Below are 144,179 nucleotides of genomic sequence, written 5' to 3'. Positions count from 1 at the left end.
CTTGTTTGACTGATAGGCGAGTTTGTACACCTGACTTGGAGTATAGCGAAACATTTGGTATATTTTTCCAACTATCGAAAACGGCGAAGCAAAAACAGGCTATAGAGCTTCTTCAACGTATGATCAACGAAGAAGAGCCTACTTATTCGATTGTTACTAGAGATGAAATGGATCTATTATGATAATTCAAAGTCAAAAAATCGCCCAAGCTACACATCCATGCTTCAGAGCTCATGCTCTCGAGTAGAGATGGGCAAAACAGTTCACTTTAATGAACCGTTCAGTGACCAACCGTTCACTTAAGTGAACTAGTTTTTTTGAGCAGTTCACTCACTCTTTCGTACATTAGAGAGATATGCCATATCATGTATAAAAAAGTGTGAAATGTTATGTAGGACAGTTCTTTTCATTCATAAAATGCTGTTTGTTAGCAATAACTCTGTGTTCGAATTCTGTTAAAAATATCTTAGCAGAATAGAAAATCAAACTATGATTTTGAAATTTTGATTTATTTTGAGCCGCGATTTATTATTTTCAGCACAAACTAGCGTTGCACTGCTTTTCTACAATGTTTTGCAATAACTGCTATAGCAAAACTGTACCAAAACGCGAAAGACTTTCTCGAAATTATCAAGCACAATATGATATAATATAAAAAAATTTCATATCAGCGATACAAATTTTTATTTACTGTTGAAAAATACTGTTTGAATCGTTTCGCTTTCACCTGGTTTGTGATTACATATCTTACTGAAATATTTACCCTCAACTTGAAAATATGAAATTAAAACTTTATTTGATAAATAATCGAACAATCCAATTTAAGAACCATCGTATCCTGAAATATTGCGTTTTATTATGAAAACGACAATACCGACATCTTATTTTTGTTATTTCATGGGGCTATCGTTTGTTTCCATTCGTTAATTTGAGGACTATTTACCTTGCAGCAGCATTCGTCTATCAATCGTTCGCTCGCCTTCCTCTTATACACCGATCACCATACACAGTTCGTTCTGAACTGTACGCACAGTTCAGCCAGCGATCAGTTCGTTCTGAACTGTATACACAGTTCCGCCAGCGGTCATCGTAAAAGTTCGTTCTGAACTGCATACACAGTTCATCGTCCACCGTTCAGTTCGTTCTGAACTGAAATGTATACACAGTTCAGCCAGCGGTCTTCGTACACAGTTCGTTCTGAACTGGGTAAGCAGTTCATGTGAACTGTTGCCCAGTAAAAAAGAACGACCGTTCGTTCACTCTTTTTGGTGAACTAGTTCTTTTGAACAGTTCATGAACGGTTTGCCCATCTCTACTCTCGAGTAGGAACCAATTCGGCATCGTAGATTGTGAAATGTTAAACATCATAGAAAATGGCTACCGAACACAAACTAAGCGTTTGAGTCAAGCACTGATGGAAAGATGGCCGCAATATTAGCAGAGATGTGATAAGGTGATTTTGCCGCACGACAATGCTCAGCGACACGCTGCTTAAGTCGATAAAATTTTCCGAAAACACAATGGAACCCAGTCGTAAAATGGTGCCCAGTCGTATGGAACCCAGTCGATGGATGGAACCCAGCCGTAAAATTGAAAATTTCGAATTATTGATTGCATTCGATTAAGCATTTCGTAAGCTACATACCACAATCATTGTTGTCACCTTTAAATATGTACCAGAGGGGTTAAAAATTTATCTCATCTGTACTTTTTCCTCAAAAAATCTGCACCAAGAATCTGTACCATCGAAAATATTCGTTGCAGAAAAATATATTTTATTAGAACAAGAAAAAATCATTTATTAACTTCAAAACACTAAATTTACATTTCATTCGAGTCATTCGAGTGTTTGATGACGCTTATACAAAGCCACTATGTTTAACCAAATCTTTTGGTCTCAAAACAGTGGTCGTCGTATCGTTGCTGAGCCGATTTCGAAGCTTATTTTCGTTCTGATTATATTTAGAAAGCAAAATGCCGAGGAGTGAGGCGTAGTTAGAACGATACAAAAAAAGACATCGAAGTGACGAAAATGCGTGCGAACCGTCAATTTTTTTTTAGAAAAAAAAATTTGTCTAATAATCTTGCACATGCTTGTTTTCTGAAATTGCGATTTCCTTTCGGAGTAATTTCATCTTTCGGGTACGGAATTCATTCTCCAGGTCTTGTAAATTCCCATCGTAGAACCGTCCTTATTAAACTGATCAATTATTGCATCATAAATGCTTTTATGACCAACAGCAGCAAGCAATACTTCGGCGTAAAAGTCGTCATGTACCACAAGCTTTGTTCAAAAGTAAGAAATTTCACACGCGAAAAAAATCTGTACCAATCTGTACTTTTTGACGGAAATCTGTACTCTGTACCGTACAGAATCTGTACCAAAAATAACGAAAAAACCTGTACCTTTCCAGATAAACCTGTAGGGGAAGACGGGGTAAGACCGTCCCCCTAAGAAAACCCATTTTCATTTAAACGTCCTTCAGGATTTCCCCTATTTGTTGTACTACATATCATTGAGTATCTAATAATCTACTACTGAAATATATGTAACTGTTGATTATATAACCTTGTTTGCGTGTTTTCATTCATTTTTGAAATGATAAAAAATTTCTTTTTATTTCGCTGGCGGGGTAAGAAGGACCACCCGAGGTAAAACGGACCATGACGGGGTAAGACGGAGCGATGCTATTTTCAAACAGTTTAGTCTAGTAAAAATAACAGGAACAGTGTTGTTTAAGGTACTAAATGTTTAGGGTTGTTCATAAACTACACACAATCTTCTGAAAAGGACATCAATATTCCAGGTGCAGAGTTTTGCAAATATTCGTGAAAAATTTACTAAATTATCGGAATCTATAAGGACGATTATTCGACGACTTCCTTATGTACTTTCGGGGAATTTGTGTGTAAAGAGACGAGCAAAAAGATGGTATTTTATTTGATATGAAAATCATTCAATATCACGACGTATGGCGCTTTTACCCCATCGAAAGTGGGCCGTCTTCCCCCCAGAGCACCTTTTGCATTATTTTGCAATTTTCACTCATTTTATATTACATTTTACAAACCTTTTAACGCAGAAAGAACCGGAACAATCTACTGAAGGATTGGGACACTGCACTATGGCCCAGGAGGTGCATTTAAGTGGAAATTAGCATCTAGAGCTCGACAGTGATTCTCTAGACAAAAACTGTCTTCGACAAAGTTGTTACATATAATAGAGCGCTCATTTTTATGTTATCAAAAATAGGGTGACCAAAATTTACGATGAAATAAAAAATCTAACTTTCTTATCTTTATAGATAGAGGTAAACATAGTTCGACAATATCGTAGCCCTGGTTATTTTAAGTAACTTTATGGAACAATATTTCTTTCTATCTCTTCAAATAACCGATATAACGCTTTTTCTCTAGGTTGAGTTAGGGTTACCATGAAAAAAACGGTTTTTTTGCTCTAATTTTTATATGTAAAATTCTACATCAAAACTGTCTTTGAATGATCTTTAGAGCTTTCCAATCCACGCATTTTACGGTGCATAACTTGTATGTATCTTAATGCTACTCAGAGTTATTGATGTTTTTCCCCCGAAAACACGACCTTTTCATTTGCTTGTCGTTCTTTTTGGGGCAAACATAATAAAAAATTATTGATAGCATTTTAAAGATCACATTTGACTCTACACAAGGTGAAAATTTCAAAAGAGTGTTATTTTTTGTATTTGAGTAAATTAAATTTGAAATTATGAGTTTTTGCATATAAATGAACAAGTTGCAATTTTTAAATGCATATAGTAAGCGTAGACTTTAAAGCAGCATCACTTCAGTTCAGTCTTATAGCCACTCAACATGGAGGCTCAAAGAAGACACATTGTTGATTTCCTTTTTCGGTGGACGAAATATAGAAGACGTTATACAATTATTACGAGAAAAATTTCTGACTATTTTCTTTTTCTACAATAAAATATATTCATTGAATAAAAAGAAAAACGGGGACCAACAAATTATCAAATGCTGCCTGAATAGAAACCGTATGAAGAACAACTCGGAGCTCGACGTGTTATTTTTTAGTAATATATTGACATATTTTACTGGCGATGAGTTGATTGATGACATTATTTTACCAAACTTTTGTTGTTCCTATTGTTTTATTCAAATTTATTTTTATAATCTTCCGTATGTACATATTAACCTGTTTTAGTTGTTATAATGGAAATTAAATAAAAATCATACAAATAAAAAACTACAAAATCAAATGCTTCGCATTTTCCGGAATCAGAAGATCGGAATACTCTGGTGTTTGCCTATTACTAAGAGATAATACTGGATCCGAAGCTGTTGCGAAGCCCAGTTCTTCAGCAGAAAATTTTTCTGTAATCTCCCGAACACGGTTACGCTTCATCCTTTGGCTCAGCATTTGGCATCTCAGGCACTTTCTGGCACTCAAAACACATATATCTTGGCATTTTTCTCGTAATAATTGTATAACGTCTTCTATATTTCGTCCACCGAAAACAAAAACAAAAATGTGTCTTCTTTGAACCTCCTGTTGAGTGGCTATAAGACTGAACTGAAGTGATGTTGCTTTAAAGTCTACGCTTACTATATGCATTTAAAAATTGCAACTTGTTCATTTATATGCAAAAACTCATAATTTCAAATTTAATTTACTCAAATACAAAAAATAACACTCTTTTGGAAGTTACACCTTATGTAGAATGAAATGTGCTCTTTAAAATGCCATCAATAATTTTTTATTATGTTTGCCCCAAAAAGAACGACTAGCAAATGAAAAGGTCGTGTTTTCGGGGAAAAAACATCAATAACTTTGAGTAGAATTAAGATACATACAAGTTATGCACCGTAAAATGCGTGGATTGGAAAGCTCTAAAAGTCATTCGAAGACAGTTTTGATGTAGAATTTTACATATAAAAGTTAGAGCAAAAAAACCTTTTTTTTTCATGGTAACCCTAAATCAACCTAGAGAAAAAGCGCTATATCGGTTATTTGAAGAGATAGAAAGAAATATTGTTCCACAAAGTTACTTAAAATAACCAAGGCTACAATATTGTCGAACTATGTTTACCTCTATCTATAAAGATAAGAAAGTTAGATTTTTCATTTCATAGACAATTTTGGTCACCCTATTTTTGATAACATAAAAATGAGCGCTCTATTATATGTAACAACTTTGTCGTAGACAGTTTTTGTCTAGAGAATCACTGTCGAGCTCTAGATGCTAATTTCCACTTAAATGCACCTCCTGGACCATAGTGCACTGACAATTAACTGAATACACAGTTTTTGCTGGAAAAAACTTTATTTTGGTTGCCTTGAAAATTAGATCGCTTGCAACCGCAATGAAAGAAAACTTTGTTTTGTTTACAATTTTGATATTTCGTGCGCTCGAGTGTTGCCAAGTATTTCGAAACGACAGAAATAGGCTAATCATGCTTCTTGCGTAACATATTTGCCAAAAAATTGAGGATTTCTTATAAAATTAGAAGTGGCTCGTCTTACCCCGCCGGGTTGTCTTACCCCGTCTTGCCCTACGTGTGGCAACACTGACCACAATAATCAGTTTTAGACAATCACGAGTGCAGCAGCAATGGTGTATCGAAATTGTTTTGAATGCTCAACAAAAACCCCAGCTGAAGAAGGATGGTAAAACGACTCGGAACACTGCACAGATGACCAGATTTTGAGCAAAATCTAAAAGGTTTTTCCAAAATGAAAAGAAATAATTGTAATGATGTTTTTCGATGAACGTGAAATTAAATATCTTTGTTTTGATCGGTTAACATTTTCGTATGTGATTCCGTCCCCGAGATATAAGCGACGCCCACCAGTTCACCCCTGTCACCAAAGTTCACCAGGAGAAAAAATAAGCCTGTTTAGACTGTGCACATCCCGTGGAAATGAATAGAAAAATTCCTGTAAATTGTTCACGTAACACAACACAAAAACGTATAAACGAACGAACTTGTGTCAACGATTTTTTTTGCCATGGGAAATGCGGAGGAATGTCTTTTGATGATATTTTTGATTTATCCCACTCACTCACAGCATCCTTATTTTGCTTGCCTCTTGGAGGCCGCTGTGGAGGAGGAAATTCCCCGAAGAAATAATAGATTGCGGTGACTTGTGGGCCAAAGTCTGGCTGGAGACGTTGCTCGTGTTTGTAAACATTTATAATTACCTTCCGCCGGAGTCCGGAGTTCTGTTGTTGGCGAAGAAAGATAGCGTGTCACAGCCTCAACGGGGTCTAGTAGTGGCCAAACAACACGTTCCCCCTATCCGGATTAGAGAGTACAGAAACACCAGAAACACACAGTGGCGAGATGTGGAGATTTCGTTTATAATGCATGACGAGAATACTCGGCTCATAATAACACCTATTAACGATGTGTGAAAAGCGAGAAAGAATCGTCACCCGGAAAATAATGGATAAGAACGGAAGCTGTTTGTGTGTGGGGACATCCACAAGCGGACCGAGCGAAGGGTGGCTTATAGTTTGAGCTCAAAGAGTCGTTTAATGTGCTCGTGTTTGTCCAACTTTAATCAAAAGTAATTTCGTTCGCTTCTGGGGATGGGCTGGACGGATCTCGGCAATGTATGGTGGCGCCTGGTTCTTATAAATATTTGATTAGTGCTCATAATCGTCTTTCCATATCCTCCTCACGAAATCCACCGGAAAGCTAGCAAACAAGTTTTATCCCCTTTCATTGACCTACTGTGGCTGGTTCCCGGTACCGAGGCACGGGATACCTTTCGGGTATTTTGGCCAGATGAGAAGCAGGGGTTGGGTGGCTCTTTAGCCACAGAACCGTAACCAGAGATGGCATATTTCGTTTCGTGTGCCCATTAAATCTTTTGCTCCGGTTTCCTAATTTGAACCGCAAAAAGAGAAACGATTGCGTAACAATGTATGATTCTAGTCTTCGAAGTGTGCAGCCTGGAAAGGGGGCCAAACAGTCCGGAAATATTTGGGCGGGTAATCCGGTATCCTGCTGTGTGGCGATTGTATGTTCATAGTTATCCTCTGTGCTAAAACTTTCGGTGGGTTGGGGAACTCGAGTTGCTCCTCTTTTATCAACTATTTCCATAAACTATGAAGCTAGTTCTAAAAATCGTATGTGGCGGGGGAGGAGGAGGTAAGAGAATTTCGGTACGGAAAGTGTGCAATCTTTCTCCTTAAGCCGGTGTATACTTTGGAAGAAGATGGTAGTTTTATCCCTTTATGATGAATGGATCCCAGGATGGGAGTAAACATATTTTCCAGTTGGCACCAGTGTAAGACAAATGGAGATTAAGCTCAAGTTAACTCGAGCTGCTATTCGGTTATGCTCGGTGATAAATGGGGAATGGGAAGTGCATTGTCCGCAACATGGTAAGGATGCTCGAGCGTGGGAAGCTCTATTACGATGTTCATACAAATGGATTGTTTCAGCAGAAGTGTTTCGCACATGCCCTTACTTACCGGATGCCATTCGTTCCTAGAAGAAAGAGAATGTTAGTATTCCTTAATCTCAATGAATTATCGAACAGAAATTATGGTACGATTATTTGCGTTCATTGACTCTTTCCTAGCTGAAGGAACAAGTGGTCCACAGTCATTCGTCCGGAAAATAGTTCGTATTCTAATTCAAAGAAGACCAATCAAGTTTTATGGAGTGATAATTTGAGTGAAGTAAACGGGTCAAACACGGACCTGAAGAAAAATTATTTTTTCCCGTCGAATCAGTGCCAATTTTAGTCGCTATGGCGAGGTTCACGAAGCAGCAGAGTTATTTTCGGGTACGATGGTCGCTTTTTGTTCGTCGTTTGTTCCGATTATATTACGTTTACAACAGCAACAAGAAACAAGAAACGAATATCGAAGCAGTCTTTGTATGATTATTCCAACTGATATAAAGTTTGTTTTTGACGTAGGACTACGTCTAACCGGAAGATATATGGGGGGTGAAATGGAAATCTAGGCACTGAACAAGTAGAAAAAATGCAAGATTTGGAACGCTTATAACTCGAGCATTTCTCAATAGATCGCAAAGGTTTTTGCATCAATTGATAGGAAATATATCTACGCATCTATCAGAACGAATAACATTTCATTTTTCTTGAGATAAATAATTGAATAATTGTGAAATATCAAGCATTGTCAAAATGCACTATGTGCCCATTTTTGATTGGTCCATTTTGTGCTCCTCAAATCGTACCGACCAAAACGGGCAACCAGAGCAGCAGCGAAATAGAATGAAGCACGATTGGAAAGGAAAAAGAAAAAAATGAACGAAACATCGGTCGCAGTCTCACACATGCGTAATTCTCGAGCCAGCCAGTCAGCTTAAAAATCCCTGCTCCGCTGCCGTAACGATCATTCTCATTCAAACCGTACACCACATCGGTTCGCATCACAACACATCAACAAACCAACCCAAGCAGCCATGCCTGGACATGGTAAAGGAGGAAAAGTGAAGGGAAAGGCAAAATCCCGCTCGAACCGTGTTGATCTGAAGTTCCCCGCAAGGGTAGCTAGGCCGAGCGCGTTAGTACTAGTGCACCAGTACACCTAGCCGGCGTTATATAGTTTCGGTTGCCGAAGTGATCGAGTTAGCTGGCAAAGCTGCTCGCGACGATAAGAAAATCCGCATTCGGAACAGAACACATTCGGTTCGGCGGACATCAAGACAACAGGCAGTTGCAGCGAGTGGCGAGTGGCAAACGCAATCGCAAAACGGCAGCTGGTAGCAGAAGAAAAAAGTTTGTTCTTTATACAAACTGCTTTGGTGGCAAATCCAGAATAAGGCGGCATCGAGGGCGTTCGAAATGGTTTTTTTCAAAACCACGATTACTAAGTTTTTCTAAATCGGAACCATTCCATAAAACAAGGCGCTTTTCAGGGCCATTAAACCTTCCAAAAAAGAGTTTAGGAAATAAAGTTCAATGCTTTCTAAAACATTATCCAAAATAATAATAAAACACAAATTGATGTTTTCATAATTTGTTTGCCAGGATTTGATGAGTATGTGAATTTGGCAGTTGTTCTGAGCTTATTGATAGTTGGGGACTTTCCTGATTATTCAATTTTCACCAATTCTTAAATTGTTTCGAGATTGAAAGTACAGTAATCTACAATTAGTTCGACATTTAGCTAATTGGACGGACATGTAATGTGACTTATTTAGTTGGACATTTTTGTAAACATAGAGATCCAAATTATGATCCCACATTGAAAGTCGACACTGTACCACTGTCATCGCAAATGTTCAATTACAGGTTAAAATTACCTCCAATCCGATACTGAGTGGTGGTAATGTGACGTGCCATTGAATGTAATTTACTGTAAAATATTTCACAAGCTGGATGGGAAGAAATTTTCCAACTGTGAAAGCTGTGGCGAGTGGCAAATGCAATCGCTAAACAGAAAGGTTTAGCCGAACAAGATGGGGATATCGAGTGATAACAAAACAATAAACTCTTTAGATTGAAGATAATTTTGTGATCCTGAAAAGGACCCTTTTTAGCCTGTATGTGAATCCAACGAGCGAACAAATCGTAATGAATGTATTTTTTTGCCATCGCTCCCTTTTAACGCTCATTCGTTCGTCTCGTTGGACTCGCCCCTCTGGCTCCAGTTCCCTGTTGGTCGCATTCACTGATTGCTCCGCAAGGGTAACTAGGCCGAACGGATTGGTGCCGGAGCACCAGTATACTAACAGCGATTATAGAGTTTCCGTCGGAGTGCTCGAGTTGGCTTGCAAAGCTGCTCACGACAATCAGAAAACCCGCATCAAGAACAGAGCAGCTTCGGTTCGGTGCTCATCAAGGCAACAATTAGTTTCAGTGAGTGGCAAAGTGTTTCTCCGGCACGTCGCATTAAATGTAATTTGCTGTACAACATGTCACAAGCTGGATGGGAAGAAATTTTCCAACTGTGAAAGCTGTGGCGAGTGGCAAACGCAATAGCTAAACAGGATGGTTTAACCGAACAAGTTGGGAATATCGAGTGATAACAAAAACACAACACCAATGGTTCTTTTCAGAACCATCAACATATTCATAAAGAGTAAACAGTAAACTAATCCATTTTCCAGGTAGATAGGTAGGTATTCACGTAGGAGAAGAAAATAAAACAATATATTTAAAATATACATTTAACAAAAGCTGTCCCCTTTGTATAGTCCTACGTCACTCCGGTTATGTTCCCGACATTACCCACCCGTCTTTTTCACATAAATTTCGATACTAATTATTCTTCATGTTTACAATGTGTTTTTCTTGATTTTTCCTTTTTGCTTGTTTCTCACCTCAAACACAAACAAGAAAAAAAATGTACTGGAGCTTGAAAAAAAATAATTATAAAGTTACTCATCTGTCTATGGATTGATCTTCCGACGAAAATTTAATTGACGTAAATTGACGTTCATGACTTTCAATCAAAAGTTTATAGCCATTGAATTTGATTATGGGGTCGTTAGTTTATGATCCATCTGGTGAGTAAATCATTTTATTATTTGACCGCAGCCGGTTATTTGATCTTGCCACCTGCACAACACAATTCTTGTGTCTCCGAAAGAAACTTCAATGTAACGCAATACTGACTCATCACATCCATAGACCTATACAATGCACAGAAAGTTTACTGAAGTCAATCGACGCGATATAATTGGACATTGACGGTGCTTTTTCTCACTCCATGATTGACGCCAGACCACATTGGGCTTCATCACCCTCTATAAATAAGTTAATAGTACATTTTCCTAACCGGTATATAGAGATCCAATAAAGAATTGTCAAATCATAATGTCGGAATGTTCCATACAAAAGGAAAATTTCATAAAGCATAAGATAGGTAGAGAGATACATAGGGGGCTATCCACATACCACGTGGCCAGAAAAAGCATGATTTTAGACACCCTCTCCCCCCTCCGCGGACAAGCGTGGACATTCTCATACCACTCCCCCTATTGTCCACGTGGACATTCCTCCAGTTTTTTGGAAAAAATCAATAAAATTCTATCTTTTTCGCTAAAATTCATTCCATTTTTGTTTCTATTTTCTATTTCCATTATTTTTTTTTATAAAAATGATAGCCTTATTAATAATTACGATTTGTTTCAATTTTTTCCAACATTATCTGAAATGCTCCTTATTTTCTCGGAATTCTATTTACCTTAATTCCATATTCATATCAAGATATCACTTGTGAAAATACTCTCGAATAGTTTTATTGAAACTGGTTGGCTGTTTGAGTTGTAAAAAATCAAGCAACAGTTGAAAACAGTTATTGGGATTATCGAAGAAAAGCGAATCTCGAAACAATACAATAGAGAATAAAAAAACGATGTTTATATGATATGTTGCTGCGTGCTGTTGAATTGAAAAAAAAGTTAAAATGTATTGCTTGTTTTGGATCGTTCAACACACTCGAATTGCAGCTCAAACGCATATAATTCAGACACTCCAATTTCTAATGCTGTTCATTCAACTGATCCGCAGATTCATAAATAACATTAGTTTGACTGACTTTGTGCTTTGTTTATGGGAAGGGATAATGACAATAGATTGGTGGATTGAACACACTTTGAAAATTAAAATTATCAATTCAAATTCACGTTTCGTATCAATTAACACCAGGTCAAAATTTTCATTCTTTTTTTTAATTTAATAGAAAGAAAGTAAAAAAAGTATTTTGTTCCAAATCTAGATGTCGCGACATGTGGACATGTGGATTGTATATTCGTGATCACGGATTACGAAATATTTTCTCGTCTAAGCATGAAAGGAAGTTACTTTTACAGGTTCGGAAAACACTTGTAGTATAATCATGATCGATGAAAAAAAAACCTATTCCACTTTTATCTCGAATTTCCGACTTTCAACATAAAATACTTCTAGCAGAAAGCTGCCAGCATAAAACCAATGTGTATGTGTGATAGATGAGAATATTCTAAAAACGTTCTAGTGGGGGTGAACATTGAAAATAATGTCTGAATAATTTGAGAAGAGAATCCGTGATGCCCGTCTAAAGTCAATCTCGTTCGGATTGCAATATGTCAAATCCGATCGTGTTCCGGAATATGATTGAATATTTAGTCCATACATTGTAGAATTTTTTGTACCCATGCTTCACCAGGCGCTCATGAACGCTGGTTTTAGACATCTGTAGCGAATCTAATAATTCATGTGTCGTGTACCGAGGATTAATCTTGATAAGTGTCTCGATTTGATTGTCATCAGTAGCAGCACAGGCTTTCCAGACAACCGTAGACTACCTTGGGAGTTCTTGAAACGTACTCTCAGGCAACTCAGTGTTTATATTGATGAATACAGAGTACTCAGGGTGGGCGTGAAGTTTACAAAAATCTCGTAAATACGGAGTTAATCTCATTCAATTTGGACTATAAACATGAATGTTTTATTTAAAAACACATTTAACGTGTCCATGAACTGCCAAAATTTTAAGATCTTCCAGATACATTACGCAGAGCTTCAGCTTGTCGACTCCGGCTTTTGGAGTTGCCTCCTGCGTCTATAAAGGCTGATTTAGACGATGCCAGTCAGCGCTCTAGTTGAAGTATCCAGTGAATAGAGAACAGACACTCTGTTCAAGTTAGAGGCCAATTACTTGTTCGATACTGGTAAAAGTAACTTGAACAGAGTGTCTGTTCTGACTGGCATCGTCTGAATCAGCCTTAACAGTTCCCCGTAAGTTATGGTTGATAGTCAGCGCATCCTTCATTCTACAGAACGCTTTCACTGAGCGGGGTGGGCAATGGACACAGCAACAAGATTCCCAAATAGACTCTCAACGTCAACACATCATGCTGGCTGAAGTGTGACTGAATTTTAGTATCCATTCCATTCCATTCCATATTTGACATTAAACTTTTGCAGTTCAAGATGAACTCTAGCCTTGAGAAGGGCCCTTAAGGAGAGAAATTCTACTACAAACTTCTTCTTCGCCTGTCTTGAGAAAGACACTTCATTGGCATTCGACGCTCCTCAGCGAACCGTGTCCTCTTTCAACAACATCAAACGACGTTTTTGAATTTTGTAATAATTCATTCTTCGTTTTAGGAGGCTTTAAAATTTGCAGTTCATTTCCTTCTATGAATTTTGTATATTCTACCCTTTTCTTCTATATGCATCGCACTTCGATTGAACTTGATTCTCTGAGCGGTGCGAGAATGGGCATAGCAACAACAATCCCAGAATCCATGTCATGTAAGCTTACTCTCGAATTGAAGGGATTGGAGGAATGGATCTTTTATCAGCAGAAAGCTTGTACGAGTGAAATCGACCTCTTTTATTCGTTACAATTGTTGATTTGTTTTACTATTTCCACTGAATATATCTCGGTCAAAAACATCGGTTGACATATTTTCTCTTAATTTGTGTATTCGGAACCAAAACCCATCCAATTATTGAAGAAAGATTAACGTTCATGATCGTTATTATTATTATCGAAGAATCCCAGGACGCAACTCAGTAGTGCCCTTTTGGTTACCTGGTTACCATTTGGCATATGTTCATGGCGCTTTATTGGGAACGAAAACGTGTCCTGATATGGGCTTCATATGATGTCAAAAAACCCTTTCGATTCCAACCGAATTGTACTCTTGAGCGTAATCTATCTCTCCCGGACTCCGTCGAGCCTCGGGAGAGTTGGATGCCCAATTGCGACTCTCGAAGCTTTCTTGCGATCGGTCGAACGCTACAGGAACAGTCCTCGTATTCATATTTTACGTTATTGATCAATGTGTGTGAAAAGTAATTTTTTATGTAGGGCATAATAAAGGGTGTGTCACATCAAATTGCATCACGGAAAAAACGCTGTAGAAATTCGCCCAGTAGACCGATCCTTTTGAAAATTTTAGACAGTAAAATAAAAACTATTAAACAACTTTTGGCATTTTCATTTTTTTCATACTTCGAGCCCAAGCCCGTATGCTCGCACCTTCCTCTTTACCCCGTCCATAAGGTTCTGTACAACGTCAGGTTGTAGTTTTTTTTGAACAGAAATCCATTTTCTCTTGAAGTCCGCCTCCGATTTGACAACTTTTGGGTTCTTCCGGAGGGCCTGCTTCATAATCGCCCAATATTTCTCTATTGGGCGAAGCTCCGGCGCGTTGGGCGGGTTCATTTCCTTTGGCACGAAGGTGACCCCGTTGGCTTCGTACCACTCCAACACGTCCTTTGAATAGTGGCACGATGCGAGATCCGGCCAGAAGATGGTCGGGCCCTTGTGCTGCTTCAATAGTGGTAGTAAGCGCTTCTGTAGGCACTCCTTAAGGTAAACCTGCCCGTTTACCGTGCCGGTCATCACGAAGGGGGCGCTCCGCTTTCCGCAAGAGCAGATCGCTTGCCACACCATGTACTTTTTGGCAAACTTGGATAGTTTCTGCTTGCGAATCTCCTCCGGAACGCTGAATTTGTTCTCTGCGGAGAAGAACAACAGGCCCGGCAGCTGACGAAAGTCCGCTTTGACGTAGGTTTCGTCGTCCATTACCAGGCAATGCGGCATTTCGGTCAGCATTTCGGTGTACAGCTTCCGGGCTCGCGTCTTCCCCACCATGTTTTGCCTTTCGTCGCGGTTAGGAGCCCTCTGAACCTTGTATGTACGCAGGCCCTCATGCTGCTTGGTCCGCTGGACGAATGAACTTGACAAATTCAGCTTATTGGCGACATCCCGGACCGAACTTCTCGGATCACGTCAAAACTGCTTAACTACGCGCTTGTGATCTTTTTCACTGACGGAGCATCCATTTTTGCCGTTCTTCACCTTCCGGTCGATGGTTAGGTTCTTGAAGTGCACAGTGCACAGGATTAATTCACGACGCTCTTTTTCGTTCGACAACATTTTTCCAAATTTACGAAAAATTGACAGTGAAGCATGGCCAACGTGATCTATACACTCTTATCTGATTATAAGCGAAAGCTGAAGATATAATTCCTAAAAATTAAATTTCTACAGCGTTTTTTTTTTGTGATGCAATTTGATGTGACACACCCTTTAGCACGAACGGTGCATATTATATAGTTGCATGAATTGAATAAATGAATTCAAATCGTGTATTGTGAACCGCTATCCTGCCAAAAATGAATAGAATCGAGATAGTTTTCGCTGTTGTTAAACTTGAAATTGTTCAACCAAACAGTAAAGTTTTCATATTTAATTTGTAATAACTTTTTAAAGATTCTTAGTAGCGGTTAGAAAAATACTATGAGCTCAAAATTTAAATTGATTACGTTGAGATTGTAGAGATTCATTTGTTGTGTTTGTTATCTTGTATAATAAGTGTGTTTTTTGTGCAGTTTTGCTGGTTCAGGTCAATCACGAAGAGCAACTACTAAGTATAGAGTTTACTCAAGCTCAAACTCAAGCTTTAGTTTATCGCGGAAATTGATGCTTTATAAAACAAGATTGTATAACATTATTTTTTTATTATTCTTTTATTTTGAACGCTTGGAATCCGCTTGGGAGGGAATGATAGTATGTTTTAGCGCAGAGAGTATGATAGTTATAACTTATTAAATTCGTCCTATTCTAAAACTTTGGCCTCCGTCGCCATTTTTTTTCATTCTAACTTGAACTTGCTTTGTATTCATTAATTCATGTTATATGCAGCCCTATTTTTTTAATATTTCAAATATTACTTATTTTATTTTTTTCTGAACCGCATTTACTTTGCCATTTTCAAGCATGGTAAAGAAACATATTTTCAACACATCAAAACGACACTAAAGGACGCTAAACATATTAATTCAAACTCAGCTGATAATTTATGAGTTTACTTGAAAAATATACGGCAGAGTGATGATCAGTCACCGAGGAAAAACAGTAGTCTTTCTTTACTAGTTATCACAACCTATCACCAGACATGTTTTATGGCGACCGTGGCAGGAAACGTTCTGGATACGATTAAGATAACAAGACAACAGTTAAAGTCATTTTTAGACGCACTAAACCTGGTGAAAACCTTAGAAACAGCAGAGACCAAAATTACTATAATTAATGTCATTTTAACAAAGTTAGAAGGCAGAGCAAGAAATGTCATTGATGAAACAACTACACTGAGAGAAATAATTAGTAGATATAACGAATTTTTTGGTAAATGCTACCAATCTATAGTCATTTTCGACCGTACCAATAAACACATATGTTAAGCAGAACCATGATTTGTAAGCCCAATATCGTCTACATTTTCCCGCCGAAAATGCACGTATCACAATTATATCCTTATTATACTTTTGTATTGCCTTATGGGAACAATGAAAATTGTTAATACACGCTTTTCTCACCAGTTTTCAGATATGACAATATCCAAGTTTACTAATGTTATCGAGTAAAATATACTAACCTTTGGTAGGGATGTGGGTTTGTTGACAATATGTACGAAAAATTTGTACATTCTACTAATTTTGCATTACCAATTGTATTTGGTAGTTTTCGAGCGAGGATTTTTCTAAGTGTACAACTATTGGTGACAGGGTTGCCATCTATAATTTGAAAAAATCTGGAAGAATGAAAATAAAAATCAGGATAAATCAGGATAGCTCATATTGTCAGGAAAGGTAATGTGGATTTTTGGGTAAACTAAAACATCATTTTCAACCAAAGCATTATTATTTAATTTTATATCCAGTCTTTCGCCATCTTTCACACAGCTTAAATATTCTATGCTCCCAGAACATGTTTGCTTCCTCGTCGAAAATTGCTGCGAGCCATACATGTGAGAAACAGGTTGCTTGGTAATAGCTCATAATACAGAATCCATTCCAAATCCCACCAGAAACAGAGTATATCTTTCTTCGGGCGAAGACCGGATATGTAAAAGAATTAATGAGCATGGTATAAATCCTCACATAAGCGGAAATGCTAGTGTTTCGCCTGACCTTTTGATCGTTTATATTTTTTCCAAAAAAACCTACAGCATCACTACAGTCAATTGCAGAGAAATTAAAATTCAACTTTTCACTAAATCCATCGTCTTTGGAATGAATCTTTACTCGACAAATGAGGAAAGCATATCAGCAGTGGAAGACTTGTTGAATTTCTCCTAATTTTTATGATATTTAGTACGGTTACATCTATATTTACCATAGTCCCATCATTAAAGTTGGTTCTACTTTGAATCAGACGAACAAATTACATATAAAGTCTTTTAATATTGACTGTGGATTGAAAAATTTTCTCTTGAGTAATTTTACACTCTGAAATGTATTCCTACCCTAATAAATCTGGGGAAAGATCTACATACACATTATCCTGAATAAAGCAATGTTGTTCCTCAAATTTAATCTCGTTGTAATTTCATGAATTCGTCAGACAATCTGGTTTAATGAAATTTTCTAGAACTGTTTTGGAGAGCCACAAAACAATTGAGGGTAGAGATAAAAAAAGTTAAGTACAGCTTTGCGTCTAGAGAATTTAACATAATGTAAGATATATACAAGTATGAACCGGAGAACTATTATGACAGAAAACTTTGGCATGGAAACCAGTATATTTGTTACAAATAATGTAAAGAGTACAAAAATCTGGAAAAATCAGTATCATTTCAGAAAAATCAGGATGAATTGAGTGTTCGTCAGGATATTAGGGAGCGTGATAATAAGTCTGAGAAATCCTGAAAAATTGGCATCTCTGATTGGTGAAATTATAAAAGTCCTTAAAACCAAAATTACAACTAGCCCGCCAGAGCAAGTCATTGCTAAAATGGCTAATTTAAAACAAACCGGCGGGATAGAACAGTTCTGTCCAGAACTAGAAAAATTGGTATTCAGCTTAGAAACCGCGTATTCCGCCAAGGAAATTCCACCACATGTGGCAAAATCGATGGCCAACAAAGAAGACATTAAATTTCTAGCTTAAGGCCTGAAAAACGAAAAACGAAAAATACAGAGAGGTCAGAGATCTTCAACTTGATTCATAGAAACAATCAAGTTTATCATGCATTTCAGGAGAAAATTTATAAAAACACACAAGAAAACAAAAACCTTCAACCGCATCCTGTGTTGAATTTTCTCATCTTTCAAATGCAATCAACAGAACAGAACAAAACATTAAAAAAGCTCTTTCATTGTGGAGATTCGACCATACGCGTAGGAAGATTCTTACGCGTAGGATCTAATTTAATAAAATGTGTTGCGTGTCTCGAATTCTCATTTATCTTTATTATCTTATTCATCCCATATTTCAACACCCCCGGTGGCGGAGGTTATCCATGGGCTTCCTGAGACGCCAACTGGGAGAATTCGTCACTCATCGCATTGTGAATTCACTAATGTCTCACGAATATCCGAATATTTTTCTCGCATATTTAACACTCGGCAGCGGAAGATAATCATGGGCCGCTCGAGAAAGTAACAGTGAAGCACCCCTCACATTAGAACGACCTGACGATGAATTTGGTGACTTATCGCAACTCGAATTTTTCGATTTTCCACATGTTTCAACACCCGACGACGGAGAATTGTCATGATCAACCTGAGAATGTATCTCTAAGTGAATATCCGAATTTTGTTTGGCACAACGCTCAATATGTTTATCACTATGCATTAATTGTTTACATGTCGGTAGCAAAAAAGGGAAAAAAAATCCAGTTGCAAGCTTCTTTATAGTACACAGCACCCAAACTAGCGTTGGCAGAAAAAAATATCTTCTTCGGCAGAAAAAATGCTTGCTGAAGGGTGAAATGAACAAATAAAGGTACCTTTTTCAAAAGTTTTAAAAATGTATGTATGTATGGGAGTAGACCTCTCATTCTCTCAGCCTGAACGTTTGCTTGGAATTGAACCCAAAAAAACAAAGTCCACCCGATCCAAGCAGGGATCGAACCAAAGTCGGCTGAAATGCAAGACTGTTTCACACGACTACGCCATCCACATAGACACTGGTACTGTTGCACAAATACGTGAGAATACTACACCACATTTAGAATGCAGTTGGATCTCCAATAATATAGGAGAAGTGTGTAATACGCACTCCCTAAGCGAGAATGGATTTTTCTTGACCGTGCTCTTAAAAATTGAGATAACAACTACATCGGTATGTAGATTAGTTAACCTTCAGTCACCTGTAATCGTTCTGTATTTTAGATACTGAATAACAAAAGTGCTAGGAATTTTATTTTGTAAGGCGCCCAAATTCTATATTTTCCAATCATACGGGTTAAATAGCCCAGCAGAAGTATAATATGCTCATAAGCTGTTTCTCTCAAAGACTATAAAGCTCAGAGAAACAGCTTGTATGAATGAGAGGTTCCATCAATCTATTTACCTCATGCCCACCAGCGAAGAGAAGAAACCGTTTCTCCGGCGGGCGTGTTCTCCTAGTGTTCGTGCATTAATTCTCCAGTCCGCGCTCTTTTTTTCCTACATTCTCTGAGCACATAATATAGATGCCAGATGTGAAGACATGTTTTCGTTTTGAAGATATTTAATTTTGTGAAAACATACATAGGCGGTATTAGCCATTAACCATGTCCTGTTGATTTTATGTCTAAAAGCAACAGAGGATGAATGCACTGTATATCATTGCTGCTTCGATTGGATCGAAACAAACAGGGGATTTTTAGAACGGAACGTAAAAATAAATAAAGACGGGATTTGGCTTATTTCAGTCGCCATAAAAGAGGATGCCATAAATATAGCAGATTCATCAAGATACATATGGTTCGGGTGATTTTTTTTAAACATTTTTTTAACATTGCCAAAATGAATTATTAATCATCATTATGATACTATGAAGGAAGATAATTTTCATTTAGTTTTGATAGTTATGAATAGTTTTTCTTATTTCGGCAAGAAAATTGATAGCATCATATACAGAATCCAATGTGCCGGTGAGAGATGTGTTGGCTCGGTTAGACCTTGATTACATGTCCCATATATATGTTTTCCTTAAAGCTATAGATCTTCGTGTGTGATTGCCCCTACATCCTTATACCCTCCTTTCCTTCCTTTGCGGGTAATTCGTCCCCTTGCTATAAATAGTAGAATAAGTTGAAATGTAAATACACTATAGATATACGAATAGATTTATGAAATGAGTGTTCATCAACATTGTTACAATTTCCTTATATCCCATCCTTCTCCTAAAAATATGTCACCCTCCTAAACTCGAGTACACCGCGAGTAATCGGTTTTCCACCTTACTAACCATAGATGTAAGAAAATTGTTTATATATATAGTTTTAAAATTATATTTAAGAATTCGGCTCCTTTAAACTTAAGTAACTGAGCCTGTAAAAATAAACGAATTAAAAAAAAAAATATACATAATAAAATGTAATCTCATAACATTTGAAGATGTACAAGAGTATATATTCCTATGAAAACTATTGTCTATATTTTGGTTGCTAGAAGAGCATTCATCGAGGAGCTCGTTAGGGTGTGAGCTGCAGGTTCACGCCAAAATTAGAGTTTAAGTTTAAACGGTTGAAGCCCATGGTTAAAACGATGGTGAACAAATCTCGATTTGACGAACGGGAAGAATAATTGGAAAACCATAACCATACAAAAAGCTTATAATCTTCCCCAATTGCCTTGAAACAAATAAAGTTTTGTTTAATTTGTGCGGGGGGAGGATGTGGGATCCTGATTAGAGTACTTACCCAATTCTACGTATATTACATGGAGTGTGTAATCGAGGGAATAGGATAGTGAACGTCAAATAGGGTTTGTTTTGGTATATAAGTTGAACTGTAGATTGCAGGATATCACAATTTGAACGTATGTGAAAACAATCGTTTGTGTGATTTATCGAACATGATTTAGAAATATCGTGATGGTTTGCTCATTTTTGTTCATTATGATTACATTTGGAAACATTTATTCGTGTCATGCAGAGATATTTGAAAAAATCATCTGGCATCCTTCAGATACAAGTTATTTCTCTCGTGAGAATGTTGTCCGGCTGAAACATTCTCATGATGGTAAGCTGATGCGGAAAATATGTATCAAATTGAGAAAGGATTGAATCCTTTCTTACCGTTTTCTTCATCTGAGATATCCACTGGGAGCTCGACTCAATGAATATGACTCACAGTTATCGCCTCTGAATCGGTTTCAAGCAACGTATGCGAAAAGGGTTAATGCGTGCTTATTTGTACCAGTATGGAAGCTAGCATATTAAACTGCATGTAGGAAGTTACCGTTACAATGCTGTTTATTGGGAAATATCGAAAATTGATGCTTGGTAGTAAACATTGATTTTACGTTCTTTTGAACGGATGTAGACTTTGTGAAGGAATGAACCTGTCTGGGCGTATTCGATACAGTATCATCAGTTGATAGTTTCCCGTCGGTGAACATGGTGGTCGTGTGTTAGTTTTGCTTCTTTCTTGTTTATGTGTTTATTTATTTCCTCATTTATTGATTATCATTAGTTTTATGATTATATTTATTGGTAACACCAAATGTTCAAGTCGTTGTGATTTAATTCGTTCTATTACTAGATGGCGCTTACTTGTATACTATATCCTGCAACTGTCAATAAAAAATCGTTGATTTACAGAATAGATATTGTGAAAATCAATAAAAAAAATGGGTGGGTTATATCTATGATATAACCGCAAGGTTGACGTGAGACTACCTTAGCTTAGCAATCATTCGTTTGTATTGATTAAATTCTTGATTGAATGAAACAGTTTCCAAATTCAATTGAATTCAATATAACTGCTTTGTGAGTAAAAAGATTTTATAATGCCATGTAAGGTCAATTCATGCATTGTGATTTTTTTACTTTTTACTTGATCCATTCTTCGTTACAAGTAAATTTAGTGACAGACCTTTTACGTTTGGTATGATGCCGAGGACAACATATATGTACGGAAGAATTATCAAACGATTATTTTATTTAACATTTCTTCCTGAATTTTACATTTCTCAAGTGTACGTACTTCTCGAACCGCGAATTTGCTTTAAACTGGAAAGTTCATTCGCTTCTAGTATCTGCACGATTTTCCCAGGTTCCTAAGTTTAGAAGATTGTGTTAGGACAGACATATTCCAGTGTGCACAAATGCAAGCGAGGTTGCATTTATTTGCAAAGCCGATTTCCTCAGAAACCATGGTTTTGAAATCTGTGTTAGGGAAGCACATTTCAATCGGAACAAAAAATGCTCCCGACTCGTATGAATTCGCAATGCCGATTTCCTTCAGGCACATTGGTTTAGAAATCTCTGTTAGGGAACACATTTCGGTGGGAACAAAAACTCTCCCTACTTTCATGTGTTTGCAATGCAGATTTCCCCAAGGCTGCTTGGTTTTGATGGCTGTGTTAGGGAAACCGTAAATCGGGCCAATCAAAACGAGGCAGTTAGGGCGTTTAGATAACACCTAATATTCTACAGTTATTCAATTGTTTATCTGATGAAAAATAACATTTTGTTAGTTGCAATAGATACGTAGAAATATTTCTTATCAATTGATGCAAACATCTTTCCGATCCAGTAAGAAATGTTCGAGTTATAAGCATTCGAAATCTTTCATTTTCTCCTGCTCTCCTCCTCTGTGTTTAGGTTTTCATTTTACCCTCCATATATTCCGGTTAGACGTAGTCCCACGTCAATATATGTAATTAATTAAATGGCTTATAACCGAAACTCTACGGTAATCTATTTGCCGCAATGTATGCTAAAGTCCATGAGATATTTTTTGTCGAAATTATATAAAATAATAAAATTCTGGACGTTCTGTTTCTCCATTATTTCAGATGAGTGGCTCCGAGTGAAAAGTTCGAAGCACTTTCAGAATCGTTTTAGATACGCGAGTTCTCGCCGTCCTGAACCGCATTATAATGTTCTGTAGTCCAATCGATATGCTGGATTTCATCTCATTCAATTTTGGCTTACCGACACTCAATAGTTTCCAGGCTACTGTGGATGTGGTTACATAACATACCCAACAATGAACATTCAACACACTGTAGGTTAAACAAATCTCCAGTTCCAGTTCATATTATCGAGTGGTGGAAATTGCGTAAATTTTAATGCAATCAACAGTATTAAAATATATCAAAGAAACATCCAGAATTGAAAACGAAATATGGAATGAAAAAATACTATTTTGTCTGGGTTAGCTTTATCAAATGACAACAGAACTAAATTTTAGAGAATCTTCAAAAGTTGTATGAAACATTTGCTGGGAGATGCCCTTATTGATTGCATCAGGACTAGATTCGCCAGCATTCAGACATCAATCATATCGATTGAATTATTCTCCTATAACCATAACCCATAACTTTTACATCTCGTTAATCTAGCAAAAGTACATGTATCGTACAATCGATCGTATGACACTCGAGTTCGAACAACATTACTATATCGATTCGATTGAAAAAGGCTTGCCTTGTGGACCAAACCGTCTCTCTCGTTGAATATTAATGTAACCTTAGGGTTACATTCGTATCGACACAGCGAAAAACGGCGCTCTTTGTCACTGGCCCTAATTAGACACCTTGCTAAGCAGACATCAAATGCAAATTGTTGAAAAATATTAAAAAGACATGCTGGCTAGTTGACTCAGCCGTTTTCCCGCCTCCAGCGCAATCGGTTTGCAACGCATGTCAAGCAGTAGCAAAACAGCGATCGCCACGGCAAATGTGCGTTTCTCTCTCGGCGCAATTCATCTTCGCAACCCGGGCCATTCGGTTTTATAATATTTCAATTTTCTAATTACCATATCTGATACTAAACGTCAACAATTACTCATTAAAAGTGTTTCTGAATTGTCTTGCGAAATTTGCATACAGATTACATTGCTCCCCTTTTTTCCGCAGCGCTCCGTTGTAAAACGACTGTAATTTCTGCCCTCGTCCTCACCGTTTTTTCCCACTTTGCCGGGGCCAGCCTGCTCCTACGCCGTTTGATCGTCGTGTCCTCGTCACCACTTTGGTATATACAATATATATAAATTCGCTCCGAGGAGACGGTTATTCATTCATCCTCGGCTGATTCTGCCCCTCAGCGCTTCCTCCTCCTCACTGTTTTTCGAGCGACTGTGACTGGTTTCAACTCAAATAAATATTAAAAAATTGAATTTATCATATTTTGCTTATGATTATCGTTGATACCATTCCGAGCTCGCCTTGAGACATTGGACGCGCACAGTCTGGCCGCGCGCACATACACACACGGTAGAAACGAGCCCCGCCAAACCAACTGCAGAAAAATATAGTATAATGTGCGTTTTTGTGTAATTATAATAATTATATCTGAATAAAATGGAACACTTTTTTGCATAAAGGTCTTTGCTCAGACGTCTTTGGTCCGTCGACGAAACACGGCGAAATGTGGCTTCGGCATCAGACGGAACGGAAAAGTCGAAACGACTGTAAAACGGGGAGGGGTTGGAAACGAGGGGGGGGGGGGAAACTAAGTGCGGGGCGGCAATAGTTGTGTAGTTGTTGGCTCCGAATGCAATGGATGTCTTACAAAGAGTATTTGCTAGTGGGAGGGGCGGAGTATCTCTCTGGTGTGGACTGTTGCAGGAGGTGACTTTATATTTTTTTTCCTGGTGTACTTTGACAACATACATCTGAATTCCAATTCTTATGTTTCGAACAATGTTGGAACAGTTTTTCTCTGGAACATATACAGTGAAGCTTTTCATTTTGATATTTGTTGATTGTTGATTAGAAGATTGTTCAAATGTATACAAGATACACATCCATAAATTTCACGAAAAATGTTAAGAACTTAACTCAACGTTATACCAATTGATTAACAACAATTGCTTCAGTAGGATTATAAATAAGGGTGTTCCGAACAGAATACCTACTAAACACTGATGAACTGGAAGTATTAACACGTTATACGTGACATACAAAAAAAGAAAGATTTCTTTCACGACAACTTTTCATTGTTCATTTTTGACAAAAATTTGGCATTTCATGACCATAGTTCATTGATACCATAACGGGCTGACACATACAAACCCATAATGTTTAACGTGTAACTGAATTTGCGTAAGTCCCGTGCTCAAGTGGTATTCCGTTACAAATCATATAGGGTAAGTGTACCAATTATGGAGGACATATGTCACCAATTTGCAGAAAATGGCAAATAAATACTCTATTTTAGATCAAAAGTATACAAAAGTATACTTTTTCTAGCAGTTTGAACTCTGTTCTTGAAGATTCTCACTGATATTTCCATGATTATTCGAATAAATTGGGTAAAAAGATGTTTGAAAATGTCACTTCCATGTACCCATTACGGTGATAGTGTTCCTGTAGTTTCGTAATAAATGTACCTATTATGGTAATAGTCGATGTCACATGGAAAACATGTTAATAGGATTGAAATAATACGTCAATAATAATTTTTAATTAAAACTTTGCCTCTAAATCTTATTCCTAGTATGCAATACTGTGTCGTTAATTCTACACTCGATAACAAATTATGGGAACAAAGCGCGAAGCCGAAATTTTAAGTAATTTTAGAAATGTTGTAACTTCGAGAAAAATCAACGCGTGAGGATGAGATATACGTCATTTTGAAGCATTATATTTTAAGATTTGAGATGTAGTACAAATTTTACCAGAAGATTGAAGTGCTATTCGTACCCTTGGAATGAACAATACGCAACTTTAGTTTTCATGTATTTGTGAAGAAGTTCAGATCATCACACATTTTCAGAAACATTTCCTTGTTTAGAACGCGACAATTCTTTGAAATTCTAAATAATGATGATGACTTCTTTGAACACCTAACGATGGAGGCTTACATTTTCAGTAAGTTTCTTTGCACGTTAACAAGGATCATATGTAACTTGATTTTAAATTAAATAACAATTTCAAATATGTTTTTTTTTATTTTGTGTCATTTTTCGGGGCTTTCAGATATCTGATTGGGAGAATAGGATAAAAATTAATTTGTGTTAAAAGACAACGCCGTCGCCAGACAACGTACTCTATTAATTTATTAATATATTCGTACAGTCATTCATAAATGCATTAATTTGTGTATGGAGTGAAAAATTTTCATTATTTTTGGATTATTTTTTTTTCTGTTTAGCTCTTTTTTCTTACGCTCACGCTCTTCAAGCCTAGCTCTTTTTGCTTCTTCCCGCTGAATTTTCGCCTCCTGACGTTCCAATGCCTTTCTTTTTTTTTGTTGCTCTTTTTCCATTTTAACTTCTTCTTCCTTACGAATTTGTGCACCCGTGGCCGAGTGGTTAGCGTCCCACACTATCATGCCGGGTGTTCGGGTTCGATTCCCGTTCTGGTTGGGGGATTTTTCGTCAAAGAAAATTCTTCCGGCTTGCACTGTGGTCACGCGTATTCTAGAGCTTGCCACTCCAGAGTACATTCAAGGCGTGTTATTCGGCATAGAAATCTCAACCAAGTATTAATGAACGACGCTAGTTAATGAATACGTTGAGACGGCAAAAGCTCCACAGGGAACGTTAACGCCATTCAAGAAGAAGAAGAAGTTCCTTACGAATTTCTTCGAGTCGTTGTCCAGCTGTAAGAATTGGTTGAAATTTTCTAACGTAGTTGCGGTGTCTGCTACTGCGACGGGATGCGGGTGGAACCTTGAATACATCCGAAAGTCTACGTCTAACAGTTGTTTCTGTTTTGTTCTTGACTTCTTGCAACAACCCATCAATAAGAACAGTGTTGTTGTGTAGCGTTTTATCTACAAAAATTAAAAAATTGTCATTTCTTCCATACTAGCTTACTACAAACTTACTATTTTTGAAATTTTTTGCCGTATCATTTTTGAATTGAGCCAAATCATTCGTCTCTGTTCCTGTGGTAGCCAGTTCTCTCAGATAAATGCTTTCTTCGTTGTCTGCTGAAACCAAACACATTCACTTATAGCAAAATACGGATCATTTTATGACGAATATATACCTACCAAACCTGATATCGTTAGATTTTTCCAAAGGATTCTCTATTGGCTGACCGGAAGTGGACTCTGCTACCATACTGCAACAAGTGCTGATGTCATCAACGTTGATAATTTCGCAGTCGTTGATGTCAATGTCCATAGGCTTCGGAGATCCGAAAACATATTCTTCGACAGCATCAGTATGACGATCACGTTCAACTTGCATGAAAGATGAAGTACCATTTTCTGTCGATGACGACAGACCGTGGAATTTAATATGGGGACGGACAAACTCGATAAAAATATCGAATAATTCTTTCCTCCCGCGTGAGCAGATTAACATTGCCTTCGATTTTGGCAATTGTGTGGGCTCCTATCAAGTCGTACGCTTCTATAATTCTATCCATACTGATGCTAACATTCGGTTCCGCATCACAGTTCTGGTCCGTAGGATATGAGATTTCCTGGGTTTTCAGTGTTTCTAGTAGATTCGTTAACATAGTTTCTTTAGGTGTTTCCACAGACATTGCCGATGTATCCTTTGTAGATGTTGCCTTCGCAATACACTTGGAATAATCCACAGCATTCGGATCAAAAGGATATATTCCAGATACACGGAATCCATTTTTTATTGTTTCGGGTATTATTACATTTTTAACCACCTTTGCCAGGACGCTTCCAAAATGCACCATTGTAAGTGAAGATCCTTGATGTTCATATCTCCACTCTTCAACTGATTTTCTCCATTCGTTCTTTAAAGGGCGAAACACTGCTACATCCGCAGGTTGTGTGATGTGAGTGGTGTTGGATATAACGAAATCAGCACAATTCCTAGTGACTGGCATACATCGGCGACTTCTAGTGTTTTGGATGGATGGAAGATTTTCACAATATACTCACGAAAATTGTGAGTATCCATCCAACCTCGGTCACTCTGACCAAGACCCCAGTTCGCAGGAAAACCTTGAGCAACTTCCTTTCGGATGCGTTGCCCAGGGAGTATCACGTGTGATGGTACTACAACTCCAGACGCTCCAAAGGCGAACATTACGGTGATGTTTTGTTTCCCGGGAGCTTGCTCTACTTCGTAAACGTTGCGGGATCCAGTGAGGGCAATGACCTCCTTTGTTTTGGGGTGAAAATAAAAACTTGTTTCGTCCCCGTTTTAAACTCTTGAGGGGTCCTCCAAAATTACACGTATCAGGTTTGCAGTCGCATACTGGTCTACCATCTTGTACCATCTGCGAAGATCTTGTTCGCTCACACGGCTACTTGCCGCGGATACTGCTTCTGGAGTACGGAACGAAAATCCGGGATTGCGTCGCATAAAACCAGTTAACCACTTTCGTCCTGGAATTGTGTATAACATTCAGCATGGTTGTTTAGTGTTCAAGCCTTTCAAAAGTTTTACGCACCTGGTCGATTATTACGGAACGGTGTGATCCGTGGGTTTGATGACAAATATTCACTTACTTTGAAGAGCAGAGCATGTCGGGTAACTGGAAAACCTCGATCCTGCATTCTTTTCAACCAGTCAACAATTCTTTGCTCCTCTTCTCTTGATAGTACACATTTTGGCCCTGGTTTGAATTTGTTCTTCCAACGTCCTCCAATCCGATAGTAGATAGTGGACAATGGAATCCCGAATTTTTTACAGCTAGTGTAAATTTTCATTCCGGAGTTGATAGCCTGAATGCATCGTGAAATCGTTTCCTCGGAGTATTTTTCACGTGAAACTTCCTTTCGTCGGGGTGACATACTGCAAAACGTATGATAATCGATGATAATTATTTCTAGATGTACAGTAGAACCCTGATCATTCACGAAAGTGAGTTCCATAGTAATTCTATAGAGCTTTCCGAGATAATCGGGATTCTACTGTATAACCATACAATATTTATAATTACCTGAAGCTTTGAAAATGAATCCGTTATTCACAAAGTTGAAAAAAACAAACAATGCACTGTGACCAAAACCGACCGCGAAAAATAATGATGTTTCATATGTTACGATAATCAAAACAATGCAACTTGCGCATGCTACGATATGGTGAGTGCCTAATACAAAAATGCAATTGCAATTGCACAGCGTGAAAACGTTAGGTTGTAGGAAAACCAAAATAGAAACATAGCATCTCTGCTTTTCAGCTTTGCAGCGATTCCGTACAACCATAGTAGGAACAGGGCAACTTTCGGTATTACGATAATATGCACATGGATGAATAATTGTACCAATCATGGTAATACAAAAAAACATGTTTATTTCGGTAAAATCGTATAAATTAGTCTAATCACAACATCAAGAAGGTTGTAATGTATGCGTCTACACTGTGTTTGCATCAAAATAGCCACTTCACAGCATAAAAATCTCTTTATTTTGACCGCATATTCCTTAGCAAAATGCTAAGAAGCAAACATCAATGGGAGACACTATTTTCAAACTGAATTTTTCAACAAAAGAACAATGTTTCGCATGGATTCAAGTACCAAAATCGACAAAGGAGTGATTTCTGATGTTTAAAAATCATATTAGAGCCTTTAAAAATAAGATATACTTTCTAAACTAGTAAAAAACTCACTCGTATTATCGTAATAGGTACTATTGCGATGATAGGTACTTCTACCCTAATGAGACTGTTGCGATAGCAAACGGACAGACAGAAAAGACGATTTCCGATTTTGTAACTCGTGTATTTTCAGGAAAGAGAAAGAGTTATAAAATCCCTTTAGGGAGAAATACATAATCAGTTTGGTTTAATTTTCAATTCATGTGTTGCATTAGGAGGATAATTTTGATTTGGATACATTAAAGGAAATGTTTTTGAATAGAATATGCATGCCAACCACTCACGTTTAGTCTCCTCTACTGTTATTTTGCCCGTACTAGTGGCAATCCTCGTACTTTCTTCGTACTACCAATTACTGTAAGTGCAAAGGGTTAGCTTGACTACAACATAATTTGCTGATCAGGTTTACCTCCTTTATGTTTTTCTAATTAAGGATAATGTAGTTTAAGGCTCGTATTTTTAAGCTAAATAAGGTATTTTTAAGCTGGATCTAGGTAGAATAACAAATTCAAATTCATAGGATAAGGACAATTCTTGAAACTTTTCACCACTATCTGCGCTATCTGTTGACAAATAACGAGCCAGGGTCGCACCCGGGCGCTGCTAAATTTATGTTGCGTGTCATGAGGTGCGTCGCATCCCGTAGGGCTGTGACAGAGACTGTTGTAAGGCAAGAACTCATTCAATAGGACTGTTGTCACTGAATCCTATATACAAAACAAAGTTTCTCCCACTTATGACTCATCATCACAGTGTATAATTGTTGAAACATCTCCGTGAACATACAACTGTTTTTCGTATGGATCAGAGGAAGCGTCGTAGTGAATCTTACGATCGGATGCTGAGGATCAAGAAATTGACTACGACATCGCCAAAAACCACAACTCAAAGTTCCTTTCGGAGAGTTCGTTTGAGAGAAGGTTCTCGTAATATTCGTGCCTGTAAGCAACCAAACAGAACGCTGAAGCAAAAACTGGTGGCCGAAAGATGCGCTCGAAAGTGGTACAACAAGGTTTTGACGAAGTACGAAGGTTGCATGCTGATGGATGACGAAACGTACGTGAAGATGTGTTTTGGACAACTTCCAGGTCTGAAATTTTTAAGGGCACTGCCAGAGGTGATGTCGCCAGCAAATCAAGGATCACTTCCGCTGATAAATTTGACAAGAAGTTCTTAATTTGGCAAGGGATTTGCAGCTGTGGACAGAGAATCAAGCTTCTCGTTACAAACGGGACAATGGACTCAAAAATGTATAGGGAAGAGTGCCTGTAGATACGCCTTTTTCCGTTAATCAAGGCTCACAAAAATCCGATGAAGTTTGGTCAAATTTGTCAAGCTGCCACCACAGTCGAGATGTGCATTCCGTGGTACCGTGATAATGGGGTCGATTAAATTGAGAATACTTCAATCCTCCCTATTGCCCCCATTCCCACCCAATCGAAAAATATGGGGCAATTGTCAGGCGGAAATACGTACCAAAGTGACTCGGGATGCTGCAGATATGAAGAAATCGTGGAATAAAATGGCCGCTGAGGTTGGCTAACAGAGAGTCCAAACTTTGATGGAGGGAATCCGATAAATGTACGATAATTCATCAAAACTGTGACGGAATATTTTTTTCTGAAAAGTGCAAAACATTCTGCATCTTGCATTTGCATTTTGATTTTCATACCGTTTTGTCTCATATTCCGAACATTTCATTCCTAAATGTAAGTTTACTAAACTTTTATGTTATAAATAATTGAATAATGAAAACACAGATATTCTTTGAGGTATGGGCTTTATTTTGACATAACTTACAGGTATCGATACAGCCTATAATTTGTAATATTAGACATTTGCAAAAAAGTGATAGTCAAACCCAATGATAAAATGTTTGCGTTAGCAAATTCCGTGAAAAACAAGCATCGTTCATTTTCTAGTTTTTGTAGTTTTTTCCACTATTTTGTTTGTTGTTTTCATGTTAAGGGTTAGAGAATGTATGAACCTTCAATAAATGGGTGAAAAAAAAAGATATTTTATGCAGAAATCTTCATTAAAATTAATACTGAAGTAGTGTTCGAAATTTGAATCAAGTTTCTACGCATGATTCAAATTTCGAACACTCCATTTTCAAATGTAAATTTACTGAGCTTTAATGTTATAAATAATTGAATAATCAAAACCCTGAAATTCTTTAGGTTATAGCCTTCATTTTGCCATCATTTACAGGTATCGATACAGCCTATAATTTATAATTCTAAGCATTTGCAAAAAAGTAACAGTCAAAACCAGTTATAAATTGTTTGCGTTAGCAAATTCTGTAAAAAACAAGCATCGTTAATTTTTCAGTTTTTGTAGTTTTTTCATCAATTTTTTTTTGTTGTTTCCATGTTAAGGGCTAGAGAATGTATACACCTACAATAAATGGGTGAAAAAAATGATATTTTGTGCCGAAATCTCCATTAAAATTCATATTGAAGTAGTGTTCGGAATATGAATCATGTTTCTACGCATGATTCAAATTGCGAACACTTAATTTTTAAATCAGAATTTACTGAACTTCAATGTAGTACCATTTTGAGTAATGAGACACTGTTTAATGGCCATTAAAGCTTATGTGTTCGGAATATGAGACAAAACGGTATATAAACATTTGTCGTTCTCGCGTACATCGCTGTTCTCGATCCACTGGTATCAATTGGTTCCCTAAAGTCGATGAAAATGATGAAAAATGAAAATGATGCGTGAAAGGTGTACTCACGACATTTTTGTAAATGGTGAGCCAGGCTCTTATGGAGCCCAAATGGTACTGGCCAACGAACTTCTTGGTTAATTGTAATATACTTTGTACTAGGATTTGGGAGAGTATTGTGTAGGCGTCGTTGATAAGCGTGATGCCACGATGATTGCAGTATTCGATAAAGGGTGTACCGTTTAAGATCCGCACACACTCAAATTGATCTAACTTTTGATCCGTTAGGTGAAATAAATCAAAATAATACGTAGACATAGTTTGATGTGTATTGTTTACATTCTATCAGATGATTTCATCAGATGCGCAAATGTTTTCAAAATGGCGACGAAAGAACAGTGCGTGCGCGAAATAGTTTTGCACGGGAAAAAAGTTAGGAATCGCGATTTCCACGGTGTCTGCTATCATAAAATGGTTCGTAGAACGTCTGACTGTTGATCGGAAGCAAACATCAAAAAAAAAAAAGCTGTCAGGTTAACGAATATGGTCACAAACGCGTGGTTGGGACCTTTAAACGGAAACCGATCGCCTCAGTTCGAGATGGGGCTAAAAAGTTGCATGTGAGCAATACTTTCGCACAGAATACCAAAACTCGACCTGGACTACGTACGTTTGAGGTTCAGAAGTTCCCAAACCGTGACAAGAAACAGGATACGGTCGCAAAAAGCCCGGAAGTTGTACGACCAGGAATTAACGAAACCACGCTGCTGCGTACGGGATGAGGTGACATACGTGAAGGCGGGGTTCAACCAGATCCCATCATACTCATACACATACTTGTCCGTCTACTCTGGGGATCCAGACTTATTTCGACAAACGATGCCCTTCTGCTAGAGGATTCTATGGATGTAGGAATGGGAACAGCGAAATTTTCGGCCGGGGTCACGCAAACTCGTACCGTCCTTGTTGTCCAAGAGCTTTTTTAGAGATTCCTTCTTCTTCTCGACGTTCCGGGAATCCGGTAAACAGTGCTCACCGGCACATTTTCGTCCCGAAAGTGATCTTCTGTAAACTGTTTTCTTTGACTTTGTACGCTTTGTACGATTCTTCGAAACACTTGAAGTTTCGAAGAATCGTACAAAGCGCTCGCGGAGTGTTTGTTATTTCGACGTCATCTTTGATCGAACTGACAGCACCCGAGCGAAAAGAAATGAGCAAATCGTTTCTAGGGAGCCCATAGAGCAATTCTCTCGGTGAGAAAAAAAATACGCTCTTTACTTTTTTTTATAGAAAGGTATTGAAATCATTCACATTTTTCATTGAACACTTGTTAGTAGAACTTAAGGCATACCTCCATACTATACCGAGTTAAAGTTATTTTATCCTCTTAGATATTACTAAAGTCACATTCTGACAGCGCCAGCTAACCGAGGTTTTGCGAAAACTAAGATGGTATACCTTGTCAGTTAGCTATCTGACAGAACCTTCAAAATAGTTGTAGAGGATGTAGATGTAGATGAAGTAGGCTTCACGATCTCACAGGTAAAATCTAGCATTCTTACAATCAACAAGAAGAGTTTATTTCGCTCGAAAAAGCCCTTATCACTGAAGAGAAAAGAGATAGTGTTCCCGGACTATAGACAGATAAGAACCAGAACCAGAGGATGATGGATATCTTGAACGTTATCAAGGAGGTTCGAGGGAGACCTCAACGCGGTCCCAGGACACTTGTTTGAAAAAAAAAATGTTGACCAGGAGAATGAACTGTTTGTTTGTCTCAAAAATTGTTACTCTCAATGACCGATTGTTGAATCGCTATCCAACTCTTGACGAGTAAAGTTCAGTGTCGGTATTGTGCGTTGCCACTTTTGCTATTGTGCTATTGGTACGAGTGAACCGTGTACGAGTGAAGGTCATTGCTGTCCGCTTTCGACCTGACCATTTGTGAAGTGGAACGAAGGAACAAAGGAAGCAGCTCTCTTGTAGCGAGCCGGATTGCGGCTGTTGAACTGATTCGGCATAACGGGATCGCCATCGCGTGACTGTCGCAAACGGGATTCATCATCACGTGGCTGCGTAAGCTATTCTTGCGCTATTGTGTTGTCTCCGTAGCGCGTAGCCTCTGTCTCTCCCTGATTAGGGCAGTAGAGCGCATTATTGGAACAACTTATATATTAAGGTACATATATTTATTATTAATATTATTATTCAATTCATTTGTTCATTGTTTGATATTATTATCATAATTTTTTTTGTTGCTATTTTTTTTAAAGATTATTGTTAAAATCAATAATAATTTAGAAATAAGACAGACATTTTTTTGAATGGAGAATAGTGGAGGATCTCCAGAGATGGAGATCTCCGATAATGAATCTCATACAAGATCTGGGAAAAAACATAAACGAGTCCCTCATAAGGAAGATAATTCTTCTGGGGACGAATCCGCTCATCCTACCAAGCCCCCCTCTAAGAAAATTGCAAGCCTCCCTTCTCAACCCACTGTTACTTCCACTCCCCCTCTCCCATCATCGATTTCGCTTCCCCCTTCTGATGCTTCCGATCCAACCCAATCCTCGTCCTCGTCCTCATCCTCATCCTCATCCTCGTCCTCGTCCTCGTCCTCGTTTTCCCCCTCTGTTGTCTCCGCTCCACGTGTCAGAGTTTATCCAGAAGATGCACCTGGAACTGGCCCTTGGGTTGTTTTCCTCCGGCCAAAACCGAAAGGAAAAAACCTTAACGTGATTCAGATCATGAAAGATCTGGCCAGATACACTTCTGTATCTGAAATTCGCAGGGTTAGACCGAACAAATTGCGAGTTGTCGTGAATGAACGGAAACACGCAAACGAGATTGTTGCTGATCAACATTTCACTCTCGAATATCGAACATTTATACCCTCCCATAACGTAGAAATTGAGGGGGTGATAACTGAAACGGGTCTGACGAGCGAACAAATAAAAGCAGAAGGAAAAGGCAAGTTCAAGAAGCTCCCCTCAATGGAAGTGAAAATCTTGGACTGTCGCCAACTCGGGAAACTTTCCCATGATGGGGACCAAACTAAATTTACGCCGTCCGACTCGTTTCGAGTCACCTTTGCTGGTGCCGCCCTCCCTGACTACGTTATGGTGGACAAATTGAGACTACCTGTGCGACTCTTCGTGCCAAAGCCCATGACTTGCAACAAATGCAAGTCAGTTGGTCACACTTCGGATTATTGTGCCAACAAGGAGCGCTGTGCCACTTGCGGAGAGCAACATGAGGGGAAATCCTGCAGTGCGACTGAGCATAAATGTCCATATTGCGGGGGATCCCCACACGAGCTCTCAGTTTGTGAAAATTACAAGAGTCGCTGGGAGAAACAGAAGCGCTCTTTGAAGGAACGCTCGAAACGCACTTTTGCGGATATTTTAAAGGGCGCTTCTCCACTGGCCCAACAACAACAACTAATCAACACACAAAATGTCTTCGCCACGTTGCCCGTTGACGAAATAGAAGCGGACACAGCTAACGGGGGCACACCGTTCATTTTCCAAGGGAATCCCCGGCGCAAAAATGTGACCACTCCCAAAGTTCAAGGACAAGCCCCTCCGGTGATACCCCCTGTTAGCATGCCTAAAAAATCGAGTGCAGCGGACAAGCAAAATCAGGTTCCTCCTGGTTTCCGTGGGAATAATTCACCTTCGAATGGCCCAGCACTCGAGGGGACATCAAAAACCCCAACTGTCCATGTTATTCCGTCCAGTTCAACTTCCCAATCGGGATTTATAAAGTTGTCTGACCTTTTGGACCAAATCTTCAAGTGTTTTAATGTTTCCGACTCCATCAGAACCATTGTCATCTCAATGCTTCCAGTATTAAAGACAATTTTGCAACAATTGATGCAAACATGGCCCCTCCTTGCAATGATTATCTCTCTTGATGTCTAATTCAAATAGAGAGGTCGGAGATATCACTGTTTTACAGTGGAATTGTCGTAGTCTTATCCCTAAATTGGATACATTCAAATTTTTAATTCATAACTACGATTGTGATGTTTTTGCTCTGTCCGAAACTTGGCTTTCTTCGCGAGATGATATCTCTTTCCACGATTTTAATATTATACGCTTGGACCGTGATGATAGATACGGAGGGGTGCTTTTGGGGATCAATAAGTGCCACTCATTTTTTAGAATTGACCTTCCACCTATTGGAGGGATCGAAGCTGTTGCTTGTCATGCAAACATCAGAGGCAAAGACCTCTGTATTGTCAGCTTGTATTGGCCTCCGAGAGCTGCGGTTAGCCGCAAACAACTTGATGACATGTGCTCACTCCTTCCTGAGCCACGATTGATCTTGGGAGACTTCAACTCTCACGGAACTGCCTGGGGGGAACAGTACGACGACAATCGTTCATTGTTGATATATGACCTTTGTAACAGCTTCAATATGACCGTTTTGAACACTGGGGAAACAACACGTGTACCTAAACCTCCTGCTAACCCAAGTGCTGTTGACCTCTCGCTTTGCTCGAATTCACTATCGTTAGATTGCAAGTGGAATGTAATCCAGAACCCCAACGGTAGTGATCACTTGCCAATCAAAATTTCCATCACCATTGGGTCGAATTCTTCTGAATCTATAAACATGGCATATGACCTCACAAGACACATTGACTGGAAAAAATATGCGGACGCGATTGCTCTAGCCATCAATTCCAGAGATGGTTTACCTCCATTGGAGGAGTATAACTTCCTTTCTCGTTTGATCTATGACAGCGCGGTTCGCGCTCAAACGAAACCCATCCCAGGTTCCACCATTTCCCGAAGGCCTCCCAATCTATGGTGGGATAGCCAATGTTCCAAGCTTTATGTAGAAAAATCGAATGCATTTAAAGCTTTTCGGAAACGTGGAACCCCTGAAAATTTTCAAATGTATTTAGCCCTTGAGAATCAGTTCAAAAATTTGATCAAAGGGAAAAAACGTGCTTATTGGCGAAATTTCGTGGGAGGTTTGTCACACTGGGCACTGCCAGAGGTGATGTCGCCAGCAAATCAAGGATCACTTCCGCTGATAAATTTGACAAGAAGTTCTTAATTTGGCAAGGGATTTGCAGCTGTGGACAGAGAATCAAGCTTCTCGTTACAAACGGGACAATGGACTCAAAAATGTATAGGGAAGAGTGCCTGTAGATACGCCTTTTTCCGTTAATCAAGGCTCACAAAAATCCGATGAAGTTTGGTCAAATTTGTCAAGCTGCCACCACAGTCGAGATGTGCATTCCGTGGTACCGTGATAATGGGGTCGATTAAATTGAGAATACTTCAATCCTCCCTATTGCCCCCATTCCCACCCAATCGAAAAATATGGGGCAATTGTCAGGCGGAAATACGTACCAAAGTGACTCGGGATGCTGCAGATATGAAGAAATCGTGGAATAAAATGGCCGCTGAGGTTGGCTAACAGAGAGTCCAAACTTTGATGGAGGGAATCCGATAAATGTACGATAATTCATCAAAACTGTGACGGAATATTTTTTTCTGAAAAGTGCAAAACATTCTGCATCTTGCATTTGCATTTTGATTTTCATACCGTTTTGTCTCATATTCCGAACATTTCATTCCTAAATGTAAGTTTACTAAACTTTTATGTTATAAATAATTGAATAATGAAAACACAGATATTCTTTGAGGTATGGGCTTTATTTTGACATAACTTACAGGTATCGATACAGCCTATAATTTGTAATATTAGACATTTGCAAAAAAGTGATAGTCAAACCCAATGATAAAATGTTTGCGTTAGCAAATTCCGTGAAAAACAAGCATCGTTCATTTTCTAGTTTTTGTAGTTTTTTCCACTATTTTGTTTGTTGTTTTCATGTTAAGGGTTAGAGAATGTATGAACCTTCAATAAATGGGTGAAAAAAAAAGATATTTTATGCAGAAATCTTCATTAAAATTAATACTGAAGTAGTGTTCGAAATTTGAATCAAGTTTCTACGCATGATTCAAATTTCGAACACTCCATTTTCAAATGTAAATTTACTGAGCTTTAATGTTATAAATAATTGAATAATCAAAACCCTGAAATTCTTTAGGTTATAGCCTTCATTTTGCCATCATTTACAGGTATCGATACAGCCTATAATTTATAATTCTAAGCATTTGCAAAAAAGTAACAGTCAAAACCAGTTATAAATTGTTTGCGTTAGCAAATTCTGTAAAAAACAAGCATCGTTAATTTTTCAGTTTTTGTAGTTTTTTCATCAATTTTTTTTTGTTGTTTCCATGTTAAGGGCTAGAGAATGTATACACCTACAATAAATGGGTGAAAAAAATGATATTTTGTGCCGAAATCTCCATTAAAATTCATATTGAAGTAGTGTTCGGAATATGAATCATGTTTCTACGCATGATTCAAATTGCGAACACTTAATTTTTAAATCAGAATTTACTGAACTTCAATGTAGTACCATTTTGAGTAATGAGACACTGTTTAATGGCCATTAAAGCTTATGTGTTCGGAATATGAGACAAAACGGTATATAAACATTTGTCGTTCTCGCGTACATCGCTGTTCTCGATCCACTGGTATCAATTGGTTCCCTAAAGTCGATGAAAATGATGAAAAATGAAAATGATGCGTGAAAGGTGTACTCACGACATTTTTGTAAATGGTGAGCCAGGCTCTTATGGAGCCCAAATGGTACTGGCCAACGAACTTCTTGGTTAATTGTAATATACTTTGTACTAGGATTTGGGAGAGTATTGTGTAGGCGTCGTTGATAAGCGTGATGCCACGATGATTGCAGTATTCGATAAAGGGTGTACCGTTTAAGATCCGCACACACTCAAATTGATCTAACTTTTGATCCGTTAGGTGAAATAAATCAAAATAATACGTAGACATAGTTTGATGTGTATTGTTTACATTCTATCAGATGATTTCATCAGATGCGCAAATGTTTTCAAAATGGCGACGAAAGAACAGTGCGTGCGCGAAATAGTTTTGCACGGGAAAAAAGTTAGGAATCGCGATTTCCACGGTGTCTGCTATCATAAAATGGTTCGTAGAACGTCTGACTGTTGATCGGAAGCAAACATCAAAAAAAAAAAAGCTGTCAGGTTAACGAATATGGTCACAAACGCGTGGTTGGGACCTTTAAACGGAAACCGATCGCCTCAGTTCGAGATGGGGCTAAAAAGTTGCATGTGAGCAATACTTTCGCACAGAATACCAAAACTCGACCTGGACTACGTACGTTTGAGGTTCAGAAGTTCCCAAACCGTGACAAGAAACAGGATACGGTCGCAAAAAGCCCGGAAGTTGTACGACCAGGAATTAACGAAACCACGCTGCTGCGTACGGGATGAGGTGACATACGTGAAGGCGGGGTTCAACCAGATCCCATCATACTCATACACATACTTGTCCGTCTACTCTGGGGATCCAGACTTATTTCGACAAACGATGCCCTTCTGCTAGAGGATTCTATGGATGTAGGAATGGGAACAGCGAAATTTTCGGCCGGGGTCACGCAAACTCGTACCGTCCTTGTTGTCCAAGAGCTTTTTTAGAGATTCCTTCTTCTTCTCGACGTTCCGGGAATCCGGTAAACAGTGCTCACCGGCACATTTTCGTCCCGAAAGTGATCTTCTGTAAACTGTTTTCTTTGACTTTGTACGCTTTGTACGATTCTTCGAAACACTTGAAGTTTCGAAGAATCGTACAAAGCGCTCGCGGAGTGTTTGTTATTTCGACGTCATCTTTGATCGAACTGACAGCACCCGAGCGAAAAGAAATGAGCAAATCGTTTCTAGGGAGCCCATAGAGCAATTCTCTCGGTGAGAAAAAAAATACGCTCTTTACTTTTTTTTATAGAAAGGTATTGAAATCATTCACATTTTTCATTGAACACTTGTTAGTAGAACTTAAGGCATACCTCCATACTATACCGAGTTAAAGTTATTTTATCCTCTTAGATATTACTAAAGTCACATTCTGACAGCGCCAGCTAACCGAGGTTTTGCGAAAACTAAGATGGTATACCTTGTCAGTTAGCTATCTGACAGAACCTTCAAAATAGTTGTAGAGGATGTAGATGTAGATGAAGTAGGCTTCACGATCTCACAGGTAAAATCTAGCATTCTTACAATCAACAAGAAGAGTTTATTTCGCTCGAAAAAGCCCTTATCACTGAAGAGAAAAGAGATAGTGTTCCCGGACTATAGACAGATAAGAACCAGAACCAGAGGATGATGGATATCTTGAACGTTATCAAGGAGGTTCGAGGGAGACCTCAACGCGGTCCCAGGACACTTGTTTGAAAAAAAAAATGTTGACCAGGAGAATGAACTGTTTGTTTGTCTCAAAAATTGTTACTCTCAATGACCGATTGTTGAATCGCTATCCAACTCTTGACGAGTAAAGTTCAGTGTCGGTATTGTGCGTTGCCACTTTTGCTATTGTGCTATTGGTACGAGTGAACCGTGTACGAGTGAAGGTCATTGCTGTCCGCTTTCGACCTGACCATTTGTGAAGTGGAACGAAGGAACAAAGGAAGCAGCTCTCTTGTAGCGAGCCGGATTGCGGCTGTTGAACTGATTCGGCATAACGGGATCGCCATCGCGTGACTGTCGCAAACGGGATTCATCATCACGTGGCTGCGTAAGCTATTCTTGCGCTATTGTGTTGTCTCCGTAGCGCGTAGCCTCTGTCTCTCCCTGATTAGGGCAGTAGAGCGCATTATTGGAACAACTTATATATTAAGGTACATATATTTATTATTAATATTATTATTCAATTCATTTGTTCATTGTTTGATATTATTATCATAATTTTTTTTGTTGCTATTTTTTTTAAAGATTATTGTTAAAATCAATAATAATTTAGAAATAAGACAGACATTTTTTTGAATGGAGAATAGTGGAGGATCTCCAGAGATGGAGATCTCCGATAATGAATCTCATACAAGATCTGGGAAAAAACATAAACGAGTCCCTCATAAGGAAGATAATTCTTCTGGGGACGAATCCGCTCATCCTACCAAGCCCCCCTCTAAGAAAATTGCAAGCCTCCCTTCTCAACCCACTGTTACTTCCACTCCCCCTCTCCCATCATCGATTTCGCTTCCCCCTTCTGATGCTTCCGATCCAACCCAATCCTCGTCCTCGTCCTCATCCTCATCCTCATCCTCGTCCTCGTCCTCGTCCTCGTTTTCCCCCTCTGTTGTCTCCGCTCCACGTGTCAGAGTTTATCCAGAAGATGCACCTGGAACTGGCCCTTGGGTTGTTTTCCTCCGGCCAAAACCGAAAGGAAAAAACCTTAACGTGATTCAGATCATGAAAGATCTGGCCAGATACACTTCTGTATCTGAAATTCGCAGGGTTAGACCGAACAAATTGCGAGTTGTCGTGAATGAACGGAAACACGCAAACGAGATTGTTGCTGATCAACATTTCACTCTCGAATATCGAACATTTATACCCTCCCATAACGTAGAAATTGAGGGGGTGATAACTGAAACGGGTCTGACGAGCGAACAAATAAAAGCAGAAGGAAAAGGCAAGTTCAAGAAGCTCCCCTCAATGGAAGTGAAAATCTTGGACTGTCGCCAACTCGGGAAACTTTCCCATGATGGGGACCAAACTAAATTTACGCCGTCCGACTCGTTTCGAGTCACCTTTGCTGGTGCCGCCCTCCCTGACTACGTTATGGTGGACAAATTGAGACTACCTGTGCGACTCTTCGTGCCAAAGCCCATGACTTGCAACAAATGCAAGTCAGTTGGTCACACTTCGGATTATTGTGCCAACAAGGAGCGCTGTGCCACTTGCGGAGAGCAACATGAGGGGAAATCCTGCAGTGCGACTGAGCATAAATGTCCATATTGCGGGGGATCCCCACACGAGCTCTCAGTTTGTGAAAATTACAAGAGTCGCTGGGAGAAACAGAAGCGCTCTTTGAAGGAACGCTCGAAACGCACTTTTGCGGATATTTTAAAGGGCGCTTCTCCACTGGCCCAACAACAACAACTAATCAACACACAAAATGTCTTCGCCACGTTGCCCGTTGACGAAATAGAAGCGGACACAGCTAACGGGGGCACACCGTTCATTTTCCAAGGGAATCCCCGGCGCAAAAATGTGACCACTCCCAAAGTTCAAGGACAAGCCCCTCCGGTGATACCCCCTGTTAGCATGCCTAAAAAATCGAGTGCAGCGGACAAGCAAAATCAGGTTCCTCCTGGTTTCCGTGGGAATAATTCACCTTCGAATGGCCCAGCACTCGAGGGGACATCAAAAACCCCAACTGTCCATGTTATTCCGTCCAGTTCAACTTCCCAATCGGGATTTATAAAGTTGTCTGACCTTTTGGACCAAATCTTCAAGTGTTTTAATGTTTCCGACTCCATCAGAACCATTGTCATCTCAATGCTTCCAGTATTAAAGACAATTTTGCAACAATTGATGCAAACATGGCCCCTCCTTGCAATGATTATCTCTCTTGATGTCTAATTCAAATAGAGAGGTCGGAGATATCACTGTTTTACAGTGGAATTGTCGTAGTCTTATCCCTAAATTGGATACATTCAAATTTTTAATTCATAACTACGATTGTGATGTTTTTGCTCTGTCCGAAACTTGGCTTTCTTCGCGAGATGATATCTCTTTCCACGATTTTAATATTATACGCTTGGACCGTGATGATAGATACGGAGGGGTGCTTTTGGGGATCAATAAGTGCCACTCATTTTTTAGAATTGACCTTCCACCTATTGGAGGGATCGAAGCTGTTGCTTGTCATGCAAACATCAGAGGCAAAGACCTCTGTATTGTCAGCTTGTATTGGCCTCCGAGAGCTGCGGTTAGCCGCAAACAACTTGATGACATGTGCTCACTCCTTCCTGAGCCACGATTGATCTTGGGAGACTTCAACTCTCACGGAACTGCCTGGGGGGAACAGTACGACGACAATCGTTCATTGTTGATATATGACCTTTGTAACAGCTTCAATATGACCGTTTTGAACACTGGGGAAACAACACGTGTACCTAAACCTCCTGCTAACCCAAGTGCTGTTGACCTCTCGCTTTGCTCGAATTCACTATCGTTAGATTGCAAGTGGAATGTAATCCAGAACCCCAACGGTAGTGATCACTTGCCAATCAAAATTTCCATCACCATTGGGTCGAATTCTTCTGAATCTATAAACATGGCATATGACCTCACAAGACACATTGACTGGAAAAAATATGCGGACGCGATTGCTCTAGCCATCAATTCCAGAGATGGTTTACCTCCATTGGAGGAGTATAACTTCCTTTCTCGTTTGATCTATGACAGCGCGGTTCGCGCTCAAACGAAACCCATCCCAGGTTCCACCATTTCCCGAAGGCCTCCCAATCTATGGTGGGATAGCCAATGTTCCAAGCTTTATGTAGAAAAATCGAATGCATTTAAAGCTTTTCGGAAACGTGGAACCCCTGAAAATTTTCAAATGTATTTAGCCCTTGAGAATCAGTTCAAAAATTTGATCAAAGGGAAAAAACGTGCTTATTGGCGAAATTTCGTGGGAGGTTTGTCACGAGAAACGTCAATGAAAAAATTATGGAAAGTGGCTCGAAACATGAGAAATCGCTCTTCAACGAATGAAAGCGAAGAATATTCACATCGATGGATTTTTAATTTTGCACGGAAGGTTTGTCTTGATTCCGCTCCTGTGCAAAAAATTGTTCGAGATATACCACAAGGTAGGTGCGATCTTGATTCCGAGTTTTCGATGGTAGAATTCTCTCTTGCTCTCCTTTCATGTAACAATTCTGCTCCGGGATCGGATCGAATTAAGTTCAACTTGTTGAAAAACCTCCCTGATGTGGCGAAACATCGCTTGTTGAATTTATTCAATCGGTTTCTGGAGCATAATATTGTTCCAGATGATTGGAGACAAGTACGAGTTATAGCTATTCAAAAACCCGGAAAACCCGCGTCCGACTTCAATTCGTACCGCCCAATAGCAATGCTGTCTTGTATACGGAAATTGTTGGAGAAAATGATCTTGTTTCGCCTTGATCGATGGGTTGAAACGAATGGCCTACTCTCAGATACACAATATGGGTTCCGCAGGGGCAAGGGGACGAATGATTGTCTTACGTTGCTTTCTTCAGAAATTCAAATGGCTTACGCCGAAAAAAAACAAATGGCTTCAGTATTCTTGGACATAAAGGGGGCCTTCGATTCTGTTTCAATAGAGGTTTTGTCGGACAAATTACACTCTCGGGGTCTGCCGCCTCTATTGAATAATATGTTATATAACTTGCTTTGTGAGAAACATTTGAACTTTTCTCACGGAGATTCGGCAGTAAGTCGGGTCTCTTACATGGGCCTCCCCCAGGTCTCATGTTTAAGCCCCCTTTTGTACAACTTCTATGTAAGCGACATCGACAATTGCCTTACACAAAATTGCAGCCTAAGACAAACTGCAGATGATGGAGTGGTGTCTGTCGTAGGACCAAACGAATCCGACCTGCAAGGACCCTTACAAGATACTTTGAACAATTTTTCAACCTGGGCCATTGGGCTAGGGATCGAATTCTCCACAGAGAAAACAGAGATGGTGGTTTTTTCTAGGAAGCATAGACCAGCAAAACCAAAGCTTCAACTTTTGGGTAAACCGATCACTCATGCTATGTCATTCAAGTATCTTGGGGTCTGGTTCGACTCCAAATGTACTTGGGGGTCCATATTAGGTATCTGAGTAAAAAATGCCAACAAAGAATAAACTTTCTCCGTACAATTACCGGCACCTGGTGGGGAGCCCACCCAGAAGATCTTATAATGTTGTATCGAACAACTATTCTCTCAGTGATGGAGTATGGCAGTTTCTGTTTTCAATCAGCTGCCAAAACACACCTCATTAAACTCGAGCGAATTCAGTATCTTTGTCTCCGTATCGCGTTGGGATGTATGCCCTCAACGCATACCATGAGTCTCGAGGTTTTGGCAGGTCTACTCCCACTAAAAGATCGCTTCAATTTATTATCTCTTCGGTTCTTCATCCGGTGTAAGGTCATGAACCCATTGGTGATCGGAAATTTTGAGCAGCTGATCGAGCTAAATTTTCACTCCGGATTCATGAGTTCATATCATGAATTCATCTCCATGCAGGTTGATCCTTCTTCGTATATTCCCAACCGTGTTTGTTTCCCTGACTACATCAATTCCTCTGTGCATTTTGATCTGTCCATGAAGCAAGATATCCATGGATATTCAGATTACCAACGATCGAGGATCGCTCCAACGATCTTCGATGAAAAGTATGGGGGTATCAATTGTGATAATATGTACTTTACTGATGGGTCCACTATAAACGAGTCCACAGGATTTGGAGTGTTCAACGAATTTTTTAGCACCTCACACAGTCTTCAGAATCCTTGCTCAGTGTATATTGCTGAATTGGCAGCAATTCATTGGGCGCTGGACAGCGTCGCCTCACGACCTGTTGAACACTATTACATTGTAACGGATAGTCTTAGCTCTGTCGAAGCTATCCGTTCAGTGAGGCCGGAAAAGCACTCGCCGTACTTCCTTGAGAGAATACGAGAAATTTTGAGTGCTTTATCCAGACGCTGTTATGTCATTACCTTTATCTGGGTCCCTTCACATTGCTCCATTCCGGGTAATGAGAGGGCTGACTCATTAGCAAAGGTAGGTGCAATTGAAGGCGATATTTATCAGCGTCAAATCGCCTTCAATGAATTTTATTCTTTAGTCCGCAAAAATACCATCGCTAACTGGCAACGCAAGTGGAATGAAGACGAATTGGGCCGGTGGTTTCACTCGATTATCCCTAAGGTTAGCCTCAAACCGTGGTTCAAAAGTCTGGACTTGAGTCGGGACTTTATTCGCACCTTCTCCCGACTCATGTCCAATCACTGTTCGTTAGATGCACTACTCTTCCGTTTCAATCTTGCCAGCAGCAATCTCTGCGTTTGTGGCCAAGGTTATCACGACATCGAGCACATTGTTTGGTCGTGCGAGGTGTATCTGGTCGCCAGATCGAATTTAAAAAACTCCCTTCGGGCCCGAGGAAGACAGCCCAATGTGCCGGTGAGAGATGTGTTGGCTCGGTTAGACCTTGATTACATGTCCCATATATATGTTTTCCTTAAAGCTATAAATCTTCGTGTGTGATTGCCCCTACATCCTTATACCCTCCTTTCCTTCCTTTGCGGGTAATTCGTCCCCTTGCTATAAATAGTAGAATAAGTTGAAATGTAAATACACTATAGATATACAAATAGATTTATAAATTGAGTGTTCATCAACATTGTTACAATTTCATTATATCCCATCCTTCTCCTAAAAATATGTCACCCTCCTAAACTCGAGTACACCGCGAGTAATCGGTTTTCCACCTTACTAACCATAGATGTAAGAAAATTGTTTATATATATAGTTTTAAAATTATATTTAAGAATTCGGCTCCTTTAAACTTAAGTAACTGAGCCTGTAAAAATAAACGAATTAAAAAAAAAAAAAAAAATGACCGATTGCCTCCTAAGTGCCTGTCATCATGTTGAATAAAATATTGATCACCACCTTCATGCTTCATTTGCACAAATTGGGTGCCCCATCATGCGACCTACGTACTGGAATCAGTGCATGATCAATACTCAAACTTAAGGTATGAACCACAATGTTTTGATAATATGTACTGAAATCAGCACAAGCTCAATCTTTGAACTGCAGGTATTGCCCATAACGGGTAGCTATATCGGGTAGCTATATCTGTCATTCAATGTATCGTTCATATGCTCACTCGGAGCAGCTGCATGACTATAGCCATACTTCACAAACGGATAACCGCCTTAATAACTGCGCATCCACGGCACAATTGTCAAACAAGCTCACAACTCACAAGCAGGCGTTCAATCACCTATGGACCCTCAGTAAAGTAAAGAAGTAAAGAATTAACCTGAAAATATGTTGAAATACTGCGTAAGGAAGTCCATCACCTCCTGTTCTGATCGGAATTCCAAATCGGTAATTGCGGAACTTTTTGGAATATTTTCCGATGACATACCTCTTGTTACCCAGTGAAGTCCTTTGTAGGGCATATAGGCCGTAGAAATTTAATTTTTAGGAATTATATCTTCAGCTTTCGCTTATAATCATATAAGAGTGTATAGATCACGTTGGCCATGCTTCACTGTTAATTTTTCGTACATTTGGAAAAATGTCGTCGAACGAAAAAGAGCGTCGTGAATTAATCCTGTACACTCATTTCGAGAATCCGGAGTTGTCACATCGGGACATCGGTAAGATGCTGGGAATCGTCCAATCCACGGTCAGCAGAGTACTAAAACGATACTTCGAGAACCTAACCATCGACTGGAAGGTGAATAACGGCAAAAATGGATGCTCCGTCAGTGAAAAAGATCACAAGCGCGTAGTTAAGCAGTTCAGACGTGATCCGAAAAGTTCGGTACGGAATGTCGCCAATAAGCTGAATTTGTCAAGTTCATTCGTCCAGCGGACCAAGCAGCGGGAGGGCCTGCGTACATACAAGGTTCAGAAGGCTCCTAACCGCGACGAAAGGAAAAACATGGTGGGGAAGATGCGAGCCCGGAAGCTGTACACCGAAATGCTGACAAAGCCGCATTGCCTGGTAATGGACGACGAAACCTACGTCAAAGCGGACTTTCGTCAGCTGCCGGGCCTGTTGTACTTCTCCGCAGAGGACAAATTCAGCGTTCCGGAGGAGATTCGCAAGCAGAAACTATCCAAGTTTGCCAAAAAGTACATGTTGTGGCAAGCGATCTGCTCTTGCGGAAAGCGGAGCGCCCCCTTCGTGATGACCGGCACGGTAAACGGGCAGGTTTACCTTAAGGAGTGCCTACAGAAGCGCTTACTACCACTATTGAAGCAGCACGAGGACCCGACCATCTTCTGGCCGGATCTCGCTTCGTGCCACTATTCAAAGGACGTGTTGGAGTGGTACGAAGCCACGGGGTCACCTTCGTGCCAAAGGAAATGATCCCGCCCAACGCGCCGGAGCTTCGCCCAATAGAGAAATATTGGGCGATTATGAAGCAGGCCCTCCGGAAGAACCCAAAAGTTGTCAAATCGGAGGCGGACTTCAAGAGAAAATGGATTTCTGTTCAAAAAAAACTACAACCTGATGTTGTACAGAACCTTATGGACGGGGTAAAGAGGAAGGTGCGAGCATACGGGCCTGGGCTCGAAGTATGAATAAAAAGAAAATGCCTAAAGTTGTTTAATAGTTTTTATTTTACTGTCTAAAATTTTCAAAAGAATCGGTCTACTGGGCGAATTTCTACAGCGTTTTTTACCGTGATGCAATTTGATGTGACACACCCTTCAAGCAATGAATTAAGGACCAAAAACTTATTTTTTTGGACTGGTCGGCTCCCTCTCCAGACTTTAATCTTGTTGAAAATCTTGAGGGGATCCTTGTACGCAAAATCTACACCGAGGGAAAACGGTACATCACGATTGAAGAGCTCAAGGTTTCAATTTCGGAAAAATGGAAAAATATCGAGAAATCCGTTCAGCAGAATTTGGTAAATCGTATCCTAAATGGCAAGGTTACTAATTATCGACATGTAAATCGGCCGATCGATTTGAATTTTTCATTGATAATACTTATGAATTTCAAGTGGTCTTATAGAAACTGGACAGCTGAAATTATCATATTTAAGCACAATAAATACACAAACAACTTTTTTGAACGAAATTGACGTTAAACATACTTTATTCTAAGCATTCAACAATGTATGAATGTATCTTGTTGAAATTGTTTGTGTTGCAACGAAATATAATCAGGGTGGTATTATAGAAGTTCGACAGAGTGTAGTAATTGATTGTGCTCCTGACTTACCCTCAGCGGTTCAATAAGAATGCGTGGTTCAGTGATTGAGATGATTTACCTCCCCTGTGTAATATCTAGCGGACTTAAAGCAACCTGAGATGTTGGCAGTAGCTGAGGAGACATCTGACTTGCATTCAATTTTTCGAATAGAACGATTAACGTAAAAAAAAAGGAAGAAGGAAGAAGGAAGAAGGAAGAAGGAAGAAGGAAGAAGGAAGAAGGAAGAAGGAAGAAGGAAGAAGGAAGAAGGAAGAAGGAAGAAGGAAGAAGGAAGAAGGAAGAAGGAAGAAGGAAGAAGGAAGAAGGAAGAAGGAAGATGGAAGAAGGAAGAAGGAAGAAGGAAGAAGGAAGAAGGAAGAAGGAAGAAGGAAGAAGGAAGAAGGAAGAAGGAAGAAGGAAGAAGGAAGAAGGAAGAAGGAAGAAGGAAGAAGGAAGAAGGAAGAAGGAAGAAGGAAGAAGGAAGAAGGAAGAAGGAAGAAGGAAGAAGGAAGAAGGAAGAAGGAAGAAGGAAGAAGGAAGAAGGAAGAAGGAAGAAGGAAGAAGGAAGAAGGAAGAAGGAAGAAGGAAGAAGGAAGAAGGAAGAAGGAAGAAGGAAGAAGGAAGAAGGAAGAAGGAAGAAGGAAGAAGGAAGAAGGAAGAAGGAAGAAGGAAGAAGGAAGAAGGAAGAAGGAAGAAGGAAGAAGGAAGAAGGAAGAAGGAAGAAGGAAGAAGGAAGAAGGAAGAAGGAAGAAGGAAGAAGGAAGGAACATTGTTGGGAATTAACCAAAACATGAGAGACTAATAAAGACTAATAACACGCTTGACATTACGTAACATTTTCCCGAGCAACGAAAACTGACTTGGGACAAATGCGGCACCGTAAATGGCCTCTTGATCAGTCCATCTTTGGTGGGATGCAAACGTTGTGGGTTCCAAAGCACCACCACATCACTGTAGCAAGTGCAAGCTCCATCATTCGGGGTCACTGTCTGCCTGATGACAATCGATTGGCACCATCGGTGGAGAACTTTTGACGGGCAGGATGTCAGCGGAGAGCCCAACTATTTCATCATCTGGTGATGCTTGTTTGCCCATGACTCTGCCCCTGGAGGGGAACCAACACTGCCACCGGTGGATGAGGTGGATGCGCGTAGGAATATGTATATAACTCAATGCTAAATTAATGAAATTTATATTCAATACATATATTTCATTTTCTTGCTCGTCAAAAAATGCGAGTGAAGAAAGAAAAAGAGAACAAGGCGTATACAGAAGCTGCTGCTTTTGAGCTCGACGAAAGAAGGGAAATTCGTTTGATAAATTGGATTTTTATTGTAATAAAAAGAAGGCAAAAGTACGTTTATATATAAATACGGATAATTATACACTTAACTCGGATGCTTGTGTCTGTCTTTTCTCCGTTCCCCGCGCACCTTCGTATGGCCATCAACCATCGCCTGGTGCCTCGTCGAGCATAAATTGTAAAAACCAATTATCGATCTACCTTTTTCTGTATGGCTTCAATACTTTTATTAATTATTATTATAATGTGATCGATTAAAGCGTCCATCGCTATTTGCATTTAAAATGCGCGATTTTCCCGTTTTAGATCGATTACTTCTGCTGCTGATGCTGAGGCGGTTGTATTTTGATGTGCCGTTTTGTTTTTGTTGCCTCATCCCGAGAAATGACTCAGCAGCAGCAGCAAATGAGGCTTACATTTTACTGTCTCATGACGCTCCAACCGATCGGCATGTGTTTTGTGTTATTATGCATCTCCGGTGCGCGATCTTGCTTGGATGCATAGCAGAAACGCGGGAATGGAAAGCGATAAAGATGCAGCTAAATCATTGCGTTTTGTGCGCCATTGATAGCGGGGCGTAACCGTTGTCAATGGCATTCTGATTGCCGGGGGGGCCAACGATGCATTGGTTGAACGATTACTGGTCACCGTGGGAGCGACAAGTCTCTCCGGTCGTCACATGGGTTGAACGCATTATCTACTAATCGAAGTACATCGGCATGGTTTAAAATAAATGCGAAGTAATATTGATCCCTCGTCGAAACACTTCTCGGAACAATAAAATCCACTTCGTGAAACAAAAGGTCCACAAAGATTGTTGAACTTTGGAAACACTTGGAATCGTTTGAACTCCCCATCGATCTCCGGTGTATGAACGATACAAACAGCAGTTGATCCCAAAACGATCTCTCGAACGAAAGCACCGATCATTATATATGTAACGCTTTGACGTTAATGATACTCTCGCAAATGATTCGACGGCGTGCAAATTTGAACAGAAATAAATTTTGTATCATTTTGTTGTTTCTTTTATTTCGATTCCGATTTTATTGCCTGCCGATGTCTGTGGCTTTGCCGAGGAAATCTTGCTTGGTTTGCCGCGCATCAGTTGAAATCTTCAAACTTCTTCGCCAGCCTTCACGCACATACCCCGGCAACAATAGCTATCCGAAATTGTAAATTACGACCGAAACCAAATATCTGTATACATACACAATCCATTCATTATTAATAGCCGTATCCGAGCGAGAAGTTCGTTGAAAATAAGTGCAGCTTATGCTTTGTATGAACACATTACAATACGGCAGCGCCCCCCGAATAAGTCATAAGCGAAAAATGCCCCGTTTTCGATATGCTTCTGGTATTCTGAACTCTTTCTTTCCATTCCTATCGGAGGATTTCGTTTATTTTACGCCACGGCTTACATATGTTGCAATTCTCATTTCTCATGTTTCTTTATTTTTTCCATTCTGGTCATGATTTTGAATTTACCGATCGCGCCATGCGTGTATGTACACATAGTGTAACATTCGAAGATTGTAAATCAATTACCGATGTAACAACAAGTGCTCGAAGAAAGGTACCTTCTCAAAACTAAACACCAGGTAGGCTTCGGTGTTTGGTGGTCATTTGCATAATCGAGTTATCTACAACAGTGATTGTGGAATAAGCGGAAACTAATCGTGGCACGACAAGCGCGCTGATTCGCGATCGCAAAACAGGTATTTATGCTTGGTATCCTAGACCCACCACGCGTGACGACCGTGAGGTGAAGATTTATGGCCTGTCCGATGGAAGGAGAACAGTGAACGGGGTTTTTTTTCACACTAATTGCTCGATTTTCGCATTTTGTTCAGCGAACTTTCCCAGGTGGAACTCCCGCGGTCCTGCTTCGTGATTTTTCCTACTGTTATGCTGTCGGGAACATAATAATGGCCGTTAAGGAACATACTATTGAGAATAGGTAGAACATTTTTAAGCTAGCCATCCGAAAAAATTAAACGCACATGAATATTTAAAAAAAAATTGAGACAGGACAATCGAACTAGACCCACGCTAAGAACACATACTAGGGATTGGAAACTCGGGACATGAAACTGCAAGACTATCAACTTTTTTGTGCAAGGACCCGAATTCTTTCAGAATTATTTAGAGCCCACAATTTCAACATAGTATCGCTGCAAGAGAATGTGCATATTCAGGATGCGAGGTCATTTCTTCATTACCAGAATTATCAAAGTCCACAGTTCTCATCTAGCGAACACCGATGATGATGAACAGGAAAACGGAGTATGGAGAAGGAGGATGAACCACGAACTCGCGCAACTCTACGCCGAACCCAGCATTCAGAAAGTCGTCATGGCTGGAAGAGTGCGATGCACAGGGCATGTTGCAAGAATGCCGGATATCAGTGCTGTGAATAAGATCCAATCTCTTCATGGTATGTAGCATCAATGTAAATAAGAAAACAAATATATCTTGAAGTTGGGAACACTCTTTCAAATTTGTTCCTTCTGACAGATATCACTTTTTTGTGGCTGTCATTTCATGATGAAATCCTGAATACATAAGAAACACCAGCGAATTGTGCTGTCTTTTATGAAAACTATAGTTCAGTTCGAGAAACCCGTTGCGCTAATGGACGAAGAGTCGACCTAATCGTCCATCAGAGCAATCCACTCTTCTTATGGAATGCAATTAAATCAGAATTGACCAGGAGCCAGTTGTCGGCCAGTGAAGCTGAAGTCGCAAGAGTCTCGATTGTCGCGAAAATTAATTACCCTCCGTTCGTTGAAGATGTTGACAATTGGTTCATCTGTATGGAAGCGCTCTTCAGTGTGGACCAAATCAGGTAGGACAAGAATAAATTCAACCAACTTGGTTTACGTGTTAAATTCATGTACCTTGAATGCAACCCGTCACCGGAAGGTAACTGCTACCAGAAGCGAGAGAAGCCATTGTTCCCCACGGAGGAGGTTACACGAAGAACTGTTTGTCAAAAATTGTTGCTTTTGTAACAAAGCTCTTATAAGGATGAGGATATTATGTTTTGGCCGAATCTAGCTTTGTAACCCGTACCACAGTCGGTATACAAAATGGTTAACAGCTGAAATCCCGTATCATCAGATGTGCCAAAAAAATGGACCTCAAGGACAATGCTGGCGAGGGTTTCGGGAATCTTGAGGAAGATCGATGATAAAAGGTATCTATTTGTCTAGTTGTTTCACAAGTTGTCAAAATAATGAAAACAAATAATGATAGAAAAATTCAAAGCAAATAGACACATAACATAAGGGGAATGGAGAAGTGACGCAAAATTTCATGGAAGCAGCAGTACGGAAGGCTCAGAAGTTCACATTCAGACAAATGAAGAAATGAAGAAATCATCTACATAATGAAATATTTTTTTTAAGCTTTCCCCGCTGTTTGTCTGCTCGTTTCGATTGATTCACAGTCGGTGAACTTGGTCGAAAAAATAGTCAACAAACCGCAGATAAACTGCTCCACTTTCATTATTATGTCGGTTCATACAGTAAGTTACCTCTAAATCTAGCTTATTGGAAAGACCTGTAATGCGACTCCAATAGTTAGACATTTTCGGCTCCAATTTGACATTTTTGTAAGTATCGAGTTTGGGACCCAAATTATGGTGCCAGATTGAAAATCAATTGCGAATGTCCAACTACAGGCCACAATCGCCTCTAATGCGACACTGAGTGGTTCATTGGTATGTCGAATAAGGGGTAAAATATTGAACGGTAAGATGCATAAACTACTTATGGGTTGTTTAATTTTCAAAATTAGTATTTAACGGAATACTCTATTATTTGTTTCACGTAGGAACAATTCGCAACGAGTGCTGCATGAAAAAGGCGTTAAGAAAAGACTTGATTGGCAAGGCCATGTAGTTTTGACGTAGGATTACGTCTTTCGGGAACATATTGGGGGTACAAATTGAAAATCGAAAATTGTCCAATTTCAAACGCTTATTACTCAGTCATTTCATGATGTATTGATGAAATTTTTGCGTCAATCGATTTCGGCACTCCATAAAAATTTTTTATATTGAAGAAAATAATGTATGTCATGAAACTAACTAACGAACAATTGAAAAATCTCAACCCATATCCTAACGGAAATACCCTCTTTTGATTGGTCGAAATTTACGACACATGCGGCGATTCCCTAACAGGGATTTTCACAGGCCTCTTTTGTGACTATCTTCTGACTACCTAGCTCGTTCGCCATGGACAAAAACAGGTGGTAGTCACTTGGTGCAAGGTCCGGACTATACGGCGGATGCAAAAGAACCTCCCATCCGAGCTCCCGGAGCTTCTGGCGCGTCACCAAAGAAGTGTGTGGCCTGGCGTTGTCCTGATGGAAGACAATGCGGCCTCTGTTTATCAAAGATGGCCTCTTCTTCATGAGTGCTACCTTCAAGCGGTCCAGTTGTTGGCAGTACAGGTCCGAATTGAGCGTTTGGCCATAGGGAAGCAACTCATAATAGATTATTCCTTGACAATCCCACCAAACACACAGCAGAACCTTCCTGGCCGTTAATGAGGGCTTGGCCACCGTCTGAGCCGCTTCAGCGGGCTTCGACCACGACCGTTTGCGCTTCACGTTGTCGTAAGTGACCCACTTTTCATCACCAGTCACCATCCGCTTCAGAAACGGGTCGATTTTGTTGCGATTCAGCAGCGATTCACATGCGTCGATACGGTCAAAGATGTTTTTTTTTGCGTCAACGTGTGTGGCACCCATACATCGAGCTTCTTTGTGAATCCAAGCTTCTTCAAATGGTTAATAACGGTTTGATGACTTATCCCCAGCTCTTGGCCGATGCTACGGCTGCTACTATGCCGGTCTTTCTCGGCTAATTCAGCGATTTTGTCGCAATTTTCGACGACAGGCCTTCCGGAGCGTGGCGCATCTTCGACGACCTCTACACCAGAACGAAATCGTTGAAACCATCGTTGTGCAGTGGAAATGGAAACTGTATCGGGTCCATAAACTGCACAAATTTTATTGGCAGATTGAGATGCATTTTTGCCTTTGTCATGGTAGTACTGTAAAATATGTCGGATTTTCTCTTTATTTTGCTCCATATTTGCGACACTATAACTCACGAACGACTTAACCAAACAAAACACTGTCAAGGACTATATTATAGCGCGCCTTAATAAAAAAAAAATACCTTTCCAACAAGCTATAGTATGACTCGATAAAATGAATACAACTAGAATTACGCGCTTACAACGACACCTCGCGGAAATACCGCAGGACTTTTTTGACAGCCTAATATATGCAAGTCGGGGGCATTTTTATATTGCAAGTAAGGTGAGTGATACGCTTAATGCTAGCAAATAAAATTTGAAATTGGAACATTAATGTTGGTCACTTCGTGCCATTTCATATCAATGACCGATCGTGTATTGTGAAAAATTTAGCACAAGTGTAGGTGTAAAATTGTATATGGTAGCAGTTGTGTTAAAAATGACTTGATATATTAAACGATTTATTTAAATTTTCATAAATAAAAACCAAGGTGTGTTCCCGCTCGAGAACGGGTCGTTCGGTTTAAGCTGTCTGTTTTGTTGTGTTCATTTTTACCCAAGGAAAGTTTATACGACGAGAAAAATTGGAAAAGTGTCATCCGTATCCATATCTTCAATTTGTGGCAAAAAAAAAATCGGTTAACATGCGGCCATAGCGCTCATCATTCACAGTTACCGTCTCGCCGTCCTCATTTTCAAAGAAATACGGCCCGATGACTCCACCAGACCATAATGCGCACCAAACAGTGACTTTTGGCGGATGCAATGGCCTTTCAACAATCACGTGTGGATTTTCTGAGCCCCATATACGGAAATTTTGGGTGTTCACATAGCCACCGAGCTCGAAATGTGCCTCATCGCTGAAGAACATTTGATGCGAAAATTCAGCATTTTGCTGCTGTTGTTCGTTCACCCAATCGACGTAAGCCCGACGCATTCCATGGTCACCACGCGCTAATTTTTGTACCAGTTGGACTTTATATGGATGTAGGTGCAAGTCTAAATGCAAAATTCGCCACAATGATGTATTTGACAAGCCCAATTGCTGAGCACGCCGTGGAATCGAAACATTCGGGTCATCCTCCACACTGGCAGCAACAGCAGCAATATTTTCGGCCGAACGCACATTACGATGATGCACAGGTTTCACAATATCCGCTACGGATCCATTTTGTTCGAATTTACGCACTAAATTAGCGATTGTGTGCTCTGTAGGCCGTCCATGACGACCAAAATCCGTCCGTAGTGCTCGAAAAACATTTGTCAGTTTTTCATCATTTTTATAGTATAATTTAACAAAATTAACACGTTGTGCGATGCTAAAACGATCCATATTGTAAAATGGCAGACATTCAACTAACGATATGACGCTATGGTTGACAGCTATGTCAAACGGTTGTCAGCGCAGGGCTGTATACTTTCGCAAGCCCGAAATGGAAAACCCTGTATAGTATGTTGTTTTATTTTTAGTTCAATTAAAATTCGCATTAGGTTGAATAAACACTCAGAAAGTAAAAATTATAAAAGAAAATTGCCTTTTCCATTTCAAAAGTTTTCTCTATATTGAAGTAACAAGTTTTAACTGATGAGAAAAATTGATAATTGTGTACGGTATTGGTAATTATCTTATATTACATTGGTGAGTTGTTTTTCTTTCTTTATTTCATCCATATATAACACAGGAGGCATCTCGTCTAGGATCACAGAAGGCGGTTTTCATCATATCTCGTTCCATTCGGCACCTTTTATCTGTCACGCACCATCCAACAACTGTTTACCATTCTTTTATCATCATCATTCTCTAAACACTGGTGGAGTGAACAAATAATACCGAACAACCAAACAAAACGGCCATTTTCAGGGCCACAAAATCATTATCAAAGAGTTCTCCGATGTAATTTTTCCAACATATCCCAAATTAAAACAGATAGCCTAACGGAATCCTACGTCAACTATGCGGTCGTTTCTCAGACACTACCCCCTTTTTGACTTTTTCAACATGAGACAAAAGCATATTTTTTATCAACAGTAGTAGCTTGTATTGCTCAATCAATTTTGTGTGTTTATCAAACTTTTCATGCAGTAATTGCAGAAACCCAAGTAGATTCGATGTTTCTGTTGTAAATCGTCAGCCGAACTCACGTTCGACGAAGATTTCTGCCCAGATTTAGAGAATTGATTTTCATAATTTTCACTTATCTTCAACTGTAATGAACTATCCCAATATCAATGTGTGATTCATTTCCTGGTTAATACGATGAACTTTATAGCAGCAGATCACCAAGATGGTCCTGGGTTTGATTGTTGGATCTGCACGAAAAAGTCAGCTATCGTTGAGGCTTTTTTAACGTAGAACTACGCATTTCATCAAGGGTGCCAAATCAGAAAACAGGTCATGTTTTTATGCGTGAATGTTTTGAGCTATACAACTGTGTGGGGAATGAGTCCAGGCTCACCAAGAAAATAAATGTTCTGGAATTTTTCCTGTGACTTGGTTTCGGATGACGGTAAGCTAATATAGACCGGCAATATTAACAGAAAGGGCTTCTGTTGAGAAGTGCGCAAAACGGAGATAAGTAGGGGAAAAGGGGGGAATTTGGACCACCTAAGCAAATCGCCTAATATTTCCAAACCAATACGGTCTAAATGAAAAATGTCCCATTGTATACTGAGCTACATTTGTTTTCTCTCAATAAATAATGTTTAATCATCATATAAAGCTTCAACCTACCAAATATATCATAAAAAGAGATGATTTTTGGACATTAAAATTTGATGCGGGATGATTTGGTCCAGTGTGTGTTTCATCGAAAAAAACATACTTATGTTTATGTGAAGTATTTTGGAATAATGTTACAATCAGTAACAATGTTTTGGGATCGATACCAGGTGTCTTGGCCAGATTCCAGACCAGAAAAGTTGGATTGACATCATCTCGAATTCTGCATGAATCTTTTCACTGTTGGTCGAGCATTTTCAAACACTTTGATGTTTGGTCAATGAAAATCCGTTCTCGATGGCCTGGTTGCTCTTTCGAGCTCCTCCTTCTTCCAACGTTGTCTGTCCATCCTCTTTTTGTAATTCAGCGACATCTGAAATCAATTAGACCAAAGAAAAGTCTAAAACCTGTAGGACCAATTCACCCCACAGAAACGTGTCCATGTCACCCCACACAACACGCAAAAATTAAAATGCAATTAATTTAATTTATTGTTATCACACTTACAGTTTCGCTACATCAAATTGTTCCTCTTCTGTAGGCGAACAGAACTTTACTGCACAATACACGAAAAGTTTGTTAAATCAGCGGGAAAAACCTTAAAACCACGATCGGAAAACTCACATTTTTTGACGCTCAAAGTACTTGATGTATTTATGCTACCGTTTCCCTCTACTTGTAAAGTTTTACAAAATTTTTTTTTACTTTAGGTACATATGGTTCAACAATAGAAGGAAATGACATTATAGAAAATCCAAGATGAGCCGTAATTTTTGAGATAAAGGGGCGGTCCAAATCACCCCATATGACCAAATCACCCCATATGACCAAATCACCCCGTGTTACCCTATGTGTATATTTAGTTGCTTCAAGCCATCGATATATGGATATTTGGGTGCGTACGTGCGCCAGATTTACTTCTCATTCTGAACAATGCTCCGTGAATTTTTCTTCCCGATGAGAGAAAACACTTTCTGTAAACTTTCCGTACACACTACGGTGAATTCTATTGTTCCTTTTTTCTCGGGTATTCTGGAAAATTCGCTATAACAATGGAACTTTATTTTATAGCGGGTCCGTTTCCATTCGCTCCTATTCTATGACAATTCGATTGTTATTGATTTGATTATACAATGTTATTGTTTATGAGCAGGGATGTCAGGTGATTTTTTCAATTTTTTTTTCTTTATTTCGTCAAATTATTGTAGACAACAATTACTTACATTATATCACAATTAAAATATACTTTGTGAAAAATTTATAATTATATTTAAGAAATCTATATAAAAACTATAACTATACTATGTCATCATATGGTACGAAAAAAATATCTTCAAATGTCTACACAATCATATCGAAGGAAACTATAATTCATAACTTACTTTTGAACAAAGCTTGATAAGTCATTCAACGTTTATTCTAATTGGTATTGTTATACAGCGCATTCCATTAAACTTACCTTGAGGTTCTGAAGTTTATTTCAATAAATGTTAATAAAGAATATATAGCGCAACTGCGAACCAAATTTTGAAAGTTTAGAAATTATAGTTGGTTGGATAAACCATTGATTTAGTGAATATGGCCCCAGTTCTCCACAAAAACGGAACTGTGATAACTCATTTTTTTTATTTCAGCTTTGAAGTTTTGGTTGTGTCTGAAACCATGTGACCATAGACATGCCCTCAAACCTGGCATCTCTGGTGATGAGTGTTTGCTGAAGAATCCCGAATGTTCGTAATGGACCGGTTAGTACCTTTCGTAATGTTTAAAGCACCGTTATTGGGGGTGAGAATGGGTCAAAACATAAAATTTACGAATTTTTTGTTGAATAACCATCGTAAATTAGAATGGAACGTATTTCTGATTATGTTGAGTGATTCACCGGTCATTTTGAATCAAATCTTCGACGAGTTTGTCACGATTATCGTCTGAGGTAGTGATTGGACGTTCGCTGCGTGTTTTGTCAACAATTTCTGGTCCTTCCTGCAAAATGTTGATTCTCGCGATAAAATACCTTATGCTAAATTTAAATTATATCGGGCTTTATATACTACCGTAAAATCTCCCACTCACTCTTGGATGATTTTAAATTTAAGAAGTTGATGGGTCTGGGCCTAGGGGCACTGACGGGATCTTGACAAAGGACTGTAATTGTGTGTAGTAATTGCATTTGAATTTAGTTTTTTCATTGTACAAAATCTGTAATTTTTTCACTTTTGATAGATCAAATGGAAGCCCAGAAAAAAACTGTTTCCTATATGATCTTGTATACTTTAAACGGGTGAGATAAGATAACGTGGTAGAATCCAGAACCATATTCTGCCAAAAATGTACATAAAAATACCATTAAAGCCATTACTACTTTATACTTCTGTTTATTCAATTATGCGAAAGAAGATAAAGAGTCATCATGTATCATTTTTAAACATAAGTCTAAATAGATAAGATCTACATAAATATAAGCCTAAGTAAAATAAATCTATGACTACAGAAATATATTACAGATAACATAGCATTTTCTCCTTCGTTGCCACGTAACTTTATAGCCCGGTGATGTATATTGAGTATTCTATGGCCATGAGTGCTCTCTTGGGAAGTTCGTGTAGTTGTTGTAGTGAATTGATCTCATTGGATTCTAAGTTCATCTTATATATAGGCAATGGGATGTGCATTCGAGGAAATGAATCGGGTTTCTTAGGAAAACATATATGGGGAGCAAAATATTAAGATCGCATTACACGCATCAACTCAAATTGTGAGCTAACGCTCGAATTTAGGCAAAAAGATTGCTCGTTGCGTCGGAGAGGAAAGCGAGTGGTTAGTGCAATCGAAAGAAAACATACCCATTGTAATCGTCAAATTGTTCACTATTTTACTATATTCATGTTTTAAACAAAAAAAAATATAGGAGAATTATAGAACTACGCTGTAGTTTCGTTCAAGTCGCTTGTTTATAACTACGGATATTATTTTATAATGCCACGAATATTTTGAAATAACCATTCTACCAGTTTGGTCGCCCTGAAATGTTTTTTTAATTGTAGAACCATTTGACGATAATTGTTTGATGATTCATTCTTGTGCTCGCCGAACAATACATGCTCGAGATAAGCGCAGCTATCATCCTTAGTGGAGAAAGTTTTGCTACTGGCAAGCGAAACCAAATCGCATACAAAATTCCAGAGCGACATTTTCTTTCTTGGTGACTAAATAAGCGAAATAAACTCCATCTGCACGCGAACCCAAATAAATTAATGACTTATTCTGACTTATTGAATAACTTGGTATTTCCCAAATAGTATTTTGGTGCACAACCTTAACACCTGCTTCACCATAGCGTCAGTTCAATGCATTGATACAATGCCAAGGGCACCAACGAAGCCTTTATGATGACAGTAAACAAACAATGATAACTGCTTGGAAAAAGGCTGAATAATTGCCTCAGCAGAGATTCATTACAAATACCATAGCGTAAATAATTCCCTCCCGCTATCTCCCCTCCTTGTATATATTTATCATTCAAATGGGGTTTCAGCGTAGCGAAGATGCCCTTTATTTACGTACGGGTTATGAAGCACGCAAGTACGCACCCAAATATCCATATATCGATGGCTTGGAGCAACTAAATATACACACACTTATTTCAGTTTTACGCTCTTCTCAACAGACGCCCTTTCTGTTTATATTACCAGTCTAGATTAGCTTAGCTGTCATCCTGTGCGGAGAAAGTTTTCCCAAAAATCCAGAACATTTATTTTCTTGGTGATCTGACGATAGCCTAGCTTGATGATTCCACACACAATTGTGTAGCTCAGAACCTTAATGCAATGGCGTCAGTTTGATGCAATGATTGCAATGCCAGAGACAACAGCGAGTGAGTAATTTGGTCGCGTCCACAGCTCAGTTCGAAACGAAGACATGTGATGGCGCAAAACAAGGAAGAACAAGCGATGTTCATGGTTTCGTATCTAGAACGATACTGAAAGTTTGCCTTTCCTTCATTTTCTTGTTGAATTGAGGAGACTTTAAACTTCTTCAGTTCATTCGTCTCTAGCCTTCAAAAAGGCCCTTGGAAAACTTTACTCTTTCCTCAAATTATTCCTCCACCCCCATTGCCTTGAGAAAATTATTCGATCCCTCGCCGTCCAGCTCGCCCAGCAACGGTGTTGTCCAGTCAGTGTCCTCGTGAAGAATAAAGTTTGCCTCAGCAAAATCCACTGTTTATACTCTAGGCAAATATTCCCCTTTCGTTCTTCTTCTTTCCCTTTGTTTACGGAGACTTTACAACTTACGATTTCCCCTTCGTTGCTCGTTGATAAATTGCTAATTTTTTTCCAATTCATTTATTTGTAAGGCTCAATCGCATAAGCTTTGCGGAGCCGCTAATTCAAGGTTTGTTTATACAAAGTTTCAACTAATTGCTATGTTTATTAGGATTCGACAGAATACTCGCGGTTTACTCGAGGTTAAAAGGGCAACAATTTTTGTGGGACGGGTCAGGATATTGATATGGATACGAGGTATCGTTGTCTCAACCGAGAAGCTGCTCGTTATTGACAGCTCTGTTCGGGAAGGTACACAAATGGACAGAACAAATGTATGAGGAAATGGGAATACTTCCAATTTTCATCAATTTTAATCTTGGGAAATTTACGATTCATTTGGTATGTAAATCGCCAGAATCCGTTCACGGCAAAAATAGTTATTAGCAATAACTTTATTTCATAAAAACGTGACCTGTATTCTGATTTGGCATTCTTAATGAAAGATTAACTTAATGAAAGTTCTACGTCAAAAAATCGTGGATAAGTTTCCTGTCTAATGGTATATAACACAAGATATATCGTAATGACGGTTTTGAGTAATATGCGTTTGAAAACTCTTAACCCTCCTGTACTCGCGTGCAAAATCATAACACGTATACTCGTAACATCACGTAACATCAAAAAATATGTTTTATTCGTTCTTATGATGTTTTAATAATCATCTAATTCAGCCTCCTAGAAATAGAGTACTTTTGATACTCCAACACAAATAACGGAATTCGAATTTTTCACTGTTATTAATTAAAAGTAAGCAACTGAATATAATTAATGGAAGTATAAAGAGCTATAAAATAATATAAAAACGTATTAATCGATTGTGATTTCATTGGAGTAATAATCAGAACATAGCATAACTGCATGCTCGAAACAAACATATTTTTTTTTACATTTCATGCAATTGTTGCGTGTTTTTCGGGGCTTTTATCGAAGAGAAGGATGTATAACCATCTTCTAGATAATTACTAGATGATAAAGGTTCTGGAATATAAAGTTTGCATATTTCTAATATTCTTTGTCTCTGTTTTCTTGGTAAACTAAGAATTAATGCCTTTTGTTAGATGGGACATAAAAAGATGATATAAAAGGATTTCTAGGAACGTCCTTTTCTTTTTCTTGTTTTCTTGTCGATATTATCCATTATAAAAAAATATCCCCGAAACTGGAACTGTTAAAACTACCGATTAGTTTACTGTTTACCGATTAGTAGCTACAGATTAGTTTATAGTTTACTGTTTACAATTCTTCCACAAGTGGAATTCTTTCACAAGTGTGTATATGTATGACCATTTTATTTAGCGAATAACGATACGAAAGCCAAACATTCATATTTTGCTCTTGAACGTATGAATCTAACGACGAATAGTTAATATATGGATCCGTTCAATCCAGTTACAAAACGGACTGAAATCAAATAAGAATAGTCCGGTAATGATCTTATGCATTATATTCAATAAATATTCCACGCCATTAACTTTAATTTATACATTTCATTCAACAATGTTCTAGAATATAAAAAAACGCACTTCTCCAAAAAAGTTACTCCTATACTCGCGTCGGTGTGTCAGACCGAAAGTGTTAAAAAAGTGGCACACGTCCCCTTTGCACCTACACATGCGATACGCTGAACGATGACGAACGACGAATAACGAAGCTAGAGAGAATCGCAAAGTCGTAGTGTTGATATTTTCTGAGAAATGAACGAATTATTGATTTCTCGGTCTGACAGACCAATGCGCGAGTATAGGAGTGTTAATGAATCGTTACACTTTTTCGTAGAGTGACCCCCCTATATAGAAATCAAAGACATAATCCCATGTAAAAAAAATCAAACTTTGACATTTTAGCGAAACTAGTAATAAAAGTCCGATTGGACCGATATTTTGCATAGGGTGTTTTTTCTGCGGGAATCAATATTTTGCAGGAAGTCCCGTTCGAAAATTCTAAGGTCACTTTTTTCCCATATATCCGTCGGCACTTTTCCGCACGAAATACGTACAAATTCAATGTGCATTATTGTGGATTTCGAATTGGATATATTAAGACTAATCAAAGTAAACCTAAGACTCTTGGCTGGACTACAAAACCCTCTCCGGTGCTTAACTCTACATCATGAAGCAATAAAAGGTATTTATTTTGGATGGAAAGTGACGGATTGGCCATAGATTTTTCAATTTTCTAATTATATGAAATCCATACCATTTTTTAAATCTCGTGAACTTGAATAGCACTATTGTTCCCAGCGGAGCTTTTGCCTTCTCAACGTAAGTATCACTTGCGTCATTTTTTAGTAGTACTTAGCTGAGATTTCTTTTGCCGAATAACACACCTCGGATGTATTCTGAAGTGGCAAGCTCTAGGATATGCGTGGCCACAGTGCAGGTCGGAAAAAAAATCTTTGAGGAACCGACGGTGTGAACAGACAACTTCGACGCTAACCACTCGGCCATGGGAGCACAGCGAAATCTCGTGAACGCGAATGCCAAAATTTTGCGGAAGGAGTATCTTTTTAAAAAAACTCTGTGACGACTCATCCGAAAGCATGTCGTCGTGTTGTTGACCCATTTTAGGCTGGTATCGTAGTCGAGTTCGTGGAAAAGTAGGCGAATCTTCTGAGTTAACCGCAAATAAATCAATTGAAATACCTCTGATGAAACTGAAATTACAGAAGAGGAGCAGATTTGTCCGTGACATCGAATTATCGATGACAAAGATTCCCAAACCTGATGGAAAATTTCAGAATAATTGCATTTATCGTTTGAATTCGAATCAAAGAAAACTTCAAACAGTTTTCCATCTCTAAGAAGATTGATCCTTTGCAGCTGTAAAAGTAGTGCTACATAAATTAATTGGATGCACAATGCCACAATGTCAGTGTTCTAATTTGAAATTCGGATCTCCGTTCGCTTACATCGCCTATCAACTTGCAACAGTCAATGCTTATTATTATTTGCAATAGTTCGTTCTCGTTTTTTCCTTACAAACACAATCAACAGTCAACGTCCGAAGTAGCTGTGGGCAATTACGATGCATTGTTCTCATCACCAATCAATGCAAGCTGCAGCTGTAAAAAATAGCCATTACTCTGAATGTTACAAGCGACATCCCGTGATTATTGCATTTATCGGATGCACTTAAACTCTCCCAATAGCCCATTCGGGGTGCCACCATCGGTGATTGCGCCCAATGGGATGTCGTCACTCTGCGAAAGTTGATATATAAATGTATTAAAATAAAACGTGTGAAGCAGTTATTCTAAATGTGCATTTTATTACATGTAACCACCGGTACAAGCCCGGACCGATGGCCGAGCTATTTCCGTTCCTCTCGGGAATGCGTCGCACACCGTCGAGGCCGTTGTGTTGTTGAGGCCATTTTGAAAAGTGCAGAACAAGAGTCAACCGGCGCGATAAAGATGCACCCATTAGAGGTACCATCCAACATCAACAGCAGCAGCAAAACTGCATAACTGCATGTGACGGAGAGGCGTCCGCATATACACTTATTCATACAGTGCGGTATAAAATGTCGTAAAAAGCAATTTGCATGCAGATGGAAATGATGGCTATTTATTCTTGTTTTTCCCCGATAGTTAAACATTGTGGTGGCAGCAGTCTCTCTCAGTGCTTGACTATCAGTCCACCCCTTTGCCGATCCCACTTTGATGTAGGGAACACCCATCCCATCCCATCCCACGGCTAGACAGCAGCGCATTTTTACACCTTTTATTATGATATCGCTGTCAAAACTGAAATAAATGCATGTGCAATGTGCGCATTTCTCTGTGTCATATGGTTAATCGATGACAATATGCTGCAATAAAAGTATCAAACCCATTATGAAGTGCTTGTGTACTTTATCGGCGGTACCCTTCGGTCAGCCAGGAAATGGGCTTCCAAACCACCGCCAACCCAACACCATCCCCAACGCCACCATCCTAATTTCCTCTCGTCAATGCATTTGCAGGTCCGTCGCTATCTAGCAAATGGGGACGATGCATCCGGAACGGTTTGCTGCAGCTTGAAATGCATATTAAATGAATTTGAAAATCATGAACATTTTAATTGAGATAAAACCAATTGGGGATTACAAACCACTCGACAGAGCTGGCAAATGGGGGGAGCTGCCCAATGAGTGTGGGCCCACGATGGGCACGATGCACTTACTGTAGGCAAAGTTCGCAAAGTCAATTGGTGCACTTTCCGTTCCTCTCCGTCGTCGTGTCAGTTGCAGCCGGTTGAAGCAATTGGAAACGACTTAATTAATTGTTGTGATTTCCTGCTGCTCGATTCGGACGAGTCCCTGCCTTATATGTAATGGGAAATGGGTTTGAATTGAGCTGTCCTGACCTTGTGTGGTTATTTGAATTAGATGCATACGGATAGGCTCGTGGGGAGCGTTTTCGAGATTTCACACTTCGTAATTTTATTGGTTATTGCTGCAAACAGGCAAAAACTGCTTCAAATCATGTTTCCATGTATCATTTCAGACAGTAACATTTACCGTAAATATACTTTTTTTAAAATAAGATATTCATACGTCACCGAAATGATGTATGTTTCTCGTTTTAAAAAAAGTCATTTCTTACAGTTTCGGTTGTATTGCCATTTGATCATAATGGGTCATTCATAAAGTATTCGCCGGTTTTTTGTATGACATTTTCTTTATTAAAAATCATGTTCTAGTATATATTGCCTATTGTTATCTATAAATCATCACCTTTTTTCGAGTAAATTCATGATTTCATCACTTAAGAATATCTGTGGTTTATTGGCGAAAAATATTTTCAAGCAATTTTCCATTGTTTTCCCATCAACATAGTTCTGCCGATATCGAAACAAATAATAGTCAGACAGTACGGGCTACATGCTGAATGCACCAAAACTTCTGAGCCATGCTCCCTCAATTTTTGGAACATTATCTAAGACGTGTGTTGTCTTGCGTTATCATGGTGGAAAACAACACCATTTCTGATGATCAATTCTGGTGATTTTTTTGTCGATCGCTTCGCGTAATTTAACCAGTTGTGAACAGTAGAGCTCTGAGTTAATAATTAGGCCATGTGGTAACACCGCATAAGGTACGACTCCTTCCCAATCCCACTTTACACACAGCAACGACTTATTTGGCATCAATCCAGGCATTAAAGTTGTGGTTTTTCGCCTCGCTTACTTCATGATCTTATGCGAACGATATTCCTGTATTTTACCCATTTTTCTTCTTCCATGATGATTTGCTACAGAAATGGGTCGATTTCGTTGCGTCTTAGTAGTGCTTCGCTGATGCAAATTCGGTCAATCAAGTTCCCTTGCGTTGATTCATGTGTCACAAAAACATCCAGATTTTTTACCAAACAAACATCCAAACATCTTCTTTCTTCTTTTTTATCTTTACAAATTATTTAAAACTGTTAAACTCGTGTCAACTCTTGAAAATCACTTATTAGAAGTATGCGTAACCGTCTCAAATTATCTGCAAAAAGTTATTACCAAAATTGAAAAACATGCCGATAATGATAGTTCAATCACAATCAAATCACTATTGAAACGGTGTAGTGGAACAAACATTAACATTGTAATACAGCGTTGTCATGAAAAAACTGAATCGGATTTTTTTCCATACCTCGTTTATTTATTCATACACGCACTTTCTTTATTTCGTGCACCATCTTGAATTAGGTCGGTCTTACAGCTTTTTGTCGATTTTTTATGTTAGACAATTCCTTTCTTCAAAACCTGGACGAATTATCTTTGAGCGGCAAATGAATGGCATTTTAGTAAAATTTGCAAGAAAAATGTTAAACTGCACTTAAAATAACATCGTGGGACATATGATGAAGTCGCTAATTGTGGATAGTGGAAATCCAACGTGCCCCACGATTTTATTTTAGTCCTATCAATGCCCTACACTAATGAAGAAGAGGTGTGATAACTGCTAACTGCTACTTGCCTGATTATTTTCTAGCTTTTAGTACATTATTATGTTTAATCACAATTAAACCGTTTAACTTAAAAACATTTTTTTACTTATTTTATTTTCTAGTTTATAGTACATTATCTGTTTCATTAGAATATTTCTCTACAGTAAAACCATTGTACTGTATTCTATCAGTCAAAAAATTTCATTTGAAACCGATATTGAGTGGATTGCAGAAATTACATAGTGTGTTCTCCAAGTCTAGTTCGTTCGTTTGATACACATGTCTCAATCAACCTTTTTTTTAAGATGATATGGAATCAGCTATTTTGTAGCGGCGGCCAAATTGGATTTTTCAAAGATAAGCAGTTTTAAAATGACAGTAAAGATAAAGGTATTTTGAAATTCGGTCAGTTCCTATTGGTCAAATTTCTATTAATGTGGGACAACCCTACAGACATACAAACATACACACGAACAGTTCAAGCTAAATAAAAGCGTTATATAAAGTAATTTGCTATTTTGTGATTGCGGCCATCTTGGATTTGGGTTTTTTCATGATCTACTGTGATCTACTATTCAAGCCCTTTCATTTGATACCCATATTGATCGGGTTTTGAGAAAATATGCAGCCCGCCATTTGATAGTGGCAGCCATCATAGATTTGCATTTTTCATAAATAACTATGTTCTACTAGTCAAGCCGTTTCATTTGATACCCATATTAATGGGGTTTTTACATAATATGTAGTCCGCCATTTGGTAGGATTTTGATGGATTTGCATTTTTCATAAATAACAGTGTTCTACTAGTCAAGCCCTTTCATTTGATACTCATAATAATAGGGTTTTGAGAAAATATGTAGTCCACCATTTTGTAGTGGCAGCCATTTTGGATTTGCATTTTTCATGAATAACCGTATTCTACTAGTCAAGCCCTTTCATTTGATTCCCATATTGATGAAGTTTTGAGAAAATATGTAGTCCTCCATTTTGTAGTGGCAGCCATCTTTGATTTGCATTTTTCTTAAATAACCGTATTCTACTAGTCAAGCCTTTTCATCTGATACCCATATTGATGGGGTTTTGGAAAACCCACATTGATGAGGTTTTGAGAAAATATGTGATCCGCCATTTTGTAGCGGCCGCCATCTTGGATTTTCAAGATCATGAAATACGCAGTTTTATAATGACTAGGTGATAAAGGTGTCTTCCAAATTTCAGATCAATCGGTGAACAGGAAGGGGGTCAAATTTCTATTAATGTGGGTCAACGCTACATACAAACATACAAACATACAAACATACAAACATACAAACATACAAACATACAAACATACAAACATACAAACATACAAACATACAAACATACAAACATACAAACATACAAACATACAAACATACAAACATACAAACATACAAACATACAAACATACAAACATACAAACATACAAACATACAAACATACAAACATACAAACATACAAACATACAAACATACAAACATACAAACATACAAACATACAAACATACAAACATACAAACACTGCCGTGGAGTTGCCGGCCTAGAATAGCACTTCGGGTCTTGGTCCCTGTCCCTGTCGTATGAGGCGACTAATCGGGTGACAACGCGAGTAAGGGCGCGGTAAAGCCTATTGGAGATTGCACGGGGGAAATACCGTGTACAGGAGCCACGAAAGGAGTGCCAAGCACATCAGGATTGACGCCAGTAAGATCCTGATTACGACATACTGGTTACGACATAGAAAACGGACACGATACGGAAACGATTTCAACACGACGCTAAAGGCTGACAGTCGTGCTATCCTGTTCCCTGAGTAAGGAAGGGTGACACCTTCCTGAAACGGCGTGTGGGCTAATAGCGCGGTTGCCCCCGTCCCGGTAATAACTTGGCAAGTCTTCGGGTACGTTCGATGCTCGTCTAGGCTCAGGCACTAGGTACTAGGCGTCAGATGTCACATTCCTGACTTGCGCTGATCTGGCTCTGAACACGGTCCCCATGAAGGACCGTGTCAACCCCCTGCATGGCCTCACTGCTTGCATAGATAACCATGGGATCACTGATAGCGACTATGTGCAACGAGCGGAGATAGCGGCCCGGAGTTGGGACCCAACAACAAAAATGAGTTTCCAAACAAATTCAACAGAAATCGAGAGCGAAATCGAAGAGGTAGGCATCTTTGCCAGAAGGGGACAGGTGATGAGATCTCCGCCGCTACGCCAACCACCAGCACCAAAATCCACAAGCGATAAATACATCGGAGAGCAGCCAAACCTGCAACACGAGAAAACTAAGCTGGGTGAGGCCAAAAGGGCATCTGATGAACTCTACGAGTACATTAAGCCTCGCAGTAACGTTCACGCCGTCATAAGGACCTTGACGATTAAAATCAAATCGGCGCTTGCAGCAGCCGAACGCGAGCAACAATTCTGGAGAGCAAAAGCTGAAAAGGCGGAGAACGCACTGAAAGAGAATGTGCAGAGTAAGCCGATAGAAGCGATCTCGACACCAATGAGTGACAGTACCCCGTTAACCGCGAAAAGGAAAAGACTAACTCCTGAAGAGAAAAGGGCAGCAAAGAAACAAAAAGATGGTAGCGAAGTGGCTAATGGTGAAAGCAAACAGAACAACGAAGAGATAAATGAGTGGAAAAAGATCGAAAGAAAGAAAAAAGAAGAGAAGAAGAAAGAAAAATTAAAGCCTAGGCTGGAGAGGCCAAAGCCGGACGCTCTGATTGTGGCTACAGCGGGCGCTGCAACATATGCTGAGATCTTGCGGAAAGTAAAAGAGGATCCGTCCCTGAAAAATCTCGGAGAAAACGTGGCCAAAGTAAGGCGAACTCAAAATGGACAATTGCTGTTCGAATTGAAGAAGGACCCAACGATTAGAAGCTCAACTTATAAAGAGCTTGTCGAGAAATCTTTGGGCGAAACAGCGAAAGTGAGAGCTCTGTCCCAAGAAACAGTTGTAGAATGTAGAAACCTGGATGAGATCACTACAGATACCGAATTGAGAGTAGCCCTGAATGAACAGTTTGAGCTGGGAGAAGTCGCCATATCAATCAGGCTGAGGAAAGCATTTGGAAATACTCAAATAGCAACCTTAAGACTGCCAAGAACCGCAGCTAGCAAGCTATTGGAGGTTGGTAAGATGAAAGTCGGATGGACGGTGTGTTCCCTGAGAGCTATCCAGCAAGTATCTAGGTGTTTCAAGTGCATGGACTTTGGCCACCAAGCAAAGTACTGTAAAGGACCTGACAGATCGGAGCTCTGTATAAGATGCGGCGACAAGGGGCATTTGGCAAAGAATTGTACTAAGCCCCCAAGGTGCATGCTCTGCACGACGGAGGAAGAAAAAGACCACGCCACAGGGGGATCGAGATGCCCGGTCTATAAAAGGGCGATGGCAGCAATAACCAAATGGAGGTAACCCAGATAAACCTGAATCACTGCGACACGGCGCAACAATTGCTATCGCAAGCCGCATCAGAAACCAAATGCGATGTGGCGATCATAGCAGAGCCGTATCAAGTACCTCCAGATAACGGAAACTGGTTGACCGATAAAGCTAGAATGGCTGCACTATCGACGATGGGAAGATACCCCATCCAGGAAGTGGTATCCAATACATACGAAGGGTTCGTGATAGCCAAAATAAATGGAATCTTCGTATGTAGCTGCTATGCCCCCCCCCGAGATGGACAATAGAACAGTTTGATCTGATGCTATATAACCTAACAGAAGAGCTCATCGGACGGAGTCCCATAGTCATCGGTGGAGACTTCAACGCCTGGGCAGTGGAGTGGGGGAGCAGATTTACCAACGCGAGGGGTTTTAGTCTACTGGAAGCCCTGGCGAAGCTAAATGTGAGACTGGTCAACGAAGGCTACACCAGCACTTTCCATAGAAACGGTCGAGAATCAATCATCGATGTTACCTTCTGCAGTCCGATGTTGGCAGTAAATTGGAGAGTATGTGATGATTACACTCACAGCGACCATCAAGCAATCCGCTACACTGTGCGCTGTCAGAGTTCATCTAAAACAAGAAATATAAAAACAAAAGGTCGCAGGTGGAAGTCGAAGAAATTCGACAAGAATTTATTCATTGAAGCACTCCGAGAGGAGCGAACAGTCACCAGTCTTAGTGCCGGCGAACTAACAAATTTGGTAGTGAGAGCATGCGACGTTACCATGCCACGAAAACTAATACCGAAAGGCGAACGTCGCCCAGTTTATTGGTGGAACGAGACGATTAACTCCCTTCGGTCGAACTGTCTCCGAGCCAGGAGGAGGATGCAAAGGGCCAGAAATGCTATCGACAGAGTAGAGCGCAGGGAAGAACTCAAAACAGCAAAAGCCGCCCTTAAGCATGAAATAAGACGTAGTAAGATAAACTGCTTCAGAGAACTATGCCGCGATGCCGATGCGAACCCTTGGGGCAATGCATATAGGGTGGTGATGGCAAAGATTAAAGGTTCATCGACACCCAGTGAAAGCTGTCCGGTGCGGTTGAAGAATATTGTAGAAGGGCTCTTCCCGCAGCATGATCCAACGAGCTGGCCAGCAACACCATATAGTGAAAATGAAGAACACGTCGAGAGAGTGTCCACAGAAGAGCTGCTGGCGGCGGCAAAAGAACTGAAAGTGAATAAAGCACCTGGCCCCGACGGAATCCCAAATGTGGCCCTCAAAGCCGCGGTTGAAGCGTATCCAGATCTTTTCAGAGCAACGATGCAAAAGTGTCTGGATGAAGGATGCTTTCCAGATATTTGGAAGAAGCAGAAACTGGTACTGTTGCCGAAACCAGGAAAGCCGCCAGGGGAACCCTCTTCCTATAGGCCCATTTGTCTACTGGATACCCTCGGAAAACTGCTGGAGAAGATAATTCTGAACAGGTTGACGAAGTACACAGAAAGTGACAACGGACTCTCGAAGACGCAGTTCGGGTTCCGGAAATATAAATCCACGGTGGATGCCATCCTGTTAGTTGCCGAAGCAGCCAGAAAAGCCTTAAAACAGAATAGACGCGGCGATCGATACTGCGCTATAATAACGATTGACGTGAAAAATGCTTTCAACAGCGCCAGTTGGGAAGCTATTGCCGAAGCACTGCACCGAATGAAGGTACCGAATTATGTGTGCCAGATCCTCAAAAGCTACTTTCAAAACAGGGTTCTGACTTACGACACAGAGAAGGGACAGAAGGCATTGAATATAACAGCGGGTGTCCCTCAGGGCTCCATCTTGGGTCCAACGCTGTGGAACGGGATGTACGATGGTGTGCTGAGGTTGAAGCTTCCTACAGGAGTGAAGATTACCGGCTTCGCCGATGATATTTCCCTGACGGTGACAGGCGAGACTCGTGAGGAAATCGAGATGCTGGCTACAGAGGCGATAAAGATAGTGGAAAATTGGATGAAAGAGGCTAAGTTGCAGATAGCACATCACAAAACCGAAATGGTGTTGGTCAGCAATCACAGAGTTGTAAAGCAAGCGAAGATCAATGTTGGGGCGCATACTATCGTCTCCAAACGTGAGCTGAAATACCTTGGGGTGATTATCGACGACCGACTAAATTTCAAGAGTCATGTTAAATACGCATGCACGAAAGCGGCCAAAGTCATCGCGGCGCTAGCTAGAGTTATGCCGAATAACGCGGGGCCTAGCAGTTGTAAGAGACGCCTCCTGGCCAGTGTAGCAACATCAATACTCCGATATGGCGGTCCAGTTTGGACAGCAGCGCTTGAATGCCAACAAAATCGCAAGCTGCTGACTAGAACATACCGAATAATGGCGATGAGAGTAGCGAGCGCTTATAGAACTATATCTGCGGATGCGGTTTGTGTCATAGCCGGAATGATCCCGATCGATCTCACTCTGGCCGAAGACGACATGTGTTACAAACAGAGAACAGAAAGCGTGCAGAGTAACAGAAAAGTGCGGGTAAGAGCAAGGGCTGGCTCCATGAGAAAGTGGCAGCAGGAGTGAAACAACACGCCTAACGGTAGATGGACCCACAGCTTGATCCCGAACATCACTACGTGGGTAGAAAGAAAACACGGAGAAGTGAGCTTCCACCTGACGCAATTCCTATCCGGTCATGGTTGTTTCAGATGGTACTTGTACAGATTCGGCCATGCAAGTTCGCCGCTTTGCCCAGAGTGTAACACAATAGAGGAGCCAGCAGAACACGTGGTTTTCGACTGCCCCCGTTTTTCTATTGAAAGGGAAGAAATGTTCCTCGCTAGCAGATCAACCCTAAATGCTCAGAACGTCGTCCAAAAGATGTGCGAAAGTGAAAGTACGTGGAATGCAGTGAATCGTGCAATAACAAAAATGTTGACGACGCTCCAACGAAGATGGAGGGACGAGCAAAGATTCAGCATAGCAAATCTAGAGAGATGAGTGCATGAGCACAGCCCCCTCCCGAAGTAATACCAAATGGTGGTTCCGGGGGGTCCAGGCATGAAGTACAAGGAGGTGGTTTTAATGAGTAAAAATCTCACACTACCCAGTCAACATGGCGACGGGGAGTCTATGAAGATCTCCACCTCCTTGCCAAAAAAAAAAAAAAAAAAAAAACATACAAACATACAAACATACAAACATACAAACATACAAACATACAAACATACAAACATACAAACATACAAACATACAAACATACAAACATACAAACATACAAACATACAAACATACAAACATACAAACATACAAACATACAAACATACAAACATACAAACATACAAACATACAAACATACAAACATACAAACATACAAACATACAAACATACAAACATACAAACATACAAACATACAAACATACAAACATACAAACATACAAACATACAAACATACAAACATACAAACATACAAACATACAAACATACAAACATACAAACATACAAACATACAAACATACAAACATACAAACATACAAACATACAAACATACAAACATACAAACATACAAACATACAAACATACAAACATACAAACATACAAACATACAAACATACAAACATACAAACATACAAACATACAAACATACAAACATGCGCCGTGGAGCTGCCGGCCTAGAATAGCGTTCCGGGTTTTGGTCCCTGTCCCTGTCGTAAGAGGCGACTAATCGGGGACAACGCGAGTAAGGGCGCGGTAAAGCCTTAGGGAGATATCGCGGGGGAAATACCGCGACACACAGTGAAGGAAGGAATGTCAACGGGCATATTAGGATCGACGCCAGTAAGATTCTAATTACGGCATACTGGTAATAACGACGCATGACTGATTTGGAATGATTTGGAAGAGACACTATAGGGCTGACAGCCGCGCTATTCCGTTACTTTAGTAGAGCAGGGTGACTCCTTCTTGAAACGGCTAGCGGGTTAATGGCGTGACTGCCTCCGTCCCGTTAAAAACCTGGCAGGCCTTCAGGTACGTTCAAAACTCGTTGATCGTGTGGGCTCAGATGTAGCATTCCTGTCTTGCGCTGATCCGGCTCTGAGCACGGTACCCCATGAAGGACTGTGCCAACCCTCTGCATGGCCTCCCTGTTCACATCGACAACCATGGGATCACTGAAGCGACTGCACATTTCGAGGGGAGATAGCGGCCTGAAGGTGGGACCCACTTACATATGGAGTACACACAAAATACAAAAGAAATCGAGAGCGAACAAGAAGGCGTAAACATCTTCGCAAGAAGGGGACAGGTGATGAGATCACCGATTTTGAACCAATATCAAGTACCAAAATCCAACAACAGCAAAACCGCGGACGAGCAGCCAAGCCTGCATGTGAGAACTAAGCTGAGCGAAGCCATGAAGGCAAGTGAAGAACTCTACGAATACATCAAACCTCGTAGTAATGTTCATGCGGTGATAAGAACTCTTACCGTAAAAATAAGATCCGCGCTTGCGATAGCTGAAAGTGAACAGCAGACCTGGCGGGCAAGAGCAGAAAAAGCGGAGAATGCTCTGAAAGAAGCTGTGCAGAGTAAGGCAAAGGAAGTGATCTTGACACCGACGGTAGACTCTACCCCACTAACCGCAAAGAGGAGAAGACAAACTCCAGAAGAAAAGAAGGAGACGAAAAAACACAAAGATGGCAGTGAAGCTGCTAGGGGTGAAAATAAGCAAAACAATGAAGATCCGAACGGGTGGCAGACAGTCGAAAGGAAGAAAAAAGAAAACAAAAAGAAAGGAAAAACTAAGACTAAGATGGAGAGGCAGAAACCAGAAGCTCTTATTGTGAGCGCAGCGGGGGTTGCGACCTATGCCGAGATCTTGCGGAAGGTGAAAGAAGATCCGGCCTTACAGAATCTTGGGGAAAACGTGGGCAGGATAAGACGAACACAGAATGGAGAAATGTTGTTTGAATTGAAGAAGAACCCAACGATTAAAAGTTCGACATATAGAGAGTTAGTCGAAAAATCTCTGGGAGAAACGGCGAAAGTTAGGGCTCTTTCCCAAGAGATAGCGATCGAATGTAGAAATCTGGATGAGATCACAACAGAGGACGAGCTGAGAGAAGCCCTGAACGAGCAGTTCGAACTTAGCGATGTCTCCTTAACAATTCGACTGAGGAAAGCATTTGGAGGTACACAAACAGCAGTGATAAAACTGCCAAGAATCGCAGCAAGAAAACTGCTAGAGACTGGCAAGATAAAAGTTGGATGGACGGTGTGCCCTCTAAGGGCTATTCAGCAAATGATGAGATGCTTTAAATGCATGGACTTTGGCCACCAAGCTAGAAACTGCAATGGACCTGATAGATCGGACTCTTGCTTAGGATGCGGTGATAAGGGGCACTTAGCGAAAATGTGTACTAAGCCTCCAAGATGCATGCTCTGTACGACGGAGGTAGATAACGATCACGTCACCGGAGGCTCGAGATGCCCATTCTTTAAAAGAGCGCTGGCAGCAACAAGTAAATGAAGGTAACACAAATAAATCTCAACCACTGCGACACGGCACAAAAATTGCTATGGCAAGCCGCATATGAAATCAAATGCGATGTGGCGATCATAGCAGAGCCGTATCAGGTACCCCCAGACAACGGAAATTGGGTAACCGATATAGCTAAAATAGCCGCAATTACGACGTTGGGAAAATACCCCTTCCAGGAAGTTGTATCCAGTGAATATGAAGGGTTCGTGATTGTCAAAATTAACGACATCTTTGTATGCAGCTGCTATGCACCCCCGAGATGGACGATTGAGCAGTTCGACCAGATGCTCCACAATATAACGGAAGAGCTCATCGGACGGCATAACATAGTCATCGGCGGGGACTTCAACGCCTGGGCAGTAGAGTGGGGGAGCAGATTTACCAATGCGAGGGGGTTTAGTCTGCTCGAAGGACTGTTAAAGCTGAATATAAGACTAGTCAATGAGGGCTCCACTAGCACTTTCGCAGGGAAGGGAGAGAGTCAATAATTGATGTAACCTTCTGCAGCCCGTCGTTAGCATCGAACATAAACTGGAGAGTGTGCGAGGATTATACCAACAGTGATCACCAAGCGATTCGCTACACCATCAGTACTCAGTCTCCATCAACAAGGAGAGGGACTAGAACAAAGTGTAAGAAGAGGAAGCTGAAGGAGTTTGACAAGAACCTCTTCATCGAAGCACTCCAGGTGGGTCGAACAACTTCTACTTTAAATGCAGTCGAACTGACAGAGGTTGTAACGAGAGCATGTGACGTCACCATGGCACGGAAATCAACGCCAAAAAACGAACGCCGTCCAGTATATTGGTGGAACGAGACAATTAACACACTGCGGATAAGCTGTCTCCGAGCCAGACGGATAATGCAAAGGGCTAGGACTGACACCGAAAGAACAGAGTGCAGGGAAGTGTTCAGAGCGGCGAGAGCCGCGCTCAAGAGCGAAATAAGAATCAGCAGAAAGAACTGCTTCAAAGAACTGTGCCGCGACGTTGATGCGAATCCTTGGGGCAATGCCTATAGAGTGGTGATGTCAAAACTTAAAGGTCCCTCGACGCCCCAAGAGACCTGCCCGGACAAGCTGAACAGTATTATTGAAGGGCTTTTCCCGCATTATGATCCTGTGAGCTGGCCACCTACACCATACGACCATAACGAAGATTCTGTCGAGAGAGTTACTACAGAGGAGCTGATAGCGGCAGTTAAAAAATTAAAAATTAAAAAAGCGCCAGGCCCAGACGGAATCCCCAACGTGGCTGTCAAAGCTGCGGTTTAAGCGTACCCGGATATATTTAGGGCAACGCTGCAGAAATGCCTCGATGATGGATACTTTCCGGATACCTGGAAAAGACAAAGACTGGTACTGCTACCAAAACCAGGGAAACCTCCAGGGGATCCATCGTCGTACCGTCCCATCTGCCTTCTGGACACACTCGGGAAGCTGCTGGAAAAGATCATTCTCAACAGATTGATGAAGTGCACAGAACGTGAATGTCAGTACCGAGACAGCCGGCAAAGCATTGAAGCAAAAAAGACGCGGAAATCGTTATTGTGCCGTAATCACGATCGATGTGAAAAACGCATTCAACAGTGCCAGTTGGGAAGCTATCGCGATAGCGCTACATAGGTTACTAGTCCCGGACTACGTATGTAAAATTCTGAGAAGCTACTTCCAGAACCGGGTCTTAGTTTATGATACAGTGACAGGGCAGAAATCGTATAAAATTATAGCGGGGGTTCCACAAGGCTCCATTCTGGGCCCAACACTGTGGAACGCGATGTACGATGGTGTGTTGTTGTTGAAGCTTCCCAGGGGCGTACAAATCACTGGTTTTGCTGATGATGTTCTATTGACGGTGATCGGAGAATCCCGAGAAGAAGTCGAAATGTTGGGTACAGAGGCAATCAAAACCGTTGAAGAATGAATTTCTATTTGAAGAAAATCATAAAAAAAACAAAACAAAATTGAACAATTTGAACGCTTTATGGTATTATGATTAACAACTAGAGACTTGGGGCTTCTTAACAAACCCAAATACGTGATTACTTGTGATTTCTATGAAGAAAAATCGATATGCATTTGCTAGTTGCGTTAAAACACGTAAAAAATCGGACAAATATCAAACATCATCTATCTTACTAAGGAAGATTATCTAGCCACTGAAGCTAGACCGTGTAACAGAAAACGTGGATGGCTTCTTGTACACTCACATAAGCAAACGGGCAGAGTTGGAATTGCAATACTACCTATCTTCTCAGTGTCTGTAGAGCGAGTACTGTATCTGCATTTCGAACGGTCGACCAATATGTATGATATCAATATCAAGCAAAACTGTTGACTGGTCGCTGGCTGGAGTGAGACTGTGCAATAGAAATGGTTATTTGTGCTGAATTATAGACGTTTCAAACATCTAGTAATTAAAACCATGAACATTGTAGCGATCTTGCACTCTTTCGGTTTTTCCTCAAAAGTCGAAGTCCAATTCATGCAATTTTGCCATCGTTTTCATTGACTGATTTTTTGGCACAATAACAAAAGTTGCTTCACTCTCAATGCTGTAACTCACGAACCAATTGCTGTCAAATTTTGACACGTATCCATTGAAAGGTGGTGCTTTGTAATAGTTAAGTAGATTTTTGCAAGAGGCGCCATCTAGAAGTCAACCTTATGGACTTTTCAGCCGAACTGTTAGAAGATAGAAAAGGCAATTCGCGGTGTCAACTGAAGCTAACATTGAAATAAAAATATAATTAAAAAGGGAAAAAATATTTTGTGATTTCATTAACCAATTCAAATGAAGTTTTCTTATTCATTTTTCGTATGAGCCTTCGAAACTTTCATACACTTTTTTCAATTTCTATAAGACAAGTTTCCGGCCATCTGTGACGTGGCAGGAAGATGATTTCAATTTATAGCCAAATGTGTTTGTATTGGTGAAAACGGTTTTCATGTGTGTATGTGCAAGTTCGTGCTGTAAATATATGTTTTTTATGCAATCACTATTTTGTACATATAAAATCATTTAGGCGAATTCAGGGTAAAACCGACACCCTAAGGATTTCCACATATTTCCAAGATCTACCATGTGTCTTCGACTCCAAATCGTTACAGAACCTCTCCTCAACTGTTCATGAGCCATTCTACGGTATCTGTTGATCATTTTTTGATTAGTACTCGAATTTTGATAGAATCCAAAATTGTTGTTTTCAGGTGAAATAAATGAAAGTGCGGATGAGATCGACACCCTGTCGGGTAATTTCAAAGTATCAAGAGGCTATCTATATCTTATGTGGACACATGTGGATCCCAGTTTAGGTGAGCATTTACGTGAAATGTGCCGATGGGCGTTGAACGAAGGGACACCATGAGCTATGCCAGGCTTTATTGTTGACATGCCCGATTCAACGTTGGTTTTGGCTCTTTTATTAGTTCAGCTCTGCCTCTTCGTCAGTCGAATATAAACACGAGACATCTACAAAAAGTAAGTACGCATTTTTCATGTCTGTGAAACACAAACTTCCCTAATTTCCCTTATCTGTTTAATCGTTTCAAGTTTTTGACGTACGACCCGTCATTCAGTAAAGGTGCCAAAGAAAACAGGTGAAGTTTTATAAAATTATGTTAAATTTAATAACAATTTTCAATACAAAAGAGTTTTGTTGATTTACTTACCATTCGAAATTTACAAGAATTTCCTTCTAAGATTAGTTTGATATGCTATACATTACTATTCCCTAATTCTCTAATTTAAATCAAGGAACATAGGAAGCATTCCCATTTTCCCATACATTAATTCTGACCATTTTTAATCAAGGAACATAGGAAGCATTCCCATTTTCCCATACATTAATTCTGACCATTTTTTGTACTTACCCGTACCGTCAACCACGAGAATCGACCGCTCGCTCGAAATGCAAATGCCGCTCTCGTTCTATGGAGGGAGGGAATATTGCGATTGATGTGTCCCCCGTTTTTATCTCATTAGGTATGAATAAGTCGTTTACGATATCAAATCACAGTCTGAATCCAGCCAGCAAACAGACAACATTCTTTCGTATTGGTGACATCACACACAGAGATTTTGTTCGATACAAAGAAAGAATGGAGGATATGCATTTGTTCGATGGAAGCACGGCGTCGATTTTCAGTCCGTCTGGTAGAGAGAGCTTCTGTACTCTTGCATCACAGGCACACATTGTTGTTGTTGTTGTTTCCATTCATTGCCAAAGGTAGAATAATTTTGCGATGAATACTCAGTGCAATGCGTACATTGACATTAGGAAATAAATTGCGGCATATGACTAGCTTGTGTATTGTTATCGCGAGGGCATTAACGAATCATCAATCAACTGGTTCTACAAAATCACGCAATCCATCGACATCAGTAGATAGTATTTTTGTTTGATTAGATTACACATTAGCATTGTTGATTTTAGGCGTTGTGGTAGATAATGGTGTTGGTAAAAAATATACAATCGCCTATGGCTGCAGTGTGTATCAACTGCGGGTCTAGAAGAAGACATACTGAGTTAATTACGTACATTGGCAATAAGCACACAAATCGCAACCGGCATATGGCTAGCTCATGTATTGTTCTCACAAGAACAAGTATTAATCATGAATCAACCATCTTCAGCTGCTATCATAAGACAACGCAAACCACTCATCCTTTTCAGGGCCACCATAACTTTTTACTATAGAGTTATTTCAAAAATTCTAAAGTATTGAAAAGCGAGTGGATTTCTATACTTATATATTTTTTGTTGGAAGGGAGCTTATGTGAATTTAGGAGTGTGTTCGGACTAATTGGGGACATTTCCAGATCGATCATTCAACTTTGATGAATTCGAACATTTTCGGATTAAAAATGGCATCGGAAGCGCATTTCAAATCGGATTCGAAGAGCTTGAGCTTGAGCTTGGGTAGACTGTACAATTCGTAGTTGCTCTCCGTGATTGACCTGAACCAACCAAATTGCACAAAGAACACACAGAATTACGCTTGGGACTAGCAAATCATTCTCGTTGTGCAATTCTCGGTGAGTTTTGAATGGTCAATAACGACGTCGGCCACAGTTACCAGAGGAAGGGAAGGAATGTTAGTATGATATTCGCCGCCCGAAGGCCTGAAGGGTCGCCTCTATAGCGTGGTTTCCTAGCATTTATCATGGAAGGGATAGTTGTTAGTGGGAATGGTTAAGAAAAAATCAGGATTCACTGCGGTAAGTGATTCTAAAATCCAAATTTTTTTTTATCCCATTCGTTTATTTCAGGCTCATTAGTATTTCAGCTGCAACAGAGCCGAATTTTAATAGTGCACATGTCACATGTTTATCATATCTATAAATAGCACATTACACAGTTGCCATTTTTTTGGCGTTATAGTATTCCTTCTATACCATTGCATATGGTACATTACATTTCACAGTAGCCATTTAGGCGTAAGAGTATTCGTTCTGTTCTTCCATTGTCCAGTTAGACCGGACAGCGGAGACAGTTGATATGATCATTGTTGAGTTATTAATAGAATAGTAGCCCGATGTTTCTTGCAGAGCAGAGCAGTTGTATGGATGAATCGATCTTATTTCGACCGTGGATCGATCTCCATCGCTGATGATTGTTGCGTGGACGTAGATATTCTGTAACAACACAAAGATGGTCAATGAGGGCCCTGAGTTTTGAACTCACGATCGATCGCTTACTAAGCGAACGCGCAACCAATGTGGCTACGGAGACCCCCTATCAAAAATTTTGAAAATTTTAAAATTTTTAATTTTTTTTTTAATTTTTTAAATTTTCAATTTTTTAATTTTAAAGTTTTTAAATTTTATAATTTCGGAATTTTTGAATACTTAAATTTTGAAGTTTTCAGATTTCCAGATTTAAATTTGATTCTTAGATTTTTAGAATTTTAATTCTTTCTATTTTTGTTTTTTTTTTAATTTTTAGTATTTAGATTTTAACACGTTAACCCCGATTTCTTCCTGCTGCGCCCTTCATTCAGCGCGTATCAAGAGCGTCTGCATAACACCAGTGTCGATCTCAGATCCCAAAGAACCCTATTGTATAAATATGAAATAGTCAGCAATTTGACCAGAAAGCAGTCACATTTTGTAAAACCGCATTTCAAATCGGATTCGAAGAAGATATTTTCCGCCACCGGTTCGGTTCAGATTTTCAGTTGCTGTTCTGCGAAAGGGGATGCATTGTGGATAATTTATTTGGAAATTTATTATGATTTTTGGGAAATGGTGCTTCTGGGGTCGTTGGAGTTACAATTTTGCTAAGAGATACTGGAAAACTGATTGAATATTCAATAATTTTAATGTTTTAGTGTCGCTCTAGACAGCGAGCAATCAACAGGATACGTTAACGCTAAGAGTTAATTTGACTATTTGCTCAAATTGGCTTTTTATTGCTTTGTGAATCGATCGCGCTCCTCAGTGCAAGTCATTGTTCGAGCTATCAAATATTTTACTAAAGGGATCATTCTTGAATTTCCCTGATGTTCATACTGGTCGCTCACAATTTCGCAGGACTAATAAAAAGGAAAAAGACAAAGGAAGCATTCCATTATACAAATGTTGGAATATGGGAAATTGCTCGTCGAATTGCTAGATCTGTCTAAGTGGTACTGAATAATTTGGAAAATCTCGAAAAGGATCCCGCAAATAATACATACTTAGTCACAACTCTTAAAGTCTTTTATGCAAATCAAGCGGCCTTCGTAGTTAAACATTTCTTGGTAGGCAATTCGTCGTAAGTTCAAATAGGTGATTACCTCTAAAACTATTGGATTTAGTTAAAGCTCACATGGTTCTGATGGATTCAACGGATAATGACAAGCAAGGTTATCAAGAAGTGGATCAAGAACCACAAAATAGATTAGCTCAACTGGCCAGTTGGCTCCCCTGGAAGAGCTTTGTTCGAAGGTTTAATGCCGTGGGAATGTACCAAGCTATCATAGATATCAAGACTGCGATTTCGGAGGAATAGAACAATATCGAGAAATATGTCTATACAATTGAATATGCGGTATGTCCAGCCGAAACGGGACCAAATTCTGTTCATATAAGGGTTCAAAGTCTGAAAAAATCCGATGTAATGTCATCATGCTATGATGTCCATTAAAATTCAATAATTCCGATATGGTGCTCAAAATTCGTTGAACAAATTTCATTTCCAACTCGGCTGCACATCATTATTGAAACATCCATTGATAACAACACAAAGTCTCTATTTCATTGTTCGACAATAACTTTTAAATAGAATATGAAGAGAAATGTAACAATCCAAAACATACTTCAAAGCACTGAACCAATCCTATGCAAAGTACTCTCATATTTCAAATTAGCAATTTATTTCGCATTACTCAACGGGGAGACAGAGCCAGAAAAAAAAGAACTCCCGCCTAATAGCCCGATTATGATCCCAACAAATTCTATCATATTTCATCCCGAAATTGATTCCGCCCCGCTGAGACTATCCATTTGCCCCTAAGCCATTACAAATCTATAAATGTAGACATCGCTAAGCATCAAAGAGGCAATAATAAAACAATGGCTACAAGAAAACGTTCTTTAGGAATCCTGATTTTTATTCCAACATTTCTCCACCGCTAGCCGTCGTAAAAAAAACTGGAAAAATCTACCCCTTTATCCAGCTTCTCAGTGTCGGTGCTACTCTTTTTTCACCCATTTTCCACCCTCATAGTCCAACCAACAACAAGAACAACGGCAACACAAAAACCCTCCCTGCGGTGCGTGTGTAAATAATACCAGAAAATGCTCTTACGGATCAGAAAAAAGTAAGTCGAACGTGTAATATGAATATCAAATTGTGCCATTTATGATTGTTTGCTCTCCAAAGATATAAAAAAGCGATACGCGAGTGGGAAAGAGGAAAAAAAGAATCACTCCCCCGTATAATTCGGCCCGAAGCGCAGAGCAGCCGTCCCAAAACCGAGAAAAAAAACACACAGCATTGGCAATGGGAATCTGCACAAGCTACTGCATACACATTTTTGCGTATCGTCTCGGTTGATAATAAAAAAATATTAGGTTTATCGAGTGTTCCCCCCGTTCGGGAGGAAGAAAAAAAAACTGAGACGAGAAAGACAGAGAGTCAGAAAGCCGGAAAGAAAACACAGAAATGTAAGCTACTTTTATCATTATTTTTCATATTACTTTCGTATTATTCGGTCTCCGCCCTCCCAGCGTGGCGAAGGTCCGGAATGATTTTGGTCTATTATCGCAGCTGGAGATGGTCTATGATCCATCAAAAATATATATTGAACATTGCACGAAAATTTCTCGGCGGACTCGATTGTATAAACTGAAAGATAATCTCAGGAAGCTATTTATTTGTCAGTGAATTTTTCGTTTCATGCCGTATCGCTTGTTCCACCTCTCCGGCATATAATGGTGGATTTTCTTCACCATCATCCCACCCGCGCTTCGTTCCAATCTTAAAACCCACTTACCCACAGTTCCCCCCAGCCTCACAAAACCCCGGTGGTGGCTGATGCGATTTTCGGTCGGATTTGCCCGCCGTAAAGTAGATCTCAATCGTGTGTCAAAAGAAGATTCCGTTACCCGCTGCCGCCGCGGGTAGAATGAGGGCCGTTGGCAAATCGAAAGCGTAGCGAATTATCCTGACGACGCGAAAAATCACCTCGTCTACTGGCTGTTTGAGGAAGTGTCGTTCCGGCGTTCAATTGCTGGCAGATATTGGCTTCCACTTGAAACCGCCAAGCGAATATCTCTTCCTCTCTGTGAAGGGCGATTAATCCATCTGGCTTTCGGGGCGACTCTCGTTTATTTCCCGCGCTGTAACTGTTTGAATTTAACGCACCGTCGAAAGCGAGGCGATCAACAAGTGCGCTGCGATGTGATGACTGCAACTGGCGTGGAGGTAATTGGAGTGAGGGTTCCCCTCGTTCTCTATTTCTCGCATCCACACACACACACATACACACCCACCCACCTGCCTGGACTGTCAGTTGCCAATCAGGTTTCCAACCGATGTGAAATGCTTTTGGCTTCGGGTATTGCCCCACCACCTCCTGTTTAATCTACAGTGTTGGAGGGGAAACATGGCAAATGGACAGCGGACCATCGCATCGGTGGACTTCGGTAGACGAACCCGCCACCCGCACTTTTGAACCCATTTATTTACCTAGACATCGCCGCCGAACAGTCAAAGGGAAATCAAAAAGGCAAACGGACAAATATTGGAAGGCGCACACCAAAACGACAGCCGTAGCTTTGCTCTGACTTTGGAAGGATAAATGGTTCTGTGTGAATTTTGTGCCTAGTCCAGGATAGTCCGAAACTCCCCCTTCTTTCCCGATGGGTCGGAGGATATCTTCCAAATGTGTACTTGACGGGTTGAATGGGTGTTTATTATTGTGGAAGCTATCCACTTAAAGGAGCCAATGACTGTTGGCGCATGTCGCAGTCGTTGTGATTCGGAACGGTTGGGATTTTGATTTAATTGGTTGCGTGCATTCTGTACGATATGGTATTGACCCATGAAAGCCTGGAAGTGGTCGTCAATCATCTACGCTTACACCAACATTGATTCGAGTAATCAAATCCAAGATTTTACAGTTTCCGGTAGGACCCATCACGAAAATTGGCAGAGACGCCAATATTTTTGTAACATCTATGCGGAGGATCATTAGAGATGATTCGTAGGCATCTTCCAGATGCCGGGTAAAGTGTTATTTGATTACAGGACGGATAGGGGAGTTTCAAGTGACTCTATCGAAGATGTTGTTGTTCTAGCCTAAAAAGAAGAATACAATAATCCTACGTTAAAATCAATACTGAAGTTTATATTGGTATTTTGAAGAACCAGGTGCTCTCTTAGTGAAAGCCAAATTTTCTTCAGATTATCACACTATTTTGTAGTTCGTCATTTGACACATCGGACTCTACGCGGGTTGATGGAAACCAAGGAATTTTCGGAAGATTAATGCCCCTCCAGTATCCCGGATTTCAATCCAAATATTCTATCTGGACATAAGTTGAAGCACATGGCGCATGTAAAACATCTCAACTCAGTGTCAACACCCTGAAGTCAACTAAAGGGTGTGTCACATCAAATTGCATCACGGAAAAAACGCTGTAGAAATTAAACTTTTAGGAATTATATCTTCAGCTTTCGCTTATAATCAGATAAGAGTGTATAGATCACGTTGGTCATGCTTCACTGTTAATTTTTCGTAAATTTGGAAAAATGTCTTCGAACGAAAAAGAGCGTCGTGAATTAATCCTGTGCACTCATTTCGAGAATCCGGGGTTGTCACATCGGGACATCGGTAAGATGCTGGGAATCGTCCAATCCACGGTCAGCAGAGTACTAAAACGATACTTCGAGAACCTAACCATCGACCGGAAGGTGAAGAACGGCAAAAATGGATGCTCCGTCAGTGAAAAAGATCACAAGCGCGTAGTTAAGCAGTTTAGACGTGATCCGAGAAGTTCGGTTCGGGATGTCGCCAATAAGCTGAATTTGTCAAGTTCATTCGTCCAGCGGACCAAGCAGCGGGAGGGCCTGCGTACATACAACGTTCAGAAGGCTCCTAACCGCGACGTAAGGCAAAACATGGTGGGGAAGACGCGAGCCCGGAAGCTGTACACCGAAATGCTGACGAAGCCGCATTGCCTGGTAATGGACGACGAAACCTACGTCAAAGCGGACTTTCGTCAGCTGCCGGGCCTTTTGTTCTTCTCCGCAGAGGACAAATTCAGCGTTCCGGAGGAGATTCGCAAGCAGAAACTATCCAAGTTTGCCAAAAAGTACATGGTGTGGCAAGCGATCTGCTCTTGCGGAAAGCGGAGCGCCCCCTTCGTGATGACCGGCACGGTAAACGGGCAGGTTTACCTTAAGGAGTGCCTACAGAAGCGCTTACTACCACTATTGAAGCAGCACGAGGGCCCGACCATCTTCTGGCCGGATCTCGCTTCGTGCCACTATTCAAAGGACGTGTTGGAGTGGTACGAAGCCAACGGGGTCACCTTCGTGCCAAAGGAAATGAACCCGCCCAACGCGCCGGAGCTTCGCCCAATAGAGAAATATTGGGCGATTATGAAGCAGGCCCTCCGGAAGAACCCAAAAGTTGTCAAATCGGAGGCGGACTTCAAGAGAAAATGGATTTCTGTTCAAAAAGAACTACAACCTGACGTTGTACAGAACCTTATGGACGGGGTAAAGAGGAAGGTGCGAGCATACGGGCTTGGGCTCGAAGTATGAATAAAAAGAAAATGCCAAAAGTTGTTTAATAGTTTTTATGTTACTGTCTAAAATTTTCAAAAGGATCGGTCTACTAAGCGAATTTCTACAGCGTTTTTTCCGTGATGCAATTTGATGTGACACACCCTTTATACAACGGTAATGGTAGACAATGTAGGCCGATTACAATCGCAAGGAGGTGAGTTGAATATCCGTTTGATGGGTAGTGTCGGGAATATAACCGGAAAGACGTAGGACTAAATAGTGCATTATGAAGCAATGAAAATTTTGAAATGACCTCTCATCTTCAGTATTGATATGCACTGTTGATTGCTCGCTGTATAGAACAACACTGAAATACTAAACTTCCTCAATATCCAAGTAGTTTTTTGAGTATCTCTTAGCAAAATTACATCTCCAATACGCTGCCATAGCTACTTTTCACATTGTGACGTCAATATTTGTGTTTACATTCAATTGCCTTCAACATCCATGTGAAAACGCTTTTATTTCGGCAAATTTCTTATGAATTAAAAACAGATCTTTCCGTGGAGCTCCCATTGAATATGCATATAATGTGACAGTGTGCAGTGGATATTTGTGAAATTATGTAGGAAAAGATGAATTAAAGTGATATTTTTGTGTGTCATTTTCACTCTCTCATCTTCATAGAAACAAACCAATTTTCGTTATTATCGCCATGATATGATGATATTTTGAAGGCTCTCATTACCGGTGTATGTGATTTGTGAAAAATAGTTTACAATTAAGTAACATTTCATTCAAAATTCTGCTGTTTCCGAGGACTAAGAATACGACTGTTCTCTGAACGTTTTTGCTCCTTAAATGATGGAAGTAAGTCACAATACAATCATCATCTATGACATCATGAAATTGTGAATTATTTAAACATTGTTTTGTTTCTTCCATATACATTCCATTTTGAATACATATAATGACGACACCATATTTGGTTTACCAATCCAAATGTACTCTGCCTACTGCTCCACCTCATATATACCTCATTGGTTCAAATGTAAGAAATTTCATACGCGGAAAAAAATCTATACCAATCTGTACTTTTTAGAAAATATTTACTCTGTTGCGTACAGAGGGCCTTATTCCCGAATACACTATACGTAAAAACAATGTGTAGTGAGTACAACTTTATTCCGGATTGCACGCCACTGTAAACATTCGGTAGAATTCATTATGATTATACCGAGTTCATCCACCGATGTTATTCTGGTTTACACCAAGGCGCCTAGAAGTACAGGGTTTTCCAACTTTAAATACCGAAAGTAAATTGAAATAAAACACACTTATAATTCGAATTTCGATGAAACTTTTATTTCAAATTTTCAAAAAGTTTGGTTTATGCCATGATGTGTGAAATACAACATCATTCATATGTCCACCTAGGGCTTCCTCGCACACCTTGATCCGGAACACTCGATGACTTTTCGGCACATATGGGGCGGTATCTCGGTCATAGCTTCACGAATGTTGTCTTTCAAATGTTCAAGAGTTTGCGGAGAGTTGGCATAGACACGGTCTTTCGCATAACCCCACAACAAAAGTCTAGCGGGTTCAAATCTGATCTGGACGGCCAATTGGCATCACCAAAACGCGAAATTATGCGTCCCTCAAGTTTCGTTCGCAATATGGCCATGTTCAGTCGTGTTGTGTGGCACGTGGCGCCGTCCTGCTGAAACCACATGTCATCCGTATCCATATCTTCAATTTGTGGCAAAAAAAAAATCGGTTAACATGCGGCCATAGCGCTCACCATTCACAGTTACCGTCTCACCGTCCTCATTTTCAAAACAATACGGCCCGATGACTCCACCAGACCATAATGCGCACCAAACAGTGACTTTTGGCGGATGCAATGGCCTTTCAACAATCACGTGTGGATTTTCTGAGCCCCATATACGGAAATTTTGGGTGTTCACATAGTCACCGAGCTCGAAATGTGCCTCATCGCTGAAGAAAATTTGATGCGAAAATTCAGCATTTTGCTGCTATTGTTCGTTCACCCAATCGACGTATGCCCGACGCATTCCATGGTCACCACGCTCTAATTTTTGTACCAGTTGGACTTTATATGGATGTTGTTGCAAGTCCAAATGCAAAATTCGCCACAATGATGTGTTTCACAAGCCCAATTGCTGAGCACGCCGTGGAATCGAAACATTCGGGTCATCCTCCACACTGGCAGCAACAGCAGCAATATTTTCGGCCGAACGCACATTACGATGATGCACAGCTCTCACAATATCCGCTACGGATCCAGTTTGTTCGAATTTACGCACTACATTAGCGATTGTGTGCTCTGTAGGCCGTCCATGACGACCAAAATCCGTCCGTAATGCTCGAAAAACATTTGTCGGTTTTTCATCATTTTCATAGTATAATTTAACAAAATTAACACGTTGTGCGATGCTAAAACGATCCATATTGTAAAATGGCAGACATTCAACTAACGATATGACGCTTTGGTTGACAGCTATGTCAAACGGTTGTCAGCGCAGGGCTGTATACTTTCGGAAGCCCGAAATGGAAAACCATGTATATCCTAAGGTGGTCCCACTTGCTAAAAACACTTTTCAGCCATCTTGGAAGTCTGCTGTGTTTTGTTTGTAAACAAAACACAATACGCTTGAAAAATCCTCGGTTGAAAACTACTAAATACATTTGGTAATGCAAAATTAGTAGAATGTACAAATTTTTTGTACATATTGTCAACAAACCCGCATCCCTACCAGAGATTAGTATATTTTACTCGATAACATTAGTAAGCTTGGATATTGTCATATCTGAAAATTGGTGAGAAAAGCGCGTATTAACCATTTTCATTGTCCCCATAAGGCAATACGGAGGTATAATAAGGATATAATTCTGATACGTGCATTTTCGGCGAGAAAATGTAGCCGATATTGGGCTTCCGAATCATGGTTCTGCTTGACATATGTGTTTATTAGTACGGTCGAAAATGACTATAGATTGGTAGTATTACCAAAAAATTCGTTATATTTACTAATTATTTCTCTCAGTGCAAGCTCGCTCGTGATCAGTCTGTCTCTTTCATACTTCAAGCAAATAATTCCCCTTCTGCTTTCTTCCGTACTGTTTTCATATACCGCTCTCCTAACCAACTTAGTGACGAAACGGCCTCACCTTAGGATATACTTCTAGGCGCCTTGGTTTACACTTCACGCTCTCGTTTGTGTGAACAGAGCGATTCCTCGTGCTCATGATGATCGCCGATCATACACTCTCCCGGAAAGTTGGTATATATGACGAGCTTTTTGGTAAATATTACCAATATTCAGTATTTTTTTGCAATATGAATTCTTCGTACATATTACGCGATAACAATGGTAACCAAATATAACCTGTATAACTCAGTATAAGAAGTCGGTTCAACCCAACCTCAATGCATATATTGTTATGAATTTATTGAGCTTTTGTATGCATCTTTATTCATTTATTGAACTATCTAAACTATTTAAATTATATATTAAACTATCTAAACTATCGACATCTGATCCTGCATGGATTGGATCTGATCCACGGCTACAAAATAGGAAAAAATAAACAATCATCACTACAAATAGCTACGACTAGGGATTATTAACCGGATTTACCGTTACCGATTTTACCGGTAATACCGGGTCTTTTTCCATTACCGAACTGCCGGTTATTGAAATTTTGGCATGGTAATGCAATCCCTAGCTACGACAGACTATTCAATTCTCACCATTATCCTCTCCCAGGACCAGCGTATAATTACACATTCGGGAAATATCACGAAGCTGACGAAACCCAGACGGCATTAGGTGAGGCCAGCTCAATGCCTCATTGCAACATTGGCCTGACGCGCTGGGTCCGTGGATACGGAACCTCCGTCGTGACGAATCTGGAAAACATCCAATTGATCGAAACATCGATCACAATCGTCTGCAAAACGTTTATGAAGTTGTCCTTGACCAACAGCATAAAGGTAGAACTAGGACTCGACAGGACTCGTTTGTGTGTCTCGAAGTACCCAGATTATTATTGAAGTAATGTCTTCGCATTCTTCCGCAGCAGACGAGCACGAATCATTGCTATCCAATATGTATCAATATTAATTAAAGAACATAAATTGAATTGAGTCTCAAGAATATTACTTACCTGTCCCGAATCTGGGTTAATTCAACCTTCTTCTGTGAATAAATCAATATCGGAAAGTAGTGCCGTTCAACTCAATTAACAACTCGGTAATTAGGCTAATAATGTTATATTTACATTTTATTGATGCCAGTAATGAGAATTGTGAAAGTTACTAATACCGCGAAGTAAAATTAATCAATCGTTGGTAGAGATGTGCATTGCATCTTTATTGCGATTGGTAATATTTACAGAAAATATGTACATTCTACTAATGTTTGTATTACAAAGTATTTGGAAGCCTTCTTTAGTAATCCATTTTCTGGGTGTTTCGACACAACTCGAGGATAGACAAAACCAAATACAACTGACGTTTCTCTTAGAAACGACATTGGAAATGAACACAGGGTCATTTTGGTATCCACTCCACATTCTACAAGAAGTTTATTTTTACACTTCATGAACCGGGAATAGGTGCAAAAAAATAAAGTGAGATGTAAGCGGAGTGGGAACGTAAGTGTAAGTGGATACGGGAATAAGGCCCAGAATCTGTATCAGAAATAACGAAAAAATCTGTACCTTTCCAGATAAATCTGTAGGGGAGATGGGGGTAAGACGGACATGTTAAAGAAAACTTCAATTGTATCTTTGGAAAATCATGTTTTTAAAAGCAGTTTATTACAGTTCAATATACTGGTTTTCGAAATAATTGGTCCAATGTTTTATAAAAATGTGTTTTTTCATAATTTTTGTCTGTCTAACTAATCAATCAAGTGAAGACAAATTTGGCATGAGAAGGTTTTTGAATATGATAAATGTTTCTATGATGGTATGACACCCCTCCCTCCTCTGAAATGGAGAGGGGGTCCCGGTAAAATAATACACATATTCCAACCAAACATGACAATTTATTTTTTCTAATGTGACAAAACGCACTCCTATATCATCTTCTATCTATATAAACAAAAATGGATCACCGAATGTGTTGATAAGAGCAAAACTCGAGAAAGGAATTGTTCGATTTGGGGCTGTCTTTATTCTATCATATTTTCTGTATCAAACATTGATTTATTGTAATGGAGAAGCATGTTATTTGCGAGTGATTGAAAAATTTTGAACGAGAATTGTGTCTGAAAAAAATCTTATATTGCAATGACAAGTTTTGGTAGAATTACTAGGAATTTTATAGTAAAGGTGATTTTAAAGGGTAGATTAGAAAATCAATCAATGAACAGTTTTGCGATTGGACCCATGAACGTGCGCTTAGTAAAAAAACGTGAATGTGATAACGAAAAATAAATTTTAAATGGGACGAAGTTTGCCGGGTTAGCTAGTGCAACTATACAAATCAACCACCTGTCCATCATACCCCAACTGTTCGTCTTACCCGCGGCTCCCCTACGTGTGGTAAAATTGGGTACAACTGAGAATCAAATAGAATCGAAGAAGACGAAAAGCAATTACGGTTGTATATCCGTCTATCGTTTGTGGAATATCAAGACACTGAAGTTATTCATCATAAAAGATTATCTCGAATCTAACTCAGCATAAATTTCTTCCTTGGAATTTAGATAAGATAATAAGATAAGGCCTGATTCTCGAATACACTTCACGGTGGAAACGGAATAAACGGCACGCCATTGAACTACGTTTTACGAGTTAGTGAAGTGTCGAAGATAATAATGAGTTTTCAGGCAGGATGAGCACTTTTCAAATAAAAAATCATTATTGAAAATTAACTTCTTCGTATCAAACTGGTATTCAATGTGAGTGGAAAACTTTGTTTTCTTCATGCGATATAATAATTTCATACAAAAATTTCATGTGAAGATAATTTGATATTATAATGATAAGTTTAGTGGGAAACTAATCTCGAATCCAGATGTCGACACCGTACCGCTGTCATCGCGGGAACGTTTCATACCGTTTCCACCGTGAAGTGTATTCGAAGTGTAAAGGGTGTGTCACATCAAATTGCATCACGGAAAAAACGCTGTAGGAATTCGCCCAGTAGACCGATCCTTTTGAAAATTTTAGACAGTAAAATAAAAACTATTAAACAACTTTTGGCATTTTCTTTTTATTCATACTTCGAACCCAAGCCCGTATGATCGTACCTTCCTCTTTACCCCGTCCATGAGGTTCTGTACAACGTCAGGTTGTAGTTTTTTTTGAACAGAAATCCATTTTCACTTGAAGTCCGCCTCCGATTAAACAACTTTTGAGTTCTTCCGGAGGGCCTGCTTCATAATTCCCAATATTTCTCTATTGGGCGAAGCTCCGGCGCGTTGGGCGGGTTCATTTCCTTTGGTACGAAGGTGACCCCGTTGGCTTCGTACCACTCCAACATGTCCTTTGAATAGTGGCACGAAGCGAGATCCGGCCAGAAGATGGTCGGGCCCTCGTGCTGCTTCAATAGTGGTAGTAAGCGCTTCTGTAGGCACTCCTTAAGGTAAACCTGCCCGTTTACCGTGCCGGGCATCACGAAGGGGGCGCTCCGCTTTCCGCAAGAGCAGATCGCTTGCCACACCATGTACTTTTTGGCAAACTTGGATAGTTTCTGCTTGCGAATCTCCTCCGGAACGCTGAATTTGTCCTCTGCGGAGAAGAACAACAGGCCCGGCAGCTGACGAAAGTCCGCTTTGACAGAGGTTTCGTCGTCCATTACCAGGCAATGCGGCTTCGTCAGCATTTCGGTGTACAGCTTCCGGGCTCGCGTCTTCCCCACCATGTTTTGACTTTCGTCGCGGTTTTGAGCCTTCTGAACCTTGTATGTACGCAGGCCCTCCCGCTGCTTGGTCCGCTGGACGAATGAACTTGACAAATTCAGCTTATTGGCGACATCCCGGACCGAACTTCTCGGATCACGTCTAAACTGATCTTTTTCACTGACGAAGCATCCATTTTTGCCGTTCTTCACCTTCCGGTCGATGGTTAGGTTCTCGAAGTATCGTTTTAGTACTCTGCTGACCGTGGATTGGACGATTCCCAGCATCTTACCGATGACCCGATGTGACAACTCCAGATTCTCGAAATGAGTGCGCAGGATTAATTCACGACGCTCTTTTTCGTTCGACGACATTTTTCCAAATTTACGAAAAATTGACAGTGAAACATGGCCAACGTGATCTATACACTCTTATCTGATTATAAGCGAAAGCCGCAGATATAATTCCTAAAAATTAAATTTCTACAGCGTTTATTCCGTGATGCAATTTGATGTGACACACCCTTTATTCGAGAATCAGGCCCAAGATCTCAAACTCTGACATGGAGTTTGTCAGAAGAAGCAGAATCCAATCGAGTACTGGCAAAATTCGGACTAGAAGGTTGCAATCCTGTCAAGATCTCAATTGAGAAACAAGGTAGGCGTGTAATCAGGTAGTCGACTGATTCATAAGATACACATTTTTATATCGTGGAATGTTAGGAAAATTGTTAGTGGATATGTATTTGAGATATGTAGTTCTATTGTATTCTGCAGCAGCAAGAAGCAGTAATCTATTGAAGTCCTATCTGAATGGCTTTTTTTGTCCCTTTTAGCACTTTTTGTGGATTATTACAATCTTTACTTTCGCGTGGCATTTAGTTGTATTCTAGAACGCACTCTAACCACCGAGAACACAATACCCTTTGCCTGTATGACCCCGCCACCAGTAAGGAAAAAAGTCACCCCGCCAAACGGACGTGTGCTGAGTTCACTGAATTGAATTTTATTGTCTCTAAATTAATTGTGCGTACGCGTTTCGTTTTTACCGTATAGTGCGCGATCCTTTGTGTGTGTGGGGAGGTGTGTGCGGTTGGGCAAACACGATGGGATACTCTCTCTCTCTCTCTCTCTCTCTCTCTCTCTCTCTCCACATACACACAGCTTCTCACACCCACCCACATACGGACAGGAAGTATATTCACGCCATCGACTCGAGTAAGAGGCGACCGGTCCCCGGCCGGGAAAAAAAGGGATATTCCAAATTAAACGGCGGTAATTCAAAATCGCTTCGAAACAAATAGCCCCTGACACTTTTACAACCGAGAGCTAGATTGATTGCGAGAAACGCACCATTCATCATTCTATTCTCGAATTTTAGCCGATGTCCGATTCTATTTTGAGTGTCCGTTTGGAGGTTCAGTTGCGGGACTTAAATTGTCGGATTTGGGAAATCGATCGGCACTGGCGGTGTTTTTGCTTTTTGGTTCTCTGGGCCAGAGAATGATGCGAGAAAGCATGGAAAGCGAGATCAAGAGGGGCAAAAATATTGTTTCGGTCTCGTGGTTCATGTTAAGCATGATTTATCCTAAAATATCTAACTATCATATCATGCGAGAACGAACGGCGAATGGTTTATTTATGACTTTTGTAAATACATATTGTAAGCTGCAGTTTGGAATTCTGAAAACACAGAAATTGCGTGTTAACATCGGAAAAAACATTCAAGCAAACCGCTTGGGAAGGACGTGGGAGGATGGGAAAGTACAGAGAGAACTTGACCGATAGCGGGAATAAACAAGAAGAGTCGAATTAATAAAATTTTTAAAGACTGAAATCACATACGAACGGGAAAAGGTGCATCATCGAGTGGCACACGAATGTCAGTGGGGATGTTATTTTTTTCAGCACGCAGCGAACCATGGTCGGATGGACAGAACGGTTGGTTGGTGTGGTCATTTATCGTATCGGCCGGTTATTATGCTGAGACTAGCTTTCTGAGGTAAGTAGAAAATAATCATCATTTCTGCAATTGCTTACGAAGATAAACAATGGAAATCTTCAGCGATAACGGGTCGATTCATCATTGTAGATCTGTTTTTTACCCCTTTTGAGTCGCTTGGAGAGCTGGCTACGGATACACGGAATAGCTTTCTCATGATTGCGTATCTTTTCGTGTTTCCTGCAACGAGTCGAAAACATGACATCCCCACACATCGGTCTTCGGTAATCCGGACTGAGGCTTAAACACACAGCAAGCCATCGTCGAACATGAAAGGAAGAGCGATTGGGACTCAGGAAATAAATTTACGTATCATGCGTGCAGAAAATTCTGCCTTCGATTCGCCGGTCGGCCAGCCAAAACCAAAACCAGCCGAGCAAATGAGAGAAACTCATATCCAAGCCAATTCATTCATTCATTTAGACATACGTGTTGCTGATATGTGGCACAAAAGCAGAGCAAAACACGGTATGCAATCGGTTTAAAGTGCATTTATATGGTACAAAGGCAAAAACAGCATTTCTGTGGGATAAACGCAAAAAGGGTACAAGCGAATAATATTTCATGCAGCTAATTGCTCCTTCGAACCGTGCTCAGAACAGTTGAATGTGTGCGGATATATAGATTTTTTTTCGAGTGAGGCAAATGCTCGATATGTTTAGTCAATATTGCTGATTTCTGCGCATTTGCTAGTTGCGGATCGGCGTAGAAATTAAATACGCACTTCCGGTGCCTTGCCGGAAATGAGCTTCTGCGGAGGCAGGGTTAGTTGGATAGTTATTCTAGGTGCGATTACCGTTGCAATAGTGCAATTGTACATTTATAACTTTTGCGCTCATTATCGCACTGTTCAGTGCGTAACGGTTGCGATTTGGTTCGAAACGAAGTGCATTCGATGCTAGCCAGCCTTTCGCGGCTGCCTGCCATGTGCAAGCTGTGCGGAAATCAGTAACTTATACAGGTGCGAACCACGCGGCGAAGGGTGTTTTTGCAACATTGTTGCGTGAAACGGAGTCCGATGTTAACTCAGCATATACAGATATAAGATAATGAAAGTACATATGTTAAAATGTAAAATGAACTAAGGGGACTATTATAAGGCTCATCACAGTTGGATGCTTGCTGTGAAATTATGTTCCAAAGACTTCGTTTGGGCTGTAGAAACAAATTGAACGTACCGATGATCGAGTTCGATTATCTTCCTCATCTAAACCATTACCCGAATAACTAGATTCAAACAAACATTAAGCGTTCAGATTACACAATTTTGTTTTATTTGATTTTTATCAATTTTGAAATATCAAATCAATGTAAAATCTCTCGTCATGAAACAATTATTATTCGATGTTCCCTAATAACATTGATGATATGACATGATACCAAAAAATGAAAAATGCAGGAATACTACTAGGAACGCACAAAATACTTTATGGAAAAAAATTAATGAAAGAAAAATTCGATAGTAAAATAAAAGTTCACCATAAGATTTGTACTACAGCGCGGACTCGATTATATACAGTCCCCGATTTCTTTTCACTGTATATAATTGAATCGAAAATTTTCTTTATTCGTTTTCTGACGTAGGACTACGTCTTTCATTTCTGTACCGGGGTGTAAGTTCAAAGTTTCGAAAGCGAGAGTGACGCTGGACCGCAAGCTTTTGAACGTTAATACCTTTTTACCGGCTGAATGGAGTGGTATGATAATCACATCATCGGAAAGATAAAATGTCAACGAGTTATATGATTTCCACTTATTGGTCCAAAAAATCGTTTCAATAGCTTAAAAATTGCTTTGAAAGCAAGCTGTTGAAGACATAACAATCTAGCTTATTGGTGATGATTGGTGATCGCAATGTATTCCCGAACACGGACGCAACATATAGGCACCTGGAGAAAACGTCATAGCGAATACATACAAGCTGTGATTTGTTTTGCTCGCTTGCATTAGTGTTTGGGAAACCATAGCGGACACATGCAAGGCGTGAGTACTTCCACTCGCATCAGTTTCTGTTCTGCTTTCGCATGGAACAGTCATGAAAAATTGTCACATCACGATGAAAACGAAAAGAATGTTATGCAAGGTTGTATAGACTTTATTTCGTTTTCACCGTGAAATGGCGCCCTCAGTATCTATTCTGCGTATGGAGTGATCAAGAAAAATCTCGTTTCATTCTCACGAAAACAAAAATGAATCATTTATCAAACATCTTCAGTTGCTTTTTCAAGGGCACTCAATTTCCATCGGTTCGTTTCGGGACCACCAACAAGTTCGAAAGAGTTGAATTTTATGTTAATAACAATTCCATACTTATACTCATCCATTCACACACTAACAAGAAAAACTTTCAGCAATCTTTCAAAATATTCATTCATCCATGCATTAAGAATTGATTCACATCCAATTTCAAAAAAATGATCGCTGGGCCAAAGGTTGTCCTACGTCTACCTTGCGGTTATATAAAAATTATAACCCACTTCTTGTTTTATGCATATATTTTTCGTTTATTGAGAATAAAGGGAAAATTTATTTTTTGATTAATCCCCCTAAAGTCAGAAAACACCTTTCTCACATGAAAACATTTTTTTTTGTTAGTAATTCATTTTATCCTGAAAATTCATATTAAGCTTGATTGTTTCTATCAATTAAATTAAAGCTCTCAAATCACTCTACTATTTGTTCTTTGACAACCAACTTCTATCTTTCTTAATTTCGCTACAATATCGATATGAATAATTTCTGGTGAAAATTCAAGCAAAATCTTCAAAATCGCGATTTTTAAGCCCCTGTACATACAATACCCACTCAAATTTCACTATAACGCTGAAAGGTTATATTTTTTCTTGAAATGAGTCATATTGGAATGATAAAAAAATATGTTTTTCAAGCTGTATATAATCGAGTCCAAAATTGTATATAATCGAATCACATATAATTGAGTCTGTATATAATCGAGTTCGACCTGTATTCCCGTGAGATTCGTTTGTATACAAATAGAGTCGGAATATCTCTAAGATTTGTTTGATGTGTTACTGACCCTGAATAAGTAAAACGCTTTCTCATTATCTCATACATTATCTCTGTTCACCCTGTTCTCCCTTGACGTAGGACCACGAAACTATTTCATTCAATTCATTCGCTTGTCTATCACTTCGAATATTACATAGGAATGATACTAAACTCGCTCCATAGCTGAATTTTTCTACGTAGTGAATCCACGAATGCACGTGAAGGATGATCCGAACCCAGAAATCGCCAGTAAATGTATTCATTTTGAGCCACTTGTCCACGTGCCCAATTTGAGTTGCACGAACCAATCAGAGCTTGGAACTTTTGTCGCTTGACATTTTCTTATTCTAAATTTTTTGTTACAAACAAAAATATAATTAAGCTAATTTTTGCTGTGGAATATTTCCAATCGATATATGCAAACATCTCCGTGATCTATCAATGTATAGTCTAATTTTGAGCGTTCAAAATCTTTCATAAAGGGCCTGGCCGGGTAAGGGAATAAAAAGTGCTCCAAACCAAATCACTAGCTGTATGGCAAATATTTTATAAAGAAATTTGGTTTGACATAGGATCTATAGAGAAAAACGTACTTTTTCGTTTATTTCACGCCATCCTCAAAAGCTTCGAGATAAAAATTTGAAAAAAATACTGAATGTGCATCTCACTACGGTGTATCAAGAATAATTATAAAAAAAAATTATCAAAAATTTAAGTATTCAAAAAATATTGAAATATTGAAAAAAAAAAGGTATTGAAAGATTCAGTATTACTCTAATTAATGTTTACATGTGTTCATACAGATTTTCTAGATATGTGTGATTTTTTGCATTGTTGCGCGGTACAAAAAAATATTTTTTTATATTTCCAAAGGGTCTGGCTGGGTAAGGGAGTAAAAAGTTCCCCCAAACCAAATCACTAGCTGTATGGAACATATTGTATAGGGTACTAAAAGAAAACATTTCGGCAGTAGTACCATATATTTGAGTCTTTATATTGTACACCATAGGATCTATGGTGAAAAATGCACCTTTTCGTTTTTTTCACGCCATTCTCAATAGCTCTGAGACAAAAATAAGAAAAAATACTGGAAGTACATCTTACAACATTTGCCATACAGCTAGTGATTTGGTTCGGGGCACTTTTTACTCCCTTACCCGGCCAGGCCCTTTGTTGCATGTTCATTTCTAAATGTTTATGTTACTTTTTACCTATGTTAAAAGAATAAGAAACGAGGAAAATGAATATTGTTTTTCTTGTCTATTGTGCGCCTCAGATGTGTAAAATCGATTGCTTTGAAATGTTTTCTCAGAAAATGCGCGATGTTTATATACTATAGTAAATTGTTTTTAAGCCCTTCTACCGGTTAAGAGGGTATGGATACAATCGAAAAATGTTTCATTTTGCTGGAAGCTAGTCAGCCAGCCAGCGAGTAGTTAACTTTCTTTCTTAAGGGGGTATTCTATTGTAGAGGCACGATGGGTCGTGAGTTCAAAACTCAGGGCCCTCATTTGACCATATTTGTGTTGTTACAGAATAACTACGTCCACGCAACAATCACCAGCGATGGAGATCGATCCACGGTCGAAATAAGATCGATTCATCCATACAACTGCTCTGCTCTGCAAGACACATCGGGCTGCTGTTCTATAAATAACTCAACAATGATCAATCAACTGTCTCCGCTGTCCGGTCTAACTGGATAATGGAAGAACAGATAGAAAACTCTTACGCCTAAATGGCTACTGTGTAGATGTACCATATGCAATGGTATAGAAGGAATACTGGCAAATGGCAACTGTATAATGTGCTAATCATAGATAATGATAATCATGTGGCATGTACACGATTAAAATTCGGCTCTGTTTCAGATAAAATGCTAATGAGCCTAAAATAAATACATGGAAAAAAATCACTATTCATTATATCATTATTTGTTTATCTATCTTTTGACAATAGAACAAAAATTGAACTAAAAAAAAAGATTCATAATTAGATTAGTTACAAGTTGATGAAGTGAGGAGTTCACGAAAAAGGTGTGCCATGGCGTACAGATTCTGAATCGATAAAGATGCCACTAGGATCACCTCCTCCAATTGGGTCGAAAAATGAAGTTTTTAAATTACGATCTGTAAGAAGTATAGTAATAGCTCCTGCTAATACTGGTAAAGATAAAAGAAGAAGAATTGCTGTAATAATTACTGATCATACAAATAAGGGTATTCGATCTAATGAACCTTGGACAAGTCGAAAACATGTTTTTTGACGAAATGGTGACCGTTTGAAGAAAAACATGACGTTTTTGATGTTTTTTCTTACGTTTCCCGATTTTTTTAAAATAGTGAAACTAAAAAATTATGATTTTTCATCGGTTTATGCGATAGAGAGAAGCATACTGATTGTATTCATATAAATTCTTCATAAATCGGTTCAGTAAAACTTGAGATATCGTGTTCGCAAGTTTGAAAAAACTGGGCAATCGGTGGAGCACTGGTTTGCTTGCGAGAGACCGCCACTTCCGATGGCGGGTCGGCGGTCGACTCGGATTGCGCCACCTCGGCTTCTTGGGGCTGCCTCGATATCTTATCCTCGTTAGATGGAGACTTCGCCACCATTACATTCACCCTAGAATAAATTCCATTGCGATAAAATTAATTCATAATGAAAATTGCGCTTTGGTGGCGTTAATACGTGAATACCGCAAATTCCAAATACGCTTTTTCGTAGCACTAAAAGTCATGGAACACTGCAAACGACAATGCAAAAAATAACTGAGTGCCCGTGCGAACAATGAAATTGCTATCTATTGAATTTCGGCTCCGGTGACGCTAATACGTATGTACCGAAAAACCTTGGCTTTACACCGGTGCACATATCATAACATCCAAGAAGAGATTATTGCTAGTTGAAAAATCGAGAAACCTCATAATGTACAGATGGAACCGTTGAATCTAATTTCTGTGTGTGGAAATCGAAATGAAGATTCGGTTGACACCTGGCTTTTACCAGGTCAGCTACAGGGTGGGCCATTTAAAGTGGAAGGATTTGTTTTTGCAATAGCAAAGTAAAGAAGTGGAATTTTAAATTTTTTTTTTGAAATTCATTTATTTTGGTCCAAGGAGATTTGTTCTAACTACTTTTTGATTATGATATCTCGTAAATGACCGCCTCTGGCCTTGACCGCAAAATGTGCCCTTTTTTTGGCATTTTCCATCACTTTGCCCAATGTTTCGGCCGATATGTTAGCAATTTCTTGTCGGATATTGTCTTTCAGCGCAGCCAGGGTCCTTGGTTTACCAGTGTATACCTTGGATTTTAAATATCCCCATAAAAAAAGTCAGGAGGCGTCAAATCAGGTGATCTCGGTGGCCAGTCATAATCGCCGTTTTTCGATATTAATCTTCCGGGGAACATTTCGCGCAATAATTTGGTCGTGGCAGCCGCTGTATGGCATGTAGCGCCGTCCTGTTGGAACCAGTAATTGTCCAATTCATTTTCACGAACAAATGGCAATAAAAAATCGGTTATCATTGTCCGATAACGCTCCCCATTCACGGTCACCGTTGCTCCATTTTCGTTTTCAAAGAAGTACGGGCCGATGACTTTATCGGCATAAATGTCACACCACACAGTAACTTTTTGGTCGTAAAGAGGTTGCGTTTCGATGAATTGAGGGTTTTCAGTAGCATAAAACCGACAATTTTGTTTATTCACTCCTCCATTCAAGTTGAAATGCGCCTCATCAAACATTATGATTTTTTGCCAAAATCCACAATTGAGAAGTTATTTTGAATGTACAGCTGAACAATTTCAGCGCGTTGTTTAGGTGTGTATTGTTCCATGGTTAAAATTGTACTGAAATGACGCTTCCAACGCGGTATGACATTTGTTAATCTGACATCTCTGTCAAAAGTTATGGGGTTGCCAGATGCTTCCACTTTAAATGGCCCACCCTGTATATCCGATTTTCGGTTGCTTCTTGATGACCGCTGATTCGTCTGGGCCTCTTCGCATGACGGAAAAGGGAAAATGGTATTTTTATGATCGCGAATAGTGGAATGAAAACACTCGAGATGATGAACTTTTCTGAGCAATTCCACGCTAAATAAGTAAACAGTCGATTTTTAAGCGACTCTTCTCTGGTGTCGGCGGTGTCTGGAAATCTGGCGTCATCTTGAAAATAAAAAAAATTGGACGAAAATTGACCTTCTGGGACTTAGCTTGAGTGACAATGAAGGAATGGAATTAAAATAATCAAAACCAGATCTCGACGTTTTATGCATTTTTAAGTCATTTGGCATCATAGAAATGTTCGATTCTCCAAATTTAATGTACTCCTCCTTGAAAGATTTTCGAGGATCAAAAAATCAAAACTTTGAGCGCTTTGAGGCACTCCTAAGCATGAGCATGTCCGATTGAGCCGAAACTTTTCACAGGTCATTTTTTTAGGCCAAATATACTAAATGTACATAATCGGTTTTTGAAATTGGATGATGATTTTATTCCATACTTCTATTGCCACCATAATGTATATATATATATATATATATATATATATATATATATATATATATATATATATATATATATATATATATATATATATATGAAAATGGCCATCTCGAATTTTCAAAGCAAACTTGATTAAACATGTTGATTTCCACGAAAAACTACCCTATGAAAAATATCAGCTCAATCGGACTTCATTTACTAGTGTCGCACAGCGGTCAAAGTTTGAGTTTTTTGAAAACCGAAAAATCACCCAAGGGGGGAAATCGAGGTTTTCGAAAAAAAAAATTGATGCCAAATGTCTTCAAACTGCATAAAACGTCAAGATCTAGTGTCATCTCGATTTTTTTTTTTGTCAAAAATCGACACTCTGGGACTTTTTTGGAATACGAGGCAAAACGTATAGTTTTGGATGCCGATGAAAATCGTCATATTGATTTTTCATACGGGACTCCCTACGAAATGTTGATTATGTCGATCGGTTCAGTGGTTCAAAAGTTATGAATTTTTGAAAAGAGTTATTTTTAGGAAAATGTAGAAAAAAATGATTTTTGGACCACTCTAAAATGAAAATGGGCACTCTAATACGGGTTCAATGTTTTGCGATAAAGAACAAAGTTGAGTGTTGAGTGTTGAATGTTGAGGATTGAGCGTTAACCGTTTCCGTCTGTCCATGTGTTCTTTTACCGCACTTTCTTCGTCTCGCTCTAACACTTTCTTTGTCTAACTCAATTCCTCTAACTTGAAAATGACCGGAAGCAACCATCTTCGTTTCCAAAATGACATCGGAATACGACATTCTACTTCCGCTGTTAAGGCCTTTCACCCAACACCGTAGGGGGTATTCATCTTTGTTGGTCGTTTAGAGCCATTATCAGCAAACCGGAAGTCAACACAAGATCATATTCGTTTCGCGCTCGTCTGTTATTCTCACCCACTTGGCATTGAGGATGTATGTCATTTCTGGCCAATTAGGAATAGATTTGCTGCAAAAAATCGAAGGTCGATTTAGGACCCCTATTTTTGAAGGTGTCGGAAAAATGGACTTCCGATTTTGCCTCTGCTTTTCCCCTTTCTAGCACTCTGGAACTACGCCGACCAGTATAAAACATAGTTTGAGAGTTATAGTATTCATTCCAGTGCCGAAGTCACAAAAAAATGGAAATTTTATGTGATGATTAGCCGTTGCAATTCAGAGAGTCGAGCCAGGGCCACCTTCTCCTATTTTATATGAATATGCCGAATAAAAATCTATTTACAGTGTCCTCCCTTCAATTTCCTTTCTGACCGGGAGATCTTTCGTAAACTTTTTTATGATTTGCGCTGAATTTTTGAACTTGTCACATAGGATGCAATCAATGCTATATATAGGGCGGACTCGATTATAATTTGATTTCACTGTACATAATCGAATAAATAAAAATATTTTTAAATTGTTTTATATACAGTGTTGGACAAAAATATAATCACTACTCAGTGTTTCAATTCATCCATAATTCCTAATTCGTCTCTTCCGTATATTCACAGTTAATACAAATAACAATTCATATACTATATTGGATATACTTAGTGCTAAAAGAGCATTTACCTAAGTAAAGACCAGTTCAAAATTCATGTCGAAAACAATTAAAATTCATTCCAGAAAGAGCTTGCTTCACCATTCCTCACTAATATTTCATTGTAGCATTCTAGCCTTTGACAATTGCTGACAGAGATCGCATACCAGGCTGCTTGGATTCGTTCCCATATTTTCTGCTTGATTTTTGGATTTTTTTTTCGTATAAACCGACTTCTTTACAATCTACCACAGAATCTCGATGGGATTTAAGTCCGGTGACAGGGCTGGCCACTCCATGACGTTGCCAGCCGAACCATTTCTTCACAATTCGGGCGGTGTTTTGGGGGTCGTTCTTTTGCATGAATTGCCAATCTGAACGAAATTTTACACTCCACGTGCGGTAGCAAAACGTCTTCCAATATTTAAGGTACCGCTCCAATATCTTGTCGGTCCAGTACAGGGCACCAACTCCGTACCAGGAAAGCACCTCCAGACTGTGATGTTACCTCCTCCGTGTTAGGGCGTTTTTGTCGTGCCAATCCAAACATGTACCATGCTTTTTCCATCAGAACCGACCAATTTGACCTTGAGATCGTCAGACCACAGCACATTTCGTCATTTCTTGCTGTTTTTGAGACACTCAATCTAAATGTTCCTTGGACGTTGATCCTTTCAACCTCGCTAGGAGAGGCTTCTGTGTGAGCATAGGAACCTTCCTGGGGCTTTTACCATCAAGTCAATGCCCCACAAGCCGTCTCTGGATTGTTCGGGAGCTCACAGATTCAAAGTTCAGCTTGTCTCTGATTTTCTTTGGATATTTGTTAGAAACTCGTTTGATTTTTAGCATCATTCTTGACTCTCATTTTTTGGGGGCGTCCAGTCGATACCTGGTTTTTTCTATCTTAAAATGGATTGGAAACAAATTATTTCGGGAATTCTGCAATCTCCCATTGACTTTGGCCTAGTTTTGCCATTATACGGATAACAATCCGCTGCGGTTCTGTCCGGGGAAAGGAACGGACCAAGTTTCTATGCTTTGACTAGTATTATTCACTGATTAAAATCACATATGTTCATTGTTAACATGATAAATACATACTAGGAACTGTATCAAACGGAATAACTCCGTGAAACAGTTAGTATTCCTAAAACAGCCAAATAAACAACTTATCCTATATTTTGATTTTGAATTTCTGTTAGTTGGAACCATTTATGGATTAGGAAATTGTCATGTATAACATATCAAACAATTTTTAGGGAATTCGAAATTCTACTAGCTTGCAAATAATCAACATCCCTTGGCAGCAAAAATAGTTTTGAAAATTATAACTATTTCATTTCGTGTTAACGTTACATGTTTTCTGATTTGGTACTTGGCGTAGGACTAGCTGATTCAGATTAAATACCGAAGGCTAAATATCTTAAAACTGAGATTTTTTTATAATACTGCATTGGAGTACATAAAAAAAAAGAAGACCAGTCTAGAAAAAAACAGAACAGTATATTTTTGATTTGATAGAGATTCAAAATGACATCAATAAAAAAACATTCCTGTTGATATAATTACAGAAATTCCTGTTGAAAATATTACAGGAATTATGGTTTTTGAGATAAAATATGGGACAAATAATCCTCATCACTTGCAAATCGCTGTGTGCAAAAATTTTCAAACAAGAAAAACACATTTCTAGAATGTAAGGAATATTTTGTGTCTGGTAGTATCGCATCAGTCGAAAGAATTTTTCTACAATGATTAATATTTGGGTAAAGGTAAAATCACGACATATGATAATTGTCAATCTGAACTTTGATCTGGAATGTGACAGATTTGATGATAAAATTCCCAACAATCATAATGTCCCTCGCAAAGTCTTTCCAGCACATAAATATTCCTTCGTTGTACAGAGCAAAGAAAGTATCTCTTAGAATGTTTGATTGATTGGTTTTATTGTCGGTTTTATTCACTTAATAAAACTTGAAAATTGTATTTATTTTTGAACTACCCCGCTTTTTTTCCTGAACTATTTGATCAGGCTCTCGAGAAAGCGAAATCCATTTAAGACGTTCGCATCATTTAAAATGACGGAGAAGAAATATATTACTACATTACGTATACATTATAACATATTATTCCAATTAAATCGTCAGAATATCACATTACACCAGCGGATAGCCGTTCTGGCTATCCTCTTGCAACGACAGTTCATCATCCATCTCCCTCTCGCCCAACTTTTTATTAGCCAACCCTTTTTCGGAGCACTGACTCGAATTGCACGGATGTCACAGTTGTGTTCTGGCAGAACGACGAGAAAAACTTAAATTAAAAATAAAGCCTAAATCAAACTGTAATTGAATCACAGCATTTTGCTTTGTTCCCCCGACCCCACCTTTCCACCCACCCATCGCGCCCAACGAAACAAGATACAACTTCACTTCACGTCCCGGGAGATACCTGGAATTTGGCTCCCTGAATTCGATGATCATTATGCTCTAAAACACCGAACCCGAACTTTATTACAACTTCTAGTAATTCTTTCTTTCGGGACTCATTTAGCGATAATGAATATTTCCTCAGAACTGTGGCTGCCTTTGGTTGTGGGATTCAATCATTTAGGTGGGAAGGAGGACGTTTGGGGAAGAAAGATGAAAAATATTTCCGTCTGTTCATTAAGTCTTAGGAGCTGCAAAGAGCAATTATAACTCATTTGAGGCGAGTAAATTCGGTAAGGAGCGGGGAGGGGGGGGGCATGATGACGGTGACGCTGGAAGCCCATCGGTCTTTTGTTTAGCTGCCACGTTGTCTTCGTGGTTCGTATCTGCATCCGCTCAGCCGTGGATCGGGGATAGCCGGTTGAATGATGGTCGATCCAATTCCACCGCGTACTCTGCTGTTAATCAAATACAGTTCGAAAAGTGCGAGGTATCCTGTTTCAATTTCATTATTCACCCTCGTAATATTTCCATCCGGAAGGGATGGCTTTTTTTTGTTTCGAACGCAAAAATTTCCTTCTGCGCTCTCCCACGGATGCAAACACGGATAAAAAGATTCACCCTCCGTTTTTCCCGGATCTTCACGACTATGGATCGGTTCGGCGAGGTGGGTGTATTGAAAATGAAAATAATTTCATATTATTAATCATAAAAAAGTGTATGAAGGCAAAATTAATAAGAAGCGAATAGCCAATGGAGGAATCGAGGATGAGGAGACGAAAAAAAACACTTCGAATTGGTGTGCCTTGTTTATTTAATTAATTATAAAAAGATAATAAAAAGTAAGAAAACGAAGGATGTGCGCTATGAGGTGGGGAATGCAGCGTTAGTGGAGCGAAGATATCGTACCTTTTTTGTGCGAACTGACAGCGAGAGCGGTGAACGTTACTTTCAGGAAGGAAATTTTTGTGTCGTAAAATAAGAGAGCGGACAAAAAAAAAACTTTGATTAAATTTCCATTCATAGCGTGTTTGGTGAGTGGGAAACTTGTGATTGAACAAACATCTCGCTGTTCATCGCGAGTCGGGAGTTTATTTTCGCTTCCACGAAGTGAACCGAGAAGATTCAAAGTTTTTCATGCAGCGGAATTTGATTTCCATTGATCGGCAAAATATTGTATGTCCTAAATCAAGTTTCAGGATAATATGGATATGGATGAGTCAAAATTTTCTGATCGATAACTGATCTTCCAGGAAACTTCCTAGAAAGGCTTCATATTCTCCATTGGTCTTCATTAGGACCGTGTAAATTGAAGAGAAAATTCATTCAGCAGCCGCAAACACTAAAAAAGGACATGATTATCAAACTTTACGTTTGATATATATTTTATATATATTTTCTTTTCGGTTCTTTACTAAAGTTCGTTGAAACAGTTCCTTGCTCCGATAATAAGATCGATTAGGCTGAATTCATAAAACAACGAGTCGGTCAAAAGCGTTATTGCAGGAACTTGAGAACTTGAGAACTAGAAGTTGGTAGTTATAAAACTCGCAACACATAACTGTTGAAGTTGACGTGAACTGACTAGACACGATAATTTGGACACCTGAATAGGGAGAAATTTTCTCGAATCGCGGGGTTACCTGGGCAGCTTGGTGCTGCCTCGGTTAGAAGGGTACTTCACCCGCATTACATTGACCTCAGAATAAATATCATGACGAAAAAATTAATTCATAAGAAAAATGAAACTGCGAAACGAGACTCCAAATGTAAACCATTCACGGACTTCTCTACCAAATACCGACAGAATACGAAGTGTATAAACATTCCGCAGTTGCTCAAAATGCAACAATTTGGCAACAACATTTACTGCCACGCCACCTCTCTGATTGTGATTCAACGATCTTATTTCACTTTCTTCACTTTTTCATCGTTCTGTGATGAGCTGGGGCGTTCGTCAACTTCAATGTCTTCACGACCATCTTGGAAACACTTGTACCACTCATAAACTCTTGTTTTACTCATAGCAATCTGACCAGATTGAAAAAGGTCATTTAGAATGTGGTCAATGGAGGGTCCTGAAATTGATCGTTCGATTGAACTTGCAATACAAATGGATTTTATTTTCGTATTTATTGTTTGTAGTCGTCTTTTATTGTTTTTACGGCTTTGGACTTGAGGGCGCCAATATATATATATATATATATATATATATATATATATATATATATATATATATATATATATATATATATATTCTTTTTTTTTTTTGAAAGCTGCGTATTTTTTACGTAACATATCTCGATATCAAAGATGCTATTTTTTCGTTTTTGAGATATGATTTTTCAATGTCAACCGGTGGTTCGAATAATCAATAATAATAAGCTCATTAACTTCAATTTGTTATATCAATCATCTAAATCGGTTCAGTGGTTCAAAAGTTATGAATTTTTGAAAAATGACATTTTTGGGAGAAAATGGAAAAAACGGATTTTTTGGACCACTCTAAAAAGGAAATGGGCACCCTCATAAAAAAATAAAAAAATACGGGTCTAATTTTTTGCGATAAAGAACAAAATTACCGCTTTTGACGAAAGTCTGAGAACCACTATATCGGTTTGGCAAGGAACGGCTGTATATTAGAGTGCCTATGGATGTGTGGAAAAAAAGGGACCTTCGACTTTTCAAAGCGAACTTGATTAAAAATGTTGATTCCCACGAAAAACTAGGTTGCAAGATATGTTACGTGAAAAATACTCAGCTTTCCAGAAAAAATATAAAAAAATGGCGCCTTTGGTCCCGAGACCATGAAAACTATAAAAAACAAATACAATGAATAATAACGAAAACATGATTTAAACTTTCTGCAACTGTACTCTTTTTCCAGAAAAGACCAGCTAATTTAATTTGATATGTCTATCATCTGAATCGTTCCAGTAGTTCAAAAGTTATGAATTTAAAAAAAAAGTAATTTTTTGAAAAAAGTGGACGAATTTGATTTTTCGGACTACCCTACTAAAATGGAAATGGTCACCCTAACAATAAAATAAAAAAATACGGGTCTAATAATAATAAATGGTTTGCGACAAAGAACAAAATTTCCACTTCCCACGAAAATCTGAGAACCACTATATCGGTTTGACATGGAATGGCTGTATATATATAGATGAACAACTGTGTTCTACTAGTCAAGCCCATAATGATTATCCAAAATGAAATTATTAGAGTAGTGCGGGTCAAAGGTGCGCACGGGGCGAAAGTGCGCATTGACCTTTTTGAAGCAAACGAGCATAACAACAGTGTATTCGTATGATACATTATTACACCAGCAGCTCACACATTTAAGCAAGATACATTTCATGAAAGTGCAAAAAGTTATTAGTTAAAAAGAGTTTTGCGATGTTTTGATCTTCTTCTTGAATGGCGTTAACGTTCCCTGTGGAACTTTTGCCGTCTCAACATGTGCATTAACTAGCGTCATTTATTAATACATAGTTGAGATTTCTTATGCCAAATAACACGCCTTGAATGAATTCCGAGGGGCAAGCTCTAGAATACGCGTGACCACGGTGCAAGTCGAAGAAAATTTCTTTGACGAAAAATCCCCCGGCCAGAACGGGAATCGAACCCAAACACCCGGCATGATAATGTGAGACGCTAACCACTCGGCCACGGGTGCACTTGTTTTGATCTATTTTTTTCAATTTGGGGATAACGATTTACTTACCTATAATAACTAATTCTAACTCATTCATAACTCATTCTATAGCAGATGATAGCGCGCATTCGTTTTTGTGAAAAAGTTCAAGAGCTTTTTATAAAAATTCGATTAGTTCAAAAATTGTTTGTGGGGCAAAGCGGTGCAGTAGCTGTGGGGAAAAAGTTCGCACCAGCGTTTTGCTCTGAAAAAAATTTATAAAATGTTTTCAACAAAATTTTTAACGGGACCCACAAGAAGACTCGGACTCGATTAACTGGAATTCGATTATCCGGAATTTTAGACTCGATTATCCGGAGTATTTTATTTTTGATTTTCGGAAATTTTGAATAATTTGTATAATAATTCTATATTGAATAGCTAATATGGGTATCAAACGAAAAGGGCTTGACTAGTAGAACACAGTTATTTATGAAAAATGCAAAACCAAAATGGCCTTGACTAGTAAAACATACCAGATAATGAAAAACCCAATCCCAAGATGGCCGCAGACCCCAAACACCTAATTACTTTTTAAATGGTTTCATTCAGCTTGACTTGTTTCTATGTATGTCTGAATGTTTGTAGGGTTGTCCCACATTAATAGAAAATTGACCCCGTTCCTGATTGATCTGAATTTGAAACATACATTTAATTCTTCTGTCATTATAAAACTGCGTATTCCATAATCCTGAAAAAATCAATTTGGCCGCCACTTAAAAATGGCTGAATGGAATGATTTGAAGAATACACTACACTATGAACAACATAAATTCGAAAAGGTCATCGCCACAAAATGGTCGACTATGTATTTTTTGCAATCCCCTCAATATTGGCATCAAATGAAATGATTTGACTAATAGGATACAATAAATCATCAGAATATTCCGAAGAAAGTTAGGTGAGAGATAAAAATTTAAAAATTTTTTTTTTAATGGTTTTAATGTAGAGAAGTATACTAATGATACAGATAATTTACTAAACACTAGAAAATAAAATAAATAGAAAAACTTTTTAAGTTAAACGGCTTAATGTACTAAAAGCTAGAAAATAATTAGACAAGTAGCAGTTAGTAGTTATCACATCCGTAGGGTATATGATGAAACAACTGACTGTGGATAATGGAAATCCAGCGTTTATTTCTTACCTAATTTTCTTCGTAATATTTTCATGATGTACTGTATTCTATTAGTCAAATCATTTCATTTGATACCGATATTGAGGGGATTGCAAAAAATACATAGTGGCGGCGACCTTTTTGAATTTATGTTGTTCATTATGTTTCGTGTTCTCCAAGTCACATCATTCAGCCATTTTTTAACGACGGCCAAATTAAATTTTTCAAGATAATGGAATACGCAGTTTTATAATGACAGTAGAATTGAATGTATGTCCCAAATTTCAGATCAATCAGTCAACAGGAACGGGGTCAAATTTCTTTTAATTTGGGACAACCCTACAAACATTCAAACATACATAAAAAACAGGTCAAGCTGAACGAAACCATTTAAAAATTAATTTGTTGTTTGAGAACTGCGGCCATCTTGGAATTGGGTTTTCAATATCTGCTATGTTCCACTAGTCAAGAACTTTCTTTTAATACTTTAATATTAATAATTTTAATAGGTTTTGAAAATAGAATGTGTTGCGTTCAGTGTTACCCCCACTTAATGGCCTACCCTTGCATTCGCGCTGCACTTGCGTCTGGAAATTTCTAGTGCGTTTGCTAGCATCCGCTGTCACCAACACATACACAAGAGGAGCAAAATATGCAAGTTTCCCCCTCCCATGTTAGAATAAGATGAGTTCTAGTTCGATCACCGCACAACGAAGGTTAGGTTTATTTTTACTCCCGCTATTCCCGAACAGTGCAAGCACGTTTGTACTAGTTCAAATTTGGTTTGGTTTCGTGAAAAATTGTCCCGCTTGGATTCCCTCCCAGTCACAACATTGGTGCCGTGACCAGGATCCAAGCATATTGGCCCCGAAAGTGTTTCGAAAAATAGACTATAAATCTGGAAAATTCCAGATCCTGTTTGGTGAGATTTACGTATTTTAGAAAATACAAGGCCTATTGCGAATAGGTACCAGGTGAGTACCATTCCAATAAAATTACTGTCGGTTTTTTGGTGCTCCCGGAATCTTTTTCGACCCCACAGCGTCACATCGGCTGCATCGTTCGTCATCGGATGCACATCATGGCGGAGCGGAAGGAGAAGAAAATGCGAAAAATTGAAGCTGCAAGGAGAAATGTCATGGCCGCAGTGGATCGCATCGAGGATTTCGTGATGAATTATGATCCTCAGCAACATTTTGGTGAAGTGAAGCTTCGATTGGACCGATTGGAGCATTACATGGAGACTTTCGAAACGCTTGAAATCGAATTTGCAGAATTAGACGACGCGGATGAATTCGTCAATATTAATTTGGACATGCGTGCGAAATTCGAGGAGCAATACTTTCGCACCAAAGCAGCTTTAATGGGGAAATTGCCAGTGGTAACCGAGCAATCCTCTTCCAGTTCACGCCCTAGCACACAATCTGGTTTGACTGGAATCAAATTACCAACCATAAAGTTGCCAGAGTTCAATGGAAAATTTGACGACTGGCTATCATTCCACGACACATTTCAAGCGCTCATTCACACATCCACGGAGCTAACATCGGTGCAAAAAATGCATTATCTTCGCGCAGCTCTCGGAGAGGAACCAGCGAAACTTATAGAGACGCTCTCCGTCACCGCAGATAATTACGTCATTGCATGGGAACTTCTCTGTAGCCGATATTCAAATAAATACATCCTCCGTAAAAAACACATTCAGGCACTATTCGAGTGCCCTCGCGTTAAGAAAGAGTCAGCAGCTGATCTTCGCGTGCTTTTGGATTGTTTCGAACGGCACATCAAAGTCTTGCAGCAGCTCGGTGAGCCTGTTCAGCATTGGAGCTCTATGCTGGTGGAGCTGATGAATTCCCGTTTAGATGGTATCACACTAAAGGCTTGGGAAGATTTCGCTTCTATGGAGGAAAACCATACGTACACGAAAATGGTGGAATTCTTACAGCGCAAAGCAAGAGTCTTAGAATCACTATCGGCGAATTATCAGCATCCCTCCTTCGACAAACATCAGCAACCGACAAAGAAGCCTGCACAATCACGGACAGTTTTTCATGCGACTACTGAAAAAACTTATCCTGAATGTATTGCTTGCTCTCAAAAGCACTCCCTATTAAAATGCACCATTTTCGACAAGATGCCACTAAAGGACAAACTGGAATTGGTAAACACAAAAAAGGTTTGTAGCAACTGCTTAAGGAGCGATCACTTTGCACGTCGCTGCCAGTCGAAATACAGCTGCAGAGTATGCAACAAACGTCACCACACATTGGTACATCCTGGATTTGCGCCTTCATCCACAGCCAGCAGGATTCTTCGCCCAATGAAAATTCATTCAGTGTGATTCCAACAAATTGTTCGGTTGCCATGTTTCCACGTGAAAACTTTGAAGTGCCTATGTTTCAAGTGAATGCTGCTACACGGAATGCCACCGTATTTCTCTCCACTGTGGTTGTTATTGTGGTGGATACTTTTGGCAAGGAGCATCTTGCACGGGCTTTGTTAGATTGTGCATCACAAGCCAATTTAATGAGCGAGAAACTACGTCAAACCCTGCGCCTGGCGGGGAAGAAGGTCAACATAGAAATCTGCGGTGTTGATAAAGCTACTACGCGTGTGAAGCATTCTGTTACCACGGATGTGCGCTCTCGAGTACATGAGGTGTCATTGTCAATCGATTTTTTGGTGGTGAACAAGGTAACAAGAAATCTCCCGTCTGCAACTGTTTCCATCGATCATTGGGAAATTCCGAGGAATCTGGAATTGGCTGATCCTGATTTTAATAGAAGTTGCGAAGTTGACATAATAATAAGCGGAACATATTACACAATAAGCGTGTGAAGCATTCTGTTACCACGGATGTGCGCTCTCGAGTACATGAGGTGTCATTGTCAATCGATTTTTTGGTGGTGAACAAGGTAACAAGAAATCTCCCGTCTGCAACTGTTTCCATCGATCATTGGGAAATTCCGAGGAATCTGGAATTGGCTGATCCTGATTTTAATAGAAGTTGCGAAGTTGACATAATAATAAGCGGAACACTACTATAAATTTTTAAAGAATGGACGAATTAATCTTGGGGATAAACTACCATCGCTTATCGAAAGTGATTTTGGTTGGGTAGTTTCTGACATGGCGGACATCGACACATCTAATCCGAGTGTCATCTGCTCTGCTACAACCATGGAATCCCTAGATGAAAAACTGGAACGATTTTGGCTAATCGAAGACGTTCATAGCCCTCGACCATCACGAAATAATCAACAGTGTGAGGAATTTTATCAAATTTCAACTACCCGGAACAGTGAAGGACGCTATATCGTCCGTTATCCGAAGCACGAGGAATTTCAACAAATGTTTGGTGAGTCTAAATTCAGTGCTCTTCGACGTTTCGAGTCACTAGAAAGGAAATTGGAGAAAAATCCCGATCTGCGTTTGCAGTATAATGCTTTCATGCAGGAGTACATATCGTTAGGGCATATGCAAGCAGTTGAAGAGACGGTTGATGACGCTAGAGCTACTTATTATTTGCCACACCACCCTGTTTTCAACGATAAAAGCAGCACTACAAAGGTCCGTGTTGTTTTCGATGGTTCGGCAAAAATGAGCAGTGGACACTCCTTGAATGATGTCCTCCTCGTTGGCCCAGTAATTCAGGATGAGCTCTTAGATATTATACTTCGATTCCGGAAATATCCCGTGGCGTTGGTGGCGGACATCGAGAAGATGTACCGCCAAATACTCATTTCATCTGACGAACGCTGTTTGCAACGTATCCTTTGGCGCTTCGATTCTTCTGAACCTGTTAGGACATACGAATTAAGCACAGTTACATATGGTATTTCATCATTTTCGTTTTTGGCAACCAGAACGCTACATCAGCTGGCCGAGGATGAGGGAAAGGAGTACCCCCTCGGTAGCCTCGCAATTTGTAATGATTTCTACGTGGATGACTTCATTCCAGGAGAAGATTCGGTAGAACGAGCGATTCAACTACGTCACGAGTTGGATGAAATCATGACAAAAGGAGGATTTCGCTTGCGTAAATGGTGTTCGAATTCAACTGATGTTTTAGCCGGTCTACCTGCAGAACTACTTGCAACACAAGCGCTGTTGAAATTCGATCCTGAAAAAACGATTAAAACGTTAGGTATTTGCTGGGAGCCTGCCACAGATCGCTTCCGCTACGACATAAATTTGGAGACAGGTATCAAACCAACGACGAAACGGAATATTCTTTCGCGAATAGCTCAGTTGTATGATCCACTCGGACTGATAGCACCGGTTGTAATATTAGCCAAGGTAATGATGCAACAAATATGGAGCATGTCCCTGGATTGGGATGACCCGGTCCCAAATGAAATTGAGCAAAGGTGGCTGGTATTTTGTGAACAACTTTCAAGTCTTGTTACGTTGCGCATCGATCGATTCACTTTCATTCACGGATTCATCGGCGTAGAGTTACACTGCTTTTCTGACGCCTCGGAAGCAGCCTTTGGAGCCTGTATCTACGGCCGATCAGAGACTCCAGAGGGGAAAGTTAAAATTAGTTTGCTTGCTTCAAAATCGCGCGTAGCTCCTCTGAAGCGTATAACACTACCCAGATTGGAATTATGTGGTGCTCTACTGGCTGCTCGTTTATATGAAAGAATAGCTGCAGCAATTAACATGGTTTTCACTTCCACTGTATTCTGGTCCGACTCCACAGTGGTTTTGGAATGGTTGAAGTCCTCTCCCCACAATTGGAAAACTTTCGTAGCAAACCGGACATCGGAAATACAATCGATAACCCATGGATGTAGGTGGCTGCACGTTGCTGGAACTGATAATCCTGCTGATATGGTTTCCCGCGGAGTATCTCCCAGAGATTTAGTTACGAACGAGAGGTGGTTTCATGGACCCAAATGGTTGGCGGTAGGAAGAGAGTGTTGGCCGATGCAAAGTGTTGCCAGGCCAAAAGACGAGATCCTCGAGCGGAAACGGATTGTTCTTGCCAGTGAAGCAACATCTCCAAAGATAAATGAAATATTCACTCGCTATTCGTGCTGTCACAAGCTTATAACCATCACGGCCTATTGCCTACCCGCACTTAATGGCCTACCCCCACTTAATGGCCTACCCTTGTTACCCCCACTTAATGGTCTACCCTTGCATTCGCGCTGCACTTGCGTCTGGAAATTTCTAGTGCGTTTGCTAGCATCCGCTGTCACCAACACATACACAAGAGGAGCAAAATATGCAAGTTTCCCCCTCCCATGTTAGAATAAGATGAGTTCTAGTTCGATCACCGCACAGCGAAGGTTAGGTTTATTTTTACTCCCGCTATTCCCGAACAGTGCAAGCACGTTTGTACTAGTTCAAATTTGGTTTGGTTTCGTGAAAAATTGTCCCGCTTGGATTCCCTCCCAGTCACAACAGAATGTATATGGCGCTATTTTGTGGTGGCGGTATTCTGGATTAGCTTTTTATCATAAATAACTGTGTTCTACTAGTCAATACCTTTCATTTGATTTACATATTGATGGGGTTCTTAGAAACTTTGTAATCCGCCATTTTGTAGCCATTTTGATTTAAATTTTCCATAAATAATTGTGTTCTACTGGTCAAGCCCTTTCATTCGATACCCATATTGACGGGGTTTTGAGAAAACCCATTTTGATGGGATTTTCAGAAAATATGTACATAATCCGCCATTTTGTAGCGGCCGCCATCTTAAATTTTCAAGATCATGGAATACGCAGTTTTATAATGACTGGAGATGAAGATGTGTACCAAATTTCAGATCAATCGGTCAACAAGAAGAGGATTGAATTTCTATTAATGTGGTACAGCGCTACAGACAAAGTTACAAAGTTGAAAAGTCACAAACATGAAGGGTGTGTCACATCAAATTGCATCACGGGAAAAACGCTGTAGAAATTTAATTTTTAGGAATTATATCTTCAGCTTTCGCTTATAATCAGATAAGAGTGTATAGATCACGTTGGCCATGCTTCACTGTCAATTTTTCGGAAATTTGGAAAAATGTCGTCGAACGAAAAAGAGCGTCGTGAATTAATCCTGCGCACTTATTTCGAGAATCCGGAGTTGTCACATCGGGACATCGGTAAGATGCTGGGAATCGTCCAATCCACGGTCAGCAGAGTACTAAAACGATACTTCGAGAACCTAACCATGGACCGGAAGGTGAAGAATGGCAAAAATGGATGCTCCGTCAGTGAAAAGTTAAGTTAAGTATTAAGCAGTTTAGACGTGAAGTTCGGACCGTGATGTCGCCAATAAGCTGAATTTGTCAAGTTCATTCGTCCAGCGGACCAAGCAGCGGGAGGGCCTGCGTACATACAAGGTTCAGAAGGCTCCTAACCGCGACGAAAGGCAAAACATGGTGGGGAAGACGCGAGCCCGGAAGCTGTACACCGAAATGCTGACGAAGCCGCATTGCCTGGTAATGGACGACGAAACCTACGTCAAAGCGGACTTTCGTCAGCTGCCGGGTCTGTTGCTCTTCTCCGTAGAGGACAATTTCAGCGTTCCGGAGGAGATTCGTAAGCAGAAACTATCCAAGTTTGCCAAAAAGTACATGGTGTGGCAAGCGATCTGCTCTTGCGGAAAGCGGAGCGCCCCCTTCGTGATGACCGGCACGGTAAACGGGCAGGTTTACCTTAAGGAGTGCCTACAGAAGCGCTTACTACCACTATTGAAGCAGCACGTGGGCCCGACCATCTTCTGGCCGGATCTCGCTTCGTGCCACTATTCAAATGACGTGTTGGAGTGGTACGAAGCCAACGGGGTCACCTTCGTGCCAAAGGAAATGAACCCGCCCAACGCGCCGGAGCTTCGCCCAATAGAGAAATATTGGGCGAGTATGAAGCAGGCCCTCCGGAAGAACCCAAAAGTTGTCAAATCGGAGGCGGACTTCAAGAGAAAATGGATTTCTGTTTCTGTGAAGAAATACACTTCAGAAATGCTCAAATGGCTCGACAGAGACTTCGGGATAGAGTCAGAAAGAGGCAGAAAGTGATTTATAATTTGATTTTTTTATTGACATTTCTACTTCTGCTGGGATGTGTCAGCAAGAACCTAGAGCGGTTCAGATAGGTATTATCGAGTGAGCAGTCTGAGGATTTGGCGGACCACTGCAGGGCACTGGACAAACCTTTCTATGGTATGACTCTCAAGATTTACGGCGTCTGGCGTTTGATTTTGCGGAAGCCAACTTCCAGCACGAATTCAACCAAGTTGCAAAACTGGCAGGAAGAGATTGGGATTCTAGCTTCATGATGAACCATCGCCTGTCTCTTCGAACCCCACAACAGCACAACGAAGCAACAGCGCTCCAAGGCAAAGCGTCGGGATCCTCTGAACCGAAATCCATGATATGGAATAAAAATAATCAATTGCTTAAAAATAATTCAAAATGAATTTCAATTGAAAAATGTTTTAATTTTCACCATGCATTCGCGAGTATAGATTACGTACATAATAATAATTTCTTTGGGAACTTGGGTTTTCGAAATGATTTATATCAATACTAGCTGACCCGGCAAACTTCTTCCCGCCCAAAATTTATTTTTTGTTATCAATACCTCCAAACATTCCTGTTTTCTTACTTACGATCATGGATCGCAGCACTGTTAATTGATTCATCTTCTAATTGACCCTTTACAATTTACTTTTATAATAAATTTCCTAAGACTTCTACCAAAACTCGTCATTATAATATAAGATTATTTTCACACACAAATCTCGTTCAAGATTTTTCAATCATCTGAAAATAACATGTTTCTCCGTTACAACAAACAAATGTTTGATACAGAAAATATGATAAAATGAAAATAGCCCTAAATCGGATAACTCCTTCTTTGAGTTTTGCACTTATCAACACATTCGGCGATCCATTTTTATTTATATAGATAGAAGAAGATATAAGAGTGCGTTTTATCACATTAAAATCCATTTCCACTTTCGAACAAAAATCAATTTCGTTGGCGTCAACATCAAATGGACTAACAACGCTTGTCACTGTGTAATTATAGAACATATGGGAACTGAATTTTCCACATTTTCCCATTTCCCTTCAGAGTTTTCCGAAAATTTTCAATTGTCATGTTTGGTTGAAATATGTGTAACATTTTTATACGCTTTCCACCAGACGGTAATCAGCGCTCGGTTTTACGTTTCAAACCCGTAAAAATACACTTCGAAAAACTTGAATGGGAAGTTCTGCCTAGCTTGACACATAGTGTGACCGATTAAAACGATCATGGCTTGATCCATGGCTAGCCTCAAAAGATGAAGACTTTCACGAAAACGGCATCCAATGCTCTGCCACAAATGACCAAAAGTTGCGATGGGCAATATTTCAAATAATCCATTTGTAACCATTTTCTCACAATAAAAATGCATTCTTATATAGAAAAACAGCGAGAACTTAGTAGTACATCTAATAAATCAGAAACTGATCACCGAACATAAAGGTAATTGTGTCTGCAACATAATGTTCACTACACAATACTCGCTAATAAATGCGCTTTGTATGAGTATTTCCATTTTGAATTCATGTGTAACCTTTTTTCTGCTAACCCTTACAAGTCTGAACACTCTTCAGCTGATTCAGAATGAAACCAATTTCGCTTGGTGCGTAATAACTTTAGTTATGAATATTTTAATAATCACATTTCTACCCAATTTGCATCCTCAGTGCTTGTAATATCCTACAGAACTCAACCGCTGTCAGCAGATCATCAACAGATGTACATCGGAGTACCGAAAAAATTAAAAAAAAGTACATTCAGAACCATCTCATCAATTATTAACATCGAGCATTACGTTGCCACCCGGCCAGGCCCGAACGGCCTGGAAGAAACGGGATCGAGCGCGTCTGTCCCCTGCTAAGCCATAATTTCCTCACACCCGTGAGGCTGACAAAATTTAATGCGACCACAAATTCAGACCGTTTATGTTTCCGAACGCCGCCACCGCTCGACAACAACAAAGTACGGAATGGCCCAATTTTATTTCGGCACACGGCTCTCTGCACACCGGGCGCACCGGGTACCAGGATTTTTCCGGGTGCCATTAAATGCATTAGCCTAGCAAGAAGCGCACCTGACGACAACAGCCAACCTCGTTGTCGCTGCCACCGCCGTCCCCACTGCTGCCGTCGTTCCACACATTTTTTAGAGAGGAAACGAACGACGCCCGGGATGAAGTGTGAATCCCAAAAGGAACCTTCGAACGTGGTCCGTTGTTTCGTCTCGAGCCGGGGAGGTGAGGATGTACTTCTGTGTGATTTCGGTTGGAATATTTAATTCCCGTGGTAATATAAATTTAATAATTTTAACACTTGTCATACGGTTGTTTGAGCGGGACAGCGAGCGAGATTGTTCCGGCGGAGAGATGAAAATTTAATTATTTTTACTTGGAAACCGAGAAGGACACAAAGGAATGAAGCTGAGCCAGCAAATTTCGCAGGAACAGTGGGTGGAGGGCGATGCTAAAGATGTCAACGGGCGTGAAAACACTTATGGGAATGTTTCACGGGGAACAGTTTAGAATCGTTTTTCTTTCTTCTCAAACGCGGCGTGTATATATCTCGCGGATGTCAGGGACAGCGCACAACACAAGATACACGCGGAAGAAGTATAAATTGTTTCCCACTGTATCATTTGTTTCAATTATGGCTTCTTATTTATGATGGAAAGTTGTCTGCCAGAGAGAGCGAAAAAAAGCTACTGAAACATAAAGTAGCACCGAAATGATCCAGTGGCGGTTTGAAATACATTCACGCTGTGCCGAATACTTTATGATTATGGAAAAAGCAATTTGTCTCATCTGTTCAATGAGCTCATTGCATTAATAGAGCACAGGAATGGGTGACAGAGTCAGTGTTCGTGTTGGAATCTACTTGATGGTATATGATGATTATGGCGTTTGAAGGACGATGCATATTTGTTTTCCAGAAGTGACAATACTCTCAAAAAATAAACAATACATTTTATATTTTCGTATACTGTGGGTTTGTAATTATTAGCACAATAATGGGGCAAACTTGAACGCTTCGTTTGTTCGGATTCCACGAATGAGATCGTTTCCTTCGATGTGGATGAGACGAAGGCGAGCCATCGATAGGCCTTGTTAGATTCTTGTCAAACCAAGGATTTATCCTTCAGGTGTAGAAAACACTGGTTGTTTCATGATCCATCCGTAACAGACGGAACGCGAAACACGAGAAAACTCGTGAGCGGTACGCAATATGTTGAAATACTTTTATTATAAACCATATTTTATTGAAACTTGATTGATATTTATATGCCAAATAATACGCCTTGATTATATTCTGAGTTTGAGAATTCGCGTGATCACAGTGCCAATGGGAAGAAATTTCATTCACAAAAAAATCCTCCTAATCCTGTGGAGTAGACTTTTTCGAAAGAACAATTTGAGTGTTCGCCTTGGATTAGTTTGTAAATACATTCTGAAGTCGGTTGAAGAAAATAGTTTTCACAGAGATATAGGTTTTCTGGATTTTCGCATGGTTTTTCTAATTCGTAAATATGAGTTCGATTTCGCAAAACGTAATTTTGTTTTTTCCAAATGCGTTTGCTATTTTTGATAGTGGAATCAATATAGTTGTACTCATACGTAATCGACGATACTTGTGGTACTTTCAACATGTATACTATATGTGTGTTGTTCAAGGTAACTTGAGCTGTAGAAATTGAAAGTAATTCTTCAATTGATGCCACATAAATATTGTGGTTGTCCAGAAAAGTGGTATTTGTTTGAAAATCTCTCATCGATAATATTCTGCTGCTAGGAATGCTATGTTTTGTCATGAGTATGGCTTCTTCTAATGTTTCAACTTGATTTTGAAGTGAATCGAGGTTTGATAGGAGGACTAGCTGATATATTTCCATGGAGTGCTTTTTGAGTCTTTCGCTTTCAACTGTTAATATTTGGTTAGCGACGTCTGTTATCTCCTGAATGCGTTTGCTGATGGCTTCATTAATCATCACCTGTTTGTTGTTCTGGAGTATTAGGGCGTTCATCGAGCTGTTGATTATTCGTAGATCCTCTGCGTCGGGCTTCCGGCTATCCATTTCCATATGGTTCCGATCGTGTTCCATCTTTTGGTCCTTCCTGTTCTGGGTCTTAATTTTAGATATGTTTTTTATAATTTATTGTTTTTTATCTGAATCAATTCATACAATGTATTTGGTTAAGGGTGATTTTGAATTCCTCTGTTGATGCCTGCTATTGTATTTTCTACTAGCTGACCTGGCAAACCGCCCAAAATTTGTTTTTTTGTTATCAATACCTTCAAACATTCACGTTTTCTTACTAAGAGCATGTTCATGAGTCCAATCGCAGAACTGGTCATTTATTGATCTTCTAATCGACCCCGTTGAATTTACCTTTTACTAAAAAATTCCTAGTACTTCTACCAAAACTCATCATTACAATATCAGATTATTTTCAGACACAATTCTCGTTCAAGATTTTTCAACCACTTGCAAATAACATGTTTCTCCGTTACATGAAATAAATGTTTTATACAAAAAATATGATAGAATAAAATCAGACCCCTCCCCTCTTCTCCCCTTAGAGAGGGGGGAGGAATGTATATTCACCATAGAAACGTTTCGTGTTTCCTGAAATCTTCACATGCCAAATTTGGCTCCATTTGCTCAGTTTTCGAGTTATGCAGAAATTTGTTTTTCAATTGTATGACAGCTCATCCTAAGAGAGGAGGGAGGAGTATCGAACCACCATAGAAACATTTATTGCATCCTAAAACCTCCACATGCCAAATTTGGTTTCGTTTGCTTGATTAGTTCTTGAATTTTGAGGAAATGTATGCTTCATTTGTATGGCAGCCCCCCTCTCCCCTCAGAGAGACGGGTGGAGTGTCTATTCGCCATAGAAACGTTTTGTGTCCCCTAAAACCTTCGAATGCTAAATTTGGTATTTTCTTGATTAGTTTTCGAGTGATGCAGAAATTTTTCTTTCATTTGTATGGCAGCTCCCCTTAGAGAGGGGGTGGAGTGTCTAACCATCGTGAAAATATTTATTGCGCCCTAAAACCTCCATATACCTAATTTGGTTTTCTTTTGTTGATTAATTCTCGAGTAATGCAAAAATTTGTATGGCAGCACCCCCTAAGAGAGGAGGGAGGAGTATCTTACCACCATAGATTCATTTATTGCAGCCTGAAACCTCCACATGCCAAATGTCATTTCATTTGTTCGATTAATTCTCGAGTAAAGCAGAAATTTGTGTTTCATTTGTATGGCAGCAACCACCCCCCCAATTAGGGAGGGGGGTGGAGTGTCTAACCACCATAGAAACATTTATTGCACCCTAAAACCTCCATATGCCTAATTTGGTTTCATTTGCTTGATTGATTCTCGACACGCGAAATTTCTGTTTCATTTGTATGGCAGCCCCCCCTAAGAGAGGGGGGAGGAGTATTTGAATGATGACTCTATTTCGATTTCGTAATTACAATCCCCTTACTAGGGGGAGGATTCAAGTTCTTCGAAATAGGGACTTCGAAGAAATATTCCGTCAAATTCCACTACACTTAACATCGTTCATGTCTACAACGAAAACTCTTAAGAAAAAGACAAGTGCCCTCGGTAGACCACTCTCCAGCAGTGCCAGAGAGTCTAAACTAAATTTGTAAAAATATTTGAAGAGGGCATTCAAGTCTCTCTGAAATTTGGCAGTGTGAACCCTAGTCACTCTATCATTGTAGAAATCGTGGTGCCATCTGCAAACTGTGACAAAAAAAAGGGCACCACCCGGAAGGGGAGGAAGGTCTGATGTGAAGATATTGAAGATGATACTTCCTACCCTTAACGCTTGTACACCAGACTATCATGCCAGACATATGTTTTGTAATCAATTTTTCCCGCGAGATGATGTCACAGACGCTTGCAGGCCATGAATAGATCCTTTTGGGAATCTGAATTGTTCCTCCACAAAGGGGTTTTTGTTCTCAGTAACAGTCTAAAAAGAATAGCTCTCTCAAATAGCTTAGTTGAAAGAAGGATAGTGTGACGATAGCTAGAAGGCTTAGAAGGATCAGTCCCAGGTTACAATATTGCTACGACTTTAGATGTCTTTCAGTCCTTCGGAAAGTAACAAAGTCGGAGGCATTGATTGAATATTATTGGGAAAAGATGATATAATCTGTCACTCAATTTCTTGAGTTTCAGATCAAAGTTCAACACATTTGTAATTCATTCAACACATTTGTAATTGATAGGTGAGGTTTTGACGGTTGCTTTGATATGAGCGTTTCGTGTAAGCACCGTCATCCAATCATTAAATAACCTTCGGAAACGTTTTGCTGATCGAGCGAAACTACTAAACTAGGAGACTATCTAACAAAATAGTATGGTCATATGGTTAAATTGTGCGTGACATAGGGTAAATGATCTTGGTTTGTCCAATTTGGGGTGTTTTTACGCAACTAGTAAATGCAAATCGATTTTTCTTCATGAAAATCACACATAATCGATACGAGTTTGGGTTTGTTGAAAAGCCCCAAGTCTCTAGTTGCTAATACTACCATAAGGTGTTGAAATTATTCAAATTTTTATGTTTTTTAACGATTTTCCTTAAAGAAGAATTATGATCATGGTTTGACCACCTCTGATCATGGTTTGCCCAAAAAAATGATCATGGTTTGTCTGGTTTTAGAAATCTCCATTTTTGAATGAAAACATTCGAATTCACAATTAGATGATGCATTTATCATTGCTTGAGTTTACTGTCATCATATTGATTCATTCATAATTTAGGCTTTCTTCAGAATATTGCCTTTTCTTGGGCATTTTAGAAGTATTCACCTCAACACAATCAACACAGAAAAACCATACTTCTGCTCTGCGCGAAGCACACCATTAACAAACATAAACAAACTGCAGCGCGCCAAGCGGTTGCCATAGAAATCATGTGGACAAAACAACATTATTGAATTGGACAACTCATGATCAGAATTGAGTTCATCAAAATGCGTTAATTTAATGGTTTAGCTATGTAAATCCGATACAAATGGTGAGCAAGCATTATGTTTACAATATTTATAAGTGTTGTAATCCAGAGAAGGTCTGAATACGTGCCAAATAATCATCTGGTGATCGATTAAAAGTTAGCTCGAATGAGGGGCGCATTGACACAAATAGAAGGTGTATTTTATAATCCTTTAAAACATGTGATTTCGTAAACTATCAAACTATTATAAATCATGTAAAAGGCAATTTCATTTACATGTTTCGAAACATTCGAAGGCCTTATTTGACACAGGAGCGCTGAATTAGAGCATTCAAAAAAGTGGGCAAACCATGATCATATTTTCGACTGGACAAACCAAGATCATTTACCCTAATCATTGAACAGAGCGTAAGGGGTGAGATTTGTTATATTTGTTTAAAATTCTGCATATTTGTGCTGATTCGACATGTTTAATTTTCCACTAATTTGTTATGAAATTATTCAGCCATTGCTTCTTGTGTACTGATCATCCATCGTCTACTGACATTCTACTGACGGTCGCGTTCGCGACTGTGTAGGGGAATCGCGGGTAAGACGGACAGTGGACAGGTGGTTGATTTGTATAGTTGCATTATATATTTAAAATTTCTTCTGATGGGAACCCGTTCTACATGCTATTCTAGAATATTTAAACCATCCTATGACAATGAATACTGATCAAAAGTGAAATAGGGAAACAGAAACCGAAAATCAAACATGATTCCGCGTGTGAATGTATTTTTTTGCGGCTTCGATATTAAGCATTTTTAGTTATTTAATTGCAAAATTAAATTCGCTGATAGTAATATTTCGGTTTGTGAGTTTACATAGGAGCGATATAAGGTATGTACGGAAAAGTAAATTCTTTCGCAAGTGGTAAATTTAAATTATTGAAATAATTGCACTGGTGGGGTTGAAATGGAAAGTCACATCCATAATCACATCCAATGCATGATGAAAAGTGAAGGGAATAATATTGAACTCTTTTTTATATTGCTTTCTTTTTTTGTTCTATTTCAGTTACTGAACGCAGAAACACTGAGAGAGAGCGAAATTATTCCTCCCACGAGCGATAAACTTCTACGCTTCGTATATTATTGACCTGACATACACGCATCGATAAAAATGTTCTACTTTTCGGCTTGTTTTAATTTCAGTAAAAAACATGAAAAAACACATTTTTATAAAACATTTGGCCAATTATTTCGAAAATCAGTATATTGAACTGTAAGAAACTGCTTTTAAGTTTTGGAAAACATGAGTTTCCAAAGATACAATTAAAGTTTTTCTTAACATGTCCGTCTTACCCCCATCTCCCCTACATATCTAATTCTGATGTGACTGTTGATGCCTGAGGCAATGCATTCGTGGTCACGTTCTCAGTACATGTTGAGCCATAACTTTCGCACAAGGGCAGTATGTGATGGTCACCAAAAATATCGACCGTTTACAAGACCGATCTTAGCAACAGGAACTTCCAGTTGACTTTGATTAATAAGGAAATTTTCATCTACGACGGAGTTCACGAAGCAAGCTGTTTGTGGCTCTGCCTGTCCCAGTTCAATCGGGGGTTATCTCTTCATGGGTTTCGATGTATGTCTACACTGGACCCGAACTTGAACTTGAACTTGAAATGATCGGAACTCAACTCTTGGAAACCTCCGGTTGAAAGATGCTGCTTCCCATGGTGGTAATGAAGTAATCGTTGGTCGCATGGACACCAGATTCGGACAACCGTGTTGGGGACTTCGGGCTCAAGATTTTGTAATAACCCTCCTGAAAATCGTTCCCCAATATAGTTGTGCTTCACAGCAACAGCAACTCCTCCTTTGGAACTGATTCTATCTAGCCTCAGGACCGGAAATCGTGATAGTGAACTTTGATACCCGATTTAAGATGGGTCTCGGAACGATTCAGATATGATTGGTTATCGGTCGTCATTAAACGTACCGGAATATGACAATCCCGGATCGCAGGCAGATCTTAGGTTTGGTTGAGTTGTTGCGATGGTGACGTGACCGGGAGAAGCCCCTTGCTTGTTTGAAGAGATTGAAAGCTCGATGACTATTCATAGGAAGTTGCGCTAGGTTTGAAGCAACTAGGCGGGGCTGGAACGCTGCATACTGAGATTCGATGTTGGGTGGTGGAGGACGAGCATTGCGTTGTCTTGTAACGGATGATGATAATGAATTCAGCTTGCTTTATTCAAGTGGCACGGAGATTTTCACCACGATCCGCGTATTTCGACTCAATGTCATCTGCTTGACCCAGCACTTGTCATAGCGTGTTTTCGTTTGATAGTTTTTGTGCTATGACCAAACCAAAGGGAATTCAGGCACTGTGTCACACCACAATTCTGAAGTCGGTAACGTTCCCTGATTATGATGACCCGAAACAGGTCGTGGATTTCCTTCAGAGCACCAATTGTGATGGAACATTCAAGAAAATGGACAACAAACAGCTAATCTCGATAGCTTTTGCTGGGTGACTTTCACCAAGTCATCGAAAAGATGGCTATTCGTTTCAGTCCACGTTGCATCTCTTTAAAATGAACGGCTGTTACTTCAAATGGCATCAGTCCTCGCAGAACCACCTTCAGTTGTTTCGCCAACAGCAAAGCGTGCGTATAGAACTCAACCCGTTAGTATTTCAAAAAGGAGTCGGTCTTAGACTTGGAAGCTGCTTCCATCACATCTACCATGGTGTAGTGATAACTCTCGAGGTCACCGGAGTTCACCGGCAGACTCTGGATCGCTTTTTTTTTAAATGACTTGATCTTGCTTGGCTTGAGTGGCAAGTGGCAAGAGTTATACATGCCTTTTTTGAGAGTTGATCACTTTTTCGGTTCTTCCGCATAAAATGTGGATTTTCCTGGATTTATGATATTGAATCCACGGTTTTACAATGAGTACATATTTTAACATAAATGACTCATAAACAACTGCGAGTGAGAACCACTTGCGAGCCTTCCATCAACTCTGAGCATTTCAAATAAAAGCAATCATCCCATTTCATTTCTTTCTTTACGCAACAATCCAATCGTCGGTCATTGTCCGAATCCTTAGACCCGAAATCCTCATCTCAGTGTGTTGGGGCGTAAATTAAAAACCGATCAGTACACCCATTCCATTCCGTGAAGCCATTCGTCAAAAGATCTCGCGCGGGTTTTGATTGAAATTGTTCTGTCGAGCCTCAATTTTCGTTGTGTCATTCCTACGGCGGGGCCTTTAATGGCGCCCTATCACAAGCCGCTCGAAGGTCGCTTCGGTTCACACAGACACTGGATTCCGAGTGGGATTGAGATGTAAAAGAAGACTGGGGCTTCCATTTGACACACACACAGAGCGACCGCTTCCCGCGCATTCCTGCCGAGGCTGGGATTCCTTGGCGAGCTTCCCAGACAGCGCGGATCGCGCCGAGAAATGGCTGTATCACTTTTCTTTCGCCTCGTGATGCTCAAATCTCGCACAAATGCTGCCGGACGCAGGATGCTCCTCCATTTGGCCTCACTTTTTCACACCCTTGTTCAACCGAGAGAGAGGGAGTCTTTGTGTTTATGTCTAGCTCGTATCGTTTATTTTATTATGTTCGAAGGCTTAAAAACTACGTGCATATAAAATTAATAATGATATAATATAATTGATTCAACAATAAACATCAATCAAATCAATCCAACTCCACACAACATTGGGAAATCGAGAATCGCACGGATCATCATCCATCGAACAAATCTCGAACCGGTGTACATTAAGGAACAAGGAACAAGGGAAAGAGGTAAAGGCGCCTTTTATCGTACCGAAACCGATTGGAATACAATAATAATAATAACACAAAAGGCTTTTGCAAAGGGTGATGTACCTTCCAGGCAGTGGAGGGGTAGTGTGTGTGGAGGGATTGGTTAGCGTAACAATACTGTTGCTAGCTAGCTGAAAAGAATACAATGTCAAGGAGGATTAGTCCAGGGTGGCTCATGAAATTTGAACAACCGAACCATTTCATGAACCCACTTTGATCGGGCCATCGCGGGTATCGGGGCTACCCCAGCGCCATCAATCAAACCGCAGCATGAATAGTAGAAACGCGAGCGACAAGGTGCATGAATGAACATAATAATCAAACCCACGGATCTGGCCGCGTGTGGACGCATTACCGGAGAGCACACGAATCATAAGGTAAATAAAGCCACGAAAAGGAAACCTGAGAAATCATATTTATTTTACTTGGAATCGAATAGAAAATGGGTAATGCAACACATCTTGAATTGATTGAAACCGAAATGAAAGAATGGGAATAAAAGGTAGCACAAGGCACACATCCATCAGTAAATGATCAGGCTTTTTCGCTTCAATAGCCTGGTCGGGTCGGTAAGCGAGAGGGGGTGGGGTTGCATGGGTCGCGGATACCCGTGATGGGCTGCGAAGATGTGTAAGCGCTGACGTTACGTATGAATACAGTTCGACAGTACGGTTTTCCGTAATGTAGCTCTTTCTTTCTTCGCCGCAACTCTCGATCGATTTCTATTATCTATTGTTGAGCCGACAAAGGAACGAAATAAGACACAATGCTTTATGCATGTCATATAGCAACGCAACTCGTTTTCTTCTACCCTTTCGACGGGACGATATTTTGCTCCGTTTGTTATGACAGAAGAAAGGTGAAATGGAAAATAGCAATTTTGGTCGGGCCATGTTACCTTTCGTTCGCGGATTTTCGGAATGCCAGATGGTTGTGAACTTCATTAAATATCGATTAGGAGCGAGCTCACGCTCGGAATCGACCATTCATCCGAAGCTGATTGTCAATTGGCTAATGCAGTCCACCTTCTCTCATAACTTTGAAGACATCAGCCCCATTTTTTCATTTGTTTGCGGCTCATCATAGAGGAACCTTTGACTTCTGCCGAAACGTTTTCCAATGGACCAATCGATCCGCCCGCCATTGTAGATCATCGTTTGTGCTGACCTGGGCGGCGATCATTACAATTGTTATTGAAATATTAATCTCTACAACAGCAACAATAATAACAACAAAATGATTGAATTGGATGAACCTGGTCATACGGCAACCAACTAATTTCCTGTGAATCTTTTCTACGCTTGGGGAGCGGAACGAATCTACGATTTGTTAAATCATTGGCTGGCGCCTCGTCCAAATTACGATTCAGTGTTTTTTTTTTGGTAGGCTATCAGAAATCAGATTTCCATTTGAACCGAACGTCTAATGAACATTGGCGATTGGAAGTTTATTTTAATCTACATTCATTAGGAACTGTTTTTGCATCTGTTTTTCGTTTTATGTTTTACTGCGGTGATGTATAGGAAGTAAAACAAGGTGTGATTTAGTTAGGATCTAGACGCAAAAAGTCGCTATAGTTTTGATGAAATAAACACTGATAATTATTGTTTGCGATGCGGCTCATCCGCGGAAGCGAGTTCCTTAGTAATTCTATGGACTTTCCCGAAATTTATCAGTGAGTGGTAGGCTTTCGTTCTTTTGTTTTGGTCACATTTCACATTATTTGACCATTGGTGTACACAGATGGCTAGTATAATGATTAGTCAATTGATAAAACATAGTTATCTCATCTCATTTTTAATCATTTATTGTGTTATTCGCGATTTTCATAATCCGCGGCGACCTTGCCAGACTGTTCCGCGAATAATCGGGGTTCTACTGTATTTCGTTGTAATACACACATAATTCGTACATTGTTGGATGCTTAGAATGAACTATATTGAACGTCAATTTCCTTTAACACGTTGAGCCCCGCGTCTGTTCTTAGGTGCCGATATTGAGATTTTTTAAATAGAAGTCATGTAGAAAACTTAAAAAATGTGTCCAAGATTGTAAAACTATTTTTGACAAACTTTGTGGAACATCGAATTTTGATGAGTCTTCGAAACTTCGAATTTTTGTATGTTAACAATCATTTTTAGACACAAAATATGAATCCTGATGTAATTTAAAATAAAAACGCTCTCTATCAATCTCCATCTAAATGCAGCCATTATTGAGATATTTAAAAAAATATCTCTAATTTATTGTCTTTTTTATAGTAATAGGCTTTTTTTTATATGTTTGTCGTGTTACACCGCCATGTTCATGAAATTTTATGAATTTGCTAAAAATTTTCAACAACTTTTCCAAATACATCATTGTGGTAAAAATATATGTTTAGGAGTTACGTTGAAAAACATTTGAATATATGTGGGTTGATACAAAACGTAGCGATAATGTTTTTCACCGTAGCTCCTAAACATATAGTTTTACCATAATGATATGCATTTAGAAGGAGATTGATAGAGAGTTTTTTTGTTTTAAATTATATCAGAATTCATAATTTGTGGCTAAAAATGATTATTAACGAACAAAAATTCGAAGTTTCAAAAATTCATAAAAATTCGATGTTCCACAAAGTTTGTCAAACATAGTTTTACCATCTTGGAGTCATTTTTTAAATTTTCTACATGACTTATATCTTATACGAAAAACTTAAAAAAAATTAAAAATACACATATAAAAAAAACAAAAATTGAAAAAGACGATAAATTAGATGTTTTTTTGTTTGTTGTTTGTTTTTTTTAATATCTCGATAATAGATGCATTTAGAAGGAGATTGTTAGAGAGCTTTTTGATTTTGAACTATCTGACCCGGCAAACTTCGTCCCGTCCAGAATTTGTTTTTTGTTATCAGTACCTTCAAACATACTATAAAATACCATACAAACAATACTATAAAATTCCTAGTACTTCTTCCAAAACTCATCATTATAATATCACATTATTTTCAGACAAAATACTCGTTCAAGATTTTTCAACCACTTGCAAATAACATGTTTCTTCGTTACATGGAATAAATGTTTTATACAGCAAACATGATAGAATAAAGACAGTCCCCTCTTCTCGTTTAAATTCAAGATAGCGATATAGTGTATTTGACAAAGTTTTAGATCTTGTTAAAATATAAACTTTTGTCGAACACATCAACTTTCTATCTTTTATAGTTTTTGGAATATGTGTCATTTTTGTATGAAGACTCCCGAAAATAATAATGTTTTACTCGTAACATTTTTGTGTGTAAATTCTCACATGTTTCTACATAGAAAAAAGTTAGCAGAGCATTTAAAATGCGATAATTTATACAAAAAAATGTTACGAATGTTAATAGCATTTTTTCAAAGAAAAACATGAATAAGTTGTTGTTCGAAAAACTTTTTCCATGTAAATGTGCCCATCGTCCGATTCAAACTTGTTGGAAGTTTTAAGGGTTGTTTATATCTATTTCTTTCAGGATTTTAAAAGCATATGTTTTCGAGAAAAATGAATTCTAATTTTCAAAATATTTTTTTTTCAATGAAATTTTTTTCCAAAAAAATCTTTGATAATTTTTAATGAAAACCAAAATAATTTCCTACATTCGATTTTTTGACTAAAATTTTGTAGATCTGATATTTTTTTGTAGGTTTTTTTTAAATTTTGAGTGTTTTCAGTTTTCTTTCAAAAATCTTAATTTAAAAACTATAACATCTACAAAACAATGGTCAGAGAATGAAATGTATGAAATTACTTAGGTTTTCATTAAAAATTATCAAAGAATTTTTTGGAAAAAAAATTAATTGAAAAAAAATATTTTGAAAATTAAAATAAATTTTTCTCGAAAACATATGCTTTTAAAATTCTGAAAAAATATATATAGATAGCCCTTAAAATTTCCAACAAATTTTCCATAAATCGAATGATGGGCACATTTACATGGAAAAAGTTTTTCGAACAATAACTTTTTCATTTTTTTCTTTGAAAAAATACTATTAATGTTTAATTCGTAACATTTTTATGTATCAATTATCGCAATTTACATACTCTGCTAACTTTTCTCTATTTAGAAACATGTCAAAAACATGTCAAACGTGAGAATTTACATACAAAAACGTTACGAGCAAAACACTTTTTTTCAGGAGTCTTCATACAAAAATGACTTTTATTCCTAAAACTATAACATATAGAAAGTTGACGTCTTCGACAAAAGTTCATATTATAATAAGATCAAAAACTTCGTCAAATACACTATATCGCTATCTTGACTTTGAACAAAATTAGGCTAAGTTGTATTTTTTTCAAAGAAAATATAAAAAAGTTGTTGTTAGAAAAACTTTTTCCCTGTAAAAGTGCCCATCTTCTGATGTATGGACGACTTGTTGGAAATTATAAGGGTTATTCATATATATATATTTTCGGGATTTTTTTTAAAAATTCGTTTTCGAGGAAAATGAATTTCAATTTTTAAAATAACTTTTTTTCAGCGTAATTTTTTTCCAAATAATTTTTGGTATTTTTTCGAAAAAATTTAAACAATTTCATATAGTTCATTATTCAACGTGAGTTTTGTAGGTATCATAGTTTTTAAGTTAGAAATTTTATGTAAAAATTAAAGAAAAAAAATTTGGCTTTTTACAAAAAGCAGTCTAACCATTTTTCGAATATTTCAAGTATGCAACGTTACTTAAATGACCCATGTTTTTACACCCACAAGGTTTCACTACTATCTGAGATGGTGCTGCCAACGGCCAGTCGAGTTGGCATGAAATTCGTCTGTTTCATATTTTATATTACAAGTGACTGTTGCATAAACAAAATACAACAGCAAATTATTAGTTCCGACTTGTACTTTTTTCTACAACTTCGAGTGGACCCGTGAATTCATTTACAAGTTCGTTGTTTTCAATGTTCGGTTTTTTGTTTGAATTTTTGGAATTCGTTTCATTGTTTTAGATGAATCAAGTAACGAAGAAAGATGATTTGCATGAATAAAAATGTGGTAGAGTGAAATATTACGTACCTAAAATAAATTTCACATTTCATCATGAAATGATTTTTTGCAGCTTTTCGGATGACTCCTGCGAAGTTAGAGTAATGGGTCCTTACATCGAGCTTTCAAATCGTGGAGGCGCACTCAAGCCAAGCCAACAATTGAGTACAATCTTACATTGGCTCGGTCAAGGAAGACAATGCAATGATACTGGTCTATGCAAGGAAATCACATATCAACAGTGGAAAAAACCATAATATCCATGAACAAACTTTGACTTTGATAGATGAATGAGGCGTTGCCAATAAAACAATGAAGCGTTACTAATAAACAAGTACGTAAACTGGAGTGCACCACAATAGATCAAACGAATGGTCGCAGTGGTACAATGCTCCTACAGAAGAAAAAATAAACAAGTACTAATATTATTAGTCCGATGTATGATTATTATGCAACGAAAAATATTAGAACTTGTAGCTTCTAGACTTGTAACTTGTAACTTGTAATATTAGTTACAAGTTAAGTTAAGGCTGATTATGCAACAGGCCCTGGTGGACAATATCTAGTGGGGACAAGAAGAACAGCGAACAGTTAGTTATGGAAGGAGCATCCGATTCGCGTCCTCTTTCTTTCTTTCTGTTTTCACTTCAGTTGCTGGATTTCGAATGAAGTTATTCCTCTCGCGAGCGTAAAATTTCTACGGTTTGCATATTACCTGTTCGTTTTACCTCCACTATAACCTGATTCACTAGCTCCAAAAATTAATTTGTCGGTTTGGCTTTATTTTCTTTGTTATTTGAATAATGGAAAAAATTATGCAACATTTGACTGAAAGTATGAGTCTACGGTCTAGTTTTTTTTTCAAATAGATTTTGTTGTTTTTTTTTCTACCGATGTTCAAGAGAACTTGAGCGAAATGTTCTAAATATAAATTTTACGCAAGCTATTAGTAATGCAAGAGCGGAACGCATTTTCAATTAAATGTAGAGATAGATTTAATTCAAAAATGTTAAATTCGTTATACTTTAATGTTTTTACCTCCAATCGCAAGATAATACACTCCATCATCAAGGCACGGAAATAGCTTCCTTTCATCACTCATTACCAAAAGCCATTAACAATTGCCACTGCCATCCGGGCTACTCCAATAATCGGAATCTGCTGCCGCAATCAATTTCCAACCGTCAGCGAATTGAATTTCTTATCATCAAACACAAACCTGTCAGCGAGATACTTCCTTTCCTCTCTCCGCCCCTCACGACCACCAGATGCAAAAACAGCGGCTTGAAACCATTTTTCAAAATCTCGGCTGTGAAACGTGAGAATGCGGCAGAGCGGTGGTGTGGAATGGGTCGGGAAAACAAATGAGCTATTCTTGAAAAATCTGATAAAACAAAGCACCGGGAGAGGAGCAGAACGCGCGTCAACTGTGGTGTCGCATTCATAGAGCAAATAATGGTCCTTACACTGTCTATCGCTCCCACTGGCTTAAGTGTTTCCTTCCTGTTCCCTGTTCCTGCTGTTCGTCGATCGCCACCGCCACCGTCATCATCGGTGAAATCGGGTTCTTGCTCTAGAAAACAAATGTGTGACAACACGGCCACAGCATCCTTCATCCCGGCCTCAGCTCATCATCAGCGAAGCGCAGATAGCTGGAACAAATAGGCGAACACGAGGAGGTAAGTGTGTCATCCGATGTAACCCTTTTCCATCATAATGAACAATTTCAAACGTACAATACGCTCTATGCATAATCGCACAGAACCGTAACCACTGAGAACGGCTAGGGATGGCAGGGGAGGGGGAGACGGTGTCGGGGAAAAAGCAGAAAATAAACAACATTCATTGACATCAGCAGCAATCCATCTTCTTCATTTTTTTCACTCTATCATTATTCAATCTGTACGGTTCAGCACTCTTTCGCCACTCAACCGCGACCCTTTGCGACATTTTCAGTTTTGTGGAAAATTATACACCCGGAAGCAGAATCCGACCATCCTCCGATCCTTTGGGGCCCCAGCTATCTGTCTGTCTCACTGACTGTTTTCGTTTCAAGTTAAATTGGAGTTTGTTCAAGGAATCGCTTTTCCGCTTCCAGCCCAACAACGGTTGATCCCCCTTCCGAGAGCGCAAAAAGGTCACCACCGTCACCATCACTGTATTTGCGAGGCCACAACAAATAGAAACGTGCCTTCGCATATTCAAATGTTATTTAATTCACTCATCCTATTCATTACACGGATACCTAACTAGCCTACCGACGGCGGCATTTCTGGCTCGATGTTATGATTCGGGAGGCAGAGATTTTTTTTTTCTTTGCTTTCGAATGATATGTGATTCGGATGGCGTTCAGGGAATGATCCCATCATCCAACCGGTTTCGAGGGCACTGCTGGTCGATGGAGTTATGATATCTTGGTGATTTGGTTTTCGAAATTCTCACTTTTTCTGATGTTATATGGAACGAAATCTTGTCGAGCGATGCTGAGATAGCTTATTAGAATGCTATGCAAATTGGTCCACGATATATCAATAGTTCATTCCGCGAGTAGTTTTTTTGGTATGTTTCAGGAATATAATTTGCAAACTCAATTTCTATTCCTAAATTTCAATCAAGTTCGTCAAGATGACTTATAACAGATAATACTGGATCGCCCGCAGGTTATATGAGCCATTGAATTTGATTAGGAATAGTGGGGGCAAAGTGGTCACCTGCTTGTTCGGTAGTATAACTATTGACTATGGATGCAGTATTGATAGTCACCTTATATTTGAGGATTTTCATGACGTTTGAGTCACCCTGCACTTCAGTGGAGCTGTCGAATGTCAAAATATAAATAAAAACAGAAATTTCTCTCTCGCTAGCCGTTTGGCTGAAGTTCAGTGCGCATGGTATCTAAGGTATTCCTCGTGAAATTTAGTTTATTAAATCTGATATGTTGGACAAATCATCAGTTTGAACGACTGTTCACATTTTTTAGTGGAGATGAACTGATATTTTATTAAATCTCAGCGATTAATTAGCATAGAAATTACTTTGATGTTTGGGGGCGTGCATAACGACTTACAATGTTCTGTTTACTAAAGCTAATATACCTCATCACTTCACATCACTGCTCTTGAAGAGGTTCCTTTTGTGGCTTTGACCCTGGAAAAATATGCCACTCCAATTAAACCACGCCTCATTATACGGAACGTTATATGTTTCTTACAACGTTTTTGTATACATGAGAAAATTTGAATTGATACTCTAGGTGAATAGACCAAGCTTATTTCATACCTTTACCTACTAAATCGAATATGATTTGAACGAATTTGGACGAAAAAAACGCATAAATCTATCCCATTTAGCTTGATATGTACGAGTGACCACTTTGCCCCCACTAGGTGACTACTTTACCTCCAAGCAAAAAAAAAAAGTTCGATTTTTCATCTTTTTTTCTAATGATGGAAAATGTACTATTTTGAATTTTTATAGTAAAAGCCGTATGCTTTTTTTTAACAACAATGAGTCGAACTATAATAATCCTAGAAAAACGGGAATTACGGTATGTGGACGCTGGAAATGGGGATATTCCTTAGGGTGACCACTATGCCCCCACTTCCCCTATGGTGACATCGAAATCATACATCAGAATCGCAAGTGATCGTTTACATCTCTTCATGAAGTTCTGCTTTACAATGTTGATCTTTGAAACGTTAGGACTATGTTTTCAGGCAACCCGAAAAGGGATGGAATTATTTTTGCCTAATATTTAAATTATCATTTCGGTATTGTTCGAAAAGTAACGCAATTTCAAAACTGGGAGAGGTGGGGGTAAAACGGACATGTTAAGTAGTACTTCAATTATATCTTTGGAAACTCATGTTTCCCAAAACTTTGATGCAGTCTCTTGCAATTCAATATACTATTTTTCTACCTAATTGACCAAAAATTTTACAAAAAAGTGTTTTTCATTGTTTTTTATTGAAATCAAAACAGACCGAAAATATATTTTTTATCGATGCGGGTAATATGGACATATAGTGGGGGTAATATGGACATGTTTGTAACAAATGAAGCGTAGAGGTTTATCGATCGCGGGAGGAATAATTTTATTCAACCAAGGTCTGAACTCATCACGAATGTCCGTTGAATGATGAAAAAATCGAATTAATCCACCTAGAAGTGATATCGTGCTTTTCAGCAGTATAAACGGACAGACCTTCAACTATTTTGCATTTGGTTCCACTCAGTTTCTAAACAGTCCACATTTGGCGATTTGATTTCCATTTATAGACACAGGACATTCCTTAGGAATAGAATAAACAGACTTTTCACAGTCCATCTTACTCCCACTGGCAACTGTCCGTTTAACACCACCAGTACAATTATTTCAATAATTTAAATTTTCCACTCAAAAATGAATTTACTTTCTCGTACATACATAATATCGCTTCTCTGTTAACTCACAAACCGAAATACAACCATCAGCGAATTGCATTTTGCTATTAAACCACTGCTTAATATCGAAGCAGCTAAAATTACTTCCAGGAATCATGTATGATTTTCGATTTTTGTTTCCCTTTTCCACTTTTGATTAGTGTTCATTGCCAGAGGGTGGTTTAAATATTATAGAATATTATAGAACGCCAAACAAATGAAACACAAATGTCTGCGTTACTCGAGAATTTATCAAGCAAACAAAACCAAATTTGGCAGGTGCAGGTTTTAGGGTGTAATAAATGTTTTTACGGTGGTTGGATGCTCCTCCCGCCTCTCCTGGGGGCGTGTATTACTCGAGAAATAATCAAGTAAATGAAATGAAATTTGGCATGTAGAGGTTTTAGGATGCAATAAGTGTTTCTATGATGGTTAGACACTCCACCCCTCTCTCTAAGGGGTGGCACCATACAAATGAAATACAAATTTCTGCATTGCTCGAGAACTATTCAAGCAAACGAAACCAAATTAGGTATATGGAGGTTTTAGGGCGCAATAAAGGTTTTCACGGTGGTTAGACACTCCACCCTCCTCTCTAAGGGGGAGCTGCCATACAAATGAAAGACAAAATTCTGCATAACTGGAAAACTAATCGAGAAAATTCCAAATTTGGCATGCGAAGGTTTTAGAGGACACAAAACGTTACAAATGAAGCATACATTTCCGCATAATTCAAGAACTAATCAAGCAAACGAAACCAAATTTGACATGTGGAGGTTTTAGGACGCAAAAAATGTTTCTATGGTGGTTCGACACTCCTCCCCGCTCTCTTAGGGTGGGCTGTCATACAAACGAAAAAAAAATTCTGCATAATTCGAAAACTAATCAAGCAAACGAAACCAAATTTGGCATGTGAAGATTTTTGGGGAGACGAAACGTTTCTGTGGTGAATAGACACTCCTTCCCCCTCTCTAAGGGGAGAAGAGGGGAGTGGTCTGTCTTCATTCTATCATATTTTCTGTATCAAACATTTACTCCATGTAACGGAGAAACATGTTATTTGCAAGTGGTTGAAAAATCTTGAACGAGAATTGTGTCTAAAAATAATCTGATATTATAATGATGAGTTGGTAGAAGGAATTTTATAGTAAAAGGTGAATTCAACAGGGTCGATTGAAAGATCAATCAATGAACAGTTCTGCTATTGGACTCATGAACTTGCGCTTAGTACGAAAACCTAAATGTTTGAAGGTATTGATAACAAAAACAAATTTTGGGCGGGAAGAAATTTGCCGGGTCAGCTAGTTTTCAATAAAATTAGTGTTCGGAATTTGAATTAAGTTTCTACGCATGATTCAAATTGCGAACACTTGATTTTTAAATGTGAATTTATTGAACTTTAATGTTATAAATAATTTAATACTCAAAACACTGACATTCTTTGGATTATACACTTCATTTTAATATCATTTACAAGTATCGAAACCATTGGTCCCGAAACCATGTAAACTATAAGAAACAAATACAATCAACAATTACAGAAGCAAAATTCATTTTTTCTTGCGAGCATAACATTTTTCCAAAGAAGACTAGCTAATTGACTTTAATTTGATATATCGATCATATGAATCGGTCCAGTAGTTTAATTTTAAAACTTATTTCGCGAAAGAGTACCATTTTGAGTAATGAGAAATTGTTTAATGTCTCAAGTGTTCGGAATATGAGACAAAACGGTACATACCGCTAGGATACCGATTATTGTATATTTAATATCGATTATCATAGGACCGTCTATGAAGCGATTCCAAATTAAATCGACAAATGACAAAACATGAGTATTTTTGAATCGAATGAAAGTTTGTATTCCGTTTGGGTTGGAGGAATTATGAGTTTTCCACAGCAATTGGGAATTTTTTGACTTATGCGTCATTCTGTGTGTTCTTTGTGCAATTTGGTTGGTTCAGGTCAATCACGGAGAGCAACTACGAATTGTACAGTCTACCCAAGCTCAAAGCTCAAGCTCAAGCTCAATTGGGAATTTTTTGACTTATGTATAACTTTTCAATAGGGCATATCGGTTTTAGAAAGAGAAATTTTTGATAATTTTTATCTCAAAAACTATGAGTATTACTCAGTTTGTAATTAAGTTAGCAACCCGTCCAAACCCTTGATTTGTACATAAAAGTCCACAGTTTGGCCCCCTGAAACCACGACCGCCTAACTTTAATAGTTTTCCAAAAAAAATTATTTTTTAAATTATTTTCACTTTCAAAATTTCAAAAAAATGGTCGCCAAATATGGAGGGGTTTTTTTTATATTAAAAATCATTGAAATACTCAGAAAAAGATTTATTAAGGAAATAACAAGTGATTATAATCAACAAAATTCACACAGAAAGCCATCTTGCTTCTGATCGACGCCCGCACAATTTATATGGCATCATCTTTTGCATTTTCCGGGGCATTGGATCCAGCTTTCGTTTAGGTGGTCTAGAAATTTGGAAGTGTAATAAAAACAGCTCGGATTATCTTCGTCAAACTCGTCGGACAGGTCATCCAAAGAATCAACACCATCGTCATTGATATCGTCGATATATTCGCTTTCGTTGGAAGAAGAGTACTCGATTTTATTTTCGTGGGACGCGTTTTCTGGGCAGAACACCTCTACAACCGGGTTTTTCTCTTCTCACATATTTTTAGTGAATTTTCGATGTCACTTTCAGCATAAGTTTTCCGTTTCTTTGCGTTAGAATTAGCAGCCATCTCGATTTCTGCTGTAAACAAAACAGTTCCACATTAGGCAACTTGGACTTTTTTTTTTAAAATGACTTTAACATCATTTTAAAATGAGTTGACATCAAATCCAAGTATATGTATATGAAAAATCATAGAAAAGAAAAATCATCACGAATCACGTTTTCGTTGATAACAACCACAAAAATTATCGGACCACCACAGGACCTCGTAAGGCGTGGTTATTTCACTAGAGGGACAACTTCCAACAATCGCCGGTAGAATGCGCTGCTTACTTTTCGAGATATTGACGCGTTCCATATTTGGGTCCGCTCCCCTAGTAAACAGGCCCTTTCAATATGTTTGTCGTGTTATACCATCATGTTCATGAAATTTTAAGAATTTACTTAAATTTCCCAACAATTTTTCCAAATACATCATTATGGTAAAAATATTATTAATAAAATATAAGAATGCAAACGGCCCTCAACTACACACCTGAACACATTCCCTATCCAAAGTATAAGATGGGGGCAGTAC

General features: G+C 39.3%; 2 protein-coding genes across 2 annotated transcripts; one reads left to right on the top strand and one right to left on the bottom strand.

Moving 5' to 3' along the window:
- Positions 1-27,618: 27,618 nt before the first annotated feature.
- On the bottom strand, positions 27,619-28,604 carry LOC129773032 (uncharacterized). Its single transcript, XM_055776585.1, has 3 exons — positions 28,262-28,604; positions 28,042-28,196; positions 27,619-27,969 (listed from the first exon to the last, which is right to left on the bottom strand). Exons 1-3 carry the CDS (start codon positions 28,602-28,604, stop codon positions 27,619-27,621), a joined length of 849 nt encoding a protein of 282 aa, XP_055632560.1.
- A 60,013-nt stretch (positions 28,605-88,617) lies between these two features.
- On the top strand, positions 88,618-130,167 carry LOC129773031 (uncharacterized). The gene is made up of 6 exons (XM_055776583.1): positions 88,618-88,654; positions 92,235-92,461; positions 114,682-115,683; positions 115,824-116,333; positions 116,697-117,938; positions 130,006-130,167. Exons 1-6 carry the CDS (start codon positions 88,618-88,620, stop codon positions 130,165-130,167), a joined length of 3,180 nt encoding a protein of 1,059 aa, XP_055632558.1.
- Positions 130,168-144,179: the final 14,012 nt, after the last annotated feature.

The sequence above is a fragment of the Toxorhynchites rutilus genome, chromosome 3 (genome assembly GCF_029784135.1).
Source record: "Toxorhynchites rutilus septentrionalis strain SRP chromosome 3, ASM2978413v1, whole genome shotgun sequence".
Taxonomy (NCBI): Eukaryota; Metazoa; Arthropoda; class Insecta; order Diptera; family Culicidae; genus Toxorhynchites; species Toxorhynchites rutilus.
This window is presented reverse-complemented; position numbering and strand designations above follow the sequence as displayed.

Coding starts and splice junctions, on each gene's coding strand:
- LOC129773032 (XM_055776585.1), bottom strand. CDS start 28,604: ATGTCACCCCGACGAAAGGAAGTTTCACGTGAAAAATACTCCGAGGAA. Junction 28,197..28,261: donor GTTCCGTAATAATCGACCAG/GTGCGTAAAACT, acceptor ACACAATTCCAG/GACGAAAGTGGTTAACTGGT. Junction 27,970..28,041: donor CGACTGCAAACCTGATACGT/GTAATTTTGGAG, acceptor CCCAAAACAAAG/GAGGTCATTGCCCTCACTGG.
- LOC129773031 (XM_055776583.1), top strand. CDS start 88,618: ATGGTAGACAATGTAGGCCGATTACAATCGCAAGGAG. Junction 115,684..115,823: donor AGCCTGCACAATCACGGACA/GTTTTTCATGCG, acceptor AAAGGTTTGTAG/CAACTGCTTAAGGAGCGATC. Junction 116,334..116,696: donor ATTTTTTGGTGGTGAACAAG/GTAACAAGAAAT, acceptor AAATTTTTAAAG/AATGGACGAATTAATCTTGG.